Raw genomic sequence first — 144,179 nt, forward strand, 5'->3', positions numbered from 1 at the left:
TGGGCATGTCATTGCTCTTGGATTTCCTTACCTTGGAGAGTCTGTAAAGAACTGCCAATCATGATGCCCATTGTCACATCAAATTTATAGTGTTATCAACTAACTGAAAATACCCCTGAAGATCCCTAAAATTTCAATTTACAATTATAAATAAATGGATTATTAAACAATCCCTTACATCTGTGTTGTACTGTCTGGTCACATTCATACTTTAAATATATTCACTACTAACAGCGCTAGAACCTAATTTCCCCAGCGGGTCTCTCTGCCTGAGCTTAGCCATCCTGATTCAGCTACTATGGACCATCTTACTGCAGGGAGGTTAGAATGGCAGGAGTCACAGTCCCTGATCAGATGGTTTCAGGTCATCTGAAAACACAATTGCACTGGAAAGTAGGAGGGACTTTAGAAAACTGTCTGGAATGTTATTCACATCTCCATTATAAAGTGGAGATGAGGTTGATTTGCCTTTTCCTTGCCCATAAGCACCAGATCTCATGGAATTTTGTAAGGGAATGTCTGAGTCCAATACTGGTGGGCACCCCAGGCTATGAACATGGCTACTCTGGGTCATAGGGATCAAACACCTTCCCTGAGAATTTCTTCTAATTATATGGTTTGTGGGTGCAAAGATAAGTTATGTAAAAAATGTTGTGAAAACAAAAAGGTAGATTTAAATCATTTTTAAGAGGATTTTAAGCCATCTATTGGCTAGGACAATGCCCTGAAGAGGTAAGATTGCTCATCTTAATGGATCTTCTGGCATCAGTAGGGTTTCCCCTACTAACTGTTGGGTAGTGACAATAGTTTGTCAGTAAGTAAAATCAGTATTCATAACTACTCCAGCCTTACAGCAAACTGTAGCTTGTCTTCCCCCATCCTAAAGGAAGTATCTAGACTCATAGGCTGAACTCCTGCTCAAGCTTCCATGGACCCCTGCTCTTACCAACAATTTCCTGCTCTTTACTCCATTCCTCCACACACCGGCTTACTGCTCACTGGTTATCTCTGATACACCATTCACGTGAAGCTGACCCAAGCTAATGTGTTAACAAGCATAAATATGGTTAGTCTATCCAGATCCTATATGTGGTAAATCTGGAGGAGATACCATAACCCAAAGTGTCAACTCTGATGGTGGTAATTCCAGGTGCAGTGACAAACCACTGGCTATTTTGCAGCAGGTGGATTTCTTGTCAAGGGACCAATTTCAGGTATAATTCTGATTTAAAATAAAGAACTACATAATAAGCCCCCTAATACCTTTACTAATTATTTCTCATTTCCTTAAATCTATTTGTACTTTTTATTAAAATATAGACTATACACTAAGTCATATATGTAAGGAAGAAAGCCATACCTTGGTAATAAACTCCATTGAGGTGGCCAGCATGACACTTGTTCATCCACCAACCAGATCCATCCTGTTCAGCACAGTTACCTTCAAACTTATCATTGTCATTGTCCCAGGTACTGAACTGCATGCCATTGTGGGATGTGAAAAACTTGTCACTAGGATCATCACCAAAATCAAAGCCATCAAAGGCATCTCCAGCATCTCCACCAATGAAGTAGGCATATGTCAGGCGGTACTTGTCGCTTTCAGGCCCCACCTTGAACATGGCATAGTCCGCAGTACTATAAAGAAATAGAGACATCGTATCTTGAGCCTCAGTAGGGATCTCAGAAGGTCCCTCTTCCATAAAATAATTGTTTGGAATTTTTAACGTTGCTTCTTAAGTCTGAAATTTGTTCATTGAATTAAGTTTTCTGCAAATTTGGCAGGAGGCAATGGCTGTATCAGTTCAGAGCTCATCAGCACCACTTAGGATGGGTCTAGAAGCCTTCAGAGTATCTCAATGAAAACTAAAAACTTTAGCCATTTTAATGCTTACTGCCTATGGTATCCTAATATCAAATCCAGATGTGTGGATGAATCTGACTAATTTTATATTTTCACTTTTATCTAAATGGTTAGCATTGTTCACACAGTTATCATAAACAGCAGTAATTAGCTGACAGTGAGTGACTGTTAATGCACCAGTTTCGAAGGAGCTAGAGTCCCTTTGGCTGTTCATACAATCTGAAGGGTGAGGTCCTAAAGGAATTTTTCTTTCCCAAGGTAATGTGCTGGTGGCAATAAGGATGGCTTCCTAGAGCATCACATAAAAGAAGTGGTCCCTGTGTGGCCCACAAAATGAGCTGGGGGATCAGAGAGAGATTCTCCCCAGGAAAAAAAAATTATGAATGAGGGCCAGATTCTATGGAGTGCAGGGAAGAATGGGCCTTGGTAGATGGACAGAGATTGCCAGAAAATATTTAGCTTCTTCACTGGTCTCCAGTGCTTATGAAATGGGAGATGTTCTCACAGAGCAGATCTACTGACTGTGGCACTTTCTGGGTGAAAATTTGAAAAACAAAAATATGTGTTTGGACACAAAACATATTTTATTATCTCATAGACATAAAAAGAGAGTTGGATATTTTTCTGAATTTTCATTAGGTATATGTACAATGTTCAAAGCCCCCAGATAGCTCTGAGCATAGAGGAGCTAGCTGATTTAATTTTAAGGTAGCCAGGAAATCTGAAGAGGCTGGGTTCGCTTTTCAACCAAGATAGTTTTAAGAAGATGATCTATAGAGTCAAACTACCTGAGTTCAAATCCAACCTTTACCACAGACGAGTAATATGACCTTGGGTAAGTTAAATCTGTAAAATGGGATTAACAATGTTACCTGCCTCATGAAAGAGTTATTAGGAATAAATTAAATTATAATGTCATGCTCGATTTCTGATAAATATTAAATGCTCAGGAAATGTCAACAATTATTCCGTATGGTTCCAGGGTAAAGAGATTGTACCAAAATACTCAGATCCAGCCTGGATCGGACCCATCTCTTTGGGCTGCCTCAAAAGCAAGTTGACTTCTGGGAGAAATGGCTGGATGTGTTCTTTGCATTTGTCAGGCTGGCTTTGCCATTGGTCTATTGATGGTTGGAAAGCGCACATTCCAGTTAAGTCTTTCTAAACAGTACCTGGTTCTGCCACTCCAATCCTCCAACTGCACTCTTAATACATATGGGATGGCCGACTGTGTGCTTATCAAATGAATCTTCTCATTTCCCAGCCAAAATTCTGTGGTGCCCGTAGGAGAGAGATGCCCAAACCCTTCTTTGTATTGAATCCAGTTTCTCTTGAAATTCTCACTGCCATCAAGCCTCTAATTACACAATTGCATAGGCAAAAGGAGAGAACAGGGTTATCAGTGTGCATAAAGAAAATGTTATAAACATATGTTGAAAATATGATCCCATCATTTACTAACTATATGACCTTAGTTAAGCTGCCTCAGTTTCCTCACCTGTCAAATAACCATAATGATGCTTATTTCTTAGGATTATTACAGAGATTCCATGAGAGGAGAAATTCTTAAAGAGTACCTGGCACATGGTTAATTCTAAATTAGTGGTAGTTTTTAAAAGACACTTAGAGGATTTCAGAACTCCTGATATTGCTGATTCTTGTACCGATGGTGGAAAGGTCAACTCATTGTTCGATCTATCTGCCAACCAGAGCTTCCATCACCAGCCCCTCTGAGCACCCCCTGCAGGATTAGTTGTAACTCATTAGTGGTCAGAGGTAAACAGGGAAAACGACTGCAGCAACTGCCAGGGACTGGCAGACAGGAAACAGAGGGTCCTTGTCTTGAAAGAGCCCAACTGTATTCTCTGGGGGACTTCATCATTTTGTAATTGGCAGCCATAGGTCTTGATCTAACTGATGAAACAGGTCCCTTCCAGCTTTGTTTTGTTTTTGTCACTATGGTTGTGTGACTATGTGGTATCATATGTAGACAGCAGCAGTGCCAGCATAGGAGAGAGTCAAAGCACAGACTCTGAAATCAAACTCCCTGGGTTCAAATCCTGACTCTGTTACTTACTAGTTAGTTATGTGATCTTGGGCAAGTTACTTTACCTCTTGTACCTAAGCTTCCTCCTCTGTAAATAGAGGTAATAATCGTATGTACCTCACAGGGAAGTCGCAAGGATTCATTGAGTTGATGCTCACGAGGTGCTTAGAAAAGTATCTAGGGTAAGGCAGATGCTTATTTGAGTGTTTCTTAAACACACAGGGTGAGGGGGGAAATACCTTCTGAAGCACAGTCCATCCATTTCCATTTTTATCAATTTCACAGTAGACTAAGAACTGCCGCTTAGTTGTAAGAGGTTTGATAAAGTAAAGCCCACTCTCTTTGGCTCCCTTATTGGCAATATCTTGACAATCTGAAGAAGGAGAAGAAGCTTACCCTGGGGTCCGAATTCAGGTAAGACTGCCCCAGCCTTGAACATGAGCTTTTAACAAGTTACAAACTATTCATTTCCCACAAAGCATTTTCTTACTTCTCACATCATCATTCCTTTCAAACTATCTTTAGCTACTCAAGAAAACTCAAAGCAATTGGCTACTTTAGAGTTAATGCCTAGGCACTCTTAAAATTATTCCTATACATCCCAAAACATGAAACCTCCTTCGCTTGATACATTAGCTTTGATGAAGGGAACCCCCATATCGGCCTGTCACTTACCTTTCCCTGTTGTATCACGTATTTGCACTGTGTCTTTGCAAGGTTCTTGACACTGTCCTTCAAGTTGGATTACTTTCTGTTTCAAGGTAATGATCTTCTGATTATTTGAATTATATATGTCCTGCAAAAACCTATAAGCAGAAGAATAAGATAGCAGAGCATTCCCTTCAGGGCTGTAATTTTGTATTTTCATTTAAAAATACCACCTTATCTTTTCAAGAATTACTCCTGATAAGTTACCCCATTTCTTGGGAAAACAATAAAATTATGTTACTTAACTGAGATGAATTACATTTCTAAGGTTTCTGGAAAAGAAAAAACAAAGTCCTTGTCCACTACAATGCCACTGTCATTCAACAGTGGTCATTCTGATTTTTACCATGTGTATCAAAGAGCCTGGTTAATCGGAAGACTGCCTGATGGCCGTTCTTTGGACTGGATATTCTTAAAGAAAAGGCTCCGTTCAGTAATTCACATGTGATGAATTATGCTTTTCACTTGCAGATCTACTGAGGACCTATTTAAGGTCTACGATCTATAACTTACATGGAGAAAGTTTCGGGGACATTATCTCACATACAATTGAACAATAGACACTTCCCGACCTTCTCAATGTTTCTATTTACAGATCTTTGGGAAAAGGCTGGGGTAGTAAAAAACCCCACTTTTGTAGTTTTTCACAGGATTGTTTGTACATATTCAGAAATGATAGAAAACTGTCTACGTTGTGTCTTTCGGCGCAGAAGGAAAGAAAAAGCATTTGATTTTTTCTCTACTGTACCTTAGAAAATTTCTGCACAGCAGTCTCTTCCACTTCAGTGATGGGCAAATATAATGCAACTTATAATGCTAATAAGAATCACAACAATTATAATCATGGCCCTCTAATACCAGAAAGGGGAGAAATCCCTCCTGGGCCACTTCTCCCTAGCCACCATTCGTTACTATTTTTTATGCTGCTTTGAAAACAATTTAGGGGGAAAAAATTGAGGAAGAAACTAAAACTGCATCTGAGACCCTTGTTCAGGAAGTTGATGAGTCTCTGGGAAGTTGTTAATGGGGACATTTTACTTTCAAGTGAAGGGAGGAGAGAACATAAAAGCACATTCATTGTGCCATGATCAACACATGGCTTTATAATGTTACACTTAGTCTCTTAACTTTTGTAGCCAATATCCTTCCTATGCCTCTGCTTGATAATTCCTCACTACCAATTTGTTGACAATCTTATAAAGAGAATTTTAGTTTCCGCACCCGAATTCCCATTTGAATGTATGTTTTAAGACAGATGGGGTTGGGGGAGCATTTTGATAAATATGGTCACAATAGCATTTGAAGACGTCTAGAACACCTTTCTCCCACATGATTATTAAAAATCAGCTTTAACCCAGTACAATACATATTGCACTAAAAATGCTATCTCCATTGCATTCCAGATGGTCAGGCATAATTACAGTTAAATATTAAAAATGGGGGGAAAAGACTAATTCCACCAAAGTTTGCAAATATCTATAAAAACTAAATTGCTCTTGCCTGGCCAGTGTGGTTTAGTGGTTGAGAATTGATCCATGAACCTGGAGGTCACATGGTTTAATTCCAGTCACAGCACATGCCCAGGTTGCAGGCTTGATCCCAGTAGGGGACATGCAGGAGGCAGGCGATCGATATTTCTCATCGATGTTTCTATCTCCCCCTCCCTCTCCCTTCCTCTCTATGAAATCAATAAAAACATATTAAAAAACAAAAAATTAAATCACTCTTGGAGAATAAGTTTAAACAAAACTACTTACCGAATATTTGATTCATGTGATATAATCAATGATTCAAATTTCATAATATCTTCCATAATTTTTTTGGATTCCTTAGTAGCAGCTTCTATCTTACCTGCAATATGAGATCAGAGACAGAAATGCTTAGGCAAATAGAATCATTAAAACAACAGCAAAAGAACTTTACAAATTATTTTCTCAGTCAGTGGTATTTAGTTCCTCACTTGGCCTTGGTGGGCTATCAGGATCGTAGTTGATTTGGATGATTTTGATCAGTTCTTTGGCTGCTAATGTTTCGTTTTCCACTTGAGCTAAGACTTCTTCCAAAGCCCGTAGATCCTTGTCTACTTCAGTTTGGTAGTTACTCAGGAAATCTGCAATTCCGCATGTAGTTGGGCAAAAATTACCCTGAAAATACAACAGAGCGATTTAAAATCTTGATGAAAGCTACTCTTAAAATCTGTGGATAAAAACAGGTAAAAGTTAGACTATGTTCAAAAACAGAGTTTAAAATGACAAACAATATTTGTGAGAGAATTCCTTTTCCCCTCTGGCCCTCTGCAATCCAAACACAAGGAGAAACATTAAAACTACTTACAAATCTTTCATCTAAGATGCAGCAGTTGTCTCTGGTGGCAACATACTAGAGGAGAAAAATACAGACATTTCACTAGTGTATCATATATTTTCTTATTTTTCAGCTTTCCATTGAAAACAAATATGTCTTGTGGAGAGCACACTTACTGCTAGGCATGTTGAAGAGAGCAATAAAAGGGTATAGAAGTAGAGAATTAAACTCCGGGGGTGCAAGGACCAACTCATGATGTCGGGGTGCCCTGTAAGTATCAGCACTGTGGCCTCTGGGGCTCCGGTTGTCCCTTTATGTGAGCTCTGAGGGTGGCCAGGACGGCCTGCGAGTGGCTGGAGCTGGTCACGGGCCTTCCCGGGAGGCGGAGGGTGTCTTTCCCGTCTCTTTCCCTCATCCTGGCCTGGGCTCAGTCAGGTTCCCAGATTTTACACGCAGGTTTAGGCTCCTCCTTTTGGCCCAGATCAGCCTTTCTCCTCTTCAGCCGACTCACCTGCAGCGGCTGGCGAAGCCCTGGCCGTTGCGCCGAGGAGGGGGCTGGGGGTTGCCTGATGCAATCTCTTCCAGTGCTGGGCTGCGGGAGCAAACACAAGGGCTGGCCTCTGCCAGAGCAGACCCAGCCGGCCCGCCTCCACCCGGGAACCCGGCTCAGCCTTAAGGTGGAGCCTGGTGCCACAACCCAAATTGCCGAAAGCTCTTTCTTAGCCCACGGATTAGGTAACATAATTATTTTTAACCTGTGGCTATGGCAGGAAGAGACTTTGCTTTCTACCAGGTCCCAATTTGTTAGTATTCCCAGAAACAAATGACACTGGAAATATATTCCTGCCCTTCTGTGTTGACCGTTACCTCTTCTTTCTTTCTTTCTTTCTTTCTTTCTTTCTTTCTTTCTTTCTTTCTTTCTTTCTTTCTTTCTTTCTTTCTTTCTTTCTTTCTTTCAATTGAGATATAATTGACACATAACATTATATTAATTTCAGGTGTACAACATCATGATTCGACATTTGTATATATTGCAAAATGATCACCACAATAAGTCTGTCACCACACGTAGTTACACAATTTTTTTTCTTGTGATAAGAACTTTTACAATTTACTCTCTTAGCAACTTTCAAATATACAATGCAGTATTATTAAGTATAGTTACCATTTGGATATTACATACTCAGGACTTACTCATTTAGTAACTATTATTAAGTATAGTTACCATTTGGATATTAAATACTCAGGACTTATTCATTTAGTAACTGGAAGTTCATACCTTTCCACCCCCTTCACTCATATGTTGACCATTTTCATAGGTCCTCTGCTCTCTGTGAGCTCTTGAACTCAACTCTCCCTTTGTCTTAAAGAACTGGAGGGCGTGGCACCACATCTGTCACAGAGGGGAACTGAGTCAGGAGCCCACGTGGCTTTTCTTAAGGTTCCCTCTAGTCACCTCAGAGGACAGCCTGGGTACAGGAGGCAGGGCCAAGAAAAATGCACCTCCCATGTGTGTGACTAGAAGCCTAGCTGGAGCAAATGGGGTAAAATGAAATATTAGGGAAAGGCTGTCCTATTGGCTCTGCCCCTAGAGCTTCCTGGTATATTTGAAAAGCACATTTATCATCATCTCCTACTGATAATCTACAACTGTGCATTGCTGCAATTCTTAATTTCTCAAGTTTTGGTTATCCCTCATTTCCTCCTCTGAAACCAAGCTTACTGCAGATTTTGGTTAAATACATTAGTAGGAGAAATATATCTAGGTTGAAAGAAATGCTAACACTTTAATTCTAAATCTTTACAAAGGATTATTTATGTTTTGACTTGAAGCAAAGATAAATGTTCCTACTCAGTAAATAATAATTAAGGTAACAAGGTGAATATATCTAAACCAGATTTGTAGCCTTTTCTCTCCTCTTTAATAGTTCCTCTCTCTTACTTATCAGTTATTGCCAGCATATCGTCCAACCACCAATTATTAAAGTCACAATCTTCCTCATTCTCTTTATGTACTTATCCAGTCAGTTGTTAAAGCTTGTTGTTAAAACTATTTTCACAGTGTCACTTCCATTTTATTCCTTCTATTTCTACTGCCAACATGCTTAGAGGAAGCCTTCTTATTTCTTGTCAGACTGCTTGTGTACACTGCCTGCTGACTGATCTCCTTTCCTCCACTGCAGTCACTTCCTACTCCAAACCATTTGTCACACTGCTGACAGATTAATTTTCCTATAATGTAGTTCTGATTATGACATTTGCATGATCAAAAGCCTTCAGTGACTCCCTATCTCCGACCATACTGAATGTAAACATTGTAATTGTCCCTTCCTACCTTTGCTGCGTTTTCTCTAATGGAATTACATTATGTCCCCTCAATGGCACCATATAGTACTCTCAGACTGCTTTTTTCTTTTTATATGTGCCACCCTCTGCCTGGATTGGCTTCATACACACTCCTGCATCTCTGCCTGTCAAATTTCTATACAACCTGAAGGCCCTGTTTCATGATTCCCACTCCCTCCAAAACAAGAACCAAAACTCTGCAGGCCAGCTCGGCCTCTTTCATAGCATTTGTAGAAATCTTGTAATGTCTATATACGTGCAGTATGCGCCTCATTAGATGCTCAACTTATTTTTATGGCTACTGCACCTACCACAGCAATATTTAACACTCAATAATGATTTGATGACATTGAATTGAACTGGGTTGAAAACAAGCCTTTAAAGTTTACACTTCTAATGTCTCTCAGAAGTTCCAAATGCAAGATTAAATGACTTTGGCAAGGATAATTATGTAAAAGTAAATAAGTAGCTATTGATAAGGTGGGTGTATAAAAATTACTAATCAGAAATCAATAGCCATCTCCTATTTAATAGCCATCATACTTATAATTTCAACCACAAACATACAACTAGATAAAATATCTAAGGAAAATTTTAATAAGTAATAGACAAATCAATATCATTAAAAATTCCAAGCCCAGCCTGGCGTGGCTCAGTGGTTGAGCGTCTACCTAGGATCCAGGTGATCAGGGTTCGATTCCCAGTCAGGGCACACACCCAGTTGCGGGCTCGATCAATGACTCTCTCATCATTGATGTTTCTGTCTCTCTCTCCCTCTCTTTTCCTCTCTCTGAAATCAATAAAGATATATTTAAAAAAAAAAAAAATTCCAACAATACTTTAGGATTATAAAATAAGAATTGGAAAATAAAAATCATGTTCTATTTCTAAATAAAAAGAATCAATAAAAAATGTCAGTGATTTCCATAATTTAGAACTGAATTAATATTCCAATGAAACTATTTAAAAAATTTTTTTTCTTATTTTTTTCCTTTTTTAAAGAATTAGATTAGCTGTTCCTAAAACTCAAATAACAAGAGAAAATCATCTTGGAAAATTCTAAATAAGAAGACAAACGAGGACAAGAATGTCTGTTAAATGTGGAAGCATGTTCTAAATCCTTAATATCTTAAACAACATGATACTGGTCCACAGCAGGTAGATAAGTATTATCAAGCTATCGGCCTAAATATATTTTGATGTTCAGTATGATGTAGTTGGTATTACATATCAGTGAAGATAGAAAAAGATTACTGCCTGGCCAGGCGTGGCTCAGCGGTTGTGCATCGACCCAGGATCCAGGAGATCTCGGTCAGGGCACATGCCCGGGCTGCAGGCTCCATCCCCAGTCGGGGGCCTGCAGGAGGCGGCCGATCAATGACTCTCTCATCATTGATATTTCAACTCTGTCTCTCCCTCTCTTCTCCTCTCTCTGAAATCAATAAAGATATATATATTTTTTTTAAAAGAAAAAGATTATTAAATATACGGCTTTAGTATGGCATTAGAACAACTGGGAAGCTATCTGGGGGGGAAATTAAGTGGCATGCATACCTAACTTCTTATGCCAAAATAAATTACAGATTAAACAAATATTGAAATATAAAAGAGGAATCCATAAAAATACTAGAAGAAAATAGGAAATAATTCATAATATTTGAGTATGGAAGATGTATCTAAATATGACACAACTCCCAGAAAAGATTAATAAAGTTTGACTACATTAAAAAAGATTCTTCCCAGTCAAAACCAAAAACCACTACATACAAAATCAAAGTCAAAATACTTAAAGATAACAGAATACATAGACACACATGTTAGCATATTCATTGAATATCATTTGAAGATTACACTCTAGACTCTACTGGTGTCTGGCTCTGTGGAGAGGCGTGGGGCAGGAGAATTAAGGGATAAGTTGGGGGAAAGGTTCCATTCTCTGTATACTTAGAATTTTGACTATATGCTCATATTACCTACCTATCCTCAAAATACATAGAATTAAAATAGGTAATGATTGGTTATTCACAATGATTTATTCATTGTACTAATAACTATTTCTTGATTACTTTTTATTTGAATATAAAAGGTGACTAAGGAATTGCTTTTCTAGGAAAGTATAACTCAATTGAAGTGAATATGCATAAGTAGTTGCTAAAAGCTCTAGAACTTGAATCCCATTGGTACAGCTTACTAACTGTGCCATTTAGTAGAAGTTACTTAACTTCTCTGAGTTTCAATATCTGCATTAGTAAAATAGAAAAAAATATTTATAATAATGCTTCATAGAACTGTCACCAGGAATCAATGAAATAATATGTTGTGCACATTGCCTGATTCACAGAAAGTGTTAAGTAAATGTTTATAAGGCTTATGAATTACCAAATGTTTTAAATTGACAATTGGAATTTCTATAAATGGGTATTTTATTTCATAGAATTGTGGAGGAATCATTATTGGCAGATCTGGTTCATGGGGACCAAGCTTTGTTGTTCCAGCTACAAAAAGTTTTCTCTAATCAATGATCTGTTGCTAACTGCAGGCAGATTCTGTAATGTTCCCCAGAGAAGAAAGCACCTAAATTAATCCCACCAATCAGAGATGAAATGATAATAGAACTAGACTGCATGTTTTGTGAGAAGGTATCATTCTTATCAGAGTTCAGGCACAGTGTGTCCGATAGAGCATGTCATCATTGTGGTTCTTCTTGCTGGAGACCATAAAATACTGATTTGTTGAATTTAAGATACCAATTCATAACTTTGTGTTAAATCTTATAGAGAGAGAATACATAATCTCTTATGCACAAGGTTGATAAACACTTAAAGAAATTGGAAATTCTGTCTTACTCAATTTTAGTAGTACTTGTATTCCTGGCTTTTTGCTGACTTGCATTGGAATCTGAGATGTGTTATTACAGCTTTAAAGAAAAGACTTGCTTTTTACCACAATCTCAAGTCAAAATCAGAATCCTATTGGATAAGATGTTCTCTGAGAGAATAAACATGGCCAGCAGTGCTTCAGTGACCTACATTGGCCCTGACTTCAGTCTCTGGGTATATTAAATTTTAACTAGTTGTTCTCTTCCATGTTTGGGCCAGTTTTTTCCTCTGATAAATCATAAATTATTAACAAATTCCAGGAAAGAAGGATATTTCTCAAATCAAATTTCCTCTACTTCCTGATTTGTTTTCCAAGAAAAGAGTGCAGGTAGCATTTAAGCCAAAATAATCATTTTATTTAATTCAGAGGTCAATGGGCTTGTTTATTGAATAATAATTTCCCAAACTGCCTCTCAAGAGTTTGTGTTCTGATTTGAAAATATAACATCTACTGCTAACAGTCTTCATGTACATAAATAAGTCACTCTATGAGCTCCTTATCTGTTTTGCTCATTTATGCTCCAACATTGTTTGCGGAATTCAAATTCGATTTGGTGGAGTTATGTTAAGACTTCTTGACCTGGGGAAAATGATGTAGGCCTGAGGGAATAACAGAAAGAGCCACAGATTTTGAGCATCTTCTTCAATGTCATGCTGTAGTTTAGTTGTTGCGATTTTGTATGTTTTCTCATTTAATCATCACAACAAGCCTAGAGGGAGATGTGATTATCTGCATCTTATATATGAAGAGAGTTTTTGAGAGGTTACAGTGATATAAGCAAGGTTATTGTTCCAGAACAGATTCCAACCCAAAGGCCCAATGCCTGTACTCTTAACCATGCCTCTAAGTATAGTCATGAAGCACTTCTTGATCTACGGTGACATACAGATACAGGATGTTATTATGAACTGATTCATGATGGAATGAGTTCCTAGCAGAGGTTATATGATGTGTGTATGCATATGTGTATATGAGACTACATATATTCGTATCCCTCTATGTGTATCTAATCTGCCTTTCTATCTTTTCTGGGTTAGAAACAAGGTGGCTGTATGGTCTTCTACAGTCTTTCTCAAACCTGGATTTTAATTGTTTTATAATGTTTGTATTTTCAGTCCAATTATAGGTGGAAGTAGTTTTTCAATGCTGACTACATAGTTCAGATTCAATGGAATTTGATGAACTGAATTCTCTCAGTGCTTTAAAGAAAGATACATCCACCCGAGGTCCCAGGAAGCTCCGATCAATGCTAACAATGATACTTCCATTTTTTCTAATTAATAAACCATTTATAGACCTAAGCTAAATGTATAACCTGATGCCTCAGAATTGGATTTCCTTAAAACAGGCAGAAAGAAAATTATTTGTTGGCAAGCTGAAAATCAGTCCAACCTAATAGTAAAAATATCCCCTAAGGGAAACAAAGTTATCTGTCAGCACATTTGCTTTGTTTATAAAAATAACCCAAGGAAAGTGAAAATGAAAATGTGTTTTGTGACTCTATGGACAACATGCTTTTAGTTTCACTGTGTAAATCAAAGGCAGAAAGCCAACAGGCGCAGTGTAACAATATGCAGTTCTTACTGGGGGGCAGAGAGGCAGCCACAGGGTGGGTTTTGAGCTTATAAAGCTCTATAAGATGTATCAATTGGGGCATCAAGCAAGGGGCAGGGGTGTTCAAAAGTGCTTTGCTTGGGATTTAGAAAAAGAATGATTGTCCCAATGGGAATTACATTCAGAGACAAAAATGGCCAAGAATCAGCCATGTTTAATCTTGTCTGGAGATTAAGGAATGTTTTGAGGCTGCCCTGGGTTTAGACAAATTGAAATGGAGAAGTTAGATTTAAGTATTTGCTGTGCCTAATAATTAGTCTGTTACTGAGTTCCTGGTTTGTTTGTTTCTAGCTTCACATAAATTACAATTTGAGACCCCCTACCCTTTGAAAGAATTTTCACCACTAAATGTGATCAGCAGAATAATTCCAAGAGCGAGTGTGGTAAAACCAAAACCAAACTAAGTGGCCAAGTTACATTCCTCTGTTTGATGAAAATTCTGGCGATTCTGTCAAATAAATTATCTTTGAGGAGAAAAATTATATAATATTCCCAAAGAAAGAGGGAAGGTGGAAAGAATAGAAAATGCTATGAGCTCAACAAAGAGAGATCTTATCCTGCTTAATGCCCACATTTGCTCAAAGCTTCTGTCTTGAATGAGGGCAAATGAAATATTTATGAGCTGTATCTTTGTGTAAAATTTTAACTACTTGGGTTAGTTTACTATCGAACTGTGATTGCACTTACAGTCCCTTTCCATTCAAAGTTAAATCCAGAAAGAATATGCTGCATATAAAAGTTCATTTGTTATTGCCGTTTTGAAGGACCTTGCTTCATCCTTGAAAGGTGACATACGTTACCCTTCTTGACATGGGGATTGCTGTGTGTGCTTTACCTCGAGTGGTGGAGCAGTGACCTCCACTTGGTAAACAAAGATATGATTTGTAAAAGCCCAAATATTTACTGACTGTTTTGCAAGGAAGACCAGAGTGTCAGTCATATTCTTGGTTGATAACTATTGTGCCAGTAGGTTACTGAAAAACTGCCTTCCTGTAAGACTAACCAGGACATGCTCATCCATAAAGAAACAAATTAAGTAAAAATTCAGAACAGGGTGTTTCATCTTTTATAAACAACACGGAGGAAATTCTATTTACCCAAGTCCAGGAAACCAATTGCTAAATCGTGTATTCCTCTGGGTTAGAAAACTACCCGATAATCTCATATCAATACTTCTCGTGTATCTCACCCAATGTGCTTTATTAGGTTAATTTCCCCATTAGTACTTCATGGATATTTAATATTGCACCATCTCATTATGGGATGGAAGTCTCCTTTCTCACACCCCTTCTTCACATCTTCCTGAAATGAACTGCCTGTAGCTCCTATAGGATTATCCTAGGAAAATTCCTGAAATAATGCTTAATCAAATAGACACCCCCAAATTGGTTAAAGGGTAACTGCACACTGTTCCATGATGTTCCTTTGCAGGATACTTAGACCAGATGTTTATTGAGCATATACTATTTTCTAAGCCCTCCTCATCTGGTGCAATGAACAAATTACACAAAGTCTCTGCTGTCAAGAAGTTTACACTCAGGTGGAGAGAAAGAGGCAATAAATAACAATGCTTTGGTGACAGGCTGTGAACAAAAATAAAGAAGGGTTGAGGGAAAGAGGGAGACTCCAGCCAGTAGCTGGTTGAGCTGTGGTGGTCTGGGACGCGCTCTACGAATAAGACATAAGGTGACTTGCGGAGTTTATTGTGGGGTTAGTGACAAAGCTCAAGGCTGGCTCACTGTTGCCACCTGCAGGCCTCCTGGAGGGTGGGCAGTGTGAAGGCAACATATATATATTTTTATTTGGGGCTGTCAAGAGATTTGACAAGTCCAGATAAGGGATAGAGTGAAAATAAAGTAGAAGTACCTTGTGAAAGCTAGCCCCCAAGCACCATGAAGCCCATCTGTGCAGTATTGTCTTGGCTGGTGTCCTACGATGGTGCCCTGATGATGTCATTCTCCTTATCAAAACCCCCCAAGGACTCCCTATCTCCTAACCTATTAAATACAAACTTCTCAGCCTCTTCTTTAAGGTTCTCCTAAAAAAATAGGCTCAATATGACTTATTACCCAGGTCTTCTAAATGAGGTATCAAAATCCCATAAAATGTTAAGATATTATTATAATCATATAAAATAAATAAATTAAAATAAATTTTATGTAAGCCCCATAAAGGCAAGGATTTTTATTTGCTGTTATCTGTAGCACTTAAGGCAGTGCACTCAATAAACACTTGTTGAATGAATAAATTATATTTCCATAAAATATCACTAAATAGTAAATATTACTAGAACACTAAAATAAAATATTAAAATGCAATTTGAGGCCAAGCACATGACCATTAAGGGCTTACAAGATCAGTCAAGAAAAGAAAAAACAAAGTACATCAGCCTCAAAAGCATCTGTCTCAGAGCAAAAGCTGTTCACAGATGTATCAAGATCATCAGATGCCACAGGGCAGGGCAGTTGCGAAGCTCGGAGGAACCACGGTGATTCTTCTATGACTCCATTTGAGTGGCATCAGGAGGGGACAGACGTTCACTGTGACTTTTTGACTGAAGGGGACCTCACACGTATTTAATTTTTAGAAAACAAAAGCAAAACTATATAACACTTTAAAACAAATCCAAGTTTAAATGGTGTCCACAAAATAAGCTGGACAAGTCCCAGGATGCCACAGCACTAGGAAGAACTTCCAAGAGCTACTGGTCACTGCTTCTGATCCACCATATGAAATATAAAGAGAGAAGTACTCGATCAGGCCTCCGAGCTGCTCCCACCTGCCTTGAACAAGTGGGCCTGAACCAAACCACACAACCTTAACAAAGTTAAATAAAATACTGGAAGGTGGAGAAATGAGAGCATTGATACATAGTACTGTGTTTCGGACCTCTGTCGGGCATTTGCACTAACTTAGGGAAGATATCTGGAGCACACAGGACCAGGGAAAGTGTGTGTGGTAAAGAAAGCCAAGTGACCTTTACCTGGCCCTCTCCTTAGATTTGTCTGTCCTACTCCCACGCTTTAGCCCGGCTCACTCACCGATGTCCCATGCCAGCACCAAGAAGAGGGGTCGTGGCCTACATTTGGGAAGTTCCCGGAGGGTGTTGGGTTCCAGGATCTTGGGTTCCCCACCCCACTCCTCAACTACAACTTGCTATTGAACCTCAGACTGCCACACCCGTGTCTGTGTCTGCTGTAAGGAAACATGACACCGACTCCCAGGTTGGCCCCAGCACCCTACACTACTGGGGTGCATTGTGGTACCTTTTTTCTCCTTTCAGGAATCCCTACCTACTTTCTGCTTGCCCAAGAACAGGATCTGATAAATGCATGTGTAGTGAGGTATGAAAGACTAATCTAGCCTAAGGTGTTACTTTTACCAAGATTGAAATTTTAAACCTGAGATAAAACTAGAAACCAAAGATATGAGCTTCTAATAAAATTAAAATTAAAGGAAACAGTCAGCTATTGGAAAAGAATGGCAGGATCAACTAATACAAATTAGGTGACTAAGAGTAGTTGTGTGAAGCAATTTCTTGATGTAAGAACAATATTTTATTTCAAGTACTTAGACTTTTCTTCTGCATGACTGTTTCTTCAAAATGCTCCTTAGATTTTTATTTTGTTTAAAAATATAGATTCCTTGGCCCCTATCCAGATCTACTGACTCAGAGTGTCTGGGTGTGGACCCCAGGAGTCTGCATTTATGAACAAGCTTCCTCCGGTGATCACTGTACTATGTGCGGGAAAGTAGGAGACCCGCTGCCTTACACCATAAAGGGCAAGCAAGCCTGCTTCACACAAGGAGGCTGATGTCTACTCAACAATTTCAAAGCTCATATAATTCCTGTTATATTTTATACTAAAGGCACATTGAAATTATTTTTCATTCCAAAAAGAATTTTAAAAAACTAAATGGTATCAGTTTCTCTTATTTAAGTTAAAACTTAAATTTTTTGTAACCAATTTACTGACATTTGTTGCTTCAATGCTGCCAAAATAAAGACAAGTAGACTGGCACCAAACCCAGTGCCTGAACGCATTGCAGAAGTCCTAGCACACAGGAGGTGTACAAGAAATAGTTTGGAAACATTCAAGCACTTTATAGAAATAGACTAGAAAGGACCAGTGTATTCAGGAAAGGGCTGACTTGGAAGGAAGAGGCACAGAGGAAAGGGTCAAAGATAGTAACTCTAAGGAACTCTAAGGTGACCATGCACATAAAAAGGAAAATAAGAAGGAGGAACTGATTTAGGGGAGACAGAAAACGAGTCCAATTTCCAACACTTTAAGCGTGAGCAGTAATGAACCCTCTAATAGGAGACGGCATGGGAATGCTAAAGACAGGGCATTGGGAATGAGAACCAATGTTGAGTCCATGGACAATGAGAGTTTCCAAGAAGAAAATAAGGTGTGAAAATAAAAGGGCCTGAGGACAGAACTTGTACCTGACGTTAAAGCTAACAGAATAGACAAAGAATGAAAGAATGGCCCGGTCCCTGCCTCATGCCCTAAATTCAACAGACATACCGAAGACTCTCAGGTCTCCAGAATGAAACCTTGAGGACTTGAGGTCACTTGTGCCTCTCTCTGGGCCTTGGAATGTTTTCAAATTAAAGAACAATGAACAATATTCTAGGGAGAGTCCCTTTGCTGCTGGATGGTATGTCCCATAATCCAGAATGAACAGTAGAATAGTCACTTTACTTATTTCCTGTTCTATGGAGCCAGAAACAGGTAGACTCTCCAGTAAATAGATTTTGTTTATTAGTGTATTCTGTGAAGCTAATCTCCTAGTTGTGCTGAATTTCCTGAGGAGCTTGGAGGAATCTGTTGGATTGCACAATAAATATAGCGTATGTCATTGTTGCTAACTATGATTATATAGCACTTACTAGAGCTAGTGACCAAAATATAAACAATTTAGAAGTGGGTTTTATTTAAGGCCCTATCACAGGAGCCAGACCCACTCTGGTATGTAATGTAACAGACACACCTGCTGGTGAAGTTATTTCACTATTAGATAACAATAGGCACATGAGTGCGGATACTTAACCTATCCACTCACATGGCTTCCTACATCCTTGTTGGTAAAATATCCTCCAACCCATTCCTTTTGTATGTGTATAATTGATTGTCTGAATGTTAGATTCCTTTGCTTTTGTGCTGATGAAGGGAAAGTAATGTAGGAATAAATCATCAGTTAGTACCAATCACCACCATTCAAAGTAGGTCAGGTCAGAACCCTGAACTCAGAATTTGGGTGTGTGAATGCCTGGGAGAGATTTGGGCCTGGTGGAGCTGTGAATTTTGAGTGTGTTTCAGTGTACTTCCTACTGGATCTTAGGATGTTATATTAATTGGTTTCTGGGTTGTTGATTTCATAATAGTTGGGACCCATGAACTCTTAAGCCTGCCGGCACCAAAGCCAAATTTTCATATTTAAAACATACTCCACTGTTTTAAACACAGCCCAAATTAGCAGTCTTTTAGCTATTGAGAACCAGCCTGCTTTGCATGCTTGGAGGAACTGCATCCAACATTTGCTGGCCATAGATGAGATAAATTTTGTAGCTATTAAAGACCACACTGTGGCCTGGCTGGCGTGGCTCAGTGGTTAAGCATCAACCTATGATCCAAGAGATCAAGGTTTGATTCCCGGTCAGGCACATGCCCGGATTGCAGGCTCAATCCCCAGTGGGGGCCATGCAGAAGGCAGCCGATCAATGACTCTCTCATCATTGGTGTTTCTATCTCTCTCTCTCCCTCTCCCTTCCTCTCTCTGAATAAAGATATATTAAAAAAGAAAAAAAAGAAAAAGAAAGAAAGATAAAAGGCCACACCCTGCTGCTATCCTTAGGAGCTCCCTGATCCAGAGATTACCAGAGGAATTGCTAAGTGGCCTCACCTAGACATGTGAGTCCCCTCTCCGCCCCCCCAACTCCCCCAAACCCCGGGGGGGTTCCCTTAACTTCCTATTCTTCTGGATGGTGGCCTCTGTGCTGCCACACCTCTGTCCATGCTGTGTGGGACTCCTCTCTCCTGATCCTGCATGTAAACTTGTCAAAGTGTTGCCCAAATAAAGCTTTCTGTGTGCTCCTCCCTCCTCACGGTCATATCTTTTTCCTTGATCAGCCCCAGAATTGCATAGAGCAAGATAGGCCTTACCTCCTCAGGTAGAAAGAAATGAACTTCATAAACTGAGACAAGTCAAGTTGTTCATTTGGTCATGACCTTACACATCCTCTGTGCCCCTTCAGAAAGCTACACTGTTTCCCAACTAGGAGCAAAGAGGGGTTGGTGGTACTGGGGCCCCTGGTTATCCTTTCCCAAAGCATCCCGTGGGCCTAGCCACAAAGGGCTGATGCTCACATGTGTAAGCACTTTAAATATCCTATGCCCAAGTCATGCAGGGCTGTCCCAGCTGTTGGCAAAATGGCTGGACCTTAGTGTGGCTCTGAGTTTAGTCAAGGGCCCCTTATGTTCTTGGCATCGCCAGTCCAGTGCAGGAATGGTGGAGTTACTTGGAAAGACAGTCCCGCCCGCCCAATGTTAGGCCTGAGGAAGGACACTGAGGGACTGAGCCTAAAGCCCAGGGGCCCAGGGTCTCAGTATTTGAAGGTTATAAAAGCTTCACACACTTTCTAGGCAATTCCTTCTCCCTCTGTATGACTAAATATACAAAAATAGCATCTCCTCTTCCATGGTAGTTTAGGATCAGGCTGGCTGCTAGTGTCTTGCCTGCATCACTTTCTGGCTCCATTATTAGCCTCTCTGTGCCTAAGTTTCTTTGCCTGTAAGATGGAGATAATAACAGTACCTACCGGTAGCTTTGCTGTGGGGATTAAACGAGATCATAGTTAATTTTTTTTTCTAACTGGGGCAGTATAACCTGAGGGCTGAGAGTGTGGACACTGGAGCGAGACTGCCTGTTTCAGTTCCAGCTTTATAACTTCTAGCTGTGTGGGCTTGGGAAGGGGCCTTACTTCTCTGTGTCTCAGTTTTCTCAACTGTACAATGGGGATAATTGTATTATTCATCTTGTTGAGTTTTTTTTTATTTAATGTGTTAATAAATGTAAAAAATTTAAAGCATAGGAGCTTATTTTTATTATAAAATAAATAAAGCTCTTAAGATAATTTCTTCACTGACCTGGCTGGAGAAAGAAAGCTGGCCTTGCTACAATTCTCTAGCTCCTTGGAAGAGAAGTCTGGGGCTCCCATATCTTTATCTTGTTGACTTTTTCTTTCTCACACTCGTAATTTGAAAGGCAATGGGGAGTACGGGAGGGTCTTTAAATCTTTCAGGCAAGCTCTAAAAACAGAGGGAAGGAGCTGGGCCAGCAACCCTCCACGTCCGTCCGGCGGTGGTAGTTGTCGCAGTCACACCAGCGCCGGGCGGGGCCCAGATCCCCGCTCCGGGCGCGGGTTGGGGCGGCCAGCAGGGGGCGCGCGGGGCGCCGACGCTGCCGGAGCCGCGGGCCGAGCGCACTCGCCATGAGCTGGGTCCGGCGGCGCCTGCTGCGGGCGGCTGTCCCGCTCGGGCTCGGGCTCGGGCTCGGGCTCGGGTCCCCGCTCTCGCGGGCGGCCGCCCGGGGCGCAGCGCTGCGGACGCTGGGCACGGCGGCGGCGGCCGGCGCGGGCGAACGGCCGGGGGTGGGGGACTGCGCCGTGCGCATTGGCTGCGCCTCTGGCTTCTGGGGAGACACCGCGGCGTCAGGTAACCCGGCGGCCGTCTGCGCCCCGCGCTCACCCGGCGGAGCCTCTTTCTGCCCCGCGCTCCGGGAAGGAAAAGTTGGAAGGGAGGCGCGGGGAGTCCGCCGCAGCGCCGGAGGGAGGGAGACGCCCGGCGGGGGCTCGGGACCCCGGGAGGGTTGGCGCCCCTGGGCTGCGCTTCCCTCTGCCGCGCGTCCCAGCCTCGCCGCGACCTTTCCCCTCCCGGGGCGGCGTGGCCGGGCGTCTGCTTGGCTCGGCTCCGCGGGCAGAGGGCCCGCCTTCCTCTCCTCGCCCTGGGGCCGCCGGCCGCTCGCTCCCAGCCCCGTCCGTCTCTCCCCTCCCTTGGAACTCGCCGCTTTCCTAGGCTGCAGAAGTTCAGCAGGCTTGGGCAGCAGAGTGACTTCTAACTGGTCGAGCCTCCTTGGTTGGTGGTGGTTGTGATTTGACGGGAGCAGCTGGGACTGTTAAAACGGGCTTTATACCTAAATGATTTAGATTTCTTGTGCCTTTGGCCCCCTAAAAATTTGTTAGAATTTTTAAATCTTAAAATGAAAATTTAATTTAAAACTAAAACCTAAAGTAAAAATGTAGCCTCCCTCTCCCTCCTTTTGGGCACCTTGATAAAGAAATCAAGTGAAGGAAAGAGGGTGGGGAATCAGATCCCCATTATTCAAACTCTGACTACACACGGTGCTAGAAACATGGGAATGGGGCCTGGGGGGACTTATGACCTCTTTATTTACATGGAAGTCATCTGGTGAAGTACTATGCCCAGAGAATTCCTTCTGAGGCGATGTAAACATTTCTTTGCATTGCAGTGTGTTTCGACACCTGGGTGTGCTCTGGTGGCAGTGTCTGCCTCTTTCATTTGAGGTGAAAGGTGTTGCCTCTGGCATGAAATCCTAACCATTGTCTCACTGTCATTGTGCCCGAAGTTCTAATGTTGAAGTTTATTCCTTTTTGTTTACAGTCTTAATGTTCTTTTAAGGCCTCTTCCTGATTCACAGTTATCAAGGGGAGGACGACATCATAACATGTTGTTGAAGAGCCTGTTCTGGGATTCAAGAAATACGGCCAACTTCTTTTTTTAAAATTAATTAATTAATTTTTTATTTTTAAAAAATTTATCTTTATTGTTGAAAGTAATGTCCTATTCCCCTACCCCCCCAATTGACCCCCTCCACCTTGCTCCCACCCCTTCCCCAGGCCTTCACCCCGTTATTGACTGTGTCCATGGGTTATGCTTATACGCATATAACTTCTTTGGTTAATTTTTTCCCACCCTCCACCCCCCTTCCCTCTTTCCTCTGAAATATGATCATCTGTTGCCTGCATCAGTGTCTCTGGATCTATTTAGTTCGTCAGATTGTTTTGTTCATTAGCTTCTTATTAAAGAAGACCCTTCAACATTTCCTGTAGTGCTGGTCTAGTGGTGATGAATTCCTTTGGCTTTTCCTTGTCTGAGAAGCTCTTTATCTGACCTTCAGTTCTAAATAATAGCTTTGCTGAGTACAGCAATCTTGGTTGTAGTTCCATGTTTTTCATCACTTTGAATATTTCTTGCCACTCCCTTCTGGCCTGCAAGGTTTCTGTTGAGAAATCAGCTGGCAGTCGTATGGGTGCTCCCTTGTAGGTAACTAACTCCTTTTCTCTTGCTGCTTTTAGGATTCTCTCTTTGTCTTTAACCTTTGGCATTTTAATTATGATGTGTCTTGCTGTGGGCCTCTTTGGGTTCCTCTTGTTTGGGACCCTCTGTGCTTCCTGGACTTGTAAGTCTATTTCTTTCCCCAGGTAGGGGAAATTTTCTGGAATTATTTTTTCAAATAGGTTTTCAATTTCTTGCTCTCTTTCTTTTCCTTGTGGCACCCCAATAATACAAATGTTGGACCTCTTGAAGTTTCCCAGAGGCTCCTTATGCTATCTTCGTATTTCTGGATTCTTTTTTCTCTGCTCTTCTGGTTGGGTATTTTTTGTTTCCTCATGTTCCAAATTGCTGATTTGATTCTCGGCATCCTTTACTATTGGTTCCCTGTAAATTATTCTTCATTTCAGTTCTTGTGGCCTTTATTTCAAATTGATACTTTAGTATGTCATCGATTTTCTCAGTTATTTTCGTAATACTCTTGCTAATATGGTTGAGCATCCTTATAAACAAAATTCTGAACTCTGTATCTGTTAGCTTGCTTGGATCTATTTCATTTAGTTCCTCCTCTAGAGATTTCTTCTGTTCTTTCCTTTGTGAAATGTTTCTTTGCCTCCGCATTTTGGCTGCTTTCTGGTGTTTGTTTCTAGGTATTAGGTAGAGCTGCTGTGTCTCCTGGAATTTGTAGGGTGGCTTTGTGTAGTAGGTGTCCTGTAGGGTCCAGTGGCTCAGCCTCCCCAGTCACCTGAGCTGGGCCTTCTAGGTGCTCCCTGTGTGGGCTGTGTGCACTGTCTTGTTGTATTTGAGCCTTGGTTGCTGTTGGCAACCCTCAGAGACAGTCCCCGCTGGTTTTCACAGCCCGAAGTTGTGGGGACTTCTCTTCCCGGCCCTAGAACCCTGGGCTGGGGGCCTGATGTGGGGATGGGACCCCTCATCCCTCCGGGAAACCTCCACCACAGAGATGTCCCTCCCGGATTTAACCCACAGCACCGGGTGTGGGCCTGCGGCCGCGTCTCTGAAATTCAGCCCCGATCCGCCCGCGTTTCCGCCCCTCCTACCCTCTCGATGCTCCTTCAGTTCCCTGGTTGTAGGGCTTCTGTGCAGCCAGATTTCAGGAGGTTCTGAGTGATGTTGGTTCTGTATTTTAGTTGTAATTTTGATGTGGTTGCAGGAGGCGGTGGGTACAGCTGTTTTCTACGCTGCCATCTTGTTTCCTCTTCCTGGCCAACTTCTGAAGGCTCGTGTTCTCTTTTGGGTTCTGGGCCTAGTTCTGCTGCTAATTGGCTATGTGACCTTGGTGTTCAATTTATTTAATCTCTTGGGACTTTGATTTTCTTTTTTCAGGGACACTGGGACTAATAACCTCCACCCATTTGGCCAATGACTACTAAATGGAGGGGTCAATGTTGGTCCTTATCTTCCTTAACTTACCCCAGTGGTATTGACCAAATTGATCACTGCCTCCATAAAATGCATTCTTCTTGAAGTCTTGTGAACTTTTCCTCCTTTCTTCCTGTCCAGTCCTTCTCAGTGTCCTTGACTGGTTTATGTGCTCTCCTCTAATATATTTAGCATCAACAGTAGACTCCACATTTATGACTCCAACATAGACTTGTCCTGCTTTAAATTCCGTGTTTGGGTATCCAGCTGCCTTCTTGATGTCTCCTGGAAGAGGTATCTTAGAAGAAACGTTTAAAGCTCAATGCCCTAATCTACTCCCCTAGTCTTATCTATCTCAATAAATGGCAAACCTGTCTTTCCTTGCTCAGGCCAAACCCTTGCGGGCAAACTTGTCTTTCACCATCTCTCTCATCAAAACCACCATCTCCCTAATTGGACTATAGCAGTAGCCTCCTACCTAGTGTGTTTGTTTTTTCCCTTGCCCTTCTGCAGTTTATTTTCCTCATAGCTGCAAGTAATCATGCAAGCCAGTCATGTCCTGCATTGAATGAAAACTGTCCAATGATTTATCTCATTCTCAGTAAAATCCAAAATCCTTAGAGGGATCTAAAAGACTATGTCATTTAGTCTCAGCTGCCTTTCTGATCTCATCTCTTTCCTGTTTGCTCACTAACATTGCTGGCACATTAACCTCCCAGCTATGACACCAGTATGCCAAGCACATTCCCATCTTGGGCACTTAGTAGTCTTTCCATCTGGAATACTCTTTACCTGGACAACCCATGGCTGGCTCCTTCACTTCCTTCTGTTCTCTCTTCACTCAGATATTAACTTGTCAAAGACACCTACCCTTGATCACTCCATATCCAATAGCTACAGTTCTACCTAATCCTTCTTGGGACTTCCTAACCCTTTATCTTTATCTTCCTTTCTTCACAGCACTTGCCAGCTGACAAATATTTGTGGGGCTTTTTTCCCCCTTCCCACATGTGTCTCCCCCCCCCCCCCATGTAAACTCCAAAGAGTTTGGAAAGCAGAGATTTTTGACAATTTTGATCGCTGCTGTGTCTTTATTGCTCAGCATGTGTCTTAGTTCCATTGGGCTGCTATAAAAAAAAAAAAACCAGACACTGGGTAGCTTATAAACAACAAGTTTATTTCTCACAGTTCTGGAGTCTGGAAGGCCAAGAACAGGGTGCCAGCATAGTTGAGCAAGGGCCTCTTTCAAGTCAAAGACTTCCTGTATTCTCGTGTGTTGGAAGGAGCTAGGGAGCTCTGTGTGGTCTCTTTTACGAGGCCACTAAACAAATTCATGACCAAAGGCTCAACCTCTTAATACCATGACATTGGGCATTGGGATTGCAACAAATGAACTTTGTTTGAGACACAAACACTCAGACCATAGCAGCCTGTATGGTTATTGACGCTATTGAATGAATGAGTCTGTAAGTGATTTGTAATATATCACAGGGCTAAAGTCAAGTGAGTGAGGATGTTGGCTGTGGCCAGTAAATGTCTTTATTTTCCAATGAAGTAAAAAGGCTTTGTAAGTACTTACAGGACTGGGACCAAGTTCTGTTCTGGCACAGCACCTCTCACACTCAGTGTGTCAGATATGTATCCATTGTACTTAAGATTGTGGAATATTCACATAATCTGAATTGTTTTAATTTAACATTTACTCATCAATAACTATTTCTTGAGCACTGTGCTGGGCCTTAGGAATGCAAAACAGAAAACTTATTTCCTGAAGCCAAGATAATTTTCATTGGTCTTTCTTTGTTTTATCTCCAGATTTATACCAAATTCATCACGTTGTTTACCTTTCAAAAACCCAGGACTCTCAACAAGGAATAAGAACCTCTTTTTGTAAATATAAACCATAGAGAATATTTTTATGATTAATTCTATCTTCTCATCATTTATTTACTTTGAAAAAGTTCTGATTATCACAGTGTACAAGCAAGTTTGTTCATTTGGTTCTCCAATAGCCCTCAGCCCTACGGTTAGAGTGGGCCACGTTGTTTCTAAATCTGACCCTCAGACTCCATCCCCAAGAGGATGACTGCGGTGAGGGCGCCTTGAAGCCCTCTGGCGAGGGTCGTCTAGGGAGGCCTCTGCTGCGTCTGCATCCCTGCACCTTCCCTTTGGGCTTTGGGCTGCTTCCAGGTTCCTGTACACTGAAGGGAAGGCAGACTGACCGCCTGTCCTGCTCCTTCTTGAAATTCTCCACTGTGTCTTACACTTGTTCAGATGCCTTTCCTGAAGAAAGCAGGTTTCATGAGCCACTCCATCTGCTTCTGGACTATTGAAACACCGACAGATATGATTTAAGAATCCAAACAAGGCAATGCTTAAAAATACATGACGACTTTGCAATGCAGTTGGATTTTGCATTGTTTCTGAAGCCTCCTGTGGTCATCTGAGCTATCCATCAGCCACAGAGCAGACTTTGCCTGATCTCTGTGGCATCCCTTTGTTCTTGTCTTCCTTTTCTCCCTTACCACGCTGTTCCCACGAATGCAGGCACAACCATTTGTTCTGCCTGTTTGAATTTCACACTATTGCTAAACATCTTGACCTAAAGTCCCAAAGCGAGATATTTCTTCCTACTCTGAAATCACTGATGAAAAGATTCTGCTCTGTGTGCTGTCTGTAGAATGGCTTCATTGGGGATTGAAAGGCATTTCATCAGATTGTACTGCTTCTCGTGTCAGTGTAGTTGCTGTTGACCTTTCAAGTGTCGTGGAGAAATAACATAGCATTAATTATAGAGCCATTTATCTTTCAATAATCTTCCCATTTTAATGGTTTTTTTCATATGTACATCATGTCTGAGTTTACTCTTTTATAATGGTAAAAGCCTTCCATCTGTCTTATATGGTATTATAGTTGCATTATACTGGAAAAAATATGTAAATGACTATCTCAGTAACTAAGAAATACTTCCAACACTGTATTTATTTTATAGACTTATGTAAGATGTGGCTGTGGCCAGCTCTCTAACCTAGTGGAAATGTTTCCATCTGTGAGAAACCTTTACATAAAATCTTTACAGTAGGTTTTAGGAATTTCACCATGTCAGAATAAAGAATTCTGTGCAGACAAGACATTAGAGGCTTAAGTAATCCTTGGGTATGCCATGATAGCTTATGAAGAGTGAGAGATGTGATGTGAAGAAACCTTCAAGAAGAGCTTATTTGAAATGTACTCTCGTTTGTTCAACTGTATTCAGCCAGCTTTGGCTAAGTACCATCAGGTGCAGTGCTGGAGACAGGGACACCATGTTAAGACAGAGCTCCTACCCTTAAACATACACTGTTTAGGAGGACAACATATCTTATGATAGCATTTTTCTTTAGACTTTTATGCTTCTTGTGTTTTACTTTGGGAATTGCCTTTGAGGTTTTTAATAACACAACCAATTATTTTAGAATGATGGAAGAAGGAAACTAGGAGCTTGCTAAGAGCAGATGTTCCCTTTGCCCTCACCTATTTCTGTCATACCGAAAACTGTGAGCAGAATTGATTTTTGCCTGAATTGATTGTGAGCTTAGAATAGCAAAAATCTCTTTTACAAAGAGATCCTTGCCATTCGAACCAAATAATTTCTGTAGAGCACTGGAAATGGGGAGATCTACTACCATGGCCACAGATTATTTTTCTGCTACCCTATAATAATTTACTTTTCCTTTAGTTAGAATGATGAAGTGTGTGGAGTATCACCCCAAAATAACAGTGCTTGAATGTAAAGTACAGTGACCAAAAACTCAATCAGCTGGGCCTGGCCGGTGTGGCTCAGTGGTTGAACATCGGCCCATGCACCAACAGGTCACCAGTTTGATTCCCTGTCAGAGGACATGCCCGGGTTGTGGCACTATCCCCTGTAGGGGGCTTGCAGGAGGCAGCCCATCTATGTTTCTCTCTCATTGATGTTTCTATCTCTCTATTTCTCTCCTTATCTCTCTCTCTAAAATCAATAAAAACGTATTTTAAAAAAACACCTCCTTTAGCTGGAAAGGATTCCCAGGGGCATGCCCACAAAACACATAAACGTATATGATTTGCTTCTGATTTTGGAATGTAAAGAAAATAAGATTTGATTCATACTTTTTAAAAATGCTGATTAAATTATTTTTAAATTTAAAAGTAAATTACACTTTGTGCTTTCCCTCTAGTTCCTCAGCTACTATACGGAGAGAAGCTGGACTACCTGGTTTTTGATTATCTCTCGGAGATAACTATGTGCCTGCTAACTGCTGCAAAAATAAAGTCATCTGTAAGTTAATTATTGTAATCATTTTAATGACCATAAAATGATACCTTAAAAGATAATTACACAAGACAATGTTTGCATAAGTGACTTATAAAACTTAAATTGGTAGGTCTCATTGTTAAAAAAAGTGTAAGTTGTTTGGTTATTTACAGTCACTTTAGTCACAGTTGCCTTAACGAACTACAGCTAACTGTGGAAGAGCTTTGCTCACAAAGATGGATAATGTAACCTTATTTATAACATGCACACACACAAAAGGCCTAAATAGCCAACAATAAGGAAATGGTTAAGCAAATGGTGAGAGATCCAGATAATGAAATCTTCTGTAGCCACTAGATTATAGATATGAAAAGCTTTATTAGCATGAAAAATTGCTTATGTTGTCATATATAATACATGACCAGTGTCTTATCCTAACTTCGAAATATTTGTTAATTCCAGTGAATTACTTAAAAAAATTGTTTCTGATACATAAGGCCAAGAAATTGCCCGAGGCATGGAGTATCCCAGCAGAAATTCCACTTAGGAGAACCATTTAAATTATGCAGCTTACTAGAAAATACATACAAGCCTTAGTGTAGCTATGTGATCAACTTTGTGATATTTAGTCCATGTAAGCAGTTGCTTTTACTTGGTAGAATTAATTTAAAAGTGAACCCGGCTGGCATGGCTCAGCGGTTGAGCATTGACCCAGGATCCAGGCGATCGGGGTTCGATTCCCCGTCAGGGCACATGCCCAGGTTGCGGGCTCGATCCCCAGTCGGGAGCGTGCAGGAGGCAGCCCATCAATGACTCTCTCATCATTGATGTTTCTGTCTCTCTCTCTCTCCCTATCCCTTCCTCTCTCTGTAAAGATATTTAAAGAAAAAAAAAATGAACCCATAGTAACAACTAATTATCTACTTTGTGCTTTAAACTGCTCTTACTCCACTGTACCCTTTTGGTTTCCTGCATCTGTTTCTATAATCTACCAAATAAAGGTGAAATCATTAGCTTCTCTTGACAATTAGTGTAGGGTATGCTAAGGACATGTACAGTGTTGGGAATTTTAGTTTCTAATAAAACTTTAGAGTTAAAACTGCTATGGATCCCAAAAGAGAAGTGATTAATTTGTTTAGCTATCATCCTTATTTCATCTCTTTGGTAATAATGCAAGTTGAGTTTATTTTTAACATCATATAGATCTTTCCATTGATTGATTATAGTCTCAGATTCACAAGGGATTAGTTCTTTTCAGACAACGTAAGTATTATAATTACTTAAAATTTAATGTAGTTTTGCAAGTAATTAAATGATTGGTTAGTCTGTTGCCTTTGAGTCAAACCAAATTTCATAATGGATAACACATTTATTTTTATGTTTTAGGGTTTGGGCTATGTTCCTGATTTTGTACAGACCGCCATGGCTCCATATATAAAGGATATTTACAAGAAAGGTAATTTGAAAAATATTCGTCATTAAATAATCTTATATTTCTGTATTTAATGGCATGTCAAATTTTAAGAAAGAGAGGATACAGTATATATTTATATATTATGTAATAGATGCTATATTTAGTTATATTTATATCATATAGATAAGTATATTTGGATATTATGTTTATATAATATAGGTAGGTATTTATTTATGTATATGATATGTAGTCACTAAAAGTAAATAATTAACTCAGTGAACATTCAAAAGGGCTTTATTAGCCACTTTGGTGTGGTTCTGAGGAAAGAAGGCAGTTGTTATTAGGTGAAAGAATATTTTAAAATATAGCCAGTGTTAACCCACCAGCATATTTGGGTTTATTTCCAGTCAGAGAGTTAGAATTGTACTAGTTCGCTCTCTCTCACCCTGGGTCTCTGGCTCAGGAAAATCTTATTGAGATGACTCCCTGAAATCAGATTGAAACTTGTGGCTCTGGGACCCATAAAAGCTGCTGACTATACTTGAACCAAATCCAAGACTCTGGCCTTGTTATCGTAGTGCTGTGATTTATTGGGCTAACAAAGAAAGTCTTTTGCAGTTGGATCCTAAGGTAACTTCAAGTGGCATTACTGAATATCTCTTAAGTACTGAAAATGTATCTCTGCTTAAGAATGATAGATGCCTTACAATATGTTGTTATTTAAGATCTTTAAGATGAAAATCTTTAAGATGAAGAGCTTTGAATAATTGCTAGTCTGATGTAGTTATTATGTACCCTTTAGTTTTATTGTTGATGCATTTCAGATTACAGGTTAGAAGGCTCTGTTTTCTAAAATATCATTATTTTCCACTAGGGGGAGCTATATCCCCTCTTTGAAAAAATAAGTTATCTTGAAAGGCAAAAAGAACGCAAGGGGTCAGACTTACCAAAACTTCTTATGAACCTTAGGTATTGGTAATAAATTTGTTATTTTTATATTATCTTTCATTTTGGAATCATAAAATGTCAGTTAATACACAAGGGCATCTACTGCTCTTGCTACATATTAAATATAGTTAGACATCACAGCACAAACAAAGTCAAAGTCACAGCGCTTCATGGATGAGAGGTTGGAAACAGAAACAGATTCAAGGGAGGGAGTTTTGGTCAATAAAAATATTAGTTGAAGCCATTTTGGGAAGGGTTGCTGAAGGAGGGATGGGTGGGAATGGATTTAAAGGAAAGTAGGGCTGAGCTTTAGGGAATCCCTGGAAAGGGCAGGGATGGTGGAGGCAAACAGTGAGATATAAAATGTGAGGGGAGGGAAGGGTAAACTGTTGAAGAGACTGGGAAGGACTGGATAGAGCAGGCACCAGAACCCAGGTAGGAGGGAGTTTTGAAGAAGTGCTGGGGGTTGGAGGGAGGTGGAGAGGGAGGTGGAGAGGAGGATGGGGTGGATTCAGATGCACCTGAATAGGCTGAAGAGAGTGAAAACAGGGAAAAATGCCATACATAGAAAGAGGATTAGTGGGTATAAATTCTAATCATTTATACTTAATCATTCTTTGGCCAGTTAGGAGTGGTTTAGCAGAGCATTCAGACCCTTTGCAGATTTTGTCTGATGACCATTAACCACCCACATGGTCCATGTAGAGGTGGAGTCCGATACCACAGATGAGGGCAGACGGAATGGGACAAGCCGGGTTTTCATCCTGCCGCTGCCCCTAACAAGCTGCATGACCCTGGACAAGTCACTTCGCTCCTCTTTACCTTAGTTCCTTCATTTGTAAGTGACGTGGTTGGATTGGTCAAGGTTTCCTAATTTGGCATCACTGTGTCCAAGGCTAGACTTTGGGGAATCTGACATGCCCCTGAAATTATAACCAAAAAAAAAAAAAGCTTTTCTCTCTCAGGAGAAAATCCATAGTTCTTACCAGGTTCCCCAAAGGATAATGAATCTTTAAAAGATAAGCACTCCTGGATTAGCTGATCACTACTCTCTACTTTAGAATTCTGGAATGTTGACTCTCCCGCCTTAGGCACTCAGGAGTAGTGGTCTATGTGGCCTGTCTCAGCAAATCACTGTCAGAGTTCAAATTAAAGATTAGAGTTTTAAAAATGTGATTGATTGGATCAGTCCTCTCTAGAGGATTGTTTAGAAAATCCAGAGAATTTTTAAAATTAGAAGTAGTCACTTCATTTATAGCCCACAGATATTTTTATTAGGAGCCAATGGTTACATCTCCATTCATATCAGTTACCAGCCATGCATCTGATGAGCTTAAACCCCAGAAGCGGCTTCAGCCACTTAAATATTATATAGGGATACCGTTGCCTTTGGTGTGTTTGCCTCTAAAAGGTAAAAGCAACAACAAAAAACAATGGGAAGAGAAAGTTCTTTGAATGGAAACTGCTGATTGAACTTGCATCAGAGTGACTGCATGTTTCTCTCTGGCAGGCGTGCGTGTGATCAGCAATGCTGGGGGGACCAACCCCCTCATGTGTGCTGCTGCCCTGGACAAGATGGCCAGGAAGGCTGGCGTTGACTTGAAAATAGCAGTGGTCACTGGAGATGACATCCTGGGAGAGGTTATTGACATTTATGTGAAATGCTCCTAAGCAAGAAGCTGTCATATCGTGTGATAAACAATTAGGATCATTTACATTCATCTAATTATTGAATTTGAGTATACCTCGTTGGACTGAGCTATAGAAATCTCTTTCTAATCTGTGTCACTTTAGTCTAGAAAATTTGCTAGGGCAGCTACCTGGATTGGTTATCTATTTATGGTAATAAACCACTTATGTGTGTGGTATGAAAGATTTACCGATTCACTGAAGACAGTGTTTAAAATAACTTTGGACCCTCCTTCCAACATGGAAGTCTAAATTGAAATTGTGCTTCTTACAAAACATGAAGTTATTTAGCACAAGTCATTGCCTTTCTAGTCTTAACATTATTTGGGTTCCAGCTGATGGATTTTGCTGTGGGGGATACATTCTGTGTCACAACAGGAAGGGAAATAAATTAATACTTTTTTTTATGAACACTTCAGTTTGACACCCTAGATGCTTCTATCAAGCATCTGGCTTTTCATTGGCGCTGTTTTCTTAGGCTGAGCTTGGCTCCCAGTGAAATGCAAAGGGTGTAAAATCCTACTTGTGAAATGCAAACCATTTCTGTGGGTCCTTGGATACTTGTGCTAGCTGTCAGGAACACACAAATCAGTTGACTCATTTGTTTGAGTGTAAACAGAACAGATCTGCTAATTAGCTCTATCTTACTAGAGCCTTTGGCCTCACTCAAGCCTACTAAATGTCCTGTCTGTGCAGGTTTAGATTCATGATTTGTAAAAACTGCTGTGGAGATAACCTTGCACAGCTGTCCTATTTCTGTGTAAATAGTATACATTTTAAATTTATCTGTATCCTTCTTCTAACTTCTGAGTGAATTTGCTGCCATAACTGTCCATTGATTTATTTTAAATATGATGTTACGTTAGCATGTGGCAGACTTCTGCTTTAATGATCCCACTGTGATGACAAATACAGAAAATCTTATCCAAGAGAATTAAACTGTTTTTCCTTATGGGAAGGAAAATAGCCCTGGAGAGATTTTAATTTGTTTATAGAGTACTAATATGGAAACAATACTATACTGTGAAGCAGGTCCCTGCCTGGGAATATCAGAGTTTGACTTTTAATATGCAAAGCCCTGCCTACTCCTGTTGTAATAGTAACTGAACACAACATAAAATATATACCTGTTGTAATAAATCACATGCTTTCATGTGTATATGTATATTACATTATATTATATATTATAGATATGCTTTGTAATATATATAAACCACCAAATCCCCATTGGTGACTGGACAATGGAGCAGTCCCAACTTTACCCTTTGATGGTGAAGTTGCTTTAGCTTCGGTGCCACTCCGTGCTGTGGACAGACTTCAGGGGAACAGAAAGTGTCCTCCACCTTTAGAGCCTCTGTAAGGCGATTACATGTTCCTTTTATGAGTGACCATCTCTATACAGCTATAGCTGGTGCTGTTGTGGTTCACACAATTTTCAGGTGCTTTGTCCTGTTTTCCATAACTCTAGCCTGAGCCCCTCTTTTGAGAAAGGGAGGTTGTAGAGACCACCCCATAACCATGCTCTCTCCAGTCCTTTTGTGCCTGGGAAAATGTGCCCTGGATACATCATTTCATGATTATTGCATGTGTGTGGGGGAACAAAACAAAATTCATGCCTGTCCAGGAAATGTACTGATAACTTTTATTCTGAACTTTGGCTTGATGGGAGGCATGATTCTTTACTGGAGAGAAATTGCTATAGGACCTTTCAAATTCTGCATATCGCTTTGTAAGAACAAGAAGAGATTATGTATGTATTTACACCGATCCTGTGGGATTGACACTCTTAGTATCCTACTTTAAAAAGGAAGAAACTCAGAGAAGCACAGAGAAGCTGAGTGGTTGGCAGGGTCCAGACCCACACGCTTCACCTCTAGGCTTTACTCAGCCTTTCTTGGTTCAGTTCCTTGTCTACAAATGGGGGTGTGATACCTGCTCTATAGGGTTGTTTGGAAAACTAAATGAAACACTGTATGAAAAGTGCCTGAAATAAAATACCTTTTTCAATATATATTAATTTCTTTACTCCAATAATGAAATGTATAGGACTCTACTTATCTATTACATGTTTTTATTGTCTAGCATATGCAGGGTGGGGCAAAAGTAGGTTTACAATCGTGAGTACACTAAACAAATTATTCTTATTTATTTCATTATTGTATTATTTTCCGTATGAACAACAGTGATTCTACTTTTTATAATTAAAAAAACTCTCTATGAATAAAGGTTTAAAATATTTTTGTAAACTATTTATAGAAGGAGACTCTGCAAGGATCTGCTATCACAGATATGGAGAGTGGGAAGAAATTTCCAGACACCATTGAGAGCATGAACGTGTACCTTGGGTAAGGTCTTTCTCTTATGTTCTTTATTCCTCCTGCCCTCCCTTCTGTCCTTTTGAGTATAGATGGATGCATGTGGCTTCAAAGGGCTGGTCATTTAAAAAGCCTTTGTCCCAGGGTGCCAGGTAGCAGCAGAAACTCTTAGGAATATCAATAAGACTTTCTCAAGACCCACCGTAGTTTGTCAGACCACACAATAGGCCTGAGTAAAGGAGGCAGACATTCCCTGACAACTGTAGCTGCTACAGCGGTGTCCCCTTGCCTTATCTAAACTAATAGCAGGACAGAAAGAGGAATTTATCTCTAAGCCTTGGGAGTTAAAAACTGGTTGTAAGAGGTTGGAAGGATGGAGCTCTGTGTTCTTGGTACTTCCATTGCCTTCTAAGAGCCCGGCAAGGTGCAGGCGGGGCTGGGGGCTGGGGGCACACAGCTGAGTAAACCTGTTCCAGGCCTCAATGAACTGACCAAGGACCTACAAGAGGGATGTGCTGGGATCCCTTTCTGCCTCCCACTGCGCTGTGTTCTTTCGGGTTGGGAATTCTCCTTGTCTCTGAATGCCTAGAGTGAGTCCCAGGTCCTTTCCACAGAGGGCGCTTGGTAAATGGATTTTGATCGAACCAACTAACAGTGATTTAGACTGAGAAGCTGAGAATAGTGTTCAGAGCACCACTGGCCTGTGGGCATTTTTCAGCGCCATTCAATTTAACACAACCTAACACAAATGCCCTATTTCTCTCTCTCTGCTTAACCATAACTTTTGCAAAGCCTAGTGGAAATTCTTCCTCTTGCTCCTTCTCTGAACTCACGTGGCACTTAGTTCACGGCTGGGCACTTGGTTCCCCAGCTTGATGGCATGTCCAGACATGTTCTGTCCACTTCTGTGTCCTTGGCTCCTGTCATTGCATCACGTACCTCGTTGGTGCTCAGTAAATGTTGAATCTAATAATGGATGGTGGGTAGATCATAGAGATATGATGTTGAGAGAGACTTTGGAAATTCAATAAGGCAGGAATAAGATTTTTCTGAGAGCAGACTAGCAGATGTTTTTGAAAGCAACAGTTTATTTCATTTTAAATATAAGAGCTCCTTCAGAGTAATGGCTGAGCTGATAAATAAAATGGCACCAGAAATAAGTGGACATAGTATTTCTTGAAAACATAGCCTTTAAATGTTTTTTTAAAAAGAAAAGAAAGACAGTAAGAGAAGGAGGGGAGGGGAAGGGAGGGGAGGGGAGGGGAGGAGACTTATCTGTCTTGGCCTGGGATTCTTTGTGGGGAAACAGTGTCTCCTTTGAGAATCTGTCATCAAAGACCTGGCTTCACACAGGTTGGTGTCCAAATGTATACTACGTTTGTGGTTGGGGAAAAGCATAATCCAAGTAATTTATTTAGTAATTTACTTAAAGAAGTTTATGGTTGCTAGTATCCCCAGCACATCTGGCAGAAACAAATGCAAATCCAGATGTTCCCTCAAAAGAGGCTGTTCCACAGATAAAGCCTCACGAAACTTAATAGGAATTCACAACCTGAAATTTTAACACAAATGTAAATGTCCACGGAATTCATAAATTGGATCTTTTCCACACCGAATGCAATAGGCATGTTAAAGATGTTTAAAGAAATAAAGATGAAATAAAAACCGGAGCAGGGAACAAGCTTTCCGAGAAGGCCTAGATGGATTTGAATAGAAACCAAACTTTATTAATCGAACATGTAGTCATTGAAATAAAAACTCAATGGGTAGAATAAACAGTAGATTAGATACAATTAATGGTAGATTCATGATTTAGACAATGGGTCTGAGAAAATGACTGAGAATGCAGCGCAGGTTACAGAGATGGAAAATAAAAGAGAAGTTAGAGATAGGTGGATAGAATTATAAGATCTAATGTTCTGTCCAATTAAGAGTGCTAGAAGAGAATATAAAGAATGGGGGGAAAGCAGTGTCCAGAGACAATGGGTGAGAATTATTCAGGTTTGATGAAACATATTTATCCACAGGGTCAAGAAAGAGTCAGCCCTGGCCGGTGTGGTTCAGTTGGATGAGCGTCATCCCATTTACCAAAAGGTCACCGGTTTGATTCCCAGTCAGGGCACATGCTGGGGTTGTGGGTTCAATTGCCAGTAGGGGGCATGCAGGAGGCAGCCAATAGATGTTTCTCACATCAGTCACATCGATGCTTTTCTCTCTCTCTCTCTCTCTCTCTCTCTCTCTCTCAAATCAATAAAAACATTTTTAAAGGAGTTACTTCTAAAAACAAAGGGGGGAATCAATCCAAAACAAATTGAACAAAAATATATAACAGTGTGACTTGTCTAAAACCAAAAACTAAGATTGTAAGAGCATCCAAAGAGAAAGGCGGTACACAAATATCAATAATTAGACTGCTAACACGACTCTCAGCAGCAAATTTGGACACCAGGAGATTGTGAAATAGTATCCACGAAGTGAAATGATTGACATCCTAGAATTATATGCCCAGATAAACCAGCATTGTAGAATGGGTACGATGCTGACAGAATACTTGATAAACAGTTCCACAAGAAATAATGATTTAAAATAATAATAATAATAATAATAAATCATAATAGTGGAAGTATCTTGGAGAGTATTTTTGTCCACATCATTTTATGCCTGGAATTACTTGAAGCATATTTGCATCATTGGACAAAATGATAAGCAGTTTTATTTGTTTTAATCAAAAGCTTTAACCTTACTTGGTTAAAAACAGTAACTGGGATGTTCTGTTTCCCAAAGAGCAAGACCCATAAGCAGGGCCCTGGACCTCGGTGCTGACATCGTTGTGACAGGTCGCTGCGTGGACAGTGCTGTCGTGTTGGGACCCCTCATTCATGCTGTAAGTTTATAGAGAAAACACATTTGTCACCTCGAGCGTATCACCTTTGTTTTACTTACTAACACATGTGATTTTCTTTGGCCATTACAGAGTATGTCTTCAGATGCCAATTTGTTAACGTCAAAGTATTAAAAAAAGAAACCAAAAATAAATTGCTTTCCTATTAGAAGTTTAATATGTTTAGTGTACCAAAAGGCACACAGTGAATTCCAAATTTGATTTTATAAAACAATGATGTTCATTAAAATATGGTGGAATAACTTGTTGTTAACCAAATTTTCCAGAGATGACCATGCGAAATTTATAAACTGATATGTGTGGTTGGTATAATCACATTCAGTACCTTGGAATCCTTTAGAATCTTAAGGTTATTAGAAAAGTCTTTAGAGTTTGAGGACCCTTCTATATGTTTGGAGACTACTTTGCTTGTGTTAAATTTTTTTAATAGTAATTGTTCCTAAAATTAGGTGCATTAACCCTTTCCTGGTCAAATTCCTTAGGGACTTGAGGTTCTTTGTTGTAAAATATTCTCAAGTCAAATCCAGCTTCTCAAAGGCACTGGAGGCTCTTTTTCTACACATGGAGAGAAAATGGTAATTGTGTTATATAGATAGAATGACCCATGTTTCAGGCTTCTTGTATCTCCCTGTTCACCCATTCAGACCCAACCCAGTATATAACTTTGCTTTTTTGAAGTTGTGTTCTTGTTTTAAGTCTCCACTCTCCCATGGGAAGCTGCTTCTAAAGCCTTCATGTTGATCCTCAAACACATGTCCTTTCGGGCCCAGCTATTCCTCCAGCAGACCCTTCCCTCCCTTTTCCAGTCAGTTTATTTCTGCCTAGCTCTTACCGAAATTGATCCATCTTTTCCTCTCTTCTTCCTTCCACTCAAGAAGTACTGTTCTTTGTAATCTTGATTTTGCTAATATTTTGAGCAAATTGTATCCTGTGTATACTCAAGAGGCTTCCAATATCTATCATTATCTCTTACCAGTTGTGTAACTTGGGGAAGTTCCATAATCTCCAGGCCTCTTGCTTTCTCATTTTAATATCCATGTGGGTTATTATAAGGATTAAATAAGAGAACCAGGTGAAACACTTAGTACAGTGTCTGTAAGGCCTGAGCAAACATGTTAATTGTTACTAGAGATACGATGAACATCATGGAAGAGAATGTTCAGAGAGCCTAGGAGATTTAGCGGGGGGCTGTAATCCATTCTGAAGGGGACAAGAGGTCCATCAGTGGGAGTGACACTTAAGTTGAGACCTTCAGGATGAATATAATTTGTTCTGGAATAAAACAGAAGTTCGAAGTGGAAGACATAGCACTGCACGTGCCAGGGCCTGAAGTACACAGTGGAGGGATGCAGGACCTGAGAAGCTCCGAGTGGTGGGTGGAGGGAAAGAATAGTGAGAGGTGAGCCTTAGAGAGGTCGGCAGGAGCCAGAGACCAGAGGTCTCTGAAGGTCTTAACTTGACCAACAGTTAAGAGGCACTAATGAAAATTAAAAGCAAGGAAATGGTATAAATGATCCAACCAACTTAGAATTGGACATGGACGTATGTATTGGCTCCAATACTTTTGCTATTTTGTATGAGCTACAGTAGATATCTGTAGCAAATCTTTGTGTCTTTTTAAAAATTATTTCTTTAAGATAAATGCTTCTGGCTTTAAGTGTTAATGAATCAAAAGCACAGTCAGCTCACTAGAGTAAACATGTATGGCACACCTGCCATGTGCAGTTGTTGGGGATCCTAAAACAAGGCTTCAAACTTGTTTTCAGAGAGGTTGATACAATAAGGGATTCAGAGGAATATCTGCAAGGTAAAAACTGCAGATATGTTTTTAATGAAAATAGCTAAAACTGGTAAATGTAGCCTCTTTATTTCTATAAAATTGTGTAAGGCTTGAGGTTACCACAGGGTGGCACTAATACATTTCTATTTGTTTGTGATATATTAATGAGCAGTTTTTCCTCTGCTGATCTATTTTTTGATGAGTTGTAACTGGAAAAATATTTAGGTTTAGCCTGAAATTTTTAAAAATTAGTTTACATTTTAAAAAAAGACATGACAGGATTTTGATTTAAAAACCCAAACATTACATATGTTTTCATAACCACAGAGCCTGACTGGTGGTTTTCTTTAAAAAAACCCCTACATTAATGAGTATTGTGTGTGTATGTGTGTGTGTGTGTGTGTGTGTAAATTTAGGGACATAAGAGGATGAAAGAACCAATTTTTATAGAATTGGTTTATATTCTGACCTTCTATCTGACTGAAATTTTAGCTTTTATGTTTCTTAAATTAGGGATCCTCAATGGTCCATTTCTTCTCTCCCATGGGCCATTAAAGTCTTGGGGGCAGGAAACTTTTATAAAGTTTACTCTGCTATTTATCCCTCCTTCTTCCCCTCTCTGAACATTCTGAATGGATTTAGGGAGCATTTCCTAGTGAGCTTATGTTAATCACAATTACATGTACATAATATGTCTTTCTGATGACGTGACCTCTTTATTATTATGAAATAACCTTTTTTATTCTTAGTAATAGTCTTTGCTCTGAAATCTACCCCATCAGATACTAATGTAGCCATGCTCACTTTCTTTCGAGTCTTCCTTTTTTATTTAATCTGATAATCTTTGCCTTTTAATTTAGAGCGTTTAGATCATTTACTTTAATGTGACTATTGACATAGTTAGGTTTAAATGTCATCTTGCTATTTCTTTTTTTTTTTTTTTTTTTATCTAATTCTTTGTTTCCTATTTTCTGCTTAGTTTGAGATTAAGATTGTGTTTTTCTTAATTCCACTTTATGTCATTTATTGATTTATTAGCTGTAACTCTTTGTTTTGCTATTTTAATGATGGCCTAGTGTTTGTTGTATAATTCTTTAATGTTGCAGTTTACTTTCAAGTGATACTAAACTATTTCACATAGAGCAGAAGAACTTTACAATTATATCCTTCTGTTTTTCCCCCCTCCTATTTTTTGTACCTTTGTTTTCATACTTTTATTTCTATGTATATTGTAAACCCAACAATACATTGTTATTATTTAGTATTTTTCTAATTTATTGTTACTTATATTTTATTGATATTATAATAATAAAATTATGTTAAGTGCTTTAAATGCTAAGAAAAAAACTTCTATATTCACCCATATACTGTAGTTCACATTTCTGGTGCTCTTCTGTCTCCCGTGTGGATCGGTATTTCCATCTAGAATCACTTTCCTTTTGCCTGAGGAACTCTCGTTTGACATTTAGTGTTATGATACAGGTCTGCTGGTGATGAGTCTTTCAGCTTTTGTATGTCTGGAGAAGTCTTTATTTCACCATTGTCTTTGAAAGATATTTTCCCTGAGTATAGAATTCAAGGTTGACAGTTTTTTATTTCTTTCAGTATTTTAGAGTTGTTCTGCCTTCTTGGCATTGCTTCTGATGAGAAATTTGCTTTCATATTTCTCTTTGTATCTCTAGGTGTAATATATCTTCCTTTTGTTGTCTGCTTTTAAGATTTTCTCTGTCACTGTTTTTGAGCAATTTTATTTTAATGTGCCTTTTTTAATATTTCTTGTGCTTGGTGTTTTTGATCTTCATGCTTCTGTGAATTTATAGTTTCATCCAATTAAAAAATATTTTAGCCTTTATTTCTTCAAATATTTTTTTTATGTCCCTCTCCCTCCTCTGGGACTCCAGTTACACATGTATCATGCCACGTAGCATTTTCCAAGAGCTCCCTGATGCTCTCTTTATTTTTGATATTCTTTTTTCTCTCCATGAAACTTTTGATTAGTTTCTACTGCTATGTCTTTACATTAAATAATCATTTTTTCTGCAATGTCTAATTTGCCATTATCACAATCAGTGAGTGTGTTGTTGTTTTTTATCTCAAAATCATACTTGCTATCTTTAGAAATTCAAATTGGGATCTTTTTGTGCTTTAATTTTGTATACGTTTTATTTTTTTCAACGCATAAAATACACTTTCAGTAATGTCTATATTTTAATGTCTGCTAGTTTTACCATCTGTTTAGGATATGGATCTGTTGAGATTTTTCTCTCAATATGGGTCACATTTTTCTGCTTTTTCTGCATGCCTGGTAATTTTGGATGGGATGTCTGTCATACATTGTGAATTTTAACTTGTTGGTTGCAGGATATTTTCATATTCCTGTAAATATTTTTGAGCTTTATCTTGAAATATGATCACTTATTTTATAATTCTTTGAGCCTTTTTGGTCTTGCTTTTAAGATTTGTTAAACAGGACCAGAGCAGCATCTAGTCTAGGATTAATTATTTCCCACTATTGCAGCAAGGCTTTTCTGAACACTACCCATTTTCCTATGAATTGTGAGATTTTCAGTCTGGCTGGTGTCAATATGCACTATTCCTGGACTGAGGGAGCTTCCTCCTACCCCTGTGCTGGCTAGCTCATGGCTGAATACTTGAAAGGGGCCCTGTGGAGATCTCTGGAGTTCTCTCTCTCTGCACGGCTCTCTCTGTGTGGCAGTCTTCCCTGCAAACTCTAGTCATCTTGGTCTTCCTGGACACTCAGCTCCTTAACGCAGGGAGTCCGCCAGATCCCATTTGGACCCCCAGCCCTGGGCCTGGAAACTCAATCCTAGGCTCATTTCGTTTGTTTCACCCTGCTTAGGGATCACTAGTTTCTGTTGCCTGATGTCTAGTGTTTTAAAAACTATTGTTTCATGCATTTTAACTGGCTCTTCTTTTGTTCCAGGAAGTAATTTAACTTGGTCCGGGTTATTCCATCTTGTCCAGGGCAAAATTCTACTTCAGGTTTTCATGAGAGGTTTTTGTTAGTTTCTCCATATAATTTCTTATTTGAATCTATGCAGTAATTTTATTTTTATTGTTATTATTTTTTAAAATTTTATTTTTGTTTAAAATATTACAGATGTCCCTTTTTTCCTATGCAGTAATCTTCAATTGTACTTTAGATCAAGTAGGGAATTATTTTAAACACGTACTATGTAAGGAATCTATATCTTAAGTGGATGAATTGTAAATAAAATAATTAATTTTTGTGTGGTTTTTTTTTCCCCCTCATAGTTTGGCTGGAAAAGCAATGACTTTGATTTATTAGCTGCTGGAAGGTAAGTCTAATAATAATAATATCAGTAGTAATTTTACTCTTTTAACTACATTACAGTAAAATTTACTTAAGCTTTTCAGAAATTAAAATATGGGTCATATTAAATAGGACAGTAATATTTTACACATTTTCTCTGCTGTTCTATAATATAGTGAAAATATAATGTGACACTTTAAGCCTGGTAATACTTACATTTTGAAGCACTTTGGAATTTTCATGGTACTTTCACATATTTTTGTCTCAGTTAATTCTCACAACTTTACAGTAATGCATTAGTCTCATTTTGATCAAAGTCTGTCAGTTGGCCTAGTTTCCTCTGATTTTCAGACCAGGCCACTTTCTGTTATTGCAAGCTAGCCTTTCTGCATGATTGGCCTACTTTATTAAAGCAAACAAAAACAAAGTGGCACCCATGTAAACTTACCAAGATTTTTCTCACTTTTATGATCATACCTTCAAAAATAAAGTTTTATTTATAACATTATTTTATATTTGGGCAGGTATCGAAAATGTTGCTCACCATATTAATGCTGTTTTTTGTTTGCTTTGTAGCCTTGCAGGCCATCTCATTGAATGTGGTGCTCAGAGTACTGGTGGAATATTCACAGATTGGCATTTGGTGCCAGACTGGTAGGAAGCTATATTTTATATATACATATATTATAGCATGGCATATCACATCTACATTTAGAAATTTTATTTTCTGTTTATTAAACTGTAATAATTGCTGTTTTAAAACTTGTGTTATTTATTTGTATTGAATATTGCTTTTTATTTGTATTATGAAACAGACAAATTTTATATCCTCGACGTCATTACCCTATTAGGATCCAGAGCTAAGTTTCAGGAGGATTCTTTTTGACATGTTAAAAATCATACTTTCCTAAAATAATATACAATCTTTTATTATGGTTTTTAGCTTATTATTAAGCTGAACTTTGTACCTATTTTGGGTTGAATTGTAGCCCTCAAGCCCCTCATCCCAAGGCTCCAACTGTCAAGTCTCACTGAACGACAAGGAACCTAGGCCAAAGATACGTTGTAGTTCTAACCCCCCAGTACCCTAAAATGTGACCTCATTTGGAAGTAGGGTCTTTACAGCAGTAATAAAATCAAAATGAGATCATTATGGTGGGCCCTAACCCAACAGGACTTTTGTTCTAATAACAAGTAGAAATTTGGACCTAGTGAAAGACACATACAGATGGAAAACAATGTGAAGACAGACCCTATGAAGACAGAGTTGGAGTGACGCATCTACAAACCAAAGAACACCCGAAGCCGGGAGAAGGCCAAGGAAGAGTTCTCCCCTAGAGCGTCAAGAGAGCATCGCTGTGCTTGTTGGCACTGTGATTTCAAAATTCTGGTCTCCAGAACTGAGATGATAAATTTCTGCTGCTTCAAGCCATCCAATTCTTGGTACTTAGTATGGCAGCCCTAGGAAATTAATATAGTACTTAAAATAGAAATAGAGTCTCTCTCTTTTAGGACAGTGTGGAAGACCGCGTGTGATCTGCCTGCATTCCAAGCCATTTCTCAACCACTTTCTCATCTTTCCATCAATCTCACCACCTGGATCTGTCATCTTGTTTCTATCCGTTCAGCTAGATTGTAAACTCTCTTTAACCAATCATACTCAAGTATCTTTCTTTCCTTTTCTAATTGTTAAAAATTTAGTTTATATATATATAAAATACTTGTCATAAATGAGTGACATGGTCTTCTTACCTGCTCTCTTTAATGTAGATTTATTTATTTTTTCAGGTGTACGATATAGTGGTTAGACAGTCATGCACTTTACAGGGTGGTCCCCTGATACTTCCAGCGCCCACCTGGCACCACACACAGTTATCACAGTGTCATTGACTATATTCCCCATGCTGCACTTCACATCCTCATGACTGTTCTGTGACTACCAATCTGTACTTCTTAGTCCCTTTGCCTTTTTCACTCAGCTCCCCAAACTCCCTTCCCTCTGGCAACCAGGGCAGCTTTTTATAATTTTTTGTTTGGCTCCTCTCTTCCTGCTCATCGCCTCCTGCTTATCAGCACCATTCTGTCCATGTAATCACCTCACTGATCTAACATATATTCTTTCCTACTTTTTGTTAACCCTCAGATAATCTGTATGGATGTAAACGCATATACAAATATTCACACCCTGGTGCATGAGAAGATGTTCTAATATCTGACAGGCCAAGCTCTTTCTCACTCTCCCGTCACCTTTTAAAAAGTTTTTTGCTATTCTTTGGCATTTATTCTTCTACATGAACCTTAAGATCATTTCATCCAAAGGAAGGAATTACAATGGCATTTCTTTTTGGGTGTATAATCAGTTTGGTAGAATTGACATTTTTATTATAATGTCTTTTCACCTGAGAAGGTGGTTCATTTTTATAGCTTTTGTTTTATTGTGCTTCAATATACTTTAGAAATACCAAAATAAAATGCATTCGCTTTCATTATTTTTTTGTATATGACCTTTTTGATTTGACTTTTAAAGTTTTATTATGGTCTACCACAATGAAATGTTCTTTTCCTCCAGAATCAAAGAGGAGTCTTTTTCTTCTTATTAAAAATGACCATGTTGCCCTGGCCAGAATGGCTCATTTGGTCTGGTGTCGTCTGTGCACTGAAGTGTTGCCGGTTCGATTCCTGACCAGGTCAATGTCTGTCTGTCTGTCTGTCTGTCTCTTTCTCTCTCTTTCTCTTTGTCTCTCTTTCCTTCCCTTTCCCTTCCCCTCTCTCTAAAATTCAGTGGAAAATCTTACAAAAAAATAAAGATCATGTTTAAATGACCATTTCAGAACCAAACTAGGGTCACAGTCTGTAACTCTAAATTACCCTGTATCCCCCTTCTTGTTTATCTTCCAATTATCTTACCTTTCTTACATTATAAATAAATGCTTCTTTGAAAGCTGAGGCCCAAGTTTCACCAGCTTGGGTTTATAATTAAGTGGAGGGAGGGAGAACCCAGCCGATCACCAGTGGAGTAAGCCATGCTCACTCTGAGACTCACTAGGGAAATCTGACGGGGCAGGAATCGAATGATATGTGGCCCTCTTTAGACACCACAGCTGCTGCAGTCTCGTTCCCCTGACTCTCCTTGAATCTCATGCTCCATTCAGCAGGGGTTCTCATCACTTCACATCAGGAGGAGCTAGAGACCATTTGCAAACCTTCTGAAAAATAGTATCTGAATTTCTATACTAAATATTCTTCCATGCCTCTCAATATGGTTTCCTTCTCTTTGGCTCTCAGACATCATCCATATTCAGTACTTATCATGCATGAATAAGCCATCGTATGATTTAAAAGGTAGTATAATATGTAAAATATACAGCTTTGGATTATTGTTATTCATCAAAAATATTGTTTGATAAAATGTAACATCTTTTCCTGAGGTTTTCTTCCTGGCTGTTCTGAACCATAGTGGTCCCTGATTTTCACCCAGGCACAATATTGGATTTCCCGTACTGGAATGCTTTCCTGATGGACGGTTCTTCCTCTCCAAGCCCCCTGGCACAGGGGGGTTGGTCTCCTTTGGTACAGTGGCTGAGCAGCTGCTCTATGAAATTGGCGATCCTCGGCGTTATCTCTTACCTGATGTGACTTGTGACTTTTCTCAAGTCTCTATTACTGAAATTCCAGGTCAGTGACTCACATGGTTTTGCTTGTAAATGTTACATTCTCTCCCTTTCTCTCTGGACGTTTTTAACATAAAATTATAATTGTTTTCAAATCTAATACCATCTTTTCTAAGCCACATGTGGAGAAAACTTGACAATTCTATGATGTAGTCAATGCCATTTACTAGAAGGTCGTTGGAATGAAGTGGGAAAGAGATTTTTTTTAACTCTACTTTTAACACATGTCACATGTTTAACAATTTGGCAAAAAATAAAAATAGTGTCTTAATTAGGTATTTAGCTAGTAATTAAATCCAAGATTAGTTTTCTATAAACTTCAAAATCATTTTACCGGTATCTTAATGACTTCAACCTTGTGTTATTTATTTATTTATTTATCTATTGTTTTTATTTAATATGTTTCCTACTCCATGGTAGACTTCTTGAAAACAGAACTTTTGTCTGGTGAATTTCTGTGTCCTTTACAATCCCTAGTACATACAGCACCTTGCAAATAATAAACGAGATAAACATTTATTAAATGAGTGAACAAATAAATGCTATGTTCAAATACCTAGGAGATTTTGTGGATGTGGTTCCAGACTACCACAGTAAAGCGAATATAGCAATAAAGTGAGTCACAAATTTTTTTGGTTTCCCAGTGCATATAAAAATTATGTTTACACTATACTGTAGTCTATTAAGTGTGCAATGGCATTATATTTTAAAAAGACAATGTATGTAGCTTAATTTAAAAATACTTTATTGCTAAAAAAGGTTAACCATCATCTGAGCCTTCAGTGAGTCATAATCTTTTTGCTGGGAGAGGCTCCTGCCGTGATGTCAGTGGCTGCTGACTGATCATGGTGGTGATTGCTGAAGGCTGGGGCGGCTGTGGCAATTTCTTAAAGCAAAAATCACACTGGCTGCATTGATTGGCTCTGCCTTTTATGAAGGATTTCTCTGTTTGATATGCTGTTTGATAGCATGTTCTGCACAGAACTTTTTTCAAAGTTGGAGTCAGTCTTCTCAAACCGTGCCATTGCTTTATTAATTAAGGTTATGTAATATTCTAAATCCTTTATCATTTCAACAATCTTCACAGCATCTTCACCAGCAGTAGATACCATCTCAAAAAACCACTTTATTTGCTCGTCCACAAGAAGCAACTCCTTGTCCATTTAGGTTTCATCATGAGATTGCAGCAATTCAGTCACATCTTCGGGCTCCACTTCTAATTCTAGTTCTCTTGCTGTTTCCACCACATCTGCAGTTGTTTCCTCCGCTGAAGTCTTGAGTCCCTCAAAATCACCCAGGAGGGTTGGAATCAGTTTCTTCCAAACTCCTGTTAGTGTTGATATTTTGATCTCTTCCCGTGAATCATGAATGTTCATAATGGCATTGAGAATGGGGAATTCTCTCCAAAAGGTTTACAATTTACTTTACGCAGATCCATCACTATCTATGACAGCTATACGAAATGTATTTTTTAAATAAGACTTGAAAGTCAAAATTACTTCTGATCCATGGACTGAAGAATGGATAGTGTATTAGCAGGCATGAAAACAACATTACTTTCTCTCTTTCTTTTTTTTTTTAGAGAGAGAGGAAGGGGGAGAAGGGAGAGAGGGAGGAGGAGGAGAGAGACATTGATTTGTTGTTCCACTTATTTATGTATCATTGGTTGATTCTTGTATGTGCCCTGACCACAGATCAAACCCGCAACCTTGGTGTACTTGGAACGACGCTCTAACCAACTGAGCTACCCAACCAGGGCTAACAGTAATCTCTGTATATCTCACTCAGAGCTCTTGGGTGGCCAGGTGCATTGTCAGTGAGCAGTCATATTTTGAAAGGACTCTTTTCTGAGCAATAGGTCTCAACAGTGGGCTTCAAATATTCAGTAAACCATGTTGTAAACATATCTACTGTCATCCTGGCTTTGTTGTTTCACTAATAAAACACAAGAAGAATAGATTTAGCCTAATTCTTAAGGACCTTAGGATTTTCAGAATGGTAAATGAGCACTGGCTTTAAATTAAAGTCACCAGCTGCATTACTGCCCAAGGAGAGAGTCATCGTGTCCTTTAAAGCTTTGAAGCCAGGCACTGACTTCTCCTCTCGAGCTATGAAAGTCTTAGATGGCATCTTCTTCCAATAGAAGGCTGTTTTGTCTATACTGAAATTCTGTTATTTAGTGTAGCCAGTTTATTATCTTAGCTTAGATCTTCTGGATAACTTGCTGCACCTTCTATATCAGCACTTACTGCTTCCTTTATCTTATGGAGATGGCTCTTTTCCTTATACCTAATGAACTAACCTCTGCTAGTTTCAGACTTTTCTTCTGCAGCTTCCTCACTTCTCTCAGCCTTCAGAGAATTGAAGAGAGTCAAGGCCTTGCCCTGGATTAGTATTTGGCTTAAGGGAATGTTATGGCTCGTTTGATCTTCTATCCAAACCACTAAAACTTTCTCCATATCAGCAGTAAAAACTGTTCCACTTTCTTATCAGTCATGTGCTCACTGGAGGAGCAATTTTAATTTCCTCCAAGAACTTTTCCTTTGCATTAACAACTTGGCTGTTCGGCACAACAGGCCTAGCTTTCAGCCTATCCCAGCGTCTGACCTGCCTTCCTCTCTAAGCTTCATTATTTCTAGCTTTTTATTTAAAGTGAGAGACTTGTGACTCTTCACTTGAACACTTCGAGGCCATTGTAAGACTATTAATTGGACTAATTTCAGTATTTCTGTGTCTCAGCGATTGAGAAGGCCCCAGAAGAGGGAGAGAGATGGGAACAGTCCATCAGCGGAGCAGTCGGAACATACACATTTATTAAGTTCGCTGTCTTACATGGGCACGGTTCATGGCTCCCCCAAGCGATCGCAATAGTAACTCAGAGGTGACTTATCACAGGTCACCATAACAAATATAATAATAGTGAAAGACTTGGAAATAGTGTGAGAATTACCATAACATGACACAGATAAAGGAAGTGAGCCAATGCTATTGGAAAAATGGCACCGATGGACTTGCTGGGCACGGTTGCCACGAACCTTCAGTTTGTAGAGTGCAGTGTCTGTGAAGCGCGGGAAAGGGAAGCATCATAAAATGTGCTGGGCCTGCACTCCCTTATTGTTTCTGATGTTCCTCTCTTTTCTCTATGTCTCTATATTATTGTTTCTAAGCCTGTAGTTTAAACAAAGTACTCAATACCGTGTAAAATGTGAAAACTTGTTCTTTAAATAATATCGAGAACAACCAAAATTGATCTGCTGCTTCTCTAAGAACAGTCCCAAGGCTCCCATCTTAGGCCTCGTCCTTACGATCATCATCATTGCCATTATGCATAGCACATGGCCTTTTACATTTTATATTTTGTATTTATGATGCTTAAAAATGCGGTGATCAAAATGCAATATAAAATAACTTCAATTAGCATATTTATTCTTTTTCCACTTCAGTCTTTAAAAAATAATAATAAACTCCCAGTGAACTTTTACCCTGTAAATGCCCTGATATGACATATTTGAACTTACCGTGAACTTTCACATGAACTTTTAGTTATCCTCTGAGAAATATAACAGATGGAAATTAGGCAGATTTTTCAAATATTTTTAGATGCCGTACTCTGACATGCTTAACAGAGACAGCAAGGCCAACTATCTCTTCCCAGTGTTTACTTTGCTGACTTTATGGTACCGCAGGCTGTTTACTTATATTATATTCCTGAATTAAGAAGTTCAGTTATATTTTTGTTTGGCTTCTTGATTTTAAACCAATACTTGTAAATGCACTTAAAGACAAAGCTAACTGGGTCATAAAATGTAAGAAATTCTAAGAGCTTTATTGACCCTATTGAAATAATATTGTTTCAAATCATTTAGAGACTAAGGCCTTTCAAAGATTCATTTTGGGTTGTAGAAAATGAGTCAGCTATAATGTTTTTCACCTTGAATAGTTTGCAGCTAGGAATTCAGTTAAAAATGCATGAGGTTTCCGAAGGGTCACCTGAGAAGGGAAGAGGAAAAGTGAGCACTAACTGTCATATTAATACTGCCATGGTGTGAGATAGGGTCCTTATAAGTATTTAATCTTTACAGCTCTGTTGCCAAGTAGTTTTTATGTTCATTTTACAGAAGAGGAAAGGGAGACAGGGAAGTTGAGTAATTTGCCTGAGAACACACAGCTAAACTGGGAATTAAATCTAAGCCTCCCTGATTTTCAAGTCCTTGCTCCTTCAACAGTTTTGTGCTCCCAGAAAGGAAATGTTTGTTTGATCAAATAGATACTAAAGATAAAAGTGTGATAAAGCTATAATACCTTTATGATCTTTGTTTTGAGTATTTAAAGAGTTTTCTTTATATTTATTGTGCAATATTGTTAAATAAGTTAGATTTAAAAGCTCTTAGAATGCTTTCAATGATCTGAAGATAGTAGCTAAGATTTTTGCTTCTCTTGAAAGTTACCCATTGTCTGCAAAATTATGATATATCTATCACATTTACCAAATAACTCAGGCATGTATATTATTTAATCCACTGATAAACATCTTCTTGCTTAGAATCATTCTTATTAGCACCCACTTTATTCTCATACTATAATTTATTCACCCTGAGTAGTGTTTCAGATGTTATTTAGTTCAGAGAGATTGTAGTTAATGGGCATAGATATATAAAATGGCACAGAACTGCATTTATGAGATGAGAATGTGAACTGTATTAAGCTGTAATTAGCCCAACTTTTCTGACACTTCACTAAGTAATGACAGTTTTATTGGTGAGGCTGATAAAGATCTTTTCACTTCATAAGGATGTGCTCAGAAGCTTAAAAGGCCTGTTGTGATCTTGTCAATGATGTAATTTAAATAGATAGCAAGTTAAAATAAGTTGCATTTCTTGTTTTAGAGAAATTTCTAATATTCTCCATTCTTTAACTTTTGAGTTCATCTAAGGAGCACAGCTGTGTATTAAAAGTAATGAACAAATTTTGTATTAAAATAAGTGATCCTGTTTTTCTCTTTAATGTTTAGGTATTGAAGGTGGAGCAGTGCGGGTTCAAGGAGCAAAGGGGTCACCTCCTTCTTCCTTTTATAAGGTCTTTTCTCTTGTGTGATTTTGCTACCTGTTTAGAGTTCGAGAGGAAGCACATTAATTGCCCTCTGTACAATAGATAGGGGATTTAATTAGGCATAAGATATTAATTTCCTGTAGAAAGTAGGCAGATAAGCCCACAGCCCAACTTTGGTTTCTTGATATTGGTAAGATTAATTGGTATATATAAATTCCAGAATTTATAATTATACTTACACTGTGGAATTCCTTAAATTTAGGGTAATCATTATTTATATGAAACTACGGGTGTGTATGTTAGTACCACAATTATACAGCATCATAGAGAAGGACCCTAGGGTTGGTTTTGAAGTATTAATACAGAGAACATATATCTGTGCAATATTAAAAATAATGTTACTATTTTATTTTTATTTTTTTAATCTTCACCTAAGGATATTTTTCCATTGCTTTTCAGAAAGAGTGGAAGGGACAGAGAGAGAAAGAGAGACAGAGACGTCTATGTGAAAGGGACACATCAGTTGGTTGCCTCCCATAGGAGATGGAGCCTGCAACCAAGATACATGCCCTTGGCCAGAGTCAAACCTGGGACCCTTCAGTCCGAGGGCCGACACTCTAACCACTGAGCCAGACTGGTCAGGGCTGTGTTACTATTTTAGATGTGATACGTTTATTGTAGAAAACAAAATTTAGGCAAATGTGCTTTTTTTTTTTTTTATCCTGTTGCTTTACCAAGGCCTCTGAAGGCTACAAAGTGATTCTGTTTCTAAATGTAAAGCATCAGTTTAAAAAAAGGCAGACTGTTAATATAAAGTTTTTTAAATGGATTTTTTATTAATAACCTACAAATATTCTAGTTACGACTTTTTATTGCAAGTGACAAACAATTCAAACCAGCATAAACAAAAAAGGGTGGCAGTCACATGCAAATATGAACACATATTTAGATATTTCAGTTGTATTAATTTAACATTAAGAGCATTTCTTCATGATTAAATACTTTTTAATATTATTTCAAAAATGTTCCATAGCATTCCATTATCAGCATATATCACAGTTCACTTAATCATTACATCCTTGTTGGACATTTAGATTGTTTTCAATAGAGCATTTCCAAATTCTCATCCCAAGTAGAAGAAAGAGTTTGATTGGAAGCTTAAATAGCAATACGATTTAAAGCCACAAAAATGTTTTTCTAAATACAGAAATAATGGTCAAATATAGTTGTAATTAATTATTTATTTATGTAGTGAAGTTTTTAAATATTTTATTGCATTCATATTTTTTATAATGAACTTGAAGTCTCAACTTATTCTAGAGTTGTTGGTCTCTTGTTTTTGTCACTTGGTAATTAGGATGTCCCTTCACAGTTGGACCAGTTTCTTCCATAATTTTAGCGAATACTTATAAGATCTGTACTAATGTTTGCAGTTAGAGCTTTGAGTTTCTTGAGATCCTCTGTGATAGACCTATTCTCTGCCACATCTCCATTAAAAGTAAGGCCACAATTTGGATTAAAACAGTTTTTATATATTTTTCTAAGTTTCTACAATGAGATTAGATTTCTATTATAACCTTAACTCCTGATCATTTCTTTTTAAAGCTTCCACTTTACCTCTGTGAAAGTCATTATTTCATTTAAGAAAAGGCAACTTTACTTATTGATATACTTGGAATAGATGAGATAGTTTCTGATCAGTAGTCAGATAGTTCATTCTAGGGCATATTGTTGGCATAGATTATACCATTGTTTATATTTGTAACCTTATGTCATCAGGTGAGTGCTTGTTACTACGACGGTTTCAGAGCAACTGCTGTCTGCCCAATGGGAGGGCCAAAAGCAACTGAAAAGGGAAGGAGAACAGCTGAAAGTATTTTGAAAAGGTTTGTACATAAAACAAAAAGACGGGTTCTCTAGTCTAACTAAATTTAAAGCATGTCAGTGACCAAGTTATTTAACAAAAGTCATTATTATGACCACTTAACATTTCCCCTGAAAATATTTATATATTCATTCAGCACATTGTATGTCAAGCAACAGGTACTGATACAAACGAGCCCTGCACCAACAATCTTACAGTTTAGTGTGCAAGATGCCCAGAAACAGGTATTAGAAAAATTTTGTGGATGCTAAATTCTACTAGAAAACTTACACTTTTTTTCCTTAACCTAAAAATTATGTTCAGAAAGTTAACATAGTGCACACTGGCAATAGAATCAGAAGTAACCGACCCATTCACAGGTCATATGGTTCCTACAAGTGTTTGGTGTCTGGAGATCATTTTGTTTGTCCCAGAAAGTTCTCCTTTCTTAAAAAAAAAAAATATATATATATATGTATATATATATATGTATATATATAAATATATTATATATATATGTATATACACACACATACATACACACACAGTGGCACCTCTGTTTTCGAACGTCTCTGTTGACGAACATTTTGGTTTACGAACGCCGTAAACCCGGAAGGCAATGCTTCGGTTTTCGAACCTGCCTCAGAAGTCGAACATGCCCCACGGCTCCTGCTGAGGGCAGGATCCTGAGGCCCAGCTGTCAGCTGTGGATCCCTCGGTTTGGGGCAGTTTCAGAACTCGAACGGGCTTCCGGGACGGATTACATTCGAAAACCGAGGCACCACTTTATCTAAAAAATAAGTACCTTTTAGGCATTTAAATTAAATAAAATAAAAGCAATGAAAACATAGTTACCTGTCACGATACCTGACACACATTCTTCAGTAAATATTGTTGAATGGATGAATGACTGTTCCAAAAGTCAGAAAACAAAGCAAACATTGAACAGAAAGCATAAAACAAGATCTCAAAAGTAAAGTCAAAATCAGAGTTGTGGAAAGGAACGTAAGTGTTATAAACTGCTCAATTAAAAGATAATCTTAAAATAGATTAAAATCAATGCCCAGCTAAGTGTTACGATGCACATTGAAATACAGCCATTGAAAAAAGTAAAAAATATCAGAGTAGGCAAAGAATAGGAAGAAAGGTGAGGAAGCAGAAGAGGAGGAGAATGAGAAGGGAAAAAAAATAAAGGGAGGTGATACATGAATGTAAAGTAGACTTTAAATGGCACGAAATGTATCCCACACAATAAAGGTGATGCAGTCGTACACTCTGATGTGCTAAATAACATAGCATTGAGGCGTTTAGGCCAGAACTACTAGCTACATAGAGAGAAATGGAGAGAAATACAATTGTTTAACAGATCTTAGAATTTATCAAGTTGACTAAAAAAGAACATAGAGTATTAGGATAATATAATAATGTTGAATTAATAGCTACAGGTAGAACATTTTCCCCCCAAAGGCAAGTATGTACCTCGTTTCCAAGCATCCTCAAGCCTACCTTAATCCATTTCAGAAAGTAGAAATTTTACAGACCACATCCTTGGACCATATGTAATACAACAGATTAATAATAAAACTTTAAGCAACAACAAAAAACATAAACTCTAATCCCTTAGAAATATAAAAAGTACTCGCACATGTAATTATTGGGTCAAAGAGAAAACTTTTCAGTTTTAGACTGTTTAGAAAATAAGGACATTGAGGCTGTCACATAACAAATGTTGTGGTTTGAAGCTAAAGCTAATATTCAGGAGTGACTTGATACCCAAAAGTGCCCTAAAGTGCCCTAGTCCTTCAACTGTAATTGTTATTGAAATCCAGAATGGGTGATCTTGATCAGGAACCAAAACTAAGGGAATATTGGAATTGATCTACCATAAATTCACGAAATTTTGGGGGGGTTACATATTCTTTGCTGCAGAACTCGTCTTATGTTTGAAAAAGCTGGCTTAGAAGATTATAGTGAAGTTCATGTACAAATTTTAGGATCTGAAGAAACATATGGAGCACAAGCTAAAGCACATTTAAATGGAGTAAGTAGAACAGCACATTTCTTGTTCCAATGAGAGTGAATGGTTTGGAATATTCTTAATCACGTACTGATGAAAGTATTGTAAAGACCAATCTGACTAAGGTTTAATGGGTTATGAATTTTGGGTTATTTCAGTGCTATAGTATGTATTTTTTAAATGTATGTTCTACAACAAGTTTGTTATTCAATGTGAATTTTCTATTTGCCTATCTCAAGACTTACCCTAATGCCATCTCCTTTCTTTCTTACCACACATTTAATATTTGAGTTATGTTTAGGCTCTTGGATGTCACAAATATGGTTTTCTGCAAAAGTGTTTAGAGAGCTATGAATATTTAAATGTTTAACTTCTGACAAGTTCTTAATATATGTTGTTCTTTTGCAGCAAAAATAGAAATAATATTTCTTCCATTTTTACAGGAAATTTTCTAGCTATTCATTAGAAAGAGTGTGAGAGAATGTAATATATAAAGTATGTCAAATCTATTGTGACCACCCATTAAAAATCAATTTCATTAATCTAATTTAATCCAAGGCATTTTGAGGTTATTTTAGAAATATGAATGGTCAAATTAGACAAAATGAAGTCATATCATTGTCTCTTTAAATTATGGATAATTAATTTGACTTTGTTAAGGTAGTTTTTTCTCTATCATATATTTCTAACAGCATTGTTACAGGTATGTCTTATATAACTTTTTATTCACATCTTTAACCCTTTTGAATAACTTTTAGGACTTTTTAACTTCAGTGGTCATATTCACAGAGGTTTGGCCATTTTATTTATTCTGATTATTTGTAGATATTTTGGCCTATAGTTACTGCTTTCACTTAAGTGTTAATCAAAGATGGAAAAATGTATGGGAAATAACAGTAGCAATCACAACACTGGTTGAGAGGTTAGTATGTGCCAGGCACTGTTCTAAGTTCTTTATTTGTGGTCATTTAGCTATCACAACAACCCTTTAAGGTATATGTATTGGTATTTCCATTTTATAAATGAGGAAACTCAGGCACAGAGAGATTGAATAATTTGCCTTTCGTCAAACAGCTAATGAGGAGGAGCAGGTCCAAATTTTGAACCCCCTACTGTCTCTTTCCAGCATTTATACTTTTAGCCACTACGAGTAAGAGTTTCATTTCTATGTAGAGTTGATTAAAAAGATGTAAACTCTTTGTAACTGGATTATGAAGACTTGAGTAAACATAAGATAATTCATTACATTTTAGAAGAGAAAAATAATATTGTTATTTATAGTCTTAGATATATTAAATATCTCAAGTATCTGTGTCCAAATCTTTATTAAGACTTTTTTCTGTTTAGGAACTTTCTATTCTATATAATAGTAAGCTCAACGAGATACTGGCCAAATATTTTATTTTGGAGAAAGAATTCTTGGTTTCAGAATTTTTGCAGCCTGTTACTCATTTCATTTTATAAAGCCCTGAAATGCCAGGAACTCCTGTGTTTTATTTTGTAGGCTAGTGTGTGGTAAGGTCAGGATATAAACTTAGGGGCTATTTAGAATTATATGAGAAATTTTAGGTGCTTGATAAAACCCAGAAACAAGAACCAGGTGTCAAAGTGTAGATAGTTCACTGTACATAGAAATGTGTGCTCTATTAGTTGCTAGGTGATTTAATTGCCATATTTTTTAATTGCCATATTTAATTGACTGAATTAGATTTAGTGAATGCAGAACTTAAAATGAAAGGTTATTGTGAAAGCCAGCGCTTACTCTGTTGTTTGGAAGGGCTCTTCATTAAAGCTTGCTTGAAAATAGAACATAATATCTATTTTTCATGATGTGCCCATGAACCTTTGTTTAGTTACATAATTAAATTGTCAGATTCATTAAGTTGGTTTTAGAGAGAGATTGACAGTACCCATAATGGGAAAAGTAGAAGTTTAATTATTGCTCTTTTTAAAGTAATTATATCTCATATTTGTACTTGAAGAGGTATTTTGCATCTAATGCTACATTATTTCATCTTAGTAACTATGAAGTAGTTAGAAGGCTGATATGATCTGCATTTTACTGGAAAGGAAAATGAAGTTATAGAGACATGAATTAACAATTAAGGACAAGCAGATCTTCAGAATAAGAGGCAGAACTAGACCTTAGAATTTCACTTTCTTTTTTTTTTTAAAAATATATCTTTATTGATTTCAGAGAGAGGAAAGGAGAGGGAGAGAGAGATAGAAACATCAATGATGAGAGAGCCATTGATCAGCTGCCTCCTGCTCACCCCCAACTGGGGATCGAGCCCGCAACCCGGGCACGTGCCCTGACCGGGAATCGAACCCTGATCGCCTGGATCCTAGGTCGATGCTCAACCGCTGAGCCACGCCCAGCCAGGCAGAATTTCACTCTTTCTGATGAACCTCCAGATGACCACAGGTTTCAAAGGTGATTACTGAATTCTTAAAATTTTTAAGTGGCGTTTTTATTTATGTACTTTTATAGTTAATTCTGTTTCCAACTGGGGTAACTGATTCATTCTATGAAGTACCCAAGGATTATGAGTCATCTTTGTTGCAGATATTTTTCAGCAGCTATAGCAATTTTACACATATAATCTAAAGTCATCTGTCATATGAAGAAAGTAATGGGCATCACCCTGGCCGGTGTGGCTCAGTTGGTTGGAGCGCCATCCCATGTACTAAATGTTGCAGGTTCGATTCCCAGTCAGGGCACATACCCAGGTTGTGGGTTTGACCCCCGGTGGCCGATTAATGCTTCTCTCTCGCATCAGTGTTTCTCTCTTTCTCTCCATTTCTCTTTAAAATCAATAAAAACATATCCACAACAACTAAGAAACTGTCACCCTTTAAAAAAAAAGAAAGCAAGTAATGGGGGTCAGTTAAGTATAAGGGAAGATAAATGGAAAAAGCAGCAAAGGAATTTTACACATACAATTTAGCAATTTTCCAACCTATCTCTACCATGTGTCAAGTTAAATTTGTAAGATAAAAATAATTATTATTAATTTCAAGGGGACGAAGAATTTTATCGTCTATTTTTAATAAGATGTTTATTTTTGTGGACATGTGTGGCATAATCAGGAAAACTTATAATAATAAACTTCTTATAGTAAACATGCATACCAGAAATATTTATATGGTCCAGAAAAAATATTCTTTTATGGTATGCAAATACAGATTTGTGCCTCATTTTGACCTCTGCCTGTGTTAATTTCTACTCTTGTCAATAGGGTCCTCGTGAAGGAGTTCTTTGGCTTTCAGTACATCATAAAGAGAGGAGGGCAGTGGAAATTTTTTCAAGAGAAATTGCACCAGCAGTGGCTGGAATGGGTAAGTATACATATTTTTGCAGTTACAGCTCTGAGAATCCCTTACTTTCTTATCACCATCATCAATTATAATATTCATTAATTATCCCTTTGAATATGCAAAATGGTGGATTTAGGTGATAATCCCAGACAAAGCCGCCTGGTAAAGTTCATTATGGCTTTGCTGTGCCCATGCCACCGCCCCACCCTGGGTTCCAGTTTCCCCACATTAGGGTCCCTTTTCCCCAGAATGGTCTCTTCTAGTGCTCTCTGAGCAGGTCCCGTGCTGTCCTGTGCCACTCTACCCACCCTGGCATGCAGGACCCTTTCCTGCAGTGCCCTTGCTCTTCCCTCACAGCTGAAATTGACTTGCCACCATCACAGGACCAGGCCTCTCAAGGCTTCAGTTTTGCTAATCCAATGAACTTACTCTCTCATTGGGATACAGTATTTGAAAGGCCTTGAATTCCCACATTGCACATATGGAGAGATTGGGCCTTAAAGAGGTGAAGTAGGTAAAATGAGAGAAGGCAAGTGCCATCCTTTGGTTCTTAAGGAGAGAAGTAAAATTTTCTAGTAATGTCAGTGTCAAGGGGAAAAGTTCTGTTCCATTTCCACTTCCCTTTTCCTATACCCATGACGAAAAATGGGGAAATTGAATTTTGGCAATGCAAGACTTACAGTTTGAAATTAATACAAAGCAAAAGTAAACAAGTGGGACTCCATTAGACAATAAACTTCTCAATAAAATGAGAAGGCAACCTATGACTTGGGAAATATTTGCAAACCATATATCTGAAAAGGGGTTAATATATAAAATATATAAGGAACTTATGCAACTGAACAGCAACACCCCCCCCCCCCAAATAATCCCATTAAAAATGGGCTGAGGACTTGAATAGACACTTTTCCAAAGAAGACCTACAAATAGCCAACAAGTACATGGAAAGGCGCTCAGTATTACTCATCATCAGGGAAATGCAAATCAAACCACAGTAAGATGTCACCTTACACTTGTTAGAATTATAAAAAGAAAGAGATAACAAATGCTGGTTAAGAAAGGAGATTGAGAGAGGGAAAGAGAGAGACTGAGACAGAAAGAAAGAAGAGGAGGAGGGAGGGCGAGGGGAAGGAGGGGTGGGAGAGAAACGTGAAAGTATTTTTAAGCTGCAAAACAATACACATGAGCAAAATGCAAAATGACCTCAGTGAAATATTTGTACAGTATATAATCTCCTATCTCTTCTCAGACTGCATATTGCTCATCATTTTACTTTTTTATTGATGCTTTTAGATTGCCATTTTCAACATAGGAACTTCATAGATAGTCCCTTTATAGTTTCCATTAATCTTCAGGTTTGAGAGAAATGAAATCCGTAATATGGTTCACTGTTTTTTTAGTTTGTGATATAGCTAAAAAACAATTTCTAAGTGATGCTGAATTTGAGAAGGAGTTTAGGAATTCTGGGTACTATTAAATGTCCTCATTCTAAGACAGATTTTTTGTTACAGTTTCTTCTAATGGAACAACCACAACACACAGTCTACTTTCTGAGGCACAGTGTGGGGCAGTTGGACAAAATTTTACATCATTGCATAATAAGTGTTACCAGCTTTCTGATTTCCAGTCAGTATCTGTGCCTTTGCTGCTGTAAGCCCCACTTCCCCCAGTAATCCAGTCCTATATTTCAGACTGCAGCACCCTGTGTCCAGGTGTCAGATCCTATGTAGGTCAGGGCTTTTGGTCTTAAACAGAACTCCAGCTAGTTTAAGTAGAGATTTATTGAAAGTTATTAGGTGGCTCCCAGAATCTTGGGAGAGCCATAAATCCAGTTTGGATAGTACACAGTACACACACACACACACACACACACACACACACACGGGGGGGGGGAGAGCAAAAGAGAGAGAGATTGATTCTGCGGCACCAGGCAGGTAGGATACTGTGTGACAGAGCCCCCCTTAGTTGTCTCAGGAGAACGCAGGGCTCCACCACCTTGATCCCCAGCAGATACAAGCTCCCTGCATTCAGTGCCCACCTCTCGTTGATCATTTCTCACCCAAGTTCTGGTTAGATGCCTATGCTTTCCGGGAACTTAGTCACATGCTGGCACCCTAGCTGCAAGAAGACTGGGAAATGTTGGAGTTAGAATGAATGAGGGTGAGCCTGCCTGCAGAATCTGCCACGGTTTCCTATTTCCTTACAATTTCATTGTGAGACTTTAGGTAAGGTGCTTAACCTCTCTAATCCATTTTCCTAATACCTAACATGAGGGTTTTGGACCTCATAGATTCCAAGAGTCTTTACAGTAATACAAATCTGCATCTGTATTAGTTAGAATCCTGGCTTCCAGTGATGGAATCCTTACATGAACTAGTGAAAGTAAGTCAATGGGATTTATTCACTCTTACAACCTAATTGTGGGACGAGCAGGGATGAAGCTGGCGTTAGCAGTGCCTGACTCATCTGACCTCACACTGTATCCCCTCTCTGCTTTCTGTAAAGACCAGCTTCTCCATGAAGCTGGAGCTGCAACCCCTATAGCTCCAAGGCTCGTGTCTGAGATCATAGAGGCAAAGAACTTTCCAGACTCAGTTTTGAAGGTTCAGAAGAAGGACTCTTTCAGGCAAGCTTGGTTTGAATGCCTGCTCTTGTGGCCAGAGGAGTGGAGTCTTTAATCAGAGAAGGGGTCCCACAGGCATGGCCAGGAGAGAATTGGTTTTAGCAGTCAGCCACCCCGATCTGTGACCAATGCAGATTCTAAGATCTAGTGTGATGTAGTATGTGATGTGACGTTTGTTCATCTGTTTTCAGGCTTTCATTTTGTGAATGTCATTGTTGTGGAGGGTTTTGTAGGCAATACAAATGCCATATAGACCGAGCCCCTGCATTCAAGGAGCTTAAAAGTTTATTACAGAGATAAAGCAAATAGAGGTATATGAAGACCTAATAGTAAACAAACAATAAAACAGTTTCAGGGAAGGATCTGAAATCTGAAAGCAGTTGAATTGGAACTTGAAGGGATGCAGTGGTTTAACAGTTTTTGCCAGGCATTTTGCCCCAAATTATATTCCCAAGCCAAATCAGATTTGGCTTGAAAGGTCATACGTAAAATATAACATTGATATTTTTCTTGAATATTTTTCTTGCTCTTTTTTCTTGGGTGTTGACTGTGTTGGTAGAGAGACAACATCTTCCTTTGGAAAGTATATTATTGTACTGAAATATATTTTGTCTTTAGCAATCAATATGATTTTATACTTTATGAACATAGCTTGTATAATAGGGGGGAAAAAATCTACCATTTTCTCCTTGAATCAAAAATCAGTGGCTCACCCTAAAATTTATGTGGAATGCAGTGTTGGCAATCAGATTGTGGGAAATATGTGAAGAGTTTTAGCTGATCAATGCGATAGTCTTTGGTTCATCATACAAATGAGCTTCTGGTTTTATAATCTGAAGCACATGCATAGTAAGTAGAGAAAACTAATTGCAGTAAATCCTAACAGTAATCTGGATATTTCAATAATGTTGCATTGTTATATCTGAATTTACTTTAACACTGTTACATAAAGGTCTTGTTTTTAAATTGTTTTAGTCTTCTTGGCCTCTCTTTCCTGATGATTAAAATAGTGATTGGATTAGATTGTGTTTAATTAGATTTTATACTTAGATGTCACGTCAGAGCTCTTGAATGTATTTTATACCCTTTTTCTTGTGGACAATCCATATAGGTGGAGTTAGTGTTTATACATAGCCTGCTTAATTATTTCTTTCTTTGAATTTCTATTGCAATAGACAATAAGCACTTTTTATACTCCTAGCTTCCTTAGCTGTAAAGACCAGCTTCTCCACGAAGCTGGAGCAGCAGCCCCTGATAGCTCCCAGGCTCATATCCAAACCACTCTGAGATCACAGAAGAAAAGAAGTCCTCTTTCCCAGACTCAGTTTTGAAAACACAGGAGAACAACCTGACCCTCCTTTTTAATATTGCCTAAAATCCTCTACACATCCTGTCTCTCTTTTCTGCTTTATTTTTCTTGAGGGTGCTTATCACCATCTGACCTACTGAAAGTAAAAATAAAAATTTTTGAATTACAGTTGACATACAATATTATATTGGTTTCAGGTTAACAGCATAGTCATTAGACATTTGCATAGTTTACTAAGTGATCAGCGATCACTCCTTACCTTCTAAAGTGGGATATATTCATTCTAATAAGTGAAATGTAATGGTTTTAATGACTATCAAATTTATTTTTATGACTATTTATCCCAGCATTTATTCCCCCCTTTTCATCGTAAGGGAGATTACAGACCTTTAGGAGGCTGAATTTACAGGGCTGAACTGAATTTGAGAAGCAAGGGAAAGAGGCGCATCAAGGATCATTCTGGAATCAGCTGGGACCACTGGGTGGGTGGTGGTGCCACTCACAGAGAAAGAGAACATGGGAGAAGAAGCAGGTTTGGGAGATATCTGGTAGGGAGCCACTGAGACATCAGTGTATAGGTAATAATTTCATATCAGCATGCAAAGTATTTCCAAAAGAGAATTCTTCAAAATAAGCTTAGAAGGACCTGCCAGAGGAGGGAAGAGCCAGGACAGAGACTTTTAAAAATTTGAAGAAAGGTGTCCTTGTCTGCCCAGCGCTGTTATGGCGGGCTTGCTGAAGAAGACTACTGGCCTTGTGGGACTGGCTGTATGTGAGAGTCCTCATGAGAGGCTAAGAATACTGTACACAAAAATTCTTGATGTTCTTGAGCAAATCCCTGAAAATTCAGCATATAGAAAATATACTGAACAGATAACAAATGAAAAGCTAGATATGGTTAAAGTGGAACCAGATGTTAAAAAATTAGAAGACCATCTTCAGGGTGGCCAAATAGAAGAGGTGATTCTTCAGGCTGAAAATGAATTAAGTCTGGCGAGAAAAATGGTACAATGGAAACCATGGGAGCCTTTAGTGGAAGAGCCTCCTGCCACCAATGGAAATGGCCAATGTAATCATCACCAAATGACTTGTGTGTTGAAGGGAAACTGATGTAATTAAATGTTCTGTTATATAAAAAAAAAAAAAAATTCAAGGAAAGAAAGTATTTCAAAAACAATGCACTGGCCATGGTGTCACATGCGACAAAAAGGTCAAATAAGGTAAAAACCAAAAAAAGTTCCCATTTGATTTTGGAGTAAGGATGGTGCTGGTGATCTTGACCAAAACACTTTCAGTCAAGTGGCCGGGGCTGAAACTAGATGCTGCAAGTTGAGGAATATCATTGCTTTAATCATTAGAAAAGTAGTTGGTGTGAATAAATATATCTTATATATGGAAATGCTATGCTTGAATTTGGAGGGCCCAGCCAGTGTGGCTCAGTGGTTGAGCATCAGCCCAGGGACCAGGAGTTCACCATTTGATTCCCAGTCAGGGCACATGCCCGGGCTATGGGCTTGACCCCCAGAAGGGTGCAAGAGGCAGCCCATCAGTGATGTTTCTCTCCCATCGATGTTTCTATCTCTCTATCCCTCTCCCTTCCTCTCTCTCTAAAGAAAAAAAAAAAAAGATAGAGAGAAGCCTGTCTTGATCACCACAACTGAAGTCGCACCTCTCTGAGCTACTCTCTAACCTGCTACCCTTCTTTTTATCAACCACTGTCTGCAACTATATTATTTATGTGTCATGTCTTTACTGTCTTTTTCCCCCTTCTAAAATGTAAGTTCTCCAAGGAAGGTAAGTAATAGTTACAATTCACTATCAACTCCCCAGTAGCAAGAGTCGTGCCTGGCTCATAGTGGATTCTCAATACATTTATGTTCAATGAATGAATTAGGCGCAAATAACAAAATAGAACTGAGTGAATGTATCACTTGGAAGGGCTAAACCTCACTTAAATAGAACCAGATGGGTACCTTGAAATACTTTTCCTCAGTTGTCATGGTTTGAATGCATAATTATAAGCCCTTATTCTTAAATATGATGGCTAATTCTTATAATAAAATAATCCTGTACAATTCATTACCCTGATGCGGATTAGCAAAAATTTTTAAGGCGAAAGTCAAAATTCTAGAAAAAACGCAGAAATGTATGTTGGCCGAAAATATAGTATTATTTTGGGGTTACAACAAACAGAGAATAATCTTTAGAAATAAATCTTTTTAAAAGGCCAGCAATTTAGCAAAATTTGTACTGATCTTTACAGTGTAATTTCTAGAATAAGCAATAAAAAAATGACTATGTCATCTTATTTTACATACAGAGAAAATTGAATTGGCATTGTGTACATACTGGATATCAGTCTTAGATATAAATGTTTCTTAATAATCAATGCCAAATTTGCATAGACTGTACTGGGTTGTGTATATTTTTGGTTGTTGATAATACTTTATTAATTTGACACTTACTTTGCTTTATTTCTATGTATTTTATTTGTGAACAGTCATAAAATCCCATGTGACCCAGATAGCAGGAGTAGGCAATTGGGACTTATTGTTAGGAGTTTAGGCAAAGTTCAGTAATTATAAAGTATTTCTCTAATAGGAAAAGAATAAGACAGACCCTCTGTTGACCTTTGTTTCACATTAAAATGACCGGAATTTGACACCAAAATGACAGCTGGTTAAAGCAGCTTGAGATTTCAAAGTGCTTGAGTACATATAAATATTATGACTGATCTCATAAGTGTGTTGGAAAACACTTTAAGAAAGGTCCTTGGTTTAACAGTTTGCTACATTCCCTCCTTTTGGTTTTATCTTCTGAATTTAGAGGAAATAGAATAATTAAAAACATGTAGTTGAACTCAGCAGAACCAAGATTGGAGGTTAATACTGTGAACGCATATTACTACTTTGTGCACAAACCCAGGGTCCAGATCCGGGTAGTTTGATAATATGACAGATACTACTCCAAATTAACTTTGTGTAACGAGATGTCAGTAATAGCATGTAGAAAAGCCATCATTAAAATTTAATTTTGCCACTTTCTTTTCTATAACAGAACAAGTTAGGGCAGGGAGAACTCTCAGGGATCAAGGTAGGTCATGGACAGATCATTTCTATACTGTGGTCTCATAGAGGTCAAAAGGGCATATCTACTATCAAGACTCTACTCCTTAAAATTCTCTTGACTTCATTTTTAAAAATCTCATTCAAGCTGCTGCTTATCCTAAACATTATATAGTAGCTACCCGGAGTTTCTGTGCAGTTCTCTGTGGGCGAGAAAAACTTGGGATGACCCAGTGAAAAGAATAGGAAGCAGGAGCGATAAACAAAAGTCACGATATCGTTTGTTATTAGACAGAACAGATTAAGATTATCAGGCGTACAGAGGTCAGGCAGCAGCTTTCCCATGAGGCTTGCAACATTTCTAAAAGGCATCAGCATCAATTAGTGAAGAATTAGTTCGGAAACGTGGAGGTTGGCTGGGGCCGTGTCACCAGCGTGTGAGCGCAGATCCGAGGGGCAGAAAAAGCGCGGCATGATCGGCAGAGGCTGAGATGAATGGTCTTATTTCTGTTTATTTTTTAATTTTTAAAAAGACAGTACATACACATGGTATGGAATTCAAACACCACAGCAAAATCAAATGAGAATTAAGTCAGCTGCTCACCCACCTCCTAGTCCCCAGTTCGCTCTGGAAGGTGAACACTTTTCTGTAAGCCCTTCTCTGCCGCGTGCCTGACAGGCATTTATAGGCAACGCCTTGTTCTCGCTCAACACAGACAGTAGTTTCGTGTACACTGTCTCCATTTTTTGCACAGATAGCATGCAAGTCATAGTATTCGAAACCTTGTTTTTTTAACCTAATATGTTATAGTTTCATGCCTCTTAATGTCCTCAGTTCCTTTCAACAGCCATGTTAGAGCCTGTCCTATGGATGTGACAATTCCCTGTGATGGACATTTAAGTAGTTTCAAGTCCTTTGTTCCTCTAAATCATCGTTCAGAAACCCCAGAGTCACCCTTGACACTCCCTGTCTCTCATCCCCACACCCAGTGTGTGGCCACATTCTGTCGGCTGCACCTGCACGTGTGGTGAGCATCTGTGCCCTCCCGCCCCTCCGCCCCCATACCCCGCCACTCCTGACGCGGCCTGCTGCGCAGCTCCTCGCCGGCCGCCGGCCTGCACTCTCACCCCCTTCGATGAACGCCGCCTGTTCTCATCGTAAGAGAAAGAGTAACTACAATGAAATGCCCTTTTCCACCTATCTGATTGTCAATTTCCAAAAATTTTGATAATATAGTGTGTTTGTAAGGGCTGTAGGATAATAGGCACTCATACGTTGCTGGTGGGAGTATAAGTTAATTCACTCACTTTGGGGAGCAATTTGGCAATATCTGTCAAAATTAAAATTATGTAGCGCTTTTATGACCCACTTGTCTATTTCTGGGAATTCATCCTTCAAGTATCTTAGAAGGGCAAAATTTTATATATATATATATATATATATACACATATATATATATACACACACACACACACATATATATATATATGTGTGTGTGTGTGTGTGTGTGATTTAAAATAAACAGTGGTATATCTGCATTTGAATACTATGTAGCTTTTGAGAGCTGATATGAAAACTGCTCAGAGAGAGTTAAGGGAATAAGACAAAATGCAGGAGAATGTGTACACTACAATTTTTGTTAAGAAAGAAAAGAGAAAAGAAAAGAAAAGAGAAAGAAAGAAAGAAAAGAGAAAAAAAATAAGTTTGGTCTCGAACAGAAAGCTGGGTGGTTGGTTGTAGGACAGGAGAGAGAGGGAGATGATAATGTTTATACCCTTTCATTGAATTTAATAGTTTGTACATTCAAGGGGGAAAAAACATTGTTTTGTTTTTTTAAACATGATTATATTCAATACACAACTGCAGTACAACCAAAAAGTAGAATACCCACAGTGAAATAATAGAAAGCATGGTGTTTCATTTGCAATGCATGAGAAGTGGTTAACATCTTTAGTCATAAACAGGCTCTTAGAAACCAGTAACAGAGACACTATAATCCAAGGAAACTGAGAAAAAGAAATAATGCAAATAATGATTAAGGATTAAGCATATATGGTGATTGCGCTGAACAAACAGTGTGACAGAAGAAGAATTTCTCTGCAATATCACACTGTCACAGAATAAAAGCACTGACATCTAATGTTCGGTTTTGAACAGTGTTGTACAGTTTGAACTCTCATAACCGAACACTGGGAGACACACTGATGAGGAAAAAACGTTTTTAAAGAGGGATCTTGAAAAAGTCAAAATACGAGCACTTGGCTTCTCTGCCTAGCATCCTTCTGTGACTCCTTTGCATTAAGGAGAAAATCCAGTCCAGGACCACATGCCCCACTTGGGCCAGCTTTTGTCTGTCTCTCCAGAAAGCCTACTGGGGACTTTTTTCTTGTTCCCCACACTCCAGCCCACTTTCAGTCCTCCTAAATGCCATGTCCTTTCTCTCCTCAAAGATGAGAAAGTACATGTGCCTTTGTTTGTTTTTTCCTGCTGCCTGAAATGCTTATTTCCTTTACTTAGTCCCTTCTTTTATCAGTGACTTCCACCGAGAAAACGTCTCCAATCTAAGTTAGGTTCCCTCATTAGTCTCTCTCATAAAAGAATGCAATTAAATATTTATTTGTGTGCATTTTACTTAGTGTCTGCTCTGAGTGCCACTTTTTACTTTATCAGGAGGGGTAGTGGAAAAATCATTTTGTTGAGATCCAAGGGATCTGAGTTCTGGTCCTACAACTGCCTAACTGTGGCTTTCATCAAATCACTCAACTTCTCTGGACTTCAGTTCTCTTGTCAGTAAAGTCAGAAAACTAGACTAGTTGACTTCTAAGGCCCGATATAGTATTAGAATACTATGAGGATATAGTATAAAGTGAAATATACATAAGTATTCAATGCTGGTTGTACTCTTAATATAATGTGAAATTCACCTAACTATTGCATGCTTGCATAAAAGAATTTTATATTATAAATGAAAGTTAACTTTTTTCTTCTGAGTAACTTAATTTTATGATTATTTCCCACAGTATAGTTTCTTGATTCCTTCCTTACCTTTTACAAATGTATCAACTACCTAAATATCAAGATAACATTCAAAGATCATCTTAATGTACAGACAAGATACTCTTATATGCCAAACCCTTATTGTTTTCTTACAGTATTTTTCTTGCTGTATTTTTATAAGGTATTATATTTTAGCCAACCTCTGTAATTTGAGTTCTTAGATCATAGAAGTCTTTTCTCATTCTTAATTAAATTATAAGTCCACTAGGTGGTGTATATGGACAGAGAGAGGACAAGTTAGTACCTTTCTTCTCTATAGCTCAAGTTTAAAGGTTCTATCTAAGAAGGCTAAAAATTTCTGATTATATTTTGGTTTTTGGAGCAAAGAGAAGATGTCCCCATCACACACACGCACACAAAAGAATACAAAACACAACCAAAAAGGATTTTCTGCAATGAAGTTTAAGGTTTCTGTTGGTTGTTAAAAGAATTAATCCTACAAATTGAATATTTAAAATAGAAGAATGTATCATAAAAGTACAATGTGACTCCATTACTGTGATGAAAATTGTTTGCTTTCTTGTCTTTTAGCTTTCTCAGTTGTAATAATAACTTGATTCTATTCCATAAGAATTTTTAATTGCTAAATTATTCCTCCATTTACTGATTCCTAATTATGAATTCTGGACATTGTTTTAGCTTGCATTTTCTGAAGAGCTTAATAGCACTCTATATTAGAAAATTAATCCTTTGTTACAATGGACCACATGAGGTTATAGTATAATAATTTATCAAACCCTTATATTGTAAGAAGGAAATAGTTTTAATGTTTTTTTCTCTTTAGCACCCGGTCTGATGGCAGTGGTTGGAGGTCGTCCAAAAGTGTAAGTTTACTCATGACATGCTAAAGTTTGTTTTTTATATATTATTTCCCCTCACATAGTTTTCTGCATAGGGTTGAGAACAAGGCAGGTCTGGGGATCCCAGGCCTGTCCTCCTGGCACATCTTGTTCATTAACTCTCCTGAGACTCCCCGGAGCCGACTGGGGCTCCCGAGCAGTAAGGTGGCCTATCTGAGAATCTCCTGTACTGATCCTAGATGACTCAGAAAGGTGAATTGGTCCCTGGGGTTAAAGTTCTCGAGATAAATGGCTTTTCTAGGGAATAGAAAAATAAGGCTTAGCTAATCTGTTTTTCCAACCACTAATTTACAATGGGGGAAATACAATTTATTGACAATGGAGACTTACTTAGCTTCACCTAACAAAATTAGAGGAAGGTAGCCATCTCGTTTAGGTTAGTACTTCTGCCAGAACCTGTAGTTCAATTTCTCTTGGTAATTATTTTTGTAGAAAATGAAGTAAATTCTTGTGCTTTAGTGGAATTTTCTAGCCGCTTTGTGTTCTATTCTTTGGAGATGAGATAAGATATGATATGTTAAGATTGCTGGGTTCCAGTATGTATTTGTGTCAGCTTGATCAAGAATGCATGGATTCTCTTTCTGTCTACAAGTCTGATAAGGCAGAAAAAGAGCTTCAAAAGTGTTGTCTGTACTATTCATTCTTTTCTCTCCATTCTCTCCTGAACCCTCTACAACGAGAGAGAAGGGTTTCACCCCATCGGTCCTTCAGAACTGCCCTTGTCAAGGTCTCCCGTACCTTTATTTTGTGTAATACAAAGGTCTGTTGTCATCATCTTACTTGCACTCTGAGCATAATTTGGCACCATGGGTCATGATTCTCCTCCTTTAAATACTTTTTTAACTTGGCTTCCAAGACACTAGCTTCCTGTGGAAGTCTCCTGTCTCATTGTCAGAAATTCCTCTATCTCCTTTGCTGGATCTTTCTCTTCCTCCCTAACTTGGAAACACTGCAGTGTCTCAAGGCATGGTCCTTGGACCTCTCTTCTTTTCTACCTGCACTCACGCCTTTGATGAGTTCATTTTATCATTACCTTCAAATACCACCTATATGCCAATGACTGTCAAATTTATTTCTCTAGCTCTTTTGTTTTCCTTGGTCCTCAAGCTCATATACTATCTGTTAACAGCTTCCATTTGGATGCCTAGTAAACATCTCATGCTTAGCATGTCCCAAACTCAACCCCATTACCCCAACCTGACCAGTCTCCCCTCTTTTCAGTAAATGACAACTTCAAGCCAAAAACCTTCATGTCATCCCTGACTACTCCCTTTTCTCGTGTCTTATGTACAGGCCATCAGCCATAGTTCTGTGCCTGTGTCTTCAAAATATGTCAGAAGTCTGACCACTTATTACCCTCACTGTTGCCACCCTGGTTCCAATCACTGTCATCTCTGGCCTGAATTATTGCAGTAATTTCCTAACTGGTCACTCTGGTTCTACTTCCCATTATAATCTGTTCTTAAAATAGAGTGACTTTTTATTATAAATTTTTTGTTGTCACTAACTTTATTACAGATGTCCCCCGTGCTCCCCTTTTGTCCACTTTCACCCAGCCCCCGCCCCCCTTCTCAGGCCTTCCCCACACTGTTGTCTGTGTCTGTGTGCTACTATGAATGTATGTTCTTTCTTTAAACATGTAAGCCAAATGATATCACTCCTTTGTTCCAATCTTTAATCTTACTTAGAGTAGATGCCGTAGTCCTGAAGATGGTCTAGCAGGCTTTGCCCAATCTCTGTTCTCTAATCTTGACCTTCTTGCAGGCACTCATTCTGCTCCAGCCTCATGCACTGGCCTCCCTTCCAGGTTACCTCAAAGTCTTTGCACTTTCTCCTCACTCTGACTCAAATGCTCATGGTTCCCTCCCTCACTTCAGGTATCATCCCAAAAGTTATTTTCTCAAAGAGAACCACCTGACCACCCTATTTAATATTGCCTAAGATCATCTAACACTTTCTGTCCCCCTACTTTGCTTTATTTTTTTTAGGGCACTTATTACCATCTGACCTATCTATTTTGCTAATTTATAGTCTTTATTATTTTTTCAAATAAGTTTTCAATTACTCGCTCTCTCTCTTCTCCTTTTGGCACCCCCATGAGACAAATGTTGGTACATTTGAAGTTGTCCCAGAGGCTCCTTACACTATCCTCATTTTTTTGGATTTTGTTTTCTTTTTCCTGTTCTGGTTGAGTGTTTTTTGCTTCCTTATATTTCAAATCACTGATTTGACTCTTGGCTTCATCTAGTCTACTGTTGATTCCCTGTAAATTTTTCATTTCAGTTAGTATATCCTTCATTTCTGACTGGTTCTTTTTTAGTTCACTGAGCATCCTTATAACCAGTGTTTTGAACTCTGCATCCACTAGATCACTTTTTTGTCTCCTTTTTTGTTTAGTTCTTTTTCTGGAGTTTTGTTCTCTTCTTTTATCTGGGACATGTTTCTTTGTCTCCTCATTTTGGCAGCCTCCCTGTTTGTTTCTATGTATTAGGCAGAGTTCCTACATCTCCCAGGCTTGTTAGAGTGGCCTTATGTAGTCGGTGTTCCACAGTCTCCCCCGTCACCCAAGCTGGGCACTCCAGGTGCACCCCACCCCCACCCCCAAGTGCGCTGTGTACACCCTCCTGTTGTAGGCGAGACTTGATTGCTATTTACACGTCCATGGGAGGGATTTACCCTCAGGTCAGTTGGCTGCAATTGTCTTTGACCACGGACCTCCTACCACCAAGGAGGATCAAGTGTGCAGGGCCCATCCCACAGACCATGACTTCACTGGGGCTCTGGAGCCCACTGAGTCCTCCCCTTGAGTGTGTCACTTGTGGAGGTTGCTGGGCTGTCCACCGAGTACAGTGGCTCTGGAGCATCCTGGGAGGTGCAGGCCAAGGTCAGCTGCCACCTGTGTTTTGCTCAGGGCCACTGGGCATGAGCTGCAAAACAATATGTATATGGCTGCTACTTGTGCTGGGCTTGGAGGTGCCCAGGTGAGGCCAAGCTGTGAACCAAGGCCAGCTGCCACTAGTGCTGGGCCTAGCGCCACTTGGTACAGGGCACACTGAAGTCAGATGCTGCTTGTTTGCACAATTTTCGGAAATTCTGAAGCATGAGCCAAAACAGGCCATTCGTATGGAAAAGCCACTGGAAGCAGCTTGGGTGGGCCTGCAAGTTGGGTGCGGCAGGGTCTCAGGGAATCACCAGGGTGGGCAACCAGTTGATACAGACTCGGATATTATGCCTGTAGAGAAAGGGATCTCAGAAAAGGAACTATGGCCTCTGTGAGCACTTTTGTCTGGCAGAAAGCTGCCCCCTCAGCTCTCGCCCTAATGCTAGATAATTTAGTTCCTTAGTTCCTTTTCGTATGTCCCTGGTCCCTTTCCAGCTGCTGCCCCAGAGCTGGAGCTCAGAGGGAGTGAGTCTGAGTAAGCCCCTGCACAGGCCCTTTAAGAGGAACACCTGGGATTCCAGCAGCCCTGTCTCACTCAGCAACAATCACCACTGGATTTTACATCCAGAAGTTATGGGGTCTTCTCTTCCTGGCACAGGAACCCTGGGCTAGAGGAATCTGGTGGGAGACTGGGACCCCTCACTCCTCAAGGGGGAACCTCCAAAGCCGAGCTTTCTCTCCTGATTTTTATCTGTGGGACCAACCCATTCTGCATCTCCACCCCTCCTCCCAGTCTCAACCTGGCTGCTTCTTTTAAATCCCCAGTTGTAGAACTTCCATTCAGCTAGATTTCAGGCGATCTGAATGATGGCTGTTCTGTAGTTTTTGGTAATTTTGATGTGGTTGTGGGAGAATGCAAGTACTGCAAAATTATTATTATTATTTTTAAATCCTCACCTGAGGATAAGTTTCTGTTGATTTCAGAGAGAGAGGAAGAGGGAGAGAGAGAAAGATTGATGTGAGAAACATTGATTGGTTGCCTCCCATATGGGCCCTGGCCAATCAAACCTGCAACCTGGGTATGTGCCCTGACTGGGAATTGAACCTGCAGCCTTTTGGTGTGTGGGATGATGTTCCAACCAGCTGAGCTACTTGGCCACGGCCCAGTAGGAGTGATAGCTATTTTTGCCTCTGTAATGGCAAAATATACTCAGCAGCTCACAATAATTAGCACTTGTTCTCACACTGATGGTCAACTGCAGCGGGGCTGATATAAGCTCAGTTGGGATGGGCAGTCCTGCTCCAAGTTACAAGTTAGTTGGATTTTGGGCTGGATTCACATGTGCTCCACATTTTTCATTCTGGGGCCTAGGGGTGGAGGCCAATCAGGGCTGGCTTTTCTGGAAGATCATTGGAGCACAAGAGCATGAGTCCACCATCCAGCATATTTAGAGCTGCTGCTTGTGCCACACCTGCTGATTTTCCAGTGACCAAAGCATGTCACGTGGCCAAGCCGAAAGACAGGGGAAGACACTTCATTCCAAGGGAGAACTGGAGAGGGCTCAGTATTAGCTGAACAATAAATAACCCCGTCCAATGCAAAGCAACAACCCTTTGTATAATGAAATAGAGGCTGTGATTGATAGAATATTATTGGTTTAATGACCAAAATACAGCAAATATATCCAAACCAATATCAAGAATTAGTGGAATAACAACTAGAACTAAAGCCCTTTTGTGCATGTCAACATGCACATGCTCTTTCTCTTTCATACTAGGCACACTCACTCTGCCCACATAACCATGGTTTCCTTACTTCTCCTTCAGTGACGGAAGACACCAATTTGGTTTGGAGCATGGCCCCAAGTGTTCCTCCAATGGGGAAAAATGAGGGGAGAAACCTCCTCACTTTTCTCTCCACCTTCCCTTTCTGCCAGCCCAATAAAATCAACCCTTTCCAGCTACCCCTTTTCTGAAGCACACTGAATTTAAGAAACTTGTTTCTCTCCCTTAAATAAATCAACTTAACAAATTGAAAAGACAGTCCATATCTTCACCATAATGAGTCTACATAGTTAGAAAAAGAGATTAAAACTTCTTTGACTTATTAAAACATCTAACAATAGAATGGATAAATAAGTTGTGATATATTATTTCAACAGAATACAATCCTGAAAATTTACTGCATGTAGCTGAACGATTTACAGCTACATTCAACGACATGGATGAATCTCACAAATGTAATGTTCAATGAAGCCAGGAACTGAAGAGTATGTACTGTAATTCCGTTTATACAAAGTTCAAAAAACAGGCAAAAATAAACTCATGTTTGGGGATGCACACTTAGGTGGAAGAACTGTAAAGAAAAGCAAGGGCCTGGGCAGCGTGGCTCAGCAGTTGAGCAGCGTGGTTTGATTCCCCGTCAGGGCACATGCCTGGGCTGTGGGCTCGATCCCCAGTGGGGGCGTGGAGAAGGCAGCCGATCAGCGATTCTCTCATCATTGCTGTTTCTGTCTCTCTTCCTCCCTCTCCCTTCCTCTCTCTGAAATCAATAAAGACATTTTTTTTTTTTAAAGTCACATATTAAAAAAAAGCAAGGAAAAGATTTTCATCAAAGTCAGGACAGTGATTACCTTTGTTGCGGGTGGTAGTGACTGGGAGAGGCAGGAGGGAACCTTCTCAGCTGCAGGCAGCAATCTGTTTCTTGACATTGGTGGTGATTATATGGATGCTATTTTGTGATAAATCCTCAAACTGTACATGTTTGTTCCTTGACCTTTTCTCTATAAATATTATATTTCACTATAAAAAGGTTTAAAAATGTTTAAGGACCCCAAGATATTTGGTCCCATAAACTTAATCTTACACACCATGCAATTTAATAATAACATACTTTGTCTCTAGTTTCACCTCTTGGTCAATTCAGTCCACAAATATTCAGTGCTTTCTCTGTGTCTGTGTTCCTTTCCTGTTTATAACCTTGTGGGGTTTTCTTATACGTTGTTGTCTGCCCACATTAGAGAAGTCAACTTCCTTCTGAACCTTATATTTGTTATTTAGGTTAAACTTAAGTATTAGATCATTCCAAAGGCCATTTATCTCTGTTCATGTCTAGAAATTATGTCCTGGCTCCATGTACACTTATTTTAGGTAATTACTTGGTCTTATGGGAGACTGGATGAAGGAATGTACTGGTGAAAATCCAGAGGTTGTACTAGAAAAACAACTTTTTCATTCAACTTTTAATGACCCACTAATGCTTGATTTTTGTGTATATAAAGGCACTTTCTGATGAAGAAGTCTGAGGCTCAAAGGGAAATGCAAACAAGAAATAGATTTGTGTATATGGTCAGTAGGAAAACTAGGTAGAGGCCTGTCTGGCATGACAAGTGAGTAGAGGTCTGGAAACCCCACCCCCCCTCTTTTCCGAGCCCTCAGATTTGTAAATCTAATGTTTATTGTCCCTTCTTTTGTATTATATTCTAGATCTCCTGTTCTAAAACCATTTTTCTTCCTGTATCCCAAAAACAAGGTTAAGGTAAGAGAGACTCCTTAATCTGCTGCAATAATCTTAATTATACTTTCAAGCATATGTGTTATTGGTATTTTTTGGAGAGATTAGTCTTAACTGGCCTCTTTAACTGTATTGTTCATTTGATTAAAAAATAAAAACTGTTAATGATCATGGTTGGGGAATGGGTATCCCTAATTACCTGATTGATCTTATTATGTGAAGACTAACCCTCCCCATAAACTGAATCTGTCTTGACTGTAGACCAAGTATATAACTACTCAAGTGGGTGGACTACACATTATTGCATCGGGATTTTTTTCTCAGGGTTACAAGATTATATTGGATATTGTCTTGGTGGTTCACTTTTAAAGATATTGTACTTTGCCAATTGTCTTCTCTCTAGGAATCAGGATAACACTCACAGTGAAAATATACTCATAAAATGTAAATGTCTGATAATTTAAATTAAACAGAAAAAAAAAAATGTTGTAAACCTTCACATATTAAACATAAAACTTCAGAAGCAATAAGCACTCCTGAAAACAAGGAATTTCTTTAAAAAGTGATTGTCAAAGTGCTTCTGAAGTTTTTAGTCAGCAAAATTAGGGATTTTTTAAAAAACTAACATTTAATGCTAATAAATTACATGAAGGGAGGGACCATATCCATCTTATTTACCACTATACCCCCAGCATAATACTTGACACATCATAGGTGTAAAAAATTTTTTTAATGAATGAAGTTCATTGTGGTAGGCAACATTATGTATGTTATTTTATTTAATCTTCACAGTTATGTTAAAAGTTAGGTTTTGCTATCCCCATTTTACAGATGAGGAAATTCATTTTCAGGGAGGAGAAGGGATTTGCCCAAGGTCACATACACACCAACAAGAAAATGGAAGACATGGGAATCAAACTGTGATGTGCCTGACCTCAACTCTGACCTTTATTCAACAATGACACTCATTTTAGCAAAGACAACTAATTGCCTTCCCAACAGCCATTTCACTCCTCATCCTTAATTAAGGCCCTAATTTTGTTTTAGTGACCTCTTCCCTCAGGTGACTCAGGTAAATCCTGATTGGTCTAATCCAAAATAATGCTTCCGTTTCCCATGCCTGCCTGTGACCAGTTTAAGGCATTGAACTATAACCTGGCTTGTCATTCAGTTTGGAGGGAGATATTCTTATGGTGGAAATAGGGCGAGGGTTCTGGGAAAGGATTTCTTTTCCCTCTTTAACAAAGAAACACAAAAGAGAAGCAGACCTTTCTCTGACTCCTAAGTGTTGATCTATGGGGATGTGATGCCTAAAGCTGTTGAAGTCTTCTTGCTGTCAGGAGGGGAGCTAGAAGACAATCTTCGGTGCCTGATATACTGCTGGGCTCCCAGTATTGCTCAGTAAATGGTAACTGTCAATCATGTCCTTGCTTTTTACTCAGCCAGTTAAGAGCTTGAGCCACCAAACCAGCTAACTGGAGTGTCCAGTCACTCTATCATATCAATCTTGTCAAAATGAATTCCGCTTCAGTTTTAAAGATCTCTATTCTAAATGGACATATAAAGTGAAATGCTGTTATAGTTTTTATCATTATTTAATGGAAATGGGATGTCTTCATTTATTCATGAACTTACTATTTACTTGTGCCTGTTACTGGGGATACTTGAATACGCACAAAGAAAGACAAAGAGAGACACTCGACCAGCCTGGTCAGGAAGGGGAAGGGTCAGGGAAAGGTCAAGGAGGAAGGGTCAGGGAAGTCTGTACACTGAAGCTGACAAGAAGTGACGTTTGAACTGAACCTTAAAAGGCCAGAAGGAATTATCCAAGTAGGAAACAAAAAAGGACATTCTCTGCAAAGGAGCTGCATGGATCTGAGAGAATATGGCACAGTGAAGCAAGTACAAGCAATTGAGTGTATAGGATACAGGTTGGACAGATCTAGAGAGAAATCTAGAGAGGTGAACAGGGGCCTGGTCACAGAGGGCCTTGGGGCCAAGCTATGGAATGAGGCATATATCAGAAAGCAGTAGGGAGTTACTGAAGGATAGTAAGGATGTAGGGAACATGATGGTACTTGAACTTCAGGAAGATTGCTTTGGCAGCAGAGAGGAAAAATTTTTGGAGAGGAGAAAGATGATTAGAGATGAAGAGAAGCAAAGAAAAATGAACCAGAGCTTTTCAATTCAAGAGATATTTAGATGATTTAGGTAGAACTTGGTGACCGGATATGACATGTGAGAGAGTGGTGGGTAGGAAGTTTGCAAAGAAATGCAGAGCTGGCGAGGGGCCATGGAGGAAGCTGCCAGCCTGTGCTGTGGGCTCAGCTGAGGACAGGGCTCCAGTGCAGTAGCTGAGTGACTTACTTAGTGCGGTTTTAGGAGCAAGGAAGGCTGGATTGATCCACATTTGGGTAAGTATTGCAGAAGGAAAATGGAGCAAGAGAAGTGAGAAGTTGGAGGTATTGTTTATTTTTTTAAATATGTTTTTATTGATTTTAGAGAGAGAGGAAGGGAGAGGAAGAGAGAGAGAGAAATGAGAGGGAAACATTGACCGGCTGCCTCCTGCACACCCCCTACTGGGGATCAAGCCCACAACCTGGTGACCTCTTGGTTCATGGGACAACACTCCACTAACTGAGCCACTACAGCAGGGTGGAGGTATTATTTAAAGAGATAGGTTGAAGGACTAAACCAAAGCAGGGTGGAGACAGAAGCAAAACCAGAAGAAAGTCTAATACATAGAATGCAACGGTAGGACTTCAGTCCAGCTCTGGTGGAAAAGCAGGTACAATTGGAACAATGAGGGTAACAGGAGCTGGTGGTGAAAAAGTTGAGCAGTGTGTGTGAAGTTACAAGCGGAGTAGCTCCAGGCGATGACAAGGGGAAAGGGATGAGTTGTTGATATCTGTGGAGATGAAGGCTATTGAAGTTGAAGAAGCCAGGTGCTGGATATTGGAAGGGTCATCCATGTGAAGAGAGCAGGATTATGGCAGATTCGGGATGGAGGGAAAAAGCATAAGCCATGTTCCAAAGTCTCTGATACATGTCAGGGAGTGATGAGAACAACTAGAAGGGATAGAAGATAGTAAATTTAAGAGGTACAAGTTTCAAAGGGAGAATTTTTATAGGAAATTGGAGGAAGGTTAAATGGGCAAATGCTAATAGTTATTTAGAGCACAGTGTGCTAGCTTCTAAGTGATTTATGTATACTAAACTCATCTAATTCTCACCTATGAGGTAAGTACTATCATTAGCCCCAATTTCCAAAGTGGAAACTGAGGCTCTGAGACGTTTAATAACTTGCTCAAAGTACATAGCCACAATTCCAGTCTAGGCAGTCAGGATGCAAAGGTCACACTCTAACCCACATGACTGACCTGCTGATTCTGCTGGACTAGCCCAGGCCCCTGTTGGTTCAGTGGCAAGTTCATAAACAAACAGCCCCCACCGGAGAGTATAGGGAGGAGGTAGGGTCTGCGGTGGGGAGCCACTCAAAGGAGGCAGAACATGACTGGTCCTTGATAGCATCAATTTCTTTGTTTTCTAGCGTCTGTTTTATTTAGTACTGGAACATAATACTATGCCTTTGAGCTATGTTAATATGTAAACTGCCTCAGGCCTTTTCAGAAGTGGGTGTGGTATACTTTTAAAATAAATGGTTACATTAATTATTAACTATAAGTACCCGATTATGTAAAGGAATTAATTTGGATCTCTCAAAGAATTTATACAACATTCTAAGAGCTGCCAAAAAGAAACTAAACTATGCAATCTTGAAAAATACATGGCTCTACTTTTTCTCTGGCATTCCAAAACGTCATGGCAAACTAGTTTATTTGACATTCATGACTACCTGTTAAAAAAAAATTATCCTTATTATTTTTTTCTTTTTGTTACCTGTAAGACACTGTTTTAAAAACCATGGCGGACACTGTCTTAAAAACCAAGAGCCCAAGAATGTCAGAAAGCATTATAATTCAAAGAAGAAGCCTGTTTTGCTTACCTCAAATTCTTTTTATTTTCTTAGAATTAAGGCCCAAAGAGTCCTTGAATAACGTGCTAATCCAATGAATCACTGAGAAATTAGCTTCTTTCTATTACGGAGTTACTACTCTTCCTGAAAAGTGTAGCTCTAAGAAGTGTAGACATGAGGAAAATATGGATTCATACAAAAGAAATTTGTGGTCTAATTGTAAACTAACTGTACTATGGACTCATAATGGGAAGCCTGCATCTCACAGTTACATTTAAGAGCTCTGGTAAATACAAGTTCTTTCAAAATGTGACTCAGATTTTATTTAGAAAAGCATCTACTGAAATGAAGCATAGTTCACACAGGTTATGCTAATCATGAATGTGATTATGGATAGTTTAATCCAAATTACGAGTAAATTTGAAAGATAATGAGTCTCAATCGGGTAATTTATAAAACCAAATGATTTTTTTTTCATCTGAAAGGTTCAGAGAGGCAGCTTTTGAAAGGTGTGATTGATTCTTCAGGGTATCTGTTCTTAATGAAGCTTTGGTTTCTAGAAAAAGTGGATGGTTTATAGACTATAGTTCTACACTACAGGAAAGAAGAGAAATTGGAGAATTGTTAATAAAAAAGATTATCCTTTATTTCTACTACCACTCTTTGTAAAAACATATTTTGTGAAGTCAGGAAGTAAAGGCAGTGAAATTGAATATAAACCTGTTTATCTGATGTTTTTTCGGGATCCAATTTGCACGGCTCTGAGTTCCCTGCTAAACTGTGTCCATACGGTGGGGGGAGGTGAGGGGAAGGAAGTAGAAATAAGTTATAATCTTTCCACTCCGGTTGCTAATAATATATTTGAATTTTATGTTTATTGTTCTCTTGCTTTTTTATATGGTTTTGCCACTTATTTATATATTCCTAAACAATCTATTGCTTGGTTTACATAATTTTGAACTTCATAGATGTGGAATCAAGCAGTCTTCTGTAACTTACCTTGTTTTTGGTTTTTTCCCCCACTCAAAATTATCTTCTGAGATTTATCAGTGTTGAGGAATGGAACAATTATTTATTCATTTTTAATCACTATCTAGTCTTCTATTTTATGAATATGCCATGACTTACAAACTTATTTTTGCTTTACAAAACCCTGACATTTTTGTAGGTTTTTTAAATCTGCTTTGCTCTTATACACAGGGCTGCCTTGAACACCCTTGTACATCTGGTGCTCATGTGCAAAAGTTTCTCTAGGTATTTACCTAGAGGTAGAATTGTTGAGTCGTTGGGTATGTGCCTCTAACTTTATTTCTGGATAATGCCAACTCGTTTTCCCAAGTATTGATTTACACTCATCCCTTCAGTATATGAGTGCTTCAGAGTCTCTTCAACATTTGTTATTAGCTAACTTTTGAATTATCACCAGTGTGATTGGTACAAAGTAATTATTTCCTGCAGTTTTAATTTGTATTTTCCATGTGTTTATTACCCATCTTGTTGCCTTTCTGGAAATGCCCATTTGTGTACTTTGTTCCCCTTTCTTTTCCTGTTGGGTTGTCTGTCTTTTTAGAGTTTCATATAATCTGGAAATGAATCCTTTGTTAGGTATATACATCACAAATAATTACCTCTGAGTTTATGGCTTTATGGGATTTCTTGATGAATAGAATTATTCATTTTAATGTAATTCATTTCATCAAATTTTATTTCTAAAAGAAATTCTTACCTATTCTGAGGTCATTTATTCTCCTGTATTTCCTCCTAAAAGTTTTAAAGTTCTGCCTTTCATATTTAAGTGCTTAGTTCAACCTGAATTTCTTTAATGTATTTCCAGTAAAGTTTTATAATTTTTGTCATAATTGTCTTACATATTGAGATAATTGTATGTTTTCTCTCCTCATATAGTCTCTTAAGGTAGTCTTAGAGTAATAGATTTGATAACATTAAATCTGCCCGTATTCCTGGGATAAATCTTACTTGATCATGGTGTACATTGCTGGATTTAGTTTGTGAATATTTTCTTTATGATTTCTGTACCTGTTTATAAGGGAGATTGATCTAAAATTTTCCTTGTTTTTTGTATCAAGTTATTTTAGCCCACCAAAATTAATTGGAGGGTGTTTTTCTCTTTGGTCTATATCCTGTAAAAAGATTGAAATTCCCTTTCCTTCTTATGGAACTTGTCTGGTACTTTTCTAATGTGGGAAAATACTTCACTGATTTAGTTTCTTTAATGGTTATATAACTATCTAGCTTTTCAAATTTTTTCTTGATTTCATTTTGAAGGTATTTTTTCTAAGAGTGCTGTTTTATTTTTTTCGAGTTTACTACCATAAGTGAATCATAACATAATAATACTACATTGCCATTTCTTTTGCATCCGAAGTAACACTGCATTTTCATTATGATATTGCTTATTTGTTTTTTTTGTCAGGATCAAACCTTGGTAGAAGCATTCAAAGAACAATGCTTGGCATTTTTATTCTCTTTATTGCAAATACTTTTATTGCAAATGCAAATACATTTACTTCTTATTTATTAATTTTTACTCTTGCCTTTATTATTTCTACTTTTGTTGTATCTGTTTGATGATCTTTTCCTAACTTCTTATGCTGAGTGCTTAGTTCATGAATTTTCAATCTTTCCTCTTTTTTCATGTATGCTATAAATATCTAAGTGCTATAATACCAAGGTTCAGTGTATTTTAAAAGTTTATGTTTTCATTATTTTTCATTTTATTTTATAACTCCTGTTATGTTCCCTTTTTACTTATGAATTATTTAGACGCATATTTAGATGCATAAGCAGTTTTAGCAAAGTTGCAGGATACAAGGTTAATAATACAAAGGCCAGTTGTTTTCCTGTATGCCAAAAATGAACATGTGGAATTTGGGGGGAAAATGCTATTTACATGAGCATGCAAAAAAAGATAAAACATTTAGGTACAAAGGTAACAAAATATGTACAATATATATATAAGGAAAACTATAAAACTGTGGTGAAATCAAAGAACTAAATAAATGGAGAGATAGTTCATGTTCACAGATAAGAAGACTCAATATTATCAAGAGAGTTTTCCCCAACTTGATCTATAGATTCAATGCAATCACAGTAAAAATCCCAGCAAGTTATTTTGTGGATGTCAACAAACCGATTTTAAAGTTTATATGGAGAGGCAAAGTACCCAGAATAGCCAACACAATATTGAAAGAGAAGAACAGAGTTGGAGGACTGACACTATCCAACCTCAAGACTTACTATAAAGCTACAGTAATTAAGACAGTGTGGTACTGGTGAAAGAACAGACAAATAGATCAGAGGAACAGAATAAAAAGCCCAGAAGTATTCCCATGCAAGTATAGTCATCTAACCTTTGACAAAGGTGCAAAGGCAATTCAATGGAGGGTAGTCTTTTGCCAACAAATAGTTCTGGAGTAACTGTACATCAACATGCAAACACACACACAACCCAGATACAGACCTTATACCTTTCACAAAACATTATTCAAAATGGATCATAGATCTCTTTGTAAAATACAAAACTATAAAACTCCTAGCAGATAGCATAAGAGAAAACCTGGATGACCTTGGGTATGGTGATGACTTTTTAGATACAGCACCAAAGGCACAACCGATGAAAGGGGTAATTGATGAGCTGTTTCATTAGAATTAAAAGTTTTATCGCTTCTTGGCCTTTTGGCTAAGATCAAGTGTAAAATTAAAAGGTTTTGCTCTGTGAAAGACACTGTCAAGAGAATGAGAACACTGGCCACTTTCAGAGGGAAAATATTTGCAAAAGACATACCTAATAAAGGACTGTTATTTAAAACATGCAAACAACTGTTAACACTCAACAATAGGAAAACAACCTGATTAAAATATGGGCAAAAAACCTTAGCAGGCACCTCACCAAAGATATACAGGTGGCAAATAAGCATATGAAAAGATGTTCAACACCAAATGCTCACCACACCAGTGATGACAACATTAAGTGCTGGTGAGGATGTGGACCAACAGGAACTCTGATCCGTCGCTGGTGAGAATGCAGGCTGCTACAGCTTCTTTGGAAGACAATATGGCAGTTTCTTACAAAACTAAATATACTTTTAGCATTTGATTCAACAATCATGTTCCTTGATATTTACTCAATGAATCAAAAACATGTCTACATAAAATCCTACACACAGATTTTTTGTTTATGGAAGCTTTGTTCATAATTGCCAAAATTTGGAAGCACCCAAAATATCCTTCAGAAGGTAAATGGATAAACTGTGGTACATCCAGGCAATGGAATGTTACTCGATGCCAAAAAGAAATGAGCTATCAAGCCATGAAAAGACCTTAAGTGCATATTACTAAATGAAAGGAGACAATCTGAAAAGGTTACATACTTTATGATTCCAACTACATGAAGTTCTAGAAAAGGCAAAATGATAGAAATAGGAAAAAGAAAAGTGGCTGCCAGCGATCGGGGAGAGAAGGGATGAATAGGTTTTTAGGGCAGTGAAACTATTATGCATGATAGTATAATGGTTGATTCATTTGTTAAAACCCATAAATATACAACCAGGGTGAACCCTAATTTAACTATGGACTTTGGTGATAACGATGTGTCAGTGTCGGTTCATTGATTGTAACAAATGTTCCTTTCTGGTGCAGGATGGTGATAGTGGGGAAGGTATGCATGTGTGAGGAAAATGGGAATATGGAAACTCTCTGTACTTTTTGCTCTATTTTATAGTGAAAATCAAACTGCCCAAAATATAAAGTCTTAAAAATGAGCTTATTTCTCCCATAAGTTTGAAAGATAATTTTACTAGGAATAGCTGTAGGCTGAAAGCTGTAACACTTTGGTTATTCCCACTATTGCTGCTGAAAAATCAGCTCTCAGTTTGGTAGCCCGTCAGTGGTTAATGTCTCTTTTCTTTCCTGGCCTTTTTTCTTTCTTTTGGCATTCTACCATTTCAACATGTTGTGGCTAGGCATCCATTTCTTCATTCCTGTTTTGGAATTCTTTAAGTTTCAGGTATCAGAGGACTTGTTCTTTCATTCATTCTGGAAATTTGTAAGCTGCTATCTCACTGAACAATTTCTTTTCCCTTTCTATTTTTTCCTTTAACTCCAAATGGAAGTATGTGAGACTCTTACTCTTCCCAAAATAAGCTTCTTAGAGTTACTTCATCTTTGTCAAAAGTCATAGAAAATATGTCCTGTGTAGGAGTTTCTGGACTTGCCCTTATTTATAATTCACCTGAACCATGACCTTCCAGAATTGTCCTCTGTTGTGAAAAGCCATTTGCTTAGAGATAGAGAAAATACAGTAACACAAAATTATGCTTTCCATTGGTGGGATTCATGGTAACCTGATTTTTGGCAATACGGCTGCCAAGTTTTCAGTTATGGAGACTATTATTGAAACATGAGGTGATCCCGTCTTGTGGGTCATGGAAAATGATAGAGCTGTTTCATGCTGGAAAAGGAGTGGGGAGTATCACCAATCAGTGCCATCTGCAGACTGTGTATATAGTTACCGGAAATTTGGAAATTTGGGCCATAACAAATTGATGAGGAGTTTCTAGGGCATAATTTAAAGCTAATTTTTCAAAGTAATTTACAACTCGTTTTTTATCAATTGGTTTCAAAAGGCCTCCTTTTCACCCATTAATAGAAAGATAAGACACCTAATCAGCTCCTCATAGGCTACTATGAAGTCGTAAACAATAGGGAAATGGATAAGCTAATTAACAGCTAAGGACAGTCTCCATCTGGAAATATTTGAAAGATAGCTTGCCAGAACAAATATTCAGATGCCTCTGCTTCAATACATTTCTCAGCATTTGGAAGGAACATATTCTGAATAAGAACCTGTAGGTAAACACCTGTTAATAGCATTCAGTATGGCCATAACCACTTTTGCCAGATCACCATCTAAAATTATTGAGACCTGTTATTGTCAGGGATCTCAGTTTTGCCCAGAACTTGCAATGGCAAGAAACATGAACAAGCTATGAGCTCTTTGTATATTAAAATAACAGTAGCACAGTTCAATCAGTTGCTTTTGCCTTAGTAATCTTAAACAAGAAAAAGTAAGCAGCAATTTTAAGCTGGCTGGACAGGATGGGGGGAGAATAAGGTTTCCCTTTGTTTAGATGGAACAGCTTGGAGATAAAAAAAAAAAAAAATCCAAGAGTAAACACAGAATACTGATACTTACATAGCATGGTTCCAATTCTCAGCACTTGCATTGGTCATGAAGATCAAAAATAATTGCAAGGGCCACCTTGGAAAACAACAAGTAACTAAAACTCACACAGTTCAGTACAACACTGATTGAAAACTTGTATGCTGCAGGCGCTGGCTGTGCTAGTCATTAGGACACAAAGAAGAAAAAGACACGGCTCCACCCTTATAGAAATGAATGCCTTCATATAAGTAAATTTAAGACATGCTATTCTAGATTCCCTGCCACATTGTGACTTGACTGCACTTTGGTGTGTGAGCCAGGTTCACCACACCCTGATAAAAAAGATGAGGCTGACACTTGATTATGACACACAGGAAGCTCCATTGTGAGGCTCTGGCACTTGAGAGGTGTGCCTCAGATGAATTCTCTGAGGACGAGGTGAGGAAGCTGGAAATGCTTTTTTCAGGGAAATTGTGCTGATGAGGCAGCCATCAGTCATTAATCTACAAGAAACAAAGAGTCTTTGATTCTAGTGTAAGCCTCGGGGCCATCCTTGTTAGTGCTTCTGCAACTTAGTTTGCCCCAGACTATCAGAGTTCATTGTCTCTCTCTCCTCACTATCAGCAAGCCGAGGCAGAACTCCTGAGATCAGGATACTTGCTCAGAGAAGTATATAGCTTTTGTTTTTTCCACTGAGAGGAATGACAAAGCAATATGCTTCATGTTGTTCCATAAAAGCAGAACTTTTTTCAAAAATTAGAATTAGTTTCAAAAACAGAACTTCTAAGATGGGAGTAAAGAACTGACTAATTAGTATTCCAATTAAATGAAATTGTAAGTACCTTCTTATTCATAAAATCTTTTCTTCCCATTTCCTGGCTTTAAAAGATTTTTTTTTCAGGTTGATATCCACCTGATTAATGGAGAACATATTGAAACCTTCCACGAAGATCTCACTTTTACACTGGACACATCGGCTTTACCAAATTTACCCAAGATAGATGATGACCTAAAAGGTATGTTCATATTCTCTATCTAGTATGTTCTACCAAAGTAGTTATTCTTTCTATTTTTCATTACTTCTTTCTTCCAGTGTATTTTTAGTATCTGTAAAGATGATGTGGCAATGTGTAGGACACTTTGGCAGGGTGCACTAGTGTCATTTACCTGAGGCCAGGGCATGGCCACACCTGAGTAGGCAGACATATCAGCTGAGCGTTTCGTCCATGATACTGAATGGACTTGAGATTTATGGAGAAAAATGATGACCCTCCAATTCAATTGGTCTCTCATCTCTTTGTTGAAGAGAGAATCCAAACAAATGTAATGGTTGCATAAATCAAGGATCGCTCTGAACAAGTGGAAGGCTGGTTTTTAGAGTGGATTCAGAGAGACACACTGTCAGAAGAGTGATTTATCCAGTAACATTCTAGTGAAGGCAGGATAGGTACACCAAAGGCAATCATTGTTATGGAAAATAGTCATGAAGGGAACATTTGAATCAGAAAAAAAGGGCTTTGGAAAGTTCTCAGCCTTTTTTGAGATTACACATCAGGAAACGAAAAGAAATCCATAGATCTGCCCTGACTTGTCTATCTTTGTATGTTTGGATTAGCTTCCAACATTTTATCCTTTGGACTCTCCATTGGGAAATATCTTCAAGAATTCCTTATGTAAATGTTTTCTTTTAGGCATCATTTCCTCAGGGACTTCTTCATCCTTTTAATCACAGTCTCTTTATGCTGATAAATTGCCTTCACTAATTTCTTCTAGAGTTGGCTTATCTATAGTATTTCAACAGTGTTAGCATTCCTACTGTGGGCCCTTTCTTCTGTAATTCCAGGTATAATTTTACTTCCCCTATTTAACCACTTGTTGTTTCTTTGCTACACTTTTTTCTTGGCTAATTCTCTTTCTACAATCCATTTTTATAAAATGTCATGTGGGTTTATCACTGGGAGACCAAGGAGGCAACACAACTGCACACTTTGCTATGTGTGGGTGAACTGAATAATAATCGTGCAATTACATGTAGTTCATATATCATGGTAATGTTACCAGAAAGGGGACCTGGCCCTGAGGGGTCTGCCTAGGGCCAGCCAGTAGTGTGTGGGTTCTTGACTTCTTTCAGGTCCAGGTGATTTATTAAAGCTGGGGACAGTGAAACAAGGAAGGGCCTAGGATAGAAGAAGCAACAGGAGAGGGACTAGGTAGGGAAATGAGCCTAGGCAGGACTGCTTTGGCTCACTAAGAAGTCAGAGAAAAGGGAGCCTTGGGGACAGGTTCAGGGAGTTAGCCCAGGACGAACTGCTGCTGCCCATTGCTGCCCTGGTTGCAAGTCCTGTGGAGTCCCTGGAGTTTAGGAGACGCAGGCCCTGAGAGGGGAAAGGGAAAGGGTCTTTCCTCTAGGAAGTTTTTAAAGGCTGGGAGTCTAGGGAAGGTCTTAGGGGAGGATCTCAATAGAATATTCATCAGCTTTATACTAATGTGCCAAAATAAGATTTATTCCCTTCTTGAGTATGGTTGGCAAATGGCACTAACTGGATTTCTGCTGTCTCCCAGAGTTGGGTGATTTAAGCTATTTACTCTCCACTGGGGAAAGTATAAATCATTTACTCTTTAGTGTTCTTGGTTACAGAAGATAGGATTTTGTGATTTACTAGATAGCTGTAAACTGGTTGGCCATTTAACTGTCTGTCTCAGTTTCCCTATTCTGCCTGTCCTGGCTTACTAGCCTATCTCATTAGGACTGCCTATATATTCAGAGGGTTTACACTATAATTGTCCATGTTTTTCTTGGCCTAATTTTAATTACTGTATGCTTATGAAATTAGCTTTGAAGATATTCTACAAATGAGGATTTATTCCCACTTATTTGAAATGGTTTCCTTACTAATTCATTTTTAGGAGTCTTACTGGTTTCGCATATTCTTTACCTTGATCTTGGTGAACTGGTAATTGTTTCATGGTCCTCTGCATTGAATTAAATGCTGTTCAATCTTAGTATCTATAAAGTTTTAATCTTCCACAAAGATGAGGTGTGGATTTAGAATCTAAAAGAAGAATTATTATTCCTACAAAATCCTCATACAGAGAAAAAATCTGAAATGTTCTGCTTCCCATTTGTTCAATAATACTGTAGATCTTTAACTTTCTAGTGATTATGCAGTTACACCTATTTACAGTGGTATGAAGATCTCAGTTGACATTGTCACCTACTCATTTTATTTTGGTTTTACATAAAAGTTGTAATTTTTAAGCAGACCATATATCTATGCCTCATAAATGTTTAGTGTTCTTAGAACTCTAAAGAAACATATATCTGACCTAGAGTGCTGAGCCGTCCCAAAAGGGATGGTCTAATTGTGATCAATTAAGCTGCTCTATGTAACTTCCCAGTTAGAACAACCACATTCCATATGACCATCTTTCAGTTTCCTTGTATATCTGCAATTGTCTTCCATTGGTAGATCTACCAAGTGGCTCACTGACATATCGCTTAGAAGATCTGGCCTATACAAGAAGTGGGGACAAAGGCAACTCTGCAAATATAGGTATGTTTTTGCTTATAAAAACCATTTTTCACATGTCTAGAATTGATTTCAGTCACTTAAGTTTTCATTTGGATTCAAACAATGGAAGTTTTTGTTTACTGTGTTGGTTAAGGTATATTAAGTTGTCCAATGCTATCTAGCTATTTTCTTACTGACATAACAAAAATGTGTACTTCAGATAAACTGTGCCTCTCAAAAAAACATTTTTGCAAAAAGATAAATAATTTAAACATACTTGGGGCCAGAAAATCCACTCCTGTATCATAGTATTATAATGCACTTATTGTATGAATTAGCCTGTTGATAAGAGCTCCCTTTTAGTCGTCTTTTCCCTAATTTCTCTAAATAGTATAATACTTTATTATCACCATATTTCTATTTTTCCTTATTAATATATATTTCCTTTATTTATATATTTTTAAAGAATATCTCTTCACCTCTTAAAACTCTTTTCTCCTTTTTCTCTCCAGAAATTGCCAGATCCTTTTCTTTTCTCCTTAGAATAACTTCCCTGGTTCTTTTTCCTTTGTAAGCTCTTGGAATGCCATTTATTCGTCTCTTTACTGAAATCCCAGGAATAACCAGACTATCATTTAATAAATGCCTTTAAGTGGACTGTAAATGTCTTTGTTCTTTAGTAAAAACAACATATATGTATAACCAGAGTAGACCTAAATCTCCATTGTCTAGGGAGTTTGCAAACTGTAAGGAATACAGGTGAACAGATACTTACTACCGTGTCAGTATCTGAAATCTTACAATGACTCTGTTGACACTGTTCCTGGAAGGCCAGCTGCATTATGGCCACAGGCGGTTGGCGTACTTTATTTTCACCATTTACCTGTTGTACTTACTTGAGCTGTTTGAGCTGAGATAACTAAGAAAAATGGATTAGCCAACCTTTTATTCCTGAACATTCTCTAGTCAGTGATTTTCAACCTTTTTCATCTCATGACACATAACTCATTACTAAAATTCTGCAGCACACCAGAAAATATATTTTTTGCCAATCTGACAAAAAAATTAGTATAATTTTGATTAATTTACAAAAAATAATAATAGTAGTAATTACCTACCTATTTTGCTCCCAAGTGACTTTTTAAAAAACCGGGTGCCTATACTCATATATAAGGATTTCTGGTATCAAGTATTAGCCAATCAGATGCATCCTTATTATTCAACAAACCAATAAAATGCAACTCTGTTCCATAACCTGTATATTTATGGTTCAAAACTGGACATTCACGCCAGAGGGCTACTGTTGTGTTGGCTGTTGTCATTTTTTGACAGTCTAAGGGAAAAGAGGTCAGTGTCCCTGACGAAACAGTCAGATATTGCGTATTTTAAAAACTCGCGCAGCACGGTGTGCCATGGCACACCGGTGACCAGAGCAGTGAGCATGACTGTCAGTGCCTTTCACTTCTGAAACTTACAGTCTTTTGAAGTTAATATTCTCACATTTATTGTTTGATTTTGCATCAATCTTCCACCCTCTCTTCTCAAGTTGCAGCTGTTTGTCATATGCTTAGTTTTAAAAATGGAGGGAATGAGAGTAAATTTTCTTAGAATTTCATAATACCCTTTGACATAATTAAGAGTTGCCAGACAAAATAAGGAATGCCTTGTTAAATTTGAATTTCAGTTAAAGAATAATTTTTGGTGTAAGTATGTCCCATGCAATGTGTAGGTATGTCCTAAGTTAGACATGTCTAAACCTGGCAGCCCTAAATTAGAGGAACTCGGTACTTGCCAGAGAAGGGAGAATGACATGTACCACTGAGAGGTTCACTTTGATGGCAACAGTTCGTCCACGGTATCTCTTCAAATCCCCTTTCCCCTTCTGCGTCCTGTACACAAGGTCCTCAGCGAATCAGATTAAGAAACTTGAAAGTAGTGAGTCGTTTTGATCAATCGCCAGCGTATCTGCTTAGTAACGCGATGTTTTGCATACAATAGGCGTCATAGCGCGGCACCCGCTCTACTACCCATACTTAAAAAAATCTCTTACTGCACAAGCCGTAGAAGATTATTTCCAACATATTCTGCATAAGGAACAACCTGAAGAAAATTCAGTGATAAGGTACGGTTCAACTTCAGTGGCTGACTTACCACATTTGTATTTGGAGTTTATAATAGTCGAGCATGTTGATTTTGAATTAGGCGATTAATAGCTTTTCTTTTTATTCTGGGACTTTTTTCTTTTGCCCCATTGATGGGAGATACAAAAAGCAGTGGACATGAATGCTGTCCTTCAAAATGAACTGGTGGACTTGCTGAACTGACACTCTTTAAACACTAAAGTGACAAAATTTGGAGCATCTAGAAGTCAATATAATACCCTTTACCATGTACTAAATTGGATGGTCTGACCACCAAACCTAGGAGATGGGAGAGAACTGTGTGTGACATGGACTGGGAAAAAGTTGGAGAGAAATAGTATATTGGCCCTTTAGGTGTTGCCTCAGTATGAGAATCTTAATATAGTTGAATCATATGCCAGAGAAAATTTATTAATAAAATATAAGTCTCTTTTGGTTGCTTTCTATAAGTGAAATGTAAATATAGTCTAATTTTCTTAAAATTAAAGTTTTTAAAGAGTACATGCAATATACTCAAAATATGGGATAATATATACATTTAAAAATGAAATTATATATGTATTGTTTGATATGATTATGTTATATACCTTTAAAGATTATTTTCAATTAAAAACAAATTATACAGTTTTTCTTTTAATCAGATTACTATTTCATTGTTTTTAACTTTCATTTATTTTTTGATAGCTGACTTTTAGAAATTCATATATCTTAACAATTTAATCTAAGACCAGAGGACTGAAATAATTAGATGAATTTATTTACCATCCAAAATGAACAATCAGAACATTCAAAGCTAAAGGTGGTATGATAGATGTTACAACTTTGTTTTTGGTTTTTTTTTGTTTTTTTTTTTTAGAAACTTTATGTAATCTCTTAGTGTTTTATTTGTTGGAACATAACTCCAGACCTCCGCTTCATGCATAGATGCCGCTACTTCTATATAAATAATTTTTTCTGTATTCTTTGATGTTGGAATATGGTCTTAAGCACCTGCTGAAAACACATTGCAAAGTTTTCTCTGTTTTAGCTCATTAGTGTTTTATGCCTGACTAAAAGCAACAGTGAGGTTCTACATTATTTTTGATACCCTTTGCCTCAAAATAAAGCCACTGGACGCTTTTCACACCACAGGTGAATCTTTTGAAATGCCTTGACTTATTTTAGATGTTTGGAAATGTCAAAAACTTCCTGGAAACAAATGAAAATGAACACGCAACAACCCAAAACCTATGAGACACAGCTAATGCAGTCCTAAGAGGGAAGTTTATAGCACTATAGGCCTACCTCAAAAAGCAAGAACATTTTTTAGCAAACTATCTAACCCTACAACTTAAAAATTTAGAAAGCTCCCCTGTGAAGCCATCCAGACCAGGGCTTTTGTTTGCTGGGAGTTTTTTTTACTGCTGTTTCAATTTCATCAGTTGTTACTAGCCTATTTGGATTTTCTGATTCTTCCTGATTCAATTTTACCTGATCTCACTCATATGTGGAATCTAATAAACAAAATAGACTGAAGAACAAAATAGATCCAGAGACATAGATGCATAGAACAGACTGATGAATCTCAGTGTGGAGGCAAGGGTGGGGGAGTGGGTGGGGAGAGATTAATCAAAGAACTTATATGTATATATGCATAATCCATGGACGCAGACAATAGTGTGGTGAAGGCCTGAGGGGGTGGCAGATGTGGGGTGGAGGGGACCAATGGGGGAAAAAAAGGAGGGATATTACTAATACTTTCAACAATAAAGATAAATTGGGGGGAAAAAAGCTATTGGAATGGAAAGTGCTGTTGTACTTTGATAAAGGAGATTAGAAGGCAGGGCATTGCAGTTAGGTTTATGCAAGAGTTTGTGAAAGACAGGCGAGGACCAATACCAAAGAGATCATTATCAGTGTTTTGAGTGGGCGGAGTGTTTAAAATTGGCTGAGGCTGCAACCGAAGAATCACTGGAGCAAGGCTTAATTGAAGGGCTATGATCCAGTAGACTAGGGTCAAAGTAGGGTGAAGCTATTGGCAGGTTGAAGCCCATTGGCTTAGTCATACAGGACAGACTTAGGTAAGGCTGAGGTCATGATCAGATGACTTAGTAAAGCATATTAAGAATGTCTTAAGGAACATAAGATACCCAGATTGGCAGAAGCTCAGGTCTGGCTCTGAGGGAGTACTAAGAATCAGTTCCTATAAGTTTCTTTTAATAAGAGGCTATGTTTAACTTAGACCTTTTTATTTTTTAATCCTCACTTGAGGATATGTTTTCATTGATTTTAGAGAGAAGAAGAGAGAGAGAGAGGGAAACATTGATATGAAAGAGAAACATGGATCAGTTGTCTCCCATAGGTGCCCTGACTGGAGATTGAACCCACAACCTAGGTATGTGCCCTGACCAGGAATCGAACCCACAACCTTTTGATTTATGGGACGATACTCCAACTAACTGAGCCACCTGGCCAAGGCTAACTTAGACCTTTTCTCTGTCTAGGCAGATACACAAGTCTTTCATAAATGGCTCTGCCACTATGTCAGTACCTCTAAGGCTGTGTTTACTGAGGCAAATCATCAGCTGCATTTTCGAACTACCAAAACCATGTTTGTGTGGGATAGCCCTGCTCTGCTTGGAGTCCTCAGCAGGGGCTCTCTTTGAGGCTAAGTCCTCTGATTTACTTTAGCCTCCTTCTGGAATTTCTACTCTGTTCCCTCCCTACCCCCATATCCTGGGCAAAGGGCCAAGCTTATAAAACCAGGCTTTGGATCAGGGTTTAGACATACATAACCTATAAAAATGTCAGATTTGGCAATAAATAATCTGCTGTGCAACTGTATTTGGCTCTAAAATGCTATGTGCTTATTAGCAATTGCTCTTATTGGAAACATCTCTTTTGAGATAGGTTGGGGATGATATAAATTTCTCAACCAGTGGGGGAAATCTAGGAACATTTCTTTTACTATCTTCTTATTAAATCTTTTAAAACTACTAAACTCTGATCTTAGGTTCCTGAATGTTCCTGGGGAGGATTATATATTAGTGCAGGAAGGATCATATATTAGTGCGATGTTGTTCTACTGTAATGTTAACCTGTCTAATGTCAGCTAAGTGATTCTTAACCCTGGGCTTTTGGAAATGAGTGGGTGTTTTCCAGTTATTACAATGACTGACAGGGAGGAGCACGGGTACTGAGTGGACAGGAGCCAATGATGCCAAACAATGCACAGGACAGTCCTGCAAAACCAATAATTACCCTGCACAAAATGCCCATAGCACTCCCATGATTGGCAATACTTGTAGTCATCTCCACGTGACTCCTAGATGCATTAACAGTTCCAACACTTTTTTGCTATTCTCAAAACCACTCATAACTTCGTATTTTTGTTTTCTCAGGCTCTTCATATCATTCAAGAAAACTTACTTAAATTTGCTCCCTTTTCCCCTTGCAATTTCCTGTCTGTACCCACCATGTTCTCCTTCCTCCCCTCTCAGAGAAAGACATCATTCACCTCCTTTCCAAGGAGAACAACAGCTCCACCCAAGGCTTTGGTCCCATCCCACCCCATCCCATCCCACCCCAGCTCTTCCTCTTGTATGTTTAAACTCTTGCCAGTCCAGCCCTGCCTGGTGTGTCTTAGTTGGTTGGGTGTTGTCCTGTGCACCGAAAGGTTGCCATTTCAATTCCCAGTCAAGGCACATGCCCAGGTTGCGGGCTCGATCCCCATTAGAGGGCATGCAGGAGCCTGTCAGTGTTTTATCTCTCCCCCTCCCATCTTCTCTCTCTAAAAATCAATAAACGAATCTTTAAAAAACAAAATAATACAACCTGCTGTTCTTCCCATCAGTTTTTTCACAACCAAATGCACGCATCCTAACAAATCCTAGCACAAATAATGCTTCCCCGTGAACCCTCTTTAATCCTAATTTTTACTCTTTAATCACCTTCTTCTTTGCTTTGAAATGCATCTCTCTATCTCGTATTAAAGTTGTATCGACTTTCTGGCACTATGGGCTCCTCGAAGCATACTGAGTATGTTTTGTTCATCCTCTATCCTGTCCTTACATTCTTTCCTTCTGGGCACAAAGCACTGAAGGTAAGCCATAGTAGATGCTTAATAAATATTTCTGACTCTTGGATCACTTTTTCATAGAGTTTTTGTATCAATTTGTAAGCTAGTATTCAGTAGTGAAAATATCTTTTTTAATAAAAAATATCTTTAGTGAAAGAAATCATTAAATGTAACTAATTTTTTGAGAGAGTTTTTTGGGTGAGGCATTTAAAATAGTTTGGATTATTAAATTGTGTTATTTTAGGTCCATTTTCTTTTACTGGTAATAGAATAAATTTTGAGAATGGAAAGTAAAGCTTTTGCAGGAAAGATTAGAAAATTTTATTTTATTATTTTTTTAAATTTATCTTTATTGTTGAAAGTATTACAGATATCTCCCTCTTTTTTCCTCATTGATCCCCTCCACCTGGCATCTACGCCCCTCCTCCTCAAGCCATCACCACACTATTGTCTGTGTCCCTGGGTTATGCATATAAGTTCTTTGATTAATCTCTCCCCACCCACTCCTCCACCCCCGCCTTCCCACTGAGATTCATCAGTCTGTTCCATGCTTCTATGTCTCTGGATCTATTTTGTTCCTCAGTCTATTTTGTTTATTAGATTCCACATATGAGTGAGATCATGTAAAACTGAATCAGGAAGAATCAGAAAACCTGAATAGGCTAATAACAACTGATGAGATCGAAGCAGTAGTAAAAAATACCCCCAGCAAACAAAAGCCCTGGTCTGGATGGCTTCACAGGGGGAGCTTTCTAATTTTTTAAGTTGTAGGTTTAGCTGGTTTGCTAAAAATTTTTCTTGTTTTTTGAGGTAGGCCTGCAGTGCTAAGAACTTCCCTCTTAGGACAGCTTTAGCTGTGTCCCATAGATTTTGGGTTGTTGCGTGTTCATTTTCATTTGTTTCCAAGAAGTTTTTTATTTTTGTCTTGATCTTATTGGTAACCCATTCACTGTTTAATAACATGCTGTTTAGCCTCCATATGTTTGAATGTTTTTGAATGTTTTTACTGTAGTTGATTTCTAATTTCATGCCCTTGTGATCTGAGATGCTTGATATGATTTCGATATTCTTGAACTTGTAGAGACTGATTTTGTGTCCTAACATGTGGTCTGTCTTTGAGAATGACCCATGTGCACTTGAGAGGAATGGATATTCTGCAGCTTTGGGGTGAAAAATTCTGTAAATATCCACTAACTCCATCTGATCCAGTGTGCCCTTTAGAGTCACTGTTTCTGTGTTGACTTTTTGTCTGAAAGATCTATCCAATGAAGTCAGTGGTATTGCTGTTGATCTCACCCTTAAAGTCCTTAAGGTTATTATTGATAGGTCCTTATTTATTGCCATTTTAATTCCTTATGCCTGTGTTTCTCTCTGTATATCTTATTATTACAGCATCCCAGTTACTGTCCAATTTCTCCTGTAAAGCATTTGGGGCACACCGGCATGCCACATGGCATACAAGTTAGGAAGCTCTGCTTTATGTACATTTTCTACAGCCTTGTTACTGTGCCCTGTGGAATTCTATTTCTTTGATAAACAAACTTTTCTTCATATTTAACCTCTCTCCCTCTTACCAACTTCTTCAATATAACAAAAGTTTTGAAGATATCAACTCATTTGTAATCTCTCCAGTGAAAGCCATTCTGACCTCTTTTCTTCCCTTCCCTCTTAGATTGAACAAATGATTATTTGTTACTATGTGACAACTTCTTGGAATATAACAAAAGAGAAACTCTAGTGGGGAGATAGAAAATTAAACAGCCATAATGTTTAATGTGGCTACAATAGAATGTCTGGGAGAGGGACAAGGTAAGACTGTTCATGTAATCTAGGTCACAGATTATTGTGGCCTAGGCTGAGATAGTAGCAGTAAAGATGAAAAGAAATAAATAGGTATGGTGAATTTTTAAGAGATTGGATGAAGAGGATTTAGATGTGAGGAATGAGGAAGAGGGAGAAATCCAAATTACTCTTGGACTTTTGGGTCAAGCAGCTATTTGCATGGTGCTGTCATTCACTGAAATAGGCAAGATAGAAGGAAGGCAGTTTTGAGGAAAGATGAGTTTTACCTGTGGTATCCAGAAGGAGACATTTGACAGACATTTGGATATATAGGGAGCTCTGGAGAGAGATATCTACCAGAAAGATGGGAGTCATCAGAACAGACACAGTAATTAATTAAAGTCATTAGATAAGATCACTGAAGACCCAGGATAGAACCTAAAGAAACATCAATAATTAAGAAAAAGCAGAGGAAGAGAGGATAACAAGGAGACTAAGAAGCTGCAGTCAGAGACAGTTACATGAACGTCAAGGAAAGGAAATTCAAGAAAGAAAGGTCAACTTTGTTAAAATCTCGTAGATAGATGAAGTAACATAAAGATAGAATTATTCTTTAGATTTAGCCGTAAGGAGTCTATTTGTAATCTTATAAGGAAGTTTCAGTGGAATGGTGGGGATGAAAGCCAGTTGACAGCAGATTTAAAAGTGAATAAGAGATGTGAAAAGGTTCTGATTAAAGATTATGAATGGAGAAAATAGTTGCTGTGGAGGAGAAAAAGCTGACTCGGGGATTTGGGGCACCTGCTGTGCTCAGTGCCAACAGCACTTAGTAAATGCTTGTGGTGGTGATGGTGCGTGGGCCCCCAGCACCCGTACCATTCCTAGTTTGTCTTCTCATACTGGAGAGGTTGGTTTCTAGATATGACTAAGATTTTGTCAGATGCCTCTGAAGAGAGTTTGAAAGATAGAAGTTTGGTAAAGTGTGAATGACAGTCAAGGCACTGGAGTTGTGTGGGGGGGTGTTTCATCAGTAGTAGAAGAAATCTCAGTATTCGGCAGCTTTGTAGGTGCTGAGAAGCAAGGCACAGGGCATCTGTTTTTCCATTACAGATTGAGCAGGAGCACTGGGGCTCTAGAGCTAACAGATACGGTGTTAGCTTCTTGATTGCTGAATTTTATCTAAGGTGATGCATTCTTTGAGCCAACAACTAGGTGGTAGTTTGGTAATCTCTGTGTTACAACTAAAGGGGCCTCTGAAAGCCTCACCTTCTTGAATGTAGTAGTAGCAGTGCCACCTACTGGTGGGTCAATTGTATGGTGCAGCAATATTCAACCTTTTTCATCTCATGGCACACATAAACTAATTACTAAAATTCTGCGGTACATCAAAAACATATATTTTCTGCTGATCTGACAAAAGATAAGTATAATTTTGATTCATTCACACCAGACGGCTCTTGTTGTGTTGGCTGTTACTTTTTTATTTGACAATCTGAGAGAAAATAGGTCAGTGCCCCGACTAAGTAGTCAAGTATTGCATGTTTTAAAAATTCTTGGGGCACACTGGTTGAAAATTGCTTGTATGGTCTGTTCTGGAAGTCATTCTTGAAGGCTCACTTAGATTCCTACCCTTTTGGTTCTTACAACAATTTTTATATGCACCTAATTTTCTCAATTTTAGGCCTTTCTGCTTAAAATAGGTAGGTTTCTATTACCTGCAACTGAATACTGACTGATACAGTGGGCTTATATAATCCTTTTTTCAACACTAGATTTTGTAGCCCAGTAGCTCCCAAAAGCTAGTTTAACAAATACCAGGGGAGTCTGATAAAAGTAGTTTCCAGGGCCCAATTTTTAGAGATTCAGGTTAAATAAATCTTGGATGGTTCTTAAGAATCTAAATTTTAGTAAGACATGGTCCTTGTCTTCAAGGACTTCACAGAGGGTCCAATATCTTCAGTATCTTTTCTCTTCTGATATTTAAATCAGTACTTTTGATCATCTCACCATTCTCACTGCTAGACTCCCAGTGCTCTCACATTCCTTGATAATTTCCACATTGCTTCACAGGTGCCCTTTCCACTGCTGTGCTGAGATGATTCATTATGCTAATCACCTATCAAATATGCTGAACTCAGGGTTTCTTTCCTTCAGTTCTAACAACCCTCTTAACCTCACTTCTGCTCGTCACAAACAAGGACACAGCATGCTGTCATTCTTATTCGGAAATATTTCACGTGTCCAGGATTTTGACTTTAAAACCCTTTCTCTGTGTGTAACCTCTTTTCATCCTTTTACTTCTACTATCCAACTCACAGGCTGATCATGCAGGGTGGGGCAAAAGTAGGTTTACAGTTGTTTGTATAGAAAATAATACAATAATTAATAAATAACAATACAAGAATAAACTCTGTGTTTCTCATACTCAAAAGTGTAAACCTACTTTTGCCCCACCCTGTATGCTATTGCTCTTCAGTTTGTTTCAGTGAATATTTAGTATTTGAATAAAGTAATAAAGTGCATTCTCTATGAATGTAACAGTTCCTTGTATATTTAGTATTAAATTAAGTTAAATCTTCTGTGTGTAAGTAGAACCCAGCTATAGATTTATGCCCACATTTGGTTTTCCCAGGAGATGGCTGTACAGTCTACTAAAACATATAGTGTCCTGAAGCCTGGGTCACCTAAACCCACCACAATCTACTAAAACACATAGTGTCCTGAAGCCTGGGTCACCTAAACACACCTCCTCTTTAAATATTTAAGCAGATGTGGTATATTTATTGATCTCTAAGGATGTTGATAGAATCCTACCAGTTCATCCCCTCCCTCTCACTCTGCCCCCTCTGTTATTTGTAGAATGTCTTGGGATTAGAGTCATTTGCGCTAGGGACTGAAAGACTAATTACCTTGTGTCATTCCAACTTTGTACTTATTAACTTGCTCTAATCATTTGGACTAACTAGCATCAATAGCATGGGGTGTTGAATTTAAACATTATTTCAGAAAAATTTGAAAATAGTAGGGTCATTGTCAGTATTTGGATAACATTGGAATCCATACTTGAGAACCGAACCCTAGGAAACGTGTAGACCTAGAAGTGCAATTTTTGATTTTGTTAACCAGAGAAGCATGTGGCTACTACATGGCTTACCTTCTGATCAGCAATACCACCCCCCATTCACCTCCCTCACCACACACACACACACAGCTGAAATTTTCTTGAAAACAAAGAACATGGTTTGGCATTCTTTCTGATAAATTCACCAGAGTAATTGGATCTTAATCTTTCCTACCAGTACTAAGGAATACCCCACAAAGCATCTCTTTGAGTATCTTTGAATGACTTACTGCTTAGATTGATTCCTAAAGGTCTGGGATTTTCTTCGTATAGCATCATTTTCTAGGAGTGTTCAAACAAGTTAAATCATGAAAACTATAATACACTTAAATTTAAGATTTTTATTTTCTAGATAAGTAAAATTGGAGAAAAATCATATTCTTTCCTTTGCCATTTGATAACTTCACTAAGAAGGAAGGTGTAAATATGTTTCTAGTTGCTTTAAGCATACCTATATGGTGACAAGCAATACCAACACTGGCCAATGAGACAGTTGAATTTCACTAGTATATTCTGAGATTTAGTCTGATCATCTGCTGTTTCTGTTGGTAGATTCTGTGCAGATACATTTTCTTTCTTGTGTTTTCATTTAATACTTTCCAGACTATAATCAATTGATTTGTTCTACTTTTCTATGTAATTCACCAATAATAATGTAGGCCGAACTGACAGGAAATTCTGCCGGAAGTTGGATCTCTAAGGAATACTGAAACCAAGCTCAGCGCATTGAAGGAAGTAATTAAGAAGGCTCCTATTTGTGTAGGCATGCTAGCTAAGCCAGCCAGAACAGAGGACTTTTATGTTTTTATGAGCTTTTATCAAATTTAAAGTATGCTACATTTTAAGACAAGAATTTGTTATTAGCAATGCTACTCTATAAATATTTACTTTAAAAAGTTATTCTTAATGTAGCTTAAAGATAACTTTTTGAAATAAATGGCCTAGATGTGCCAATTCAATTTGAAAAATTAAAAAGGAATAAATACCACAGATATTTCCTAGTTAATTATATTTAGACATACTATATTGTGTGTATGTGCCATATAATACTCCAGCCGTGTTATAACCGTCAATGGTGAAATATTATAGAAGTCACCTGGTTCATTCCCTTACTTTAGAAAGGGCTGCTCCTGTATTATCCTTGGAACATGGTTGGCTAATGTGGTTTTTTACCTCTTGCTCTTTCACTTTGCTTTTCTTCATTGTGTTTTCAGTGAGGTACTCTCCATGTCCCTACCTGTTGCTGGTGGAAGTGGGCTTCTTGCGATGTCACGAGAAAAAGAATTTTCTGAGACTTGCAAGGGAAAATGAATGATTTTTATTTGTGTGGAATTAAACGCTTGAATTTCCAAGGTCCCATTTTCCTCCATCTAGCCAAGGAAAAAGTCCTGCTGTGTCTTCAGCAGAGCTAGGATTAAAGCCACTGCCCAGAGCATCTGCTCCATATTTGCACAGTCCAGTCCAGCATCAGGCTAGCTTAGCTTGTGTTCCCAGCTGCAGTCCATTGTGTGTGCAGTGCACATGGCTGTGGTCCATGTGGCTTATAGGGCCAAAGGGCTATGGAGGGAACATAGATGAGAGCAAGGAAGCAGGAGCAAAGCCAGAGGAACAAGAGAGAGAGAATTCCTTTGTACAGTATTCCCGAATTTTCAAGGGCTTGCACTGAGGTCCGCCCTCCTTGTCAATGATATTTGTTTCCAGGTTAGACTGACAGGAAAGTACCTTCCCCGCATCACCCTGACTACTGCGCATGCTTCCATCTCCCCTTTGCTGGACCCCTTCCCCAGTGATTTGCAGGGAATGGACCGGTGGTTCCTGGGGAAGTGTAAAGTTGCAGCTTCGTGGTGAAGCTGCCCAGATGGCCATGCTTATAATGTCTGGCCTTTCCTTTGCTTTCTTTCCATTACTAATAACTAGCTAATTACAGTGGTAACAATTACAGTTATGGTCATACCAGCCCTTGTATGGTGTTCACCATTTGCCAAGCACTGGTGCACTTTTCATGTGCTGACTCATGTCACCCTTACAGCCACACCCTTATATATCACCTCCAAACTTCTTTTCTTGCCCTTCTCATTGAACTCAACTCTGACTTTAGATATGATCTCCTCTCTTCTTATATTGTCATGTTCATACTTCCTATTCTTGTTATTTCTGACTTTATTTCCCTACTTCTGTCACTATTTTATCTTTCTATAATTTTTTTTCTCCTTTCTATGACTTTTTTTTCATTACTTTCACTTTTCTTAAAATCCTTAGCTGACAGTCTATGCTGGGCAGTGAGCATTCAGGGTGAGTGCTTAGCACTTCCAAGGCTGAGCTGCTTACTTTTTGGTGGGGGGTGGAGAGGAGGGGTAGGTGAGGCAGACAGGCAGGTTGGGGTGCCTGGGAAGTCTAATGGGCTTGGCAAGCAACATTTGCAATGAATGGTGTGCAGTACAGTTTGGGTCCAGTTATTTTGCTATTCAGGTTAGCAATCTGGAGAAAGACAAAGGCCCACCTTTTCTGATGAGTATTAGAGTACATCCTTCCCAGCAGAAACCTAGAGAAGTGTTTAAGAGACTTGAGTTTGCATAGGTCACTTGCAGTGCTTGTAAAGATTGCAGAGCCCCACCCACATTGCTTCATGTAATGGGTAAGGATTAGAAATTTGCAATTCTGACTACTCTTAGACTATGTAGATGCTGCCTGCACACAGATCACTGTTTGGGTAACACTACTTTGCAGTTCTTTCCATTTTTCTAATTCCTAATTTAAATAATTCTGAATGTGATGCCAGAGGGGCCAGTCTCAGTAGGGACTCGTGCCCGGAGCCAAAAGAGTACTTGGCTTTGAGCAGGAAAGAATTTAAGACAGGAGCCAGGCAAGAGGCTAAAGTGGAAAAGCAGGTTTTATTGAGCAGAGGGGACAAGCAAGAAAAGCCACTCTACAGACAGAGTAGTGGTCTCTCCTCACAAGAGAAGGAAGAGAGACCAGAAGGAAAAACTGCCCCATAGACAGAGTAGCAAGCAGACTCTCCTCCCGTGAGAAGGAAGAGAAACTCCGACCATCTCTAGAGGTTGAGCTTATATCTGTTTTTACGTGGCTGGTATGGGGAAATAGAGTGGGAAAGGTTGGGATTAACTTTACCTTTACATGGTATATTTTGAGGCCTTGTGTTTTCCCTTTATGGTACAGGTAAATGATAAGGTATGAGTGAATAGCTATTAATCAATCTTTGCTGAAATTTTTTTTTTCCGGAGGCTCGTAGTGATCTGCTTGCATCTCTGGTCAGCTGAGTTCTGTGTCAGGAAGCCTGTAGCAGGCCCCTGACTTAATTTTGTTCGACTTCGTTGATGTGTATAGTTCTCATGCCTCTCATATATTAGATGCACTTCAAGGCCAATCACCTGTATCCTTTCTGTGGAAATTATCTGCAGGCAATCCCTGTAGAGTGATGTTTACTCATTAGATTATTTTCTTATGGTTAAATAACACAAATTTCTTTAGCTTTTTATAGAAATCTGTTTTATAAATCTTTCACCACTCCTATTGCTCTCTTCTATTGCCTCTACCAGTTGTCCGCATCATTCTCCAGTTGTAGATATGAAAAAGGAACTTAATTTACGTAGTGTTTAAATTTATGTAGTGTTTAAATTGAAGAGACTTGTCTAATTAAGAGCTTGGTGTGTAGATTAATTTTTGGTTCCTGTATTAGCTATAGCTATGTTGGCGGTGAGAACAGCACCAGATGTTAGACAGGTGGAGTCAGACCAGACCTTGGTTCAGCAAAACAATAATATGACAACGAAACAAAAATCAGAGAAATAGAACATTTGGAACTAGAGTAGACCAATTAAACATCAAGCCTTGAGTAGCAATACAAAATTGAAAGAGCAATTCCAGGGAAAATAATTGGGTTAGTATGCCAGTGCCCATGCAAATATGTTTTCTATCTATGTCACATAGTTATCACTTAATACATGCCACCTTTTGCAGTCCTTTGTTGTGTATGTCTTATCTTCTGCATTTAAGGCCTTTCAAGGTGGAGATGATGTCCTATACCTTTTCATATTGCCAGCACTTAATATAGCATATGTTCCCAATTTACTATTGATTCATGAAAGTGAGCACACAGGACATAATCTGATTGGCAAATAAAATGGTCATTGAATCCAGTTTTTTGAAGCTTACCAGGTAATTTCCCATCAACCATATCAAAGACCCATGTGTAGTAGCATCTAAGTCCAGCCACAATGGCCTGCAAGTAGAAGGCCATTAGCATATATTAAGCTTTATCCATTCAACGGGTATTATTTAGTGAAAGTCTGTCTAACTTACTCAGGGTTTTCCAGCACTTATTTATTCACTTACTTCTCCTCACAACCTTCTTGTGACCCTGGGAAGGAAGTACAGTGCACAATGATGAAATAATTTACCTAAAGTCACAGTAGTTGACCCAGGATCAAACCCAGGCAGTCTACCTCCCAAGTCTGTGCCCTTGATCACTCCATCACCTGACTTCAACAAGGGAATGCCCATGAGCCTCCCTCTCTGCAGCCAGGTGACACTCCCGCTTGCATTATTTCTTCTTGCAGAGCTGGACACTGATGCTTCCAAGGTATAATGGGATGTATGATATGTGTGGTTTGGAGCTTTACCCTGATCTAGCGCTGATAAGCTTAAAGTAATTCAACTTTAAATAATATGAATCAGTCTTGGCCAACATTTCATTTTTCTTTGAGCTCATGAAGGACCTTATAATATTCTCTTGTCACCCACTGCCCTAGATCGTTATGGAAGGCTGGTATATATGCTGCACAGCAGGGCAGAAGTATTTAAAAGTATGATTAATAACAGTTCTCATATATAAATTTTAATTTCCTCATTAAGCCCACATTACACCTGGTTATATGTATAAGGGAAAAAATGGGTCAAATTTATATTAACAGTCATCAACTGACAAAGGAAGTAGTAACCTAGGGCAGGTTTTCTTATTTAAAATTAATCTTTGCTTGAAATAACACATGTAGAAATTGCTCTTAAACATGGCTTTAATTTGAGTAATAATGAATGTACTTAATAATATGTAAAATTGCACAGTGGGGAAAAAACCCCAAAGGCTAGTTGTTTCAGTTCCTTGAAGGTAAAATGTTTAAGAGGAAAAAATAATCCTTTCTGATACAGTCTTACAATTAACACAATATATGCTGCATGAAGATGTCAAAACAAAATGAAAAATAGTTTTAAAGACGTTGTTGATGAAGCTGTCTCCTGTCAATCTTTATTCTAGAACAAATGGTGGATTTATAAACTCATATTTGTGCCTGTGCAACCAATCAGGATATTTATTCTACTTCCATATTAATTTTATTGGTTTTATTCATAGTTTTCTATTACATTTGTTTCCATGTTTTTATTCAAGAAATTAACAAAAACTTGTTTAAAATATCATAACTGAAGGAAAATAGTTTATTACTAGATAACAGTATATCTGTCCTATATCTAAGCAGTTCAGCTAGCTTTTCCCTTTTCATTTAATTTCCCTCTTTCTGCCTCTACTCCTTTCACAGATACACATCTTGGTCCAAATACCCTGTTTCACACTGCTCTGGACAGTGTTGATGTACACATAAGCATAAATATGCCATATGTAAAACAGTCCATTAGTACATACTGTTAATGTATGCGTGTGTGTGTTTATAAACATTTTTTCCATGCTCTAAGCGCAATGAGCACCAGACAGAAGTTACAGTATAAGTTTGTCTTGTGATCATTAGTAAATCTTCCCTGTGAACACTCTCTTGAACTGTCTATTGAGATATTCTGACATCAGCATATACTTTGTGGTATATGGTTAAGTCCATGATCAAAGGCTAATACTGCTGGAAGGCAAAAAACAAAACAAAAATAAAACTTTCTGATACTAGCCTCATGATTAACACAATATATGCTATGTGTGGACTTCTTCCTTGCCACCACCAATTTTGTGTCCTAACAAACATTTCTGAATTCTAAGGCTGGTAGCAGTGTGCTAGCACTAATGCTAAGTCTGTAGCAAAGAAACTGGAAGGATGCTTCTTCTGTGGGTTAAAATGCAAGTTGTACTTGAAAAGCATAAGGCTTTTTCAAACTAATTGTCAGTGACGGTGGGAAAAAGTCACTTTAGGTTTGGTGGAAGCCCATCGCTGATACAAAAAGCATCATTACCATTGCTGATACTTGGGAGGACTGACCAGTAACTGTAAGGATGGTGGCTGGAAGAAACTATGACTAAATCTAACCAGGGCCTTAGGAAGAGGGGCTGCTAATATACAGCACTAGACATGCATATTCATAAGGACCGTGCTGTACCTATCCTGTAACGTGCTTTCCAGTTAAAGCTGCCATTGCAGTTTACCTCCCATCCATGTGGTATGTGTGTACCTAAAATGACTTCCAACTCTGGAAGGACCTTTGGAGGGTTAGATTGGAAGTATCAGGATAAATGTATAGTTTTTAGTAAATGAAGACAGACGTGGAAATAGATATAGATTATAATGTATAATGTGCATGTGGATATGTATATGTATATATACAGCTGTTTCCTTCTTCTGTTGGCTGAGAGGGCCCAGAAGCAATGAACTTAGCACGTGTCCAGTTTTTATTTCTAAGTACCATTGTACACTAGAGGAAATAAAGGCTGTGTGGAGAAATGATTGACTGTAGGATTGGGGTAAGAAGGGAAAAGGTTAAACTTGGAATATCTTGGGGTGGCCACAAGTAGAGAAGTGCTCAGAGAATGATGGAGAAAAATCAAAACAATACATGCGCCAGTCTGAAGGAGCTCCCATAAGACAAACTTGGAATAATTTGACTATCAAAATAAGCAAAATATTAATTGATTGTAATCCATTGAATAAAATAGGAATACAATGAGATCCGAAACAATACTAATAAGTAGGGGAGAATGGGAAGCTTTTCATTGTGATAGAAATCTAACTCCTTAGAATGATGAAAATTGAAAAATTACCACTTGGCAATGTTTTGGGTTCCTGGGCCCAATTTCAGTGTATGTGGGGATGTTCCCACATGATCACCAATTCCCTGGACACCAACTGGATGACCCACAATTCAACTCTTGTCTGACACTATCTACCAGGAGACAGCATCAGATCCTACAGGTTAAGGGCTCAGTCCTACAAGACTGTCCCTCCGCCACACTACAGAGGCCAGTCACAAGCCCAGGCTGTTTGTTACCTGTATTTCTGACCAACTGACTATAAATCAGAGGTTCACATTACCCCTCCATGGTTTTGATTAATTTGCTAGAGCTGCTCACCGGACGTAGGAAACCTGTTTACTCACTAGATTATCAATTTATTATAAAAGAGTATAACTCAGGAACAGCCAAATGGAACAGATGCATAGGGATAGAGCACGGAGTTTCTATGCGCTCTCCAGGCAGGCCATTCTCCCTCCACATTCACCAACCTTGAACCTGTCGTTTGGAGTTTTTATAGAGACTTCATTACATAAGCACTATTGATTAAATCGTTGGATATTGGCAATTGATTCAACCTTCCACCCCTCTCCCCTCCCCTTTAATCACATAGTTGGTTCCTCTGGTGACTAGGTCTCATCCCATGGTGATCTAGGATCATTGCAAAAGTCACCTCATTAACATAACAACAGATATCTTTATCACTTGAGAAATTCCAAAGGTTTCAGGAGCTTTGTGCCCGAAACTCTGAGGAAGACTATATATATATATCACAATATCACAGGCAACCATCTTAGTAATAACTGATTCAAGCAAGAATCATCAGTGGATGAAAAAACTATGATAGAAAGTTGGATATTACGAGGGTATACACATAGTCTCAAAGTATCACCCCATAAGATATACAGAGTGTCCATAAAAATATATACACACTTTAACAGCTGATAGCTCAATTTTTGAAAATTAAATGTATTTTAATAAACACTGTCTTTATAGTTATTCAAAGTATGTGTATTACATTTTTGGGGGACACCCTATAAATTACAAAAGGAAAATAGTAACTTTACAATGGATAAGCCTGGCAGATATATGTTAACTGATCAAAGTTATCATCACTAGTGTCCATGTCTTGCAGCCTAAGACCACCAGGAACACAGCGATAGTTGACCAAGCTGCGTTTATGAATTGTTGCAGTGAGGGAGAATTCACAAAATGGGAAGCTGTGGGACATCTCAGTGAGATGCAGAACATAGGACTTACAGGATTGGGGCCTGTGTTAGATAATTTGGGGGAGGGGTTAAGGAAGTGGTTCTGGATTGGGTGCTGCCAGGAAGCGGGTAATTTTATCATTGGCTATCTTATTAAATCTTCCGTAGAAGGTAGGGAGACTAGACTGAAGCTAGAGCAGTAATTGGTAAAGAAGCCACAGGCATCATACAGTGGGGCAAACGTAGGTTTACAGTTGTGAGTGCGTGAAACAGAGTTTATTCTGGTGTTATTTTATTAATTATTGTATTATTTTCCATAAAAACAACTATAAACCTACTTTTGCCCCGCCCTGTGTTAGCTGGGATAGAGGGATGTCTGGCCATTTGTGTGATGAGGACACTGTTCATTGTTTTGTCTGTGTTCAGGCGTGATGGGGGGGGCTTGGCTAAGTGGTGTTCTAGGAAATAGTTCATGTTCAACAGAACACCAAGGCCGGGTTGTGAGGGCCAGCATATCTCCTAGCAACAGCAGGGCCAAGCTGGTGGCGTTCTCAGATCCCAGATGTCAGACACTGACTGCTTTTCCCTTTCTCATTAGTAGTGACACAAGTCAACATGTGCCTATGGGTATGAAAGGAAAACAGCATCACTCTGTGGCATTCCTGCCATAAATGCAAAACATGAATCTAATCATGAGGAAACATCAAACACACATTTATGGAGATGCTACAAAATAGCAGGCCTGCATTCCTCAAAACTGTCAGTGCCAAGAAAGAAAGTGACTGAGGAGTTGTTCTAAAGGAGACACGCCAAACAGAACAGCTGCCTGCAATGTGTGGTTTAGGCTTTTCTTTTGCTATAACAGGCATTACTGGGACAATTGACAAATTCTAAATAAATATGTAGATTAGAGAGTTGTAGCAGTACTAATTTTCTGAATTTGATAATTATGCTGTGACATGTAAGAAAATGTCTTTACTTTTGGGAAACACTTTGAAGAACTTAGGGGTTATAGGTCATCGTATCTGCAGCTTATGTCAACATATCTCAAACAGTTCAGAAAAAGAAATTGTGTGTCTGTGTGTGTGGGGGGGGGGGTACACAGAGAGAAAGAGAAAGCTAGAAATATAGATAAAAAGGATACAGCAAGATTTGGAAAATCTGGGTGAGGAATATATGGGAATTCTTTATACAATTTTTGCAACTGTTCTGGAAGTTTGTAGTTATGTCAAAATTAAAAATTATTACAAAAAATTGCCTTTTTCTTCCCATTTACCAAGTGCTTTTCTTGTTTGAGTAAAGATATTCTGGGTGGATGCAGCTTTGGTGTTTCACTCACTGCCTTCTGGAGTAAAATTTTTATGTATATTTAAATGTGAATTTCCTACCTTAATTTATTTTATGGCTATCATAAGGCTGACTTCCCAGGTTTCCTTGGGAGGTAGATATTTCCTTTAGCAGTCTTTATATTTGGTAAAATTTGTTATAGTTCATCTTTCTTTTCTTAATTCTGTAGATATGAATTGCCAGGAATATATGCATTAAACTTTGTTTTGAAAAATTCCCTCGGTGGTGGAGGCACTGCCTCCCTGAGAAGCGACCCACAGGTAAGCATCTAAACATCGAATGTTTTCTTTCTCCCACATTGTGTTGACATCAGCCTGTATCAACAACATCCTATAAAACATAACACATACACATACAGAGCTCTCAGTTCAGAAGGAGGAAGAAAATAGGAGTAAAGTCTTTTTGGATAACTTAGTAAAACTCTGTTATCTTCATTTATTTTATTTTATTTTTTAAATTTATCTCTATTGTTGAAAGTATTACAGATGTCCCTCTTTTTTCCCCATTGATTCCCTCCACCCAGCATCCGCCCCCCCAAGGCCTTCTCCACACTTTGTCTGTGTCCATGGGTTATGCATATAAATTCTTTGATTAATCCCCCCCACTCCCCTACCCCCACCTTCATTATCTTCATTTAAATGAGTGTGACCTTAGAGAATTTGAAGATCCTATAGCAAGAGAGGAAACTTAGTAGTGTATCTCCACATTTAAGAAAATAGTTACTGCCCGGCCGTGGGTGGCTCAGCAGTTGAGCGTCGCCCTAGGATCCAGGCGATCGGGGTTTGATTCCCGGTCGGGGCACATGCCTGGGTTGCCGGCTCGATCCCGTCAGGGTGCAGGAGGCAGCCGATCAGTGACTCTCTCATCATTGATGTTTCTCTCTCTCCCTCCCTCTCCCTTCCTCTCTCTGAAATCAATAAAGATATATATATTAAAAAAAAAAAAAAAAAAAAGTTACTATATGACCTGATCTTGAAGCTAAAGAACATTTGGCATTCTGTAAATTAAGGAGAGACATTATTTGAAGTAAAGAAAGTTATTATCTTACTATCATGGTCCAGAACCAGCTGAAGCCAGATACTATGGAATTGGGTTGAAATATGTCTGGGTCATCCTAGGTAGGAACTAAAATCAGTAACTTAACTCGGTCCACTATATTCCTTAGCCTTAAATATTGCCTGTTATTTAATCTGTCCTTTGAATCATCTTATACTCATGAAGTCACCCTAAGCTATACAGTAGCCATTGCATAAAGGAAAGAATTGTAAAGTTGATAAAAACATCTTACATCTTCAGCTATGCTCCTTGTTAAGCCAATGGCCTATAGCATCATTGATGAAATTAAAATTACTTGTAGTTTTATGCCGAATCACTAGCAGAACAGAGGTACTTCAGTTCCTTTTCAGGGGTGGGAAACCTTTTTTCTACCAAGGGTCATTTGGATATTTATAACATCATTCAAGGGCCATACAAAAGTATCAACTTAAAAATTACCCTGCTGTATTTGGTCAAACATTTAACTCACCCCTAATGTGATGGCTGGAACTGCTTGTCTTTGGTGAGGCCTTGGGAGGACCAGACCCTGCCTCGTGCTGGATGTTACCCCCTCCTGCTTTATATATTCAATTTACTTTCATGTTTATCTGTTTATTTTGCTCTGTGATTCTTACTATCCCCTTAAACATTTATTTCTCTATCATTTTCTTGCAATTAGTACATTCCCATATAAACATTGAGTTTCTGATTTGGGAACTGTATGTCCCTTGTACACATTAACCTCTCTTCATTTTGTTCTTCACATAGAATTCGTCTAGTAGTAATATATTTTATTTATAACTGTGTTCCCTCAGTATGTGTTTTTGAAATGTATTGTCATTATAGCAGATAAAATCTTATTTACCCAAATTATTTATATAGAAATCACTTTTTTAAAATGTGTGACATGAACATTAATAACTGTAATAGAATCCTTTTCACACTTGGTACTGTTCTGTTTGTTTTGTTCAACAGGGCAAAGCGCTTGGACAAATGGTTCTGGACTTCCAGATAAAAGATGTTCCTGATTTAAAGTCATTAGTAGGTGGCTAAAAGAGCTTTAGCTTTGGGAAATGTATTCTTAGTACAAATGCAAAATTGAATAGAAAGTAAAATGTAGAAAATACGCATTAAAGTAACACTAGCTTGGTAGATTGAATGCCATCATTAAAAATGTGGTCACTCACAGGTAGAATAGGTGATTTTTAACAATATAGAACTACAAATACCAAAGATACATGTGAGACACACAACAGAAGTGATAGATATATCCCAGAGGTCTTTGGTGACGTTCTTTTTTCTGTCAAGCATATACTTTAAAAACCTCATAAACTGTGATTTGTTTAATAATATATTCACTTTTAGAGTCTCTCTCTCTCTCTCTGATCCCCGAATCCATGCTGGGATAATCTTGTTATTTGTTTGAAGACCATCTTACTCTTCTTTGTAAATGTTTTTAAATATCATGTTACCTATTCTAAACAATCTTTATGCATAAGCATACAGATTAAGTTCAGGTTCAAAGAAGCAGTCTATTCATTATTAGAAAATTTTAACACATTTGTAGTATTCCTCAAACTGAATTAAGAAAAAATAGAAAATATCTGAATATTGTATCCTCAGTAGGAAGAAGTTTGAAAAGTTAATGACATGATGTCCTAATACTTTGAACTAAAGTTAAATTCAAGGTTTGCTATATAACTATTTTCATATTTTAGTCCAGGGGACAACTTTAACCACTTTTAATCAACTATCAATATTTTATGTTCCATGGTAAATAGTATGGTGATGATTTTGGAGTGATTTGATATAAAAAATGTGATTAAGAATTTTAATGAATTACTCTGATAACCCTGATTTTCCCTAGTGCCTATCATTAATATGTTACCCTTATCAGTACCCCACCACACCCCTCATTTAATACTAGAGATTGAAATCACTATGTGAGAGCCTGTTGTCACGTAACAAATGAGGGAAAAGATCAAGCTCCTAGGAACATGCATGTAAAATTTAATGTAAATAAATGCTCCAAATGTTAATGGAGCATTTTTTGTTTAGCTTTTTACATAAGCAAATGACCAATATTCATGCATGAATTTCTTGTGGCATCTGTGCTGACTTTGCCAACTGGTTGAGTTTGGGAGTTTTCTTCTTTAGAGTCTACAGCACAAACTAAAGCAATGGCAGTACAGTCTTTTTGGCTGCAACTTCCAAATGTTTCTAGAGCTGCACTTCGTATCTGCTTTCTCATTTCCTGTCTCAGAGGAACAAAAGTCCTTACTCATCCCCAGTTCTTCCTGTAGTTTTGATGGCGCTGCTTCCCATGTCTTCTAGGACTACTTTCATCAGCTATCCTATTTTTCTTTGCTATACATTTTTCCTCTCCCCTGATTTCCCTCCCTTTATGTACATATATTTTCATATGCTCCCCATTTAAAACAAAAAGCAAACGAACAAGACACTTTTCATTTGATCCTCTCTTGCCTTTACTGCAAAACTTTTTGAAGGACTTGTCTCCATTTTGCCTAGCCCTTCCCTTTGCCTGACTCTTACTCTCTCAGCCTCAGCAATCTGGCTCTGGGAAACTACTCCAGCACCTTCCTTATTGCTTAACCCATTGGTCCCTTGACCCTCTTGCTAGCCCATCTGCGTTTGACACTACTGAACGTGCATGCCGTCCTAGTAAGGTAAGAATTTCTTCAGCCTCTCACCCCTCAAGCACCTTGGCAGCTCCTTAGTGTGGCTTTTTTGCAGAGCTCTGTCCTGCCTGCCTTCTCATCCCATTCTCTGTGTTGTCTTTATGCAGTTTCATCCACTCCCAGGGTCTGAACTACCACCCAGGCATTTGTGACTCCCAAATTTCTATCTCTTGGCCAGACTCCTCTCCAGAGATCCTGTTTCATCTATTTAAGTACCTGTTACCGTTGTTAGCTAGGTATTGGAAGGCAGAGAGCAAAAGGAAGTCAGAAATTTAGCTGGGAAGCAGAGGCCTATTTGCTTCACCAGGAAGCCACAGCTTCTCATCCCAAGAAATTGCAGCATTGTCCCTCTAACCCCTTGGCTATTAACACCCCTCCCTTCCCCCCACTGGTGGGGGCAGGGAGATAAGGACATGCACAGGAGAAGTCAAAATGGCTTGGGGGGAGGCCTGTCAGTATAACTTGGGGAAGAGGTCGTTGGCTAGGGAGTGGACCCCAATGGAAGCCTGCAGAATCTTGGCAAGTTATTTGGCTATTTTGAAAAAGCTCCTGGTTAAAACCCCAGGGGAACAAAGCTCTCACTTTCTCCTGCCCAAGACCTGCACTCACCCCCTGCATTAGTGTGCTCTTTCCGTAGTCGCCATGTGGCCTTAGCAGCAGTCACGGCCACTGGCTGTGTAGGCAACAGATTGCAGCCCGGAACAAGCTAAACTGTCCAGATGCGGCTGAACTATAATATGGCACAGGATCTCTGGCCAGTGACTGTTTCTGGCCCTGATTTTCCATGGAGAGACCGACAGGACAGAGATGGGACACTGGGGAACTCCTTTAATTTTGCTTCCCAAATAAATCATCCTCTTAGGGGTCTCTCGAAATGTTTTTCCTCCTGACACCACAAGAACCCCACTTCCACTGGCAACATCCCTACTTAACATCCTCACTGAAAAACCATAGACTCCTGATACTCAGCACATCCAGAAATTGAATTCAGTTTCTTCCTCCCATAAATCTATCCCTACTCCTACCTTCCTCCTCTCAGTGAAGGGTTTCACTGGTTGTCCAATTGCTCCAGCAGGGAACTTCAATCATCCTTGGTCCCCCCTTATTCCTCTTACCACCCCTACCACCGCCATATGTCCAGGTCATCACATCTTGCCAGTTTGTCTCCAGAAATATCTTTCAACTTTTTCCCATGCCCCTCCATCTCATTTTCCTCTGCCTTATTCTAGCTCCTTTTCTCATCTCTTCCCTGAACTAACTGGTCTCTGCTTCCAGTTTCTCTCCCTTCTCCCTCCAATCCATTATCCACCCTGCCTGCCTCCAGAGCTACCTTGGATCATCTCACTTCCCATTTCTTGAAAGCTTCTCTTGGCTGTCTATGGCCTGCAGAATTTCTGTCTCCTTTACATTACTGCTGCCTTAATTAATAATTATAGTAAGCTATATTGATTTTGGTCATGGTTTTTCATGAAATTTAATGTAAATTCTGTTTTGCTAGGTGTTATTTTGCTGTTGGGGAAAAAAATCTCCCAATGAATTCCTGTCTGGCTGGAGCTGCAGTCTTTAATCTTTCCAAAGACAATAGGCAGGAGTGAGTCAAAATAAGGTGCTAGCCAATCAGGAAGCTGGGGAAATCTTCTTCCCAGGAGGTAATTGATTCCTGTTAGCCTAACTTTCCAGGTAGCACTGAGTTAGGAGGCTTCACAAAGAGGAGTCTGCTCATTTTCCTCTGCTTCCTGAGGGAAGTTCACAAAAGCCTTTATTCCCCCTTCCTCCTTAGAGTTAGCTAGTTTGGGCCTTTGTGACCTTGGGGCCAGACCTGAGTATATATGTAAACAAACTGAAAAAAACCAACAGAAGAAAAACTGTTGTTAAGATTATCATTATTTATGTGGTCAATGATTTAATAATCTAAAAATGATTTAAGAACAACAATAAAATAATCTTAAAGGAGGACAGTAATTTAAAAACATAAGTTTAGGAAACCAAATCTATCAGGCTTAGGACACAGGTGAAAGAAGGTCTAACAGGTAGGAAGTCTGGGATACAGCCCTGGTTCTGCTTCTGACTTTGTGCCCTTGGGCAGTTTGTTGAACTGCCCCAGAATCCTGTGTCTAACAGTTGTAGGACTATTGACCACTCAAGTGCTGGGAACTTCCTGGCGAAGGTATACTATTGTCCAAAACTTTAACCAGACCTATTGCAGTATAATAACCGAGTTAAAAACTGGACCCGATTGCATTTGAGAAGCAGGGAAATGAAGTCTGAGTTAAAAGGTGTGGGATCCAAGTTTAGGGTTAGGCATTTCATTGAACTTCCAGGGTTGGACACAGCACCTGGCATGCAGCAGGTACTCAATAAATTAACAGATAATGCGTCTAAAATGAGGACGGTCAAGCCTTTCCCAGTGGTAATGGACTTGGGACAGGAAACCTGTGGCTGAGTCCTGATCCACACTAACACAGTGACAGAAACAAAGTCATCTGTCTCAGTTTCTTCCTGGGTAAAATGGAGATGATACTTCACTGGGTTATGACTGAGAAAATATTTGTCTTCCTGTGTCCCTAGCACACAGGAAGCACACGATATTGCAATCATACCCTACACTTCAAAGCCGCCTCCGAGGAACAGGGAGGCTACAGAGGTAAAAAGTCTGTCGGTAGGTAGGAAATCCGTTAAGCCTTCCAGGCTTCTGCCGAACTCTGCATCTTGTCTCTGACTGCGGGGACCTCTTTCTCCTGGCACCCCCACAGTGGTGAAGCCGGGAAGTTAAGTGGGCTTTGTGAGCCCCAGTTTCAGCCCCCTTTGCACAGAGACCCAGAGGAGTCCTGGGCTGCGCAGCCGGGAGAAATGGACCAGGCCTGAGAACCGCAGGTGGGACGGGGCCTGAAGCCCAGGTCAGGATACTGCTGCTCTCGCTGTCTTTCTGCGGGACTTTAGGGAAGTGGTGGCTGAGGTAAGAGTCACTTTTCAGTGTAGGGTATGCGTTGACCAGGAAAACCTCGGCTCTTTCAGGATTGTCAGACCTGGACACCCATTGGTATGCATCTAAGACATTTGCACATTGAAACTTGAAGGAACAGCCTTTCACACAATCTGGAAAACAAGAGATCTTTTGAGGGGGGGGTGGGGCGGTCTCCTCTTTCCAATGATCAGTTCTGGTTTAGGAAGGAAAACTTTCTAATGTTAGATTTCTCTTGGGCATTTCCTTCTAAAGCAGTTGTCTTCCCATAGTTGAGCTCAAGTTGATGCAGGCAGGAAAGTGTTAGTGGGAGTGGGAGCCTCTTAGGGCTTCAACGTAGGGAGCCATCAAAAACTGACCCTCGGCCACAGGAATATATGCTACTGGGAGAATGTTGAGAATTTCCCTTTTACCCAGTTACAAGGATTGCTGAAGAACAGGGAAGGGGAGGGCCAACGTGATCCTTGGACGCTGTATTTTCAATTGAAAAGCAGCCTAATCCTTACTCCTCCCTGCTGAAGAGGTTCCAAAGAAGACAAACGCTGTTCTGCTGCCTCCTTTGGGTTACCCCAAAGCCAACTCCCGGCCGGGGAGACCGCTGCTTTCAGGACAGCTTCACTGGGGGGGGGGGGGGCTCCTTAATAGCGTAACATTTTGGCTTAAAAATCGGGAGATAAAAATAACTTCCAAGAAACTGCACACTTCCCATCCCCGACTCATTTCCAAAGGCAGCAGAATGCCTGTATCTTGAGCAGCCTACACCCACTCATGCCCCATCTACTGATGTCACCTTTTTTTCTTTAAGCAACTCCGTTTCCAGAGGCTGCGGCAACCCCATTAACCCCCCTGGGAAAGGAACAAAAATCGGGCACGTCACCGCGGCGCTTCCTGCCCCTCACAAAACGCCCTGGCGATGAGGCTTTCGAGGGTCGAGGGGTCGTTAGGTGATTTCGGGGGTGTGTGTGTGTGTGTGTGTGTGTGTGTGTGTGATTTCTGGTGGTGTGTGTGTGTGTGTGTGAGATTTCTGGTGTGTGTGTGTGTGTGTGTGATTTCTGGTGTGTGTGTGTGTGTGTGTGATTTCTGGTGGGGGTGTGTGTGTGTGTGTGTCCCAAGACAAAGAGAGCCCTCGGTGGAGCCGTGAGGCGGTTAGTTCTCCGTGCTCTATTTAGTCTCCCGCAAATCCCCGGGGTGGTGACAGTCGCCGCGGTCTGGGCCGTGCGTGGGAACCGCCGCTCGCCGCGCGGCTCTGACCCGGACGGCGCGGGCCTCGGCGCCCCCGAGCGGGTGCGGGCTGCGGCGCCCCGGGCCAGGCGCCCTCCCCGGGGTCTGCGGTGCCGCGTTCGCGAGGTCTCGGCCAACCTTTTACAGTGTTCCCAGATTTGAAACCCCGCGGCCGAGCTGGTTGGTGTGCTGCTGGAAGCTGGCGAGCGCCCGCGTTCAGAGGGGTTTCATTAGTTTCCGCAACGTGACAACTCGGCACGTTATTTAAAAAGGGGGGGGGGGGGTAATGGGGAAATAGATGATTTTAAATGTCCACGTCCGCTGCCTCGCTCCCCTTCTCCACCTTTTTCTTTCGACTCGTTTGTGGGAAATGGAAATTTTTTTCTCTTTGCTGGGACTATACGGCGATTCGGGATAGTTTGCGCGAAATGAGCTAAAGTCACCGGCGAGCGGGACGACTGGGACCGAGTGCTGATGGCAGCCCTGGGGTGCGAGCCAAGGCCCGGCCCCCTTCACGTCCCGGGTAAGAGGAAGGAAGGAAGGGCCCTCCCCGGGGCGCGGAGGGTCTGCTCCGGGAGGAGCCCACTAGCCCGGTGCCGCGCGGCTTCGTGGAGCCCAGAGAGGTTCCCCGCTGCGGCCTCTGTTGCGGAATTTCGGTATTTGCATAATGCAGCGATTTTTCTACCAGTTGCCACAAGAGGCACACCTGTGTGAAGCAAGAACTTTCAAAACATGCAATACAGTTTAACAGAACACACCTTTCTAAGAGATAAATATCCACAGCCTTATTGCAATGAGTACGTATTCACAACATTAAAACAACATGTGGGAATCAATATCAAGTACTTTTTTTCAAGCCACAGAATTCACCCCAGAGTCACACTCTAAATTTCCCGGAACCGTAAGCCATTAACATTTTTCTAAATAATCCGGTCCAATTAGAAATGAAGATAATTTCCAAACAGCAGGGCTACAATGTATGCTAGGGTCCTATAAAAACGTACCTCTGATTAGCATTTTCTTTGATTCTCCCACAGCCACTCCATCAACATAAGCAGAAACGTTATGTGTGCTTGTGCCACTCAGTTGTGGAAAGAGGTTCAGGGGATATTATTCAGATGTGAAGCTGTGGGGACCTATGGCTGGAAATGGGAATCCTTGTGAGTAAATGGGAGGTCAGAGCAGACAAGAGGCTTTTCTGCCCACCAGCTAGCCAGAGCAAGGATGAAGTAATGAAATACAGTTCCTGGTGGTGAAACCGAAGCTAGGTCCATGTAACCCTGCAGCTGGAGAAATAAACATGGAAAGCACGGTGGAGCTTCGAACAGGGTGTTCTGTGCATCCGCTCTTTCCAAGAAAAATTGGTGGATGAAACTCATTGGCCTGAAATCCAAAGCCACCGACTTTGGCTCTGACCTTTAAGTCTTGATGGCTTTGAATCAGTCCTTCTGTATTAGGGTGTAAACTGTCACTCTAGTTTAAAACTTTGTGGTTAATGAAATAAATCTTGTACAGATGTGCTTGGCCTCCTTGGTACGTGGTTCACTGGAACTTTGCTATAATGTAGAACATAATGGTTTTGCTTACAGTACATTCATAATGCCTCCTAAATTAAAACCACATTCCAGTGTCTGTTCTACCTCGATTCATTAGCCCGCAGAGTTAGTGTCCATCTTGACCTCTGTACCAGTGATGAAAAACTATATATATATGTGTGTGTATATATATATGTGCATATATGTGTAGTTTTTCTTTTTTAAACACTGGATACATTGTGGACTTTTAATCAAAACTCCCTACTTGGGTGTTTTTGCATTGATTATACTGTGCTTTAAAAAACAAACAAACATGCAATATCTGACTAGTAAAGGGCACTGGTCTCTTTTTCCTTATATTATCAAATTAAAAAATGACAACAGCCAACACAATAGCTATCCAGTGTGAATGAATCAAAATTATACCGTTTTTTGGTCAGATCGGCAAAAAAATATATATATTTTTGTGGTGCGCCATATAATTTTAGCAATTAGTCTATGTGCGCCACGAGGTGAAAAAGGTTGAAACTCGCTGGCACAGCCCCTTAGCTCGGAACTCCGCGCAGGGTGGGGACACCGCGTGCCCGCGGGCGCTGGAGGGCGGGTGGGCAGCCCTCTCACCCCCGCTCCCCGACCACCCGCCCTGCACCTGGGTCGCCGGGGACGCTCGGCCAGGATCTCGGCGCCTCCTCCTTCCTGCCACCTCGGCACCGCGGCTCTTGAAAAGAAAGCCGCAAGGTCTGGGTGGGTGGACCGCAGCTCGGTCCGTGTAACCCGGCAGCCGGAGAAATAAACATGACGTGAATCCGGCTTTCCAGGAAAACGTTGGAGGCTTCGCCGTTTCTCACACTGACCGTTGGGAGCCGCGCGCTTAACTGTCACTGGTGCGTCGGAGCGCGGAGGCGCCTGAGGTTCTGATCGCGGGCGCGGGGCCGGGCGCGGAGCACCCGGACGCGCGGGCCGCCACCCTGCCCCCCTGCCCCCCGCCAGCGAAAACAATGGGAATTCGCGGCATTTAAAGGGCAGGAGGATCGCGCCCTGTGGGACTACAGCTCTACGGAATTAAGGAAGGAATCCACTTTCGAGGCGCGCACATTTAGAGGAGTGAATGCAAACACCTCAGTTAATCGAGGTCTCCGGGTATCCAGCCCTTTAGGGGGTTAATAATACCGCCCGAAGGGGCTTCCCACTGAAAACATTCCCGAAGCGTCCAGAACGTGCCCTGGTCCAGACAGGTGCAGAGCCTTTCGCGCGGCCACACCTCGGCCTCTACAGTCCAAAAAGGGCCGCTTAAAAGCCTAAGTGCTCAGGTCGTGAATGCCCGGGGGAGCCTGTCTGAAATGAACGCCAGCGCGAAACCCGGGCACCGCGAGGCGGCCCGCGCCCTTCAAAGAGCCGCGGTCCCGCGCGCCCCCTCCGCCCGCCGCGCCGGCCGCCCGCGCCCAATCAGCGCTCTCGCCGGGTCTGTGACGGCGCTCGGCCCCGCCCCCTGCGCGGTGATAAAAAGCCTCCGAGAAGCCCGCCCCGCCGAGATCAGCGAGCGGCCCCGCGCGCTGGCTCGCCCCGGAGTCCAGGTGCGCGGCTTTGCGTGCGGCTCGCAGCCCTGATCGCACTGTCCCCACGGTCAGCCGCCGCTAGTTCCTCCCTCTCCTCAGCCCCCAGTGCGGCGCGGCCCCCGGCTCCTCCCCGCGTCCTCCCTCCTGGGCTGTCGCCCTCCCCCGCGGCGTCGGTCCGCTGGTCCGCAGGTGAGTGGCGGTGCAGCGCCCCTGTCTGGCGAGCTCGCCTTGCCGGGCCCGGCCGGTGCCGGAGGGGCGGCGGTCCCCCAAGACCCTCATTTCCCTGCAGGATGAAGAACCCAATGCTGGAGGCGGTGTCCCTCCTGCTGGAGAAGTTGTTCCTCATGTCCAACTTCAAGCTCTTCAGTTCGGGCGCCCCGGGTGACGACAAGGCGAGGAGCAGTTTCCACGATATCAACTCCTTCCGCCGGGGCGACGTCCTGGAGGTGTCCCGGACCCACCTGACCCATTATGGCATCTACCTGGGCGACAACCGTGTCGCCCACATGATGCCCGACATCCTGTTGGCCCTGACCGAGGACCGGGGGCTCACGCAGAAGGTGGTCTCCAACAAGCGTCTCATCCTGGGCGTTATCGGCAGGGTGGCTAGCATCCGCGTGGACACGGTGGATGACTTCGCCTACGGAGCCGAAATCCTGGTCAACCACCTGGACAAGTCCCTCAAGAAGAAGGCCCTGCCCAACGAAGGGGTGGCGCTGAGGGCGGAGAAACTGCTGGGCATCACCCCCTACAGCCTGCTGTGGAACAACTGCGAGCACTTCGTGACTTACTGCAGATACGGCACCGCCGTCAGCCCCCAGGCGGACAAGGTACGGCGTCTCACTCGGGGGCCGGGCGGGGACGCCCCACTCCCATCCCTAACCACTTCTCTCCCCTGGGATCAGGCCCGAGTTACGGACTGAGTAACGGAGGGTCTGGCGTCCCTAAGGGAGGCAATGTGAGGAAATGGCCCTGTGCCTTGCAGGGTCTCTCGAAAGGCGCGGCGAGGAGCGTGGCGGTGCCGGACCGCTGCCCATTCCGAGAGCGCTCCCGGGTCATTGCTGCAGAAGGCATCAGGGTGTCCACCCAGCGTAGTTGAAATGACAATCCGCCGTGTGCTTGCAACTTTTCGCAAGAATTTCACCTGGAAGGAAGATGTCCAGAGTTTATATTTAATCCGTAACACTGTGTGCGAAGTGTGCACTTAAACTAAGGAAGCTTGCAGTGTTCACCCTCTGTAAGCAGCAGAGAGTGAATTCCCTTTGCTTAATATAAACTATCAAAATTCCCAGTAAGAAGACCTCCCCAGTAGATCTCTTACTCTTGTGTCTGGGCTTCAGACACGTCTTTTCCTTGGTGTTTTGAAATTTTTATATTGGCTTTAATCCCCATGTAGACTCCCTCATTGTTAAGCATCCTTTATCCATTAGCCCCAAAGATGGGTTAGGTTGTTTATGGATCTCCTAGAGATCAAAACAATTGGTTTTCAAGAAGAGCCATTTAATTGTTGGAAGGTAATTTTAATGTGTGAAGTAAAAAAAAAAAAATCAGAATTTAAGATGGTTAAATTAGCCACAAGTCCAAGGGGGGGGGAGAATAGGAATGGTTAGTTCCTTTCAAAACCTCTTAACTTTTACAAATAGCTAACATTTTGAAGAATGCCTGCAACTTCATTTGCAATTAGAAGCTTTCTCAGCCTATCCTGTGGTTAAAGAGGCATTGTTCATGTTCACTCTTAACAATGGAAACCCAGGTAATCACAAAATGACCTGCACGTTTGACTCTTCTTTATTTAATTTATTTATTTATTTATTTATTTATTTATTTATTTATTTATTTATTTTTAAATATATCTTTATTGATTTCAGAGAGAGGAAAGGAGAGAGAGAGAGAGAGAGAAACATCAATGATGAGAGAGTCATTGATCGCCTGCCTCCTGCACCCCCCCGACTGGGGATCGAGCCCGCAACCCAGGCATGTGCCCTGACCGGGAATCTAACCCTGATCACCTGGATCCTAGGTCGATGCTTAACCGCTGAGCCACGCCTGGCCGTTGACTCTTCTTTATGTTTAGATATTTTGGGGACCAAAATAATCTGAGTCCGTTTAACTGATATTTTTTTATTGCTCTATATTTTGATTAAATTTTTGACCCATGTGGGAAATCTTTCCTCTGTGGCAGAGCATGAAAGTATTATGCTTTTATACATCTGTATATCAAACTCCTCATGATTATTAATAGAGCCACAACAGACTCAATCTAGGAATGCTTTCATAGGTAAATTAAAATACAGTTAGAGCACTGTGCAGTGATTCCAGAACCACAGCTCCAGGCCTGTTTAAAAATGAACTTCACCACATTTACAAACATGGGCTCCAAAAATGTACAAAAGGAAACATGCCAGATTTACTTAGGAACGAAGCAAATGATTTCTCCAAGGAAACAGTATTTCTATCTTGTAATTAGGAGTTAACCTTCTCGTGGAACACATATAGCTCTGTATTATATATTTCTACAGAAAAACAGTACAAGTACTTTTTTAAGGTAGTAAGATATTTAATCTGCATAAATAAGTAGTTGGAGTAGTTTTTCATCTTTGGAAACTTCGTAGGGTTTTACAGAAATAGAGAAGGGTTTTAATTGCTGTTGCTGCATAGCATCTCTTGTGAAACTTGAGTTTTTGTCTTCATTTTGAATGGTCTAACAGTCTGGCCACAGAGTAGACTTCCTGGGGGGGAAAAAATCCCCATCCCAATTTTTCTATTTCTCAGAACTGCTTATTGGACATGCTCTGTGAGAAGTAGGTCATTAATGCTAAAGGAGGACTGGTTTCTACTTTCCAGAAACAATGAGGAATTATTTGGTTCTGGATCTCATTTTTGAATTCTCCTTTATGTACAACTATTACCAGCTTAACATGAGAATTGCAAAGTTGTCTCTTAAACTTGAGTTAGAAAGTTAACAAGTTATTATATCACCACACTTTAGAATGGTTAATTGTAGGAATTGAATTCACCAATAATAATGGACAATGTATTTATTTGAGATTAGAGATCTCTTTGCTCATCTAATATTAGAATATATTGTTATGGATAGACAATTTAATGCTTTTAACGTTTAGTCCTAAATTTTTATGTGGTCACATTCTCTGTACTTTTCTATCAAAGTATTTACAAAGGCAACTCCATTATTAACCCATTTTCCAAAGGTGTTATTTCAGCGGGCTGTCACAGGATGTGGATTCAAGAAACTGAACTTTCAACATTTAAATTCTTTCAGAAGTTCTAAGAGAAACTCTAGTTCTTCTGGTAGACAGAAAATAGCTGGGAAAATTGTTCTTTATTATTTAGCATATGTGATTTTTCTCAGGCTTAGTCACCTTTTCTGACATTCTTAAATTTTATTTTCCAGTTTTGTGAGAATTTGAAGATAATTATTCGTGATCAGAGAAGTGTTCTTGCTTCGGCACTCTTGGGATTGGCATCTATAATCTGTCTGGGCTTGGCATCATATACTACTCTTCCTGCAATTTTTATTCCATTCTGCTTATGGATGGCTGGCTAACTTCACATCCTCGTGTCAGTGTGTGTATTTTGTGTGTAAATTTGTTTATATTTATAGAGCACAAATCAGTATAAGCATCGTCGAGAAAAATGTGACCTGTAACATTGTGTTCTGGATAAAAATGTGATTAAGAATCACACAAAGTGCTTACTGTGTAAGCCCAAGAACAAGGCTTTCTGAATCTTCCTCAGGCAGTTCCATTTTAAAGCACTGTGCAAATCTTGGAAACCTGACAACTTGTGATAGAATTCATCATTACAAGAAAACCAGCCTCTAAGATGATGGCCACAGGAGATTTTTTTTCCTCCTGTAATCATTGCTCTTCTCTGTTAGGCCAGAATCTGAAGATCAGAAGACTTACTGAATGAAGATCACCAACTTCATTGTAAATTTATCCTGTTTCATTGAAAACTTACATTAAACTGAAAGAATTTCCCTTGTTCAGATGAAAACATGTTTGATGATTGGCCAAAAAAAAAAAAAAAAAAAAATTTCCTCAATCTTTTTTTCATGTATTATAATTCCCAATGAGTCAAGAATACTTCATTAGTTGAAACCATATTAGCAAAATTAAGGTTTACTGATAAAGTGACTGGCCAGAACTATAGGAATCTGTGTTTTCCTGCAGAAATAGTTACTATAATATCAGTTGAACAATTTGATATAGCTTTACTTAATAGGAAGCCTAGCATCCTTTTTCCCCCCTTTATGTGTCACTGTGGTTACTTTAAACCACTCTGAGAGGTAAATGGGTATAGGATTGAAATAATTTGGATACTTGGGATGTATATGTACCAATTAAATATGCAGATATCCACATACACTCAGACTGATGACAAATTAAGTTTGTTAACTGCTTTATTATCATACCACTGTGGTTATTATAGAGCATTTGTAGAGGTGAATGCTATAGCAAGTTTAGTCCATTTTCTTATGCCTTTGCCTGTGGTGTGACTTGCATACATGACATTGGATGGTTTAGCTTTTAGAGCACTTAGTAATGTACTGTATAATTTTTAAAAGCCCTCAGATTTGTTTTCTAGTCATTTTCTCCCAATTTCATTGGCAAGTAAGTATAGCTTACATCCTTAAAAGAAGAATGCCATATAAGCCCCAAACAAGTAGGACCAAAGGAAATAACCGTTTGTTATTTGTAAGCGTCTTAGTACCGCCAGGCATGTAAATTGATTATACTGAGGCTGTTTTAATATTTAGTTGAGATGTACTGGTGTTAAAGCAAGCATTCAAGTACTTTTCCAAAATTAACAAATTCTGAAGTTAAGCTAAAAGCTAGACTTCCATTTCAAGTATTAAAGTTATTTTATAAACTACCAAAAATCAAAATAGTAAGTCACATAATGAGTGGTATGAGGAGGGTGGGATCAGTCACTCAGTGATCCAACCAGAACTAATTTAAGAGCAGATTTTAGTAACTGATATTTTATCACCACTAATTTACCCACAACAAATTCAGTTGGAGTTTAATTTTGTGTTTAATCATTTAAATATTTTGAATAATTAAAACATAAAATGGTAACACCACAGAATAAAGTTGTTCTATGGGCCTATTCTGACTACTTAAAATTATTTTAAGTACACATAACAGCAACCATGAGCCCTGGCTGGTGTGGCTCAGTTGGTTGGGAGTCCCATGTACTAAAAGGTTGCAGGTTCCATTCCCAGTCTGGACATGCCCTGGTGCAGGCTCGATTCCCTGTAGAGGACATGCAGGAGGCAGCCAATTGATGTTTCTCTCCCTTCCTCTCTCTCAAAATCAATAAACTATTCTTTAAAGAAAAAACAACCACGGTGAGAAATGCATTATATTACTGTTTTTTCACTTACTGTATATTACCCTTGTAGCAATTGTTTAAATCCATTTTTTTTTAAATATGGTGTCCTAATAAATAACACCTTTTTGTAGACTTTAGTATTGCAAGTTGCAAAAACCACTGTCTGATGTTAAATTTGTGTTCAAAGGTAATAATCCCTGATTGAATGCCAAGGGAAGTACTTAAGGTTGTAATTAATATAATTAGGCTTGACTCACTTCACATCCTTAAAGCAGGATTCAATTCATCACTCACTTGAGTGCTCACTATATGCCAGGCACTGACCTGTTTCAATGTCATGGTCTAGAATTAATCATTTTTAACTATTCATATTAAAGTGTACACAGTGCTATGGGAATACAGGGAAAGAAGACATTAAATTGTCAGATAAATCTCTCTGAAGGAGGCAATGCCAGCATTAAGGTGAGAAACAGTAAGAGGTGATCTTATTACACCAATGTGTTGTTTCACAATTTAGGGGAAGAGGGAACTGGAGGAAGGTTTTATTTACTAAATGTTCCACAATACTAGAATTTGTTGAACTTCAGAGAAAAGGAGAGTTTTTGTTTTGTTGGCTCAGCATGATTAGTTGCTTAACTAAGTAGAAAAAAGTGGAAATATCCCTGATTGTGGTTGAGGAAGAAATCCTAAACCATTAATATGTCTTGTAATGAATTTCTAGATGGCATCATCAGTTAAGATTCATCCTTACGGTCCTGCCATATATGATCTCATATATTTCTAAACTTCTCACTTATGAAATGGTAATCAGGTAGTATCTGAGGCAGCTTCTTGATTCTTATTTTGTTCTTTGCCACACCCAGGTGAAGGTCAAACAGGACTCATGGGGCTAAGGTGAAATAATGCAAGAGTCAGGTACTATGCAGGTGTTTGGGATGAAAAGGTCCATGATGGACCTTTTTCCCAAAGTTTATGGCCACGTGGATATAGAAGCATTAAGACTTGACACAATAGCTGACTGAAGGCATAGAAAAAGAAGTGGGTGGTTTTAACTGATGAGGCCAAAATTATAGGGACTATGTATTGAGACTTGGAAAACTGAGGTGTTTTTTAATGGACAGATTTGGGCAGAACATTTTACACAATGGGAACAGCATGAGCAAATGCATGAAAACTGCCCACAACATGCCTGGCACATAAGTGTGAGGTAGTCTATTAGTTGACTTGAAAGCATGAAACTGCAGGGGGCATTTGGGTAAATGCAAGTGGTTCAGAGGCTAGAGCAGGGAAAGGCTAATGAAATGTGGGAAAGGAAAAAATCAGGTGGTGCAAGTCTTGTGTAGACCAAAAAAATGTGGACTTTATGAAGAGGCAATGAAGATTTGGGGTTCAGAAAGGAACTCCCAAAAGCATGAAGGAAGGATGGGGGCATGGGGCAAGTCAGGGCAAGGGGATCTATTAGGACACTAGCTATGGTCCTAAATATCTCAAATAAAGGCCTGTAATTGTGAGGGTGGAGAGCAAATATGTCAAGAAAGTGTCAACAGACTTCAGCCAAATCCTTATGTTTGAGTAACTTATCAGAGAGGAGTCATGCATCATTTCCCGTCAGTCAGAAAGTTGGTTCCTGAAAAATATATTAATATGGTGACTGTGTGTATATTGGATATTCCAGATCTTTGTTCTGCTAGATATATTTCTAAGGACAAGCAAATATATAAGGATTTGTTGTTTAAAAAATTAATTTTTCAGAATATGGTTATACTTCTTATTTTTCCATTTTCTATTTCATATTACTACTGTCAAGTAGAAAAAAATGTTTTCCCGCAATATCAAATTTATAATGGCAAAACTCTTGTTATAGATGAGAAGCATATAAAAAATGATAGTTGCCAATCTTCTGTTTTCTATGATCTACTTAGAAAATTTAACCAGACCTAGATCTATCAGTTCAACTGATTTTATATTTGATATACATACATGTGTGTTAAATAAAATCAATTTTACATACTGTCCTCTATATTTGAAATTAAAACTTTATGTGGATCTGCTTTCAGACTGATATGGTCTATGTTATTTACATCTTGAAGCCTACCTTGATTATGCAAAAAGGATTCTGTGCAACTTAATTTACAAACCCCTTCTCCATTCCACAAAATAAAGCAACAAGAAATAATTAGAGCCCGGGACATGGACCCTCTAACCAGTTGTGTAATGCCACCAAGGCAGCCTTACCCTGGCCATGGGTGAGGTAGAGATGAGGTATGAGTAGAAGCGAATCCCAGGGCCAGACTTGATGGGCACTCACAGCATTGCAAAGAACACAGAAGTTACTGAGCTATATGTTTAAACATCTAACTACAATTCAGATGTGAAAAATTAGGCACAGAGGTTGAGATACTTTGTGATTATGCAAATAATCAGAGCCAGAACTTAATTCCAGCTTTCTTCCCACCATACAACATTGGCTCCCTGAAGTCTCCCATTAACTGGACAAAGTTTCCCACAATGAATGTATTAATTTCTTGGAGACCTCCAAGCAGGACCACACAAGAATAAACTATTTAGAATCCCAGTCCTGTAGTTGCTTAGTCTAATGAGGGGAAAAAATGGCAAGTAAATAGATTTAAAAACAATGAAAGGTCACATATTAGGCCTGGTACCTTCAGATTAGGTGATAACGTGAGGCCAGTCAGTTGTGGCCAAGTCGAACAAGCACATGCAAGGCACAGTGACTTACTCTAAAAGAGCTCCTTCAATTGATTTTCCTTTGAAAATGGCTATCAGTTTCAGCTTAAATGGGAGGTAAATATCTGATTATCACCTTAGCTCATTTCCAACAATGTAGAGAATGAACTAGATGAGATATAACTTAAAGGACATAAGCTCTATTACCAAAATGTAGGGGAGAAATGAGGACTAGCTGTAAGTCAATGGCAGGGGCTATGGAGAGGTGAGAAAGAGGGAGGCTGTTTCACACGGTCTGGCTGGATGAATGTGTGTGAATGCCTTAGCTTCTCCTCTCCTCTCACCCTCCAATCTCCTATGAGGGCCTCACACTAGCCACCTGAGCCAGAAACCAGCCGACAGGAGAGCCTGGGAAATAGCCCCCCCCCGGAAAGGCAAGAAATGTACCTCAGGGAGAACAGGCCGAGCCTGGGCACCAGGATAAGTGCTCCGGTTGTATTGTCATACTGGTGAATTTAGGAAGTGGGCCCTGGGAGAAGTAGGTTGAACCTGGTTTGGGATATATAAACTTTGAGTATCCCAGGGTCTCACAGGTAGAAATATAGACAATTGGAGTCTCACGCCTAAGACAGAGCTCAGGGATGGGAATATATTTGGGAATTATAATAGTGGCTGTTGAAGCCAAGGAAATGGATTAAACCATATTGGAGGAGTCTATGAAAATTTTTTTTTTAATGTAAAGATGGAAAATTAGGGTCACAAGAGACAGGAAGAAAGATTCAGAACAGTTCCAGAAAAGAATGAAGAATAGTGGTACTAAAGTTTAGAGCAGACCAGGAGACACTGTGAGAAAGCCCAGGAGTGGGTTTTGAAGGTAAGAGTATGAATAATATTAAGATATAAAAGAGCGATAAGGACTGAATAGTGTTCCCCTTGGGTTTGACAAATACGACTGCCAGTGATCTTGAACTGACCGACTAATGCTAGGTATTAGTGCTAAGAAGTTTGAGGAAGAAGGCAGATTGTGGGTTGAAATGTAAATGTACATGAGTGTGGGCCTCTTTTTACAAAGTTTGGTGGGGAAAAAAGGCTGAACAACTCAGAAAACAGTATTTATCTAACAACTCTGTTTTCACTTCAGCATTCTTTGGAATGGAACATACTGTGAACAGTTTTATGCCTCATTTAGAAGCATACATCATAATTTTCGCAATTCTTTTTTGAGAGACAAACACTCGGTGATATCAGAACCCCACTTTTCTTTGAGAAAAGTGATTACTATCAGAGGTCAGTCAAATCAATGACTGATTCAATTCTCAAATTTATCGCCTTCTTGGAAAAGAACACATATTCAGATGGAAATTCTAATAGGTTCAGGGGAAGTGAGACAGGATAGAAATTTAAAAAAAATTAACCGTACTGCATAGACTCTAGAGTCTTGGGCTCTCATTCAAACAACCCGTTGAGAAATGACCATTTCTTCCCTTTCACAGAATGATGGAGCAGAGAGATCAAGACACAGTGCAAGACTCAAATGCTTTGGGACCTTTTTCAGTAGCATAACCTCATAAGTACTTCAATTCTCTATAACTAAAATATTCATGAAAAAATCATAATGGAAGATTAAAAAATCCAAGTGGCTAACATGTCCAAAGAAAATTGCACAAAATAATGATTTCTTATTCCTTTGTCCTATGTTGACCACAATATATGTAAAAGTTTGAGACCATTTTATCTGCTACTTGACGGAATCACCTATCCTTTAAAGAAGAATGTTAGTATTCCTGAGAAGATCTCCTTGCTTATATTGAGTCAAACAATGAGCCGAAATTCCAAAATTTAACAGATAAACAGCTCTTGTCTGTTAAGCCAGGCTCAGCCCATAGTTGCCCCCAAGGATCTGCTCAGGCAGAAGAATCAGAGCTTTAAGCTCTATATTGGTCCAGACACCTGATCTGACCAGGTGTCTCACTGCTGGGTGGGAACAAAAAGTTAGCAATTGCTAAATGCTTGAGCAACATGAAAGTTTATTTTCTCCCCAAGACTCCCCCTAACTCTTCTCTCCTCCATTCACCTCTCCATAGGCATCTCTCTCCACTTCACCTCTGGCAAGCCACAGACAACTGCCAGGGAATTTAACAATGGTAAATATTTCACTTCCTACCATGCCTAATGTTTCCTGGACGAGGACTTCATGGGACAATAACAACTGAGACAATGATTTTTAAAACTATAAAGGAATTTCAGACATAGGCGAGCTGGGAGAAAATGTGACAATGAAGGGGATAAATGGCTTTACAGCGCCACAGCAGGGTCTGAGGGATGAGCTCTTCCGTAGGCGAACAGCTGCGCAGCCCCTGCTTCCCGCTGCTGCGGGGGCCGCCACCCCTCCTTGGCAGCTCAGATGGCTCCTCTTTGCTAGTGCTCATTCTCCTAACCACTCTGGAACCAAGTAGAGATCTTTTCTCAAAAGAGATTTTGAGAAAATGTAGTTTTTGCATGTATTCTCTACATACCTGAGGGATAGGTGGAGAAACGACTTTCTTTTAGAGCAGAAATTCTCTGAATATGGCCCTTTTCCTGGTTCCTGTCAGGCCTCATGCTGACCCCCAATGGTGTGTGTGTGTTGTGTGTGTGTGTGTGTGCATTCAGTGATTTTCCTAAATATTTGGAAGTAGTAATCCATATATAATAATACAGCAATATTAGCCCACTAAAATTTTTTATTAACACTCACTCCTCATTTTCTGGCATTCTCAATAAATGAGAGTATTCTTTTCAAGGTATGCATTCCATTAGGCTTATCTGTCTCCATCAAATAAACTGCTATTTTTTTAAACCTTAATTTCAGGCAATTATAAGTTTTACCTTATTCTGATATTCCATAGTACTGTTCCTTACTGAGCACTGCATTGGCCACCTGCATCAGAATCATTCAGAAAACCTGTTAAAATTGCAGGTTCTTGGGCAGCATTCCACATGCAATGGAGCAGTGATTACTAGCTGAATATCAAAACATCATTGTCCCTTTCTTCTTTAGTAACATGATCCTTATTTAGTTGGGGTCAGCAATACACCTATTAGAATACTACATTTCCTGGCCTTCTTTTCCATGTGACAATGTTCTGAGCAATCTAATGAAAGCAGAAGTGTTGTGTAGGAATCTCAGGAACACCCCTTGAAAGGGAAGGAGTGCACTTTTTCTTTCACCATTTCTGTTGCTGCCAGTCTGGAAGCAGACACATGGCTAGAGTGCCAGCAGCCATCCTGAATCATGAGGTGACTTTGTGGGTGGAAGCCAGGCACCTAGGGTGGTGAAGCAGGAAGAAGGAACCTTGGATCCCTGTGGTGACACCATATCAGATTTGGACTGTCTTTCTCCAGAGGAAATAAGCTGCTAATTTCTTCAGGCAGTTGGAGTTATTTTATTTAGAATGTTCTTTTCTATGCAGTTGACCTAATCCCACTTGAACATACTGATTCTAAATTCTGTGGGGGTTCTTGAAAATCTGCATTTTTAAACAGCCACCTAAAATAATTCTTGAACACAATCAAATTCAGGAATAACTACTTTACAATGATTTATCGGGCCAACCAAAGATATGGATTGTGTACATTATACTTTTGCTTGTATTGTCCAGGGTTTAATACCATGACAAACAATAGGAGACAGTCCATTAAAGTCTACAGAATAATAAATGGGTAAGGAAAGTCTATTGTTTTACTCCTAATTTTCTTCTTTTGGCTACCAGAGATATTTCTTGACTGTGGAGAGTCTTAAGAAATACTTGGAAGATAAAGTTTTTTCTTCTGCTTTGAAAGTCCTAAGGAAGCCACTACACCACACCACGAGCAGTAAGTGACACCAGTTTCTCCAATGTGGTGGCTGTTCTGCCTCTGGAGTCCCTTCCAGAGTTTGTTATCAGGATAGCATGAGTCCCATAGTCCTATTCAGTCCTTCAGGGTTGCTAGCCTCATGGAGAGTAAAACCAGTTCTAAACACAAAGCAATTAAATGCTTCTTAATGATATGCGTGTGTGGACAATATGGACACACACAAATTATTTTATGAAAAAAGTAAATTTCCAAGTTTCTGACTAGATGATAAAACATCTGTGAAACTTTATTACATACATTCTTTTTTTTTTCTTTTTTTTTAAATATATCTTTATTGATTTCAGAGAGAGGAAAGGAGAGGGAGAGATAGAAACATCAATGATGAGAGAGTCACTTGATTGAGCCCGCAACCCAGGCCGGGAACTGAACCCCGATCGCCTGGATCCTAGGTGCTCAACTGCTGAGCCACGCCCAGCTGGGCTAGAGGAGTATTTTTAAATAACTAAATATACTAGGACATCTGTAATAAATTTCAGAGTGAGATTTTGTTTTTAAATGCTAGGACCTTTTTCAATGTCATCTAGAAATTCAGTGAGGCTAGTCTTACATTCATTGGAGCAGCATTTTCCAACAACTGTTCAATAGGTGTTTCTCGGGTTATAAATAGGCACTGTATGAACCCATTAGGTGATTAAATAAGTTTGTTGAGCTTTGGGTTAAACAGAATTAAATAGGACATCTCTGAACTTTTATTAGCTATTGTGCACTGAAAATTTCTAAGAAGGGATATGTGGTGTTTTTAAAATTAGTTTGATCACATAACTATTTATTTCAAGGAACATTTTCTGGTTGAAGCATTGTACTGAACACAGTTTGAGAATTCAAGGATAATTCAATTCTCTAATGTAGAGAATATAGGTATCTTTATAAACAAGGAGGCATGCAAGGAGTAGTTTGGAGGGAGGAAAAGGATGACTATGAGGTGGATGCTATACTAGACACTTTACATTTAATATTCATGGTAGTTACTGATGCTGTTCAGCAAAAATGCAGGTGCCATGTCCTGGGTACCTAGGAATATACCTCCAAGATCCCCTTTGTTGATGGCACTGTGCAACCAGTTTCAACTAATGATGTGTGATTGGAAAGGACATGGGTCAGTTTAGAATCTGGCATGTAATTGTCCATCTGAAATGGTCCAGAGCTCTCCTTTCCCTCTGCCATGGCCACTTGCAATGTAACAGCTACTGATGCTCCATCATTCTGGGTTCCTGAGTAAAGATCTGAGGAATGGGTGGAAAGCCACAGCTACTGTAGCCCAAGAGAGAAATAAATCTTTGTTATTTTAAGCTGAGATTTCCGGGGTTGCTTATTATTGCAGTACAACCTAGTCAATCCTGGCTGATAAGTATTTTATTTAATCTAGACAACCAACATGCAAGGCAGAAAATATTGTTATAAATGCAATTAATGTGAAAATGGAGACTTTGGGTGGCTAAATAATTTGCATCCAAACTCACAATGCCAGTATTTAAACTGTCTCATTCCAAAGCCCACTGTACTTCCACCTTGTCCCTCTGACAGAAAAAAAGTGTTTTGAAATATTTCATTAAACTTCCTAAAGTGCTTAGAAATCAGTAGGTGTTAGACAAATATTTGTTGAACAATATTGTCCATACCCTTGAACTACTCTGGGGTTAATGAAAGGATAGTCTTCTACCGTGCCAGCTAAGTACACACCTAGAGACTAAAAAGAAGGCTGACTATAAAATTTTCTTTGGGGTCTGCAAGGGTTTCAGCTTTACCATAATTTCAAATCAAGAGATAAATAAACAGAGCGGCATAAATTGTCCAAAAGCTAATTCTGGAGTCAAATTTCTACCAGTTTCAAAAGACTTTAGTATAACTTCTCTAAACCCTGACATTATGAAAGTAACTGCACTCATATTTTGAAAATAAGTACACTAAGTTTTCTATGGAAGTAGGTAGATGGAGATAACGTCTTTCTACATATTAGTAATTTGGGAAATCATTTAGAAATTACTTTCATTAGGCCACTTTAAGAATTCAAACTTGAGAGGAAAATAAGCTATCGCTAAATTTTTAAATCTTTTATTCATTCCTTCATTCATTTTACAAATAATTATTACGGCCATTCTGCTAGGCACTGGAGACAGAGCAAGAAATAAAACAGAAAAAATCTCTGCCTTATCGGATCCTGTATTTTGTAGTTGTTTCCAGTTTACATTTAAATAGGTTATTCTAACAGAACAAGATCCTCTCCCCCTTTTTTTGTCATAAGGGTTTAGTAATTTAGTGGTGCTAAGGCACAGGTTGAGATGGAAATGTATTTCATTTTTAAAGAGTAAGACTTGAAATAAAATAAAAGCTGGCAAAACATAAAAGGCCAGTGACTTCAGCGCTGTCCTAGAGATTGTACATACGAGTGAATCTTTTCTTCTTCTTCCTATTCATTTGGATCACCTTCCCAATAAACTTGCAAATAAACTTATAACAAGCCCTAATTTGGGATTTATTCTTGAAAAAGAATTCTAGTTGGTATAAGTATTTTAGATCCTCTTTTCTAGGAGCCTTGAGAAATAAAGTTAAAGGCCATTACTTTAATTTTACATGTAGAGAATACATTTTAGAGAGCATTTGAAAAATGTATCTATTTATGGCCAGGCCAGGCGTGGCTTAGCGGTTGAGTGTCGACCTAGGATCCAGGCGATTGGAGTTCGATTCCTGGTCAGGGCTCATGCCCGGGTTGCGGGCTAGCCGATCAATGACTCTCTCATCATTGATGTTTCTATCTCTCTCTTTCCCTCTCCTTTCCTCTCTCTGAAATCAATAAAGATATATATATATAAAGAAAACTATATCTATTTATAGAGTATGAGTAATGAAAGATTTAGAGGGAACCTAACCCAAAGGACATACAATGTTAAGTACTGGAATAGACTTTAAATAATATTGTCTTTTCTAAAGCCTGACTCTAATGTCCATTGAGAAGCCTTTATTTGGTTTTCTTTACACTTGCAGGGAGGTGGGGAGAGAAAAAGAAACTGGAAATAAAAAACAATCCTTCATCCCTGGCTGGCATGGCTCCGCAGTTTGAGCATTGGCCTGAACAGCAAAGGGTCTTGGGTTCAATTCCTGGTGGCAACTAATAGATGTTTCTCTCTCTCTTTCTCTCTCCCTCCCTCCGTCTCTTCCACTCCCTCTAAAAAATCAATGGAAAAAATATCCTCAGGTGAGGATTAACAAACAAAAACAAACAAACAAAAAGAAACAAAAAACCTTCAGGCTACTTACTTCTAAGAACATCTTTTGCAACTCACAAGATAACATCTCCACCTAGTGATGTTTTAAGGATCCTACAGCAAATTCTAAAAAAATATTCTCTTGAACAATTTCTGTTAGTTTAACTTCAAACATGTATTTAGAATTAATTACTGGGAATTGAGAAAGCACCAACATGAACCTTTTTGTGGGGAAATAAACAAGCAGCCACAAATAGTAATCAATAAGATAGAACAATTACCATCCTTGTAGTTCTTGAGGTGGAGAAATTATGTTTTTTTAAAAAAAAATCTATGCAGGTATATTCTATCAGTCTAGGTTTTCTAGTGACTTTATTTTGAATGCATGCAACCTCTTTAAATGTCATTATATTCACTGAAGGGCAGGAAGTTTAGGAAAGAATATTTGTTGAGTTTCTTGTGTGCATTGGGTATTATATCACTTGTTTCTAGACACATTTTGAGACAGTATGGCATAGTGGTTATGCTTGCAGGTTTCAAAGCCAACCTGGGGCTACTTACTTGCCGTCTCTCAGTTTCCCCATCTGTAATACTCGGCTACATGGGGCTAGTACCTTTGCCAAAGCTACTGTGAGAATTAAATTAACTAATAGGTGAAAATCCCTTAGAGTTGTTTCTGGCATATAGTAAATGCTCATTATTTGTTAACATTATCATTTAATCCCCACAATTCCCATTTTAAATTGGGACTTAGATAAGTTATTTGTACAAGGTGTCACAACCACAAAATGGTAATACAGGGATTTGAGCCCAGATGTCTGACTCCAAAGTCTTTGCTAATTCCTCACTGTGGGAGTATGTTAAAAATATAAAGACATCCATTAGTGCCTTGAACATATGGTGACAACAAGCTGAAATCATGAGTTATTGTGGAAGAAAGCACCTTGAGGGTGGGAATTAGGAGACCTGTGTTACTGTGGAACCCAGTGGATTACTCTGGGCATGTTTCTCATTTGTTAAAGGAGAAGCTACGTGATCTAGGTCCTTCCCAGTTCTAATATTCTGTAAGTCTATGACTCTATAGAGTTGGTTCCTGAAGTCATCTTTTTCTTTGTCATTTAATCCTGAGTTCTATCTTCAAAGAAAGCAAAATTCACACAGACGGTATCTGTGAAAGTTGGTTTCACACAAGCATAGAACCTGGTTCTTCAGCTCTGCCACAGCCAAATCTCTCTGCAAGCTAATCAGAGGTAGAGTCGGCCTATTATTAAAGTGCTGCTCTTTATAGTCTAGTACTATTTTCAAATACTTTTAGCCTATTACCAGCCCCCGCCCCCCCCAAGTTCTTATTTATAAAGGTCCATACTTATGACATAACAGCCTTTCGGGGTCAAACTAGTTTACGACTTGAACACATCAAACGAAAAAAAGAATCTTTACAACGCACTTATACTTTCTCCTAAGTAAGGGAAGGAAGTTCAAATCACTGCCCTCGTTCTTAAGCGCCTTAACAAAAGAAGCAGGATCTTCTTTTCGTTTTACACCAGGCCAACCCGTCCTCCAAAATTTGCTTTCCTCACTCCCATTGGCTAAAGTGCCTGTCACTCCGAGAACTTTTACGCTCCTCCCAAGGTCCTTCTACGGATTTGAACCACGATCCCGCCCACTCGCCCGCGATCCTCCCTGAGGCTGGTCACTGATTGGTCCAGACGCCACCCCGCGTGGGGCTGTTTATGCCACCGCGCGCGGCGCCCGCTGGGAGCTGAGTCTAGGCGCGAGGACTGCGCGAGCTGCGCCTTGTGGGCTTCCCCGACCCCCGCGCCGACCGACCCGTCTCCGAAACGGTGGCGGCGGTTTGTGGTCGTTGGTCCCAGGGATTTAGGACCTACGTTTGAAGACCCAAGGGGTGAGGAGGGGATGGGGACGGCAGGCTCGCTGCCAAACCGCTGGTAACGGCTGGAGACCCTGTCTCCCTGCCGCAAAAGGCCGCCTCCGAGTCGCTCACGCGAAAGTCGCAGTGAGGACCCGGTCCCCCTGGAGGCGGTGTCTGCGGAGCTCGCCCTCCTTAGTCTCCCACCCCGTCGAGTGGCGGCAGGGCAGGTGCCATAGGCGCGGTTTCCCGGCCCCAGAGGGCATCTTGGGGCTGGGCGGCTCCAGCCATCACCCCTCATGCCGCGTGGCCCCCGCCTTCCGGTCCCCAGCTCCCCGTCTCGTCGGGCCTCGTCGGCAGCTCCTTCCGCTCCACAGCGCCCTGCCCTCTCTCCCCCTTAATTCCGCTCTCCCCCGCCGCCTTCCGGCCGCTTCCCGCCTGCTGCCCTCCATGTTCTCCTCCTAACACTCCTCCTCCGTCGACCACCACAGGGCAGGCCAGCCGCCTTACCTCCCCGCCGGACGGCCGTTGTTGCGCCCGCGCGTTCCCGCTAGAGGCTCCGGGACTACCGACGGTCGGGGCGTCCTGACTGCAGGGTGAGATTTAGCGGCCACGTCGTGGTTTTCATTGAGTTCTAACCGCGGATGAGCCTCGAACTTTCTTTTGCCTTTGACTCTTTTCCCGTTTCTCCCTCTACTGCTCTCTGGTCTGTTGCGTTTTGAACCCTGCAAGGCGGCGGGAGAGAGGGCAACCGGAAAGGTAGTGGACCCCCCTGGACAGCAGTACAGCCAAGTACTACCATCTTTATTTGCTAACATCGGACAGTTTGAGTGACTAATTTGTAAAATACTTTCTTTGGGGTACTGAAAGGACCACTGAACTTGGAGTCAGGAGACCTCGGGTTTAACCCTGACATTGATGCTACTTCCGAGATCCCTGTGAACCCCTTGATATATTTGGCCCCAGTTGTGAACTTAGCTAATGTTGACGTCTTTTAAGCGTTCCCATTCTTGATAAATACTGTATAGCCTTTATAATATATGGCTATTCTAATAAGGCTAATACAGAGGGTGTATCAGCAGGAACTTAGACTTGGCTTCTCTTACAAATTTGCCCCGCTTTGTAGTTGAGGGTACAAATACAAATGGTTCTAATGTTTTAGAACCAGGAAGCAGGATATGTTGTGTGTATAATATACTAACATATAAATAACATTCACATGTCGGTAGAATTTTGCTTATTTAAATAATGGGAAGATATTTTCATTTCAAGAATCACGAGGAGTTGGACAAACTTCCATTTGGAGTGTTTCAGAAGTAAAGTGCCTTATGGGCTCTAATGATAAATTTCTTTCCAGGGTGCACATTTAAAACATTCTATTTTAAAATTAGTTTGTTTGCAACTGCGTGCCATTATAGACATGAAGATGACGATTAGTGCTGCAATTACTAAATTTTAGCATTGTCTTCGATTCTGCTTAAGGCACTGCTTTAATCGTTAATTTTTACTTAAGGCGGAATATTGGACTTCAGCATTATTGCCAAAGATTATAATAGGTATAAACACTTGAAATAAAAACATGTATTCCTGGATCTATTATGAGGTAAGAATTATTCATAAGACTGTGCCTAATTTATGGACTGAAATTAAGCCTCAGTTTTTTTAATTTTTTTTTTTTTTTAAGCCTCAAATTTTTAATGGTGTCGTTTTTGTTGTCAGGAAACTTAGACAAGTTGGTTTCTAAGGAGGGTTTGTGCTAGAGATCAAATAATTGGTGTAAAATCTTCGCAGATTTTCGTAGTAATGCTGGGTGTTGTTTCCCATTTCATTTTACTACCTGATGGTTGGTGAAGCAAGAAAAAGAGGGAAGAAAATATATCTGTGTTCAAATTTTGACAGATTTCTGGTGACAGATTATAGAAAGCTCTGTAAGGAATTAGTAGTGTACTGTTTTGTCGTGGTGTACAAGAATTTTGGTTTTATGTGTATATTTTAGCCTAAGTTCAAAGAGCATTACACTTTTGTTTTCAAAGCAATATTTAAAAAATTATTAGTTACAATTATTTTATAAAATAGTTCAATTTTTAAAAATATTTCAAAATTTAAACCTGTTCTCCACTTTATTACTAGAGGTTGTGAAACACCTGGTACTAAAAATTTTTATGTATTATACATATATTTAAGTTACAGTAATAAAAATGTATTCTCATTCTTTAATAAAAATAACTTAAAATGGAATTGAACTGGTTCATCTATACCCCTTTTATTTTGAAGTGTTAGACTTACACATCATTATACTTTTGACTAATTCTTTCCATTTTCCATCCATGTTGCTATAGTGCAGTCTGTCACCAAAATGAGTTGCCATTAAAAAAAAATCTCCATTGACCTGGCAACCATGGTATCAGTGTACCCTACATACTCAGTAACAACTGAACTAACAAATCTGCATTTTAATACCATGTAATTTAAGGAATGCCATAAAGATCTAATGTACTTTCTGTAAAAGTGTTTTGATACCTTAAAAATTAATGTTTTTTACTAGTATATTCAGTTTTTAAAATCATAGTAAAACTTAAGTGTTCATTTTCACAACTTCATAAATTTTTAGTCATTCAGAAGATGAAGTTTCAATTCCTTTAAATAAATGATTAGTTTTTATTTATATTTTGCTAAAGTTGTACTTATATTTTTCATTAATACAGTTTCTATTTTGAAAATCAGTACAAATTTGAAAATTTATATTTTTGTTAACTTATTAAAATGCTTAAAATTAATGAAGATATAGTTAGCATTCATTTAAAGCATGCCAAGGCCTCACCAAAGAGAAGCAGTTCCAGTCATCACATTAGGGGCAAGTTAATTAAATGTTTGACCAGATATGGCAAGCTAATTTTTAAGTTGATAATTTTGAATGGCCCTAGAATGATATTATAAATATCCCAAATGGCCCTTGGCAGAAAAAAGGTTCCTCGCCCTTAAAGCTAAAGGCTTGATTTAAATTGCTACTTGAGTATCTATCCTGTGATTGGCTGTTCTTTCTTGGCTTTCTACTTTATAGCTTAGTAGGTTTTTTTTTCTTCTTTTACTTTTAAATATATATATATATATACATATATATATATATATAATTTTTAATTGATATTTAGGGAAAGAGTAAAGGAGAGGGAGAGAGAAAGAGAAACATCGGTATGAGAGCAGAACATCCATTGGGATTGGCTGCCTGCTGCACACCTCCTTACTGGAGATCGAACCTGCACCTGAATATGTGCCCTGACCAGGAATGGAACCAGCAACCTCTTGGTGCACAGGACAATGCTCAACCAATTGAGCCACACCAGCCAGGGCTCTTACTTTTTAAAAGGATCTGGAGAGAAATCTTTGAAAGTCTGAAGTTTAGGAAAAATTTATCTGTGAAAGCTAGAGTTCTAGATGGTACAACAACTTCTAATCTACCCTTCCCACTTTTTTTTGCACAAACCATTTATGTCATTCTCTTGCTAGGGCTTTACTCAGATTTCTTGGGTCAGCACTGCAAGGATAAAAGCTCGTAGAACACTTTGGAATCTGAATTCACAGCTGTTAAGTGTCAGAGGACTAAAAGCCTGGAAGCTTCAGTTTGTATGTCAGCTTTGTCATGTGTATAGGATTGGAATTTTGGTAATTCTCAGATTGATTCTAGAATATTTTAGAATGAATATAAAGATATTGTATGCCACTTTTAGATTTGATTTGTACTTCTCTGGTTGAGGTGCTTAAATTCTGGCTCTTTTAGAAATGTATTTTGATTGTAAATTAAGTATGGTGTTGATATTTTTAAACTTTCTTAATTGTGAATTAGATATGTGTATATGTTTTGTTTTTTTAATCACTCGAGGATATGTTTTTATTGATTTTAGAGAGAGAGGAAGGGGGAGAGAAACAAACATTGATTGGTTGCCTCCTATACGCGCCCCTACCAGGGATAGGACTCAAAACGTGGGTATGTGCTCTGACTGGGAATTGAGCTTGCAACCTTTTGGTATATGGGACGACACTCCAGCCAACTGAGCCACCTGGTCAGGGCTGTGTATATGTTACTTTTGTTTTTGGAGGTTTTAAGATAAGGACACATTCTTTATTAAAGGGGAGAATGAGATTGATGACTCGCCATTGTTTTGTACTTAAGTTGATTTTTAAAGTTTTTATAATATTTTGACTGAGATTTCTTGTCACATACTAAATCTGTCATATGTTTCTGGTTATTCTCTAGTAAAAGAATCTTTCATGTAGGAACCGACCTATTATTTCAACATGGGACCCTAGATATCTTTAAAAATACAACATAAGAAAAATAGATTAATGCAAGATAGATGTCTGTAAGGTAATTGTAGGTGTGTGTTGGGTAGATGGGAATCTCTGCCCTCATGCAACCCAGAGTTTAAACATAGAAAGTTTGGTCTGTACAGTTTTTATTATTACTTTTTCATTATATTAATTTTCAGTTTCTTTTCCCTTTTTTTTGACCATGCCATACAATGTTTTCAATGAATGTCTTGTAGAGATACTGCTCTCCAAAATGCAGGCATCTAACTGGATGATGATGATATTAATATTTCCTGGATTATAAGTCCTGTTAAGGCAGGGTCTATGGTTTAACTGTACTAAGTAATTTTGGAAAGGACATTAAAAGCCACGTCGCCTACCAATTCACCCTTTGATTTACTCTGCAGCATGCCTAGTCCATGTTTGAATGCTTTTATATGGCAGGAAGCTACCTTCTGTGGGAGCCCTTTCCAACCTTGTACAGTTCTCTCTGCTTACGAGAAAGTTATATTTGGCATACTCTATCCCAGGTACTCTCTACCTGTGGTTGTAGTTGTTCTTACAGTTATCAATATGACTGAAAATCCAGTCAAGTAACTGGACATGGGAAACATTCAGTAATTGTGTATAGAATTGAACTGAATTGTGAGCATTTTACTCATTAAGTTTTTGATTTGAGATGTGGAACTAAATATACCTTGGCCTAAGTATGAACATGTTTTTCCACCAGATTAAGTTTTTGTGCCTGTGAATGTGTGAATATGTAAATGGAAATGCCATTTATGTAGCTGTGCAGTTTTAGTATCTGCATGCAGGTGTTTGGCTCTCAAATTTTGAAATTGACAGATTTCACGTAAAAATATGCAGGTTTCTGGCTTCTCGTGTAAAATTGGAAACTGACATAACGGGGCAGACTGGATTTCCTCATGATAACCGTTTGCTGGAATTCAGTAGCCACTGCCCTTTTCCAATGATACATGGACTTTCTAGTTAAGCACAGTCCATAGTATGTTTTCGAGTATTACACTGTGCCTTTCCACTCACTTAACATTTCTTGTCAGGGCCTTGTAGGCATTTGAGTTGGTCATTTCTTGGATACTAAAACTTAGTGTGTCCAAAACTGAACTCTGATCTTACCCCTAAAATCTGTGCTATCTCAGCCTTCCTCATCTCTCTGCTTCTCATTGCTCAGGCCAGAACTTTTGGTGTTA

At 39.3% G+C, this 144,179-nt stretch overlaps 3 protein-coding genes and 1 pseudogene across 5 annotated transcripts in view; 3 read left to right on the forward strand and 1 right to left on the reverse strand.

Moving 5' to 3' along the window:
- FGG (fibrinogen gamma chain) overlaps window positions 1–7,568 on the reverse strand; it is an 8,474-nt gene extending 906 nt beyond the window's left edge. The window contains exons 1-8 of the mRNA XM_081135755.1: window positions 7,100–7,568; window positions 6,954–6,998; window positions 6,580–6,763; window positions 6,377–6,470; window positions 4,587–4,717; window positions 4,151–4,284; window positions 3,037–3,221; window positions 1,361–1,638 (exon numbers count right to left, since the gene is read on the reverse strand). Of these exons, the coding sequence (XP_080991881.1) occupies window positions 1,361–1,638; window positions 3,037–3,221; window positions 4,151–4,284; window positions 4,587–4,717; window positions 6,377–6,470; window positions 6,580–6,763; window positions 6,954–6,998; window positions 7,100–7,177 (1,129 nt within the window). The 5' untranslated portion in view covers window positions 7,178–7,568. The remainder of the gene's footprint in view (window positions 1–1,360; window positions 1,639–3,036; window positions 3,222–4,150; window positions 4,285–4,586; window positions 4,718–6,376; window positions 6,471–6,579; window positions 6,764–6,953; window positions 6,999–7,099) is intronic.
- A 13,658-nt stretch (window positions 7,569–21,226) lies between these two features.
- LOC308556210 (uncharacterized protein) lies at window positions 21,227–113,026 on the forward strand. Its single transcript, XM_081135381.1, has 20 exons — window positions 21,227–21,484; window positions 28,702–28,802; window positions 30,165–30,234; window positions 32,651–32,781; window positions 35,086–35,174; window positions 37,929–38,028; window positions 43,103–43,146; window positions 43,698–43,775; window positions 46,600–46,796; window positions 51,804–51,868; window positions 53,621–53,727; window positions 55,635–55,746; window positions 58,962–59,061; window positions 69,880–69,919; window positions 76,323–76,374; window positions 87,412–87,526; window positions 89,981–90,064; window positions 92,021–92,144; window positions 110,809–110,899; window positions 112,650–113,026. Exons 1-20 carry the CDS (start codon window positions 21,262–21,264, stop codon window positions 112,725–112,727), a joined length of 2,001 nt encoding a protein of 666 aa, XP_080991507.1. The 5' UTR covers window positions 21,227–21,261; the 3' UTR covers window positions 112,728–113,026.
- On the forward strand, window positions 63,687–64,045 carry LOC308555592 (NADH dehydrogenase [ubiquinone] 1 alpha subcomplex subunit 5 pseudogene; annotated as a pseudogene). Its single transcript has one exon. The product of its transcript is annotated as an NADH dehydrogenase [ubiquinone] 1 alpha subcomplex subunit 5 pseudogene (transcript).
- An 8,594-nt stretch (window positions 113,027–121,620) lies between the features above and the next one.
- On the forward strand, window positions 121,621–127,137 carry LRAT (lecithin retinol acyltransferase). 2 transcript variants are annotated; one of them, XM_081134698.1, is made up of 3 exons: window positions 121,621–121,836; window positions 121,937–122,477; window positions 125,060–127,137. In XM_081134698.1, exons 2-3 carry the CDS (start codon window positions 121,938–121,940, stop codon window positions 125,210–125,212), a joined length of 693 nt encoding a protein of 230 aa, XP_080990824.1. In that variant the 5' UTR covers window positions 121,621–121,836; window position 121,937; the 3' UTR covers window positions 125,213–127,137. The 2 variants fall into 2 exon arrangements, with proteins under 2 accessions (XP_080990824.1, XP_080990825.1); XM_081134699.1 differs by having other exon boundaries at window positions 121,627–122,477.
- Window positions 127,138–144,179: the final 17,042 nt, after the last annotated feature.

Source organism: Miniopterus schreibersii, assembly GCF_964146895.1.
Source record: "Miniopterus schreibersii genome assembly, chromosome: 4".
NCBI lineage: Eukaryota > Metazoa > Chordata > Mammalia > Chiroptera > Miniopteridae > Miniopterus > Miniopterus schreibersii.

What these genes read in the sequence shown, in the direction of transcription:
- LOC308556210 (XM_081135381.1), top strand. Translation starts at nt 21,262, where the DNA reads ATGAGCTGGGTCCGGCGGCGCCTGCTGCGGGCGGCTGTCCCGCTCGGG. An exon ending in GTTGGAGGTCGTCCAAAAGT is followed by an intron (nt 69,920 to 76,322) that starts GTAAGTTTACTC and finishes ATTATATTCTAG; the next exon opens with ATCTCCTGTTCTAAAACCAT. An exon ending in ATCCCAAAAACAAGGTTAAG is followed by an intron (nt 76,375 to 87,411) that starts GTAAGAGAGACT and finishes TTTTTTTTTCAG; the next exon opens with GTTGATATCCACCTGATTAA.
- LRAT (XM_081134698.1), top strand. Translation starts at nt 121,938, where the DNA reads ATGAAGAACCCAATGCTGGAGGCGGTGTCCCTCCTGCTGGAGAAGTTG. An exon ending in TCAGCCCCCAGGCGGACAAG is followed by an intron (nt 122,478 to 125,059) that starts GTACGGCGTCTC and finishes TTTATTTTCCAG; the next exon opens with TTTTGTGAGAATTTGAAGAT.